This window comes from Hyperolius riggenbachi, chromosome 1, assembly GCF_040937935.1.
Source record: "Hyperolius riggenbachi isolate aHypRig1 chromosome 1, aHypRig1.pri, whole genome shotgun sequence".
Taxonomy (NCBI): domain Eukaryota; kingdom Metazoa; phylum Chordata; class Amphibia; order Anura; family Hyperoliidae; genus Hyperolius; species Hyperolius riggenbachi.
This window is the reverse complement of record NC_090646.1, coordinates 492706958-492851136: the sequence shown is the minus strand read 5'-3', so window position 1 is coordinate 492851136 and position 144179 is coordinate 492706958. Positions and strand designations below refer to the sequence as shown.

The window sequence follows — 144179 nt, the reverse complement described above, 5'->3', positions numbered from 1 at the left end:
CACGAAAATCTGCTTCGGCTTCGCGTGAATGCGGACAGAAATCGTGAAACCCGGCGCTGAAGTCGTGGTTAGCGGAAATGCGTCAAACTATGCGGAAGTGACACATTGCAGGCCAATCAGAGGGCCCCAGCCAGGCCCTAGCAACCAATCACAGGAGGGGAGCTATGCCCTCCCCTCCTGAATATAAAGCGGCGGCCGTGATGGAAAAGCTCTGTCCTTGCTAGACTGTGGTGCTGAGAGGATTATCTCCAGGCCATTGTTGTTTGAGCAAGTGCATTTATTGTGTTAAAAACAAAGCGTTTTTTTTGCTAACACTGCTCTTATACTGTACACAGTTAGCTAGTCAGTGAGTGATTGCTGTAGTTAGTTGTAGTCAGTGTAGTGTAGTGGGAGTGTGGGAGTCTAGTGATTATTCAACTGTGTGTAGTGCAGGCAGGTTCAGTGCTGCAGTGTAGTCAGTGTAGTGGGAGAGGGGATTATCTGTGTGTAGTGCAGGCAGGCAGGTTAGTGCAGCTGCAGTGTTCACTTGTATATTCCAGTGACAGTTATACACTTGTACTATTTGCAGGCAACCAGTCACACCGCCGGCGCCGCCACTCTCTGCCAGCGCTGTTCATTCATTCTGTCAGTGACCTTGTGTTGTGCCGTGCCCAGTGCCCACTGCTCGCTCGCTGGCATATAAGCATCTCATTACACACTTGTATATTATTTCAGTGACAGTTATACACTTCACTTGTACTATTTGCAGGCAGCCAGTCACACCGCCGGCACCGCCACTCTCTGCCAGCGCTGTTCATTCATTCTGTCAGTGACCTTGTGCCGTGCCCAGTGCCCACTGCTCGCTCGCTGGCATATAGGCATCTCATTACACAGTGTGACATCCTTGTGTGCCCACTGCATCCTTCAGTGACCTAGTTGTATATCCAGGATTGATGTCCTATATAGTACTTTTTGCCCATATGTTTGCTCCATCCATTATTATAATAATTTTCAGTCTTTTCATATAACATTTTCATTATAGCCTTAGTTTTCATAATAAATATATTAAGCTGAATGAACAATGAAAGTATGTGGTTTGTGTGTACTCTGCCTGTATTCTCCTATTACGACCAGCGACCATCGGTCTACATGTAACATCTGTGTGTGACTTTCTTCACACACTGGAGCAATTTACTTTGGATCCAGCTCCTCCCCTGTGACTGATTGGCTGTGGTTCGTTATTATGGTGAATGACGCGCACGCTTGCCGCCAGTGACGGCGGCGTGTGCGCGTATTTAGGTAGGACACGGAGACCTAGTTAGCCACGACTCCCTTTGAGAAAGCCGGAAGTGTCCGGCGAAACATGTTAGGGCGTTGGGCGTGACACGGCTCTGCGCACATGCCGCCTTGCCAGGTGCATCCGCCGCAGCCTCTGCCATCCATGCATGACCGCTGAGAGCGGTCCCACAGTCCTGCCTCCCCTTGTGGCTGCAGCTCACCAGCAACACAACAGCCTCTGCTTGGATATCCCTACTATCATCAGTGGACTTGTCTGGACTGCTTCTTGTTTCTCCCCTAGCCGTGAGCTCCGGCGGTGGGTTGAGGAATCCGGAAATACAAGCACTGATTTGGAATACCGTCGCCCGGAGTGGGTACAGTATACGGGTTTCAATATCCAGCCTGGTCATTTTGATACTGGTTTGATGCATGACTTTACGCTATATCTGCTGCTGCAACTTGCTTTGCCTACCCTTGCTTTGCATCCACCTTTGGAACTGGATCGTTTATCCTGGCCATTGTTTGATTTCTGCCTTGCAACTAACATCTTGCATATTGATACCACCTATACTGCTACAGCTTTGTTTATGAGATTATCTGCTAAACTGGACTTTGTCTGCTGAACATGCTGTTTTGGCCTTTCACATGCATTGGGATCCCTAAACCACATTAGGTGGTTTGAGCTAGGGTTGTGAGTGCATGGATGTGTGGAGAAGTATGTGTGCGATACCCTCCTGATGAGTGCTGCATGTGTGGGTTTTTAAGATTCTTGTGATTTTTGACAATAATAATTAATAAAGCTTTTTTGCATTTTTATAAGTTTGACTTGTATAGTGAACTTACTGCACATGCCTCCCAACCCTCATGTCCCTTGATCTTTACGTTATTGTTCTTCTGGGAGGCAGTGTATATATAAGTTATATTTGAATTGTTCTCTGGTGTTTTGCGCACGCACCCTTCAAGGGATAAATACCGCTTGTTAATAGGTTAAGTGGAGCACTTAGCTCCGGGTGCGTGCGACATACACCAATATTTGGAGCACATTTAGTGTGCGGTGATGCTGCGGTGGGAGGACCTGATCTCACAGGTGGAGAGTGACTGTTCACAGACGCAGGGCGACAGAGATTCACAACAGTTGATTAATAGGGCATTTCGTAGATTGACAAGGCTATATGAAAAAAAGTCCCGACTATGGTGGAATATTAAATATAATAAAACATATTTGAAGGACAAGATCAATCCCCTATGGCTTAGATTCCAAATATTCCCTCATAGAAAAAATATTTCGGAAACATTTAAAAAGAAGTGGGAAACAAATTTTGAGGGTTGTGCTAGGGTCTGCCTCAGCCTGATGAATGAATTGGACGAGGCAGATCTTGCTGGCACTGAGACGGAGATTGTTAAAATTACCCAGTCTATACAATCATTAGGAACTGATCCTCTATATAAAACACGTAATCAAGAACTTGAATCCCACATTAAGAAGTTTAATAAAAGCCTTGTGATCCAGCACGATCAAAAATTGCTGCGTGATCGCGTGGCTTACAGAACGGGTTTTGCCTATCGTTGGGGTTACCGCCCCTCTAAACCAATTAAGCCAAAGGGTGGCAGGCCTGCCCCAACACCAGTTCCATCAGGGGTAGAGGTAGTGGTGGAATCCGACTCCTCAATTGCCAGTGGGAGTTCGGGGGCAGTCAGTGACCCCAAGGCCTCTCCGAAGGGGTCCAAAAAATACGATACCAGATCCAACAATAGAAAGAAAGGGAAAGAAATACAGAACAAAATTCCCAGGGGTACCCCTAGTGGTCCAATATGTGGTGGTGTCTCAGACTCTGTCCCACTGGAGGAGGAGGGCGATGGGCCGTGCTCGGGACCCTCGTCCTCACCTTTTTTGGGGTAGTTGGGCTGGCGGAGGGAGGCGACTGTGACGAGACAGTACTCAAACCTGATCACAAGGATCTTCAAGTCATTAATCTTACTGGTGAGGCTCTTTCTGCACCTATGCATGCTCTTTTGACAAAGGGCCTGGGGTTTTGTCCAACTTACAATTTCGATGTGTTTGAGGTAGTAACCGATATACACATCTTTGGACGTAAAATTCTTATGAAATTATTAAATGATGGCTCACTCCAGAGAGATATAAAACCCCCTCTGGAAGTGGCGCTATCGGATCAGGACAAACAGGCCCTTGTCGATCTTATGGATCTCCAGTTTGGGATCGACTGTGATAACGAAAGCAGTAATAGCATGGATGCATTACCAGATACCTTGCCAGTACTATATCAACCATCATTGGATGAGTTGGAGTTGAGGAATCGGTCTCGTCGCTTTCCGCCTCTCTCGGTCAGCCCCAGTCTGCGGACATTCATATCAGTAGTAGAGAGGGATATTGCACGCCTCTCTGATAGGATCTCTGGTGTTCAGAATCTGACGATGGAGGAGTTGGATGCATTGGAGGAGCTCAGGTCGCAGACTAGATGGGAGATTAAACCCTCTGACAAGGGGGGGAACGTGGTGGTTATGGAGGTGATGGTCTACAGGGATATGTGCCTGCGGATTCTTGAGGATCAGAATTGTTATGTTCGGGTTCCCGCGTCCAGGGTCACCAGATGTCAAAAACAGCTATTTACCATTATTGATGATGCATCACGGCGCAGCATTATTGGGGAAGACGTGAGTCAATTTTTGAAGGTGTCACATCCTATAACACCAACGTTTTACGCTCTACCCAAGATCCATAAGCGAAAGGAATGCCCTCCTGGGCGACCGATCGTTTCGGGTCGTGGGTCCCTGACTGAGAGGGTAAGCGTATATATTGATAGGCACCTTCAGCCTCATGTGCAGGCTCTCCCTTCTCATGTTAAGGACACTTTGCACCTTCTTAGAGTTTTGGAGGGTACTCAGGTCCCTCCGGATGCTATTCTGGTGGCCCTGGACGTGGAGGCATTATATTCCAGTATTCCCCACGATTTGGGGGTGGCAGCTGTGGGTACCTTCCTTGGTGAGCTTGACGTGCGACAGACGGCCCATAACATTTTTTTACTTGATCTATTAAGATTTCTGTTGCTGAATAATGTTTTCGTTTTTGATGGATCACACTACCTCCAGGTGCAGGGTGCGGCGATGGGCACGACTTGTGCTCCGTCGTACGCAAACCTGTACCTGGGGGAGTGGGAGCGGATGATTTTCGCAGACGATGGTCTCTCGATGTACCTGTGCCACGTTTTGATGTGGCACAGGTACATCGATGACATTTTTATCGTCTGGACGGGGCCGTTGGACGATTTACGGTCCTTTGTGGGTATTATCAATCAAAATGCCCGGAATCTACGATTTACGTTAACGTATGATTCCAGAAAAATTCCATTTTTAGACACTTGGATTTTGATTGATGATCAGGGTCATCTGTCAACCAGTCTATACAGGAAGGACACTGCCACTAATGCCCTTCTTCGAGCAGACAGTTTCCATCCCAGGCATACAATCTGGGGCATCCCTGTAGGCCAGTACCTCCGGGTGAAACGTAATTGTACTGAGGCCTCCACATTTGAAATGGAGGCAGCAAACCTACACTCCCGCTTTAGGGAGCGGGGCTATCCAGATAAACTGTTAAGGAGGGCATACCAACGGGCCAGTGCGGCTGATCACTCGGCTCTGATTTTGAGGAATGGGTCCCGGAGGGATGGTGAAGAGGGCATACGGTTTTGCACCAAGTATTCTGCTCAACATAAAGAGATTGCCCGGATCTTCGAACGCCATTGGTACATTTTGATAAATGATCCAAAGATTAATACTCTGGTGACACCTGAGCCTAAGATTGCTTTCAGAAGAGCACCATCCATCCGGGACCTTATTGTTAGAAGTCATTTCCGTGGAACTGACTCTACACGCCCCCATTGTAGTGTCACTGGTACTTACGGCTGTGGTGGATGTGGTATATGTCGATACCTAGCTGTGGGTAGGGAGGTTTTACTCCCCAATGACCATCATTGGTCATTACAACATTTTGTTAATTGTAACACCACATTTGTGGTATATCTCCTCTCTTGCCGGTGTGGGGCCTTCTACATCGGCAAGACGGGACGTGATTTGAAAAGCAGGATTGCTGAACATCTCACCAACATCAAGAGTATCACGTCCACCACGTCTGTGGCCAGACACTTCAAAACAATGCATGGGGGTGATTATCGGAGCCTGCGAGTCATCGGCCTGGACCGTATACATACAACGATTAGGGGGGGGCAACTATGATCGGTTGCTTCTCCAAAAAGAATCTCGATGGATCTTTGAATTAAAAGCCACCGATCCTCCAGGTTTAAATGAGTCAATTGGATTCTCACCATTCTAGACCATATGAATCTGGGCCCTTTGGGCCTGGGCCCCCATTGTTCACTTCTCCCTTCTTTGCGTTCTGGGTCCTCCAGTCGCGCCCCTCTCTGTTCACACTGTGCGCACTGTCTGTGGATGGGTCGCCTCGCCTTGGTGGTCTGGGTCCTCTCTCCGCGGTATGGCCGTACATACGGCTATCCATTTGATGGAACTCATATCCCCCCCTTTTTTGATATTAAGTTATTGCACAGGACATCTGACCCAATAGCGAGGTCTCTTGGATTGATGTCCTATATAGTACTTTTTGCCCATATGTTTGCTCCATCCATTATTATAATAATTTTCAGTCTTTTCCTAGAACATTTTCATTATAGCCTTAGTTTTCATAATAAATATATTAAGCTGAATGAACAATGAATGTATGTGGTTTGTGTGTACTCTGCCTGTATTCTCCTATTACGACCAGCGACCATCGGTCTACATGTAACATCTGTGTGTGACTTTCTTCACACGCTGGAGCTGTTTACTTTGGATCCAGCTCCTCCCCTGTGACTGATTGGCTGTGGTTCGTTATTATGGTGAATGACGCGCACGCTTGCCGCCAGTGACGGCGGCGTGTGCACGTATTTAGGTAGGACACGGAGACCTAGTTAGCCACGCCTCCCTTTGAGAAAGCCGGAAGTGTCCGGCGAAACATGTTAGGGCGTCGGGCGTGACACGGCTCTACGCACATGCCGCCTTGCCAGGTGCATCCGCCGCAGCCTCTGCCATCCATGCATGACCGCTGAAAGCGGTCCCACAGTCCTGCCTCCCCTTGTGGCTGCAGCTCACCAGCAACACAACAGCCTCTGCCTCTGCTTGGATATCCCTACTATCATCAGTGGACTTGTCTGGACTGCTTCTTGTTTCTCCCCTAGCCGTGAGCTCCGGCGGTGGGTTGAGGAATCCGGAAATACAAGCACTGATTTGGAATACCGTCGCCCGGAGTGGGTACAGTATACGGGTTTCAATATCCAGCCTGGTCATTTTGATACTTGTTTGATGCATGACTTTACGCTATATCTGCTGCTGCAACTTGCTTTGCCTACCCTTGCTTTGCATCCACCTTTGGAACTGGATCGTTTATCCTGGCCATTGTTTGATTTCTGCCTTGCAACTAACATCTTGCATATTGATACCACCTATACTGCTACAGCTTTGTTTATGAGATTATCTGCTGAACTGGACTTTGTCTGCTGAACATGCTGTTTTGGCCTTTCACATGCATTGGGATCCCTAAACCACATTAGGTGGTTTGAGCTAGGGTTGTGAGTGCATGGATGTGTGGAGTAGTATGTGTGCGATACCCTCCTGATGAGTGCTGCATGTGTGGGTTTTTAAGATTCTTGTGATTTTTGACAATAATTAATAAAGCTTTTTTGCATTTTTATAAGTTTGACTTGTATTGTGAACTTACTGCACATGCCTCCCAACCCCCATGTCCCTTGATCTTTACATTAGTGCTCACCGCCAGGTCGTGATCACGCTTACGCGTGGATTCACGACCATTTTGACGCATTCCGCCTCGGACACGCTAAGCCGTGAATAGATTTTCAAATACGAAAATCTGCTTCGGCTTCGCATGAATGCGGACAGAAATCCGCATTCACGCTCGTGAAACCCGGCGCTGAAGTCGTGGTTAGCGGAAATGCGTCAAACTATGCGGAAGTGACACATTGCAGGCCAATCAGAGGGCCCCAGCCAGGCCCTAGCAACCAATCACAGGAGGGGAGCTATGCCCTCCCCTCCTGAATATAAAGCGGCGGCCATGATGGAAAAGCTCTGTCCTTGCTAGACTGTGGTGCTGAGAGGATTATCTCCAGGCCATTGTTGTTTGAGCAAGTGCATTTATTGTGTTAAAAACAAAGCGTTTTTTTTTGCTAACACTGCTCTTATACTGTACACAGTTAGCTAGTCAGTGAGTGATTGCTGTAGTTAGTTGTAGTCAGTGTAGTGTAGTGGGAGTCTAGTGATTATTTAACTGTGTGTAGTGCAGGCAGGTTCAGTGCTGCAGTGTAGTCAGTGTAGTGGGAGAGGGGATTATCTGTGTGTAGTGCAGGCAGGCAGGTTAGTGCAGCTGCAGTGTTCACTTGTATATTCCAGTGACAGTTATACACTTGTACTATTTGCAGGCAACCAGTCACACCGCCGGCGCCGCCACTCTCTGCCAGCGCTGTTCATTCATTCTGTCAGTGACCTTGTGTTGTGCCGTGCCCAGTGCCCACTGCTCGCTCGCTGGCATATAAGCATCTCATTACACACTTGTATATTATTTCAGTGACAGTTATACACTTCACTTGTACTATTTGCAGGCAGCCAGTCACACCGCCGGCACCGCCACTCTCTGCCAGCGCTGTTCATTCATTCTGTCAGTGACCTTGTGCCGTGCCCAGTGCCCACTGCTCGCTCGCTGGCATATAGGCATCTCATTACACAGTGTGACATCCTTGTGTGCCCACTGCATCCTTCAGTGACCTAGTTGTATATCCAGGATTGATGTCCTATATAGTACTTTTTGCCCATATGTTTGCTCCATCCATTATTATAATAATTTTCAGTCTTTTCATATAACATTTTCATTATAGCCTTAGTTTTCATAATAAATATATTAAGCTGAATGAACAATGAAAGTATGTGGTTTGTGTGTACTCTGCCTGTATTCTCCTATTACGACCAGCGACCATCGGTCTACATGTAACATCTGTGTGTGACTTTCTTCACACGCTGGAGCAATTTACTTTGGATCCAGCTCCTCCCCTGTGACTGATTGGCTGTGGTTCGTTATTATGGTGAATGACGCGCACGCTTGCCACCAGTGACGGCGGCGTGTGCGCGTATTTAGGTAGGACACGGAGACCTAGTTAGCCACGACTCCCTTTGAGAAAGCCGGAAGTGTCCGGCGAAACATGTTAGGGCGTCGGGCGTGACACGGCTCTACGCACATGCCGCCTTGCCAGGTGCATCCGCCGCAGCCTCTGCCATCCATGCATGACCGCTGAGAGCGGTCCCACAGTCCTGCCTCCCCTTGTGGCTGCAGCTCACCAGCAACACAACAGCCTCTGCTTGGATATCCCTACTATCATCAGTGGACTTGTCTGGACTGCTTCTTGTTTCTCCCCTAGCCGTGAGCTCCGGCGGTGGGTTGAGGAATCCGGAAATACAAGCACTGATTTGGAATACCGTCGCCCGGAGTGGGTACAGTATACGGGTTTCAATATCCAGCCTGGTCATTTTGATACTGGTTTGATGCATGACTTTACGCTATATCTGCTGCTGCAACTTGCTTTGCCTACCCTTGCTTTGCATCCACCTTTGGAACTGGATCGTTTATCCTGGCCATTGTTTGATTTCTGCCTTGCAACTAACATCTTGCATATTGATACCACCTATACTGCTACAGCTTTGTTTATGAGATTATCTGCTGAACTGGACTTTGTCTGCTGAACATGCTGTTTTGGCCTTTCACATGCATTGGGATCCCTAAACCACATTAGGTGGTTTGAGCTAGGGTTGTGAGTGCATGGATGTGTGGAGAAGTATGTGTGCGATACCCTCCTGATGAGTGCTGCATGTGTGGGTTTTTAAGATTCTTGTGATTTTTGACAATAATAATTAATAAAGCTTTTTTTGCATTTTTATAAGTTTGACTTGTATAGTGAACTTACTGCACATGCCTCCCAACCCCCATGTCCCTTGATCTTTACGTTATTGTTCTTCTGGGAGGCAGTGTATATATAAGTTATATTTGAATTGTTCTCTGGTGTTTTGCGCACGCACCCTTCAAGGGATAAATACAGCGCCACTCTCTGCCAGCGCTGTTCATTCATTCTGTCAGTGACCTTGTGCCGTGCCCAGTGCCCACTGCTCGCTCGCTGGCATATAAGCATCTCATTACACAGTGTGACATCCTTGTGTGCCCACTGCATCCTTCAGTGACCTAGTTGTATATCCAGTGCCCACTGCATCCTTCAGTGACCTTGTACTGTGCCCACTGCATCCTTCAGTGACCTAGTTGTATATCCAGTGACCACTGCATCCTTCAGTGACCTTGTACTGTGCCCACTGCATCCTTCAGTGACCTAGTTGTATATCCAGTGCGCACTGCTGTGCCCACTGCATCCTTCAGTGACCTTGTACTGTGCCCACTGCATCCTTCAGTGACCTAGTTGTATATCCAGTGCCCACTGCATCCTTCAGTGACCTTGTACTGTGCCCACTGCATCCTTCAGTGACCTAGTTGTATATCCAGTGCCCACTGCTGTGCCCACTGCATCCTTCAGTGACCTTGTACTGTGCCCACTGCATCCTTCAGTGACCTAGTTGTATATCCAGTGCCCACTGCATCCTTCAGTGACCTTGTACTGTGCCCACTGCATCCTTCAGTGACCTAGTTGTATATCCAGTGCCCACTGCTGTGCCCGCTGCATCGTTCAGTGACCTTGTACTGTGCCCACTGCATCCTTCAGTGCCGTTGTACTGTGCCTGGTGCATCCTTCATTGACCTTGTACTGTGCCCACTGCATCCAGTGATTCATTACTAGCAACATGTCTGGCAGGGTTTCGCGGGGTGAGAGGAAAGGGAGTTCAATTGCCTCAGCCACTTCTGGGACTGCTCCACATCCAGGGAGAGGACGCCCAGCTGTACGTGGTCGTGATGCAGCAGAAAGGGGGGCAGCAAAGCCTGGGCCGAGTCAGCAGACGCCATTGTCCAAATATTTTAACGTTTCTGGTCCCCGTGTGGTGGTTGAGCAAATGGAACCTGACGTACTCATGGACATCATGACTTCCTCCCAGACCTCTACTGTGAGCACCACTCCAAGCAGCAGCAGCAGCAGCCGCCAACGTCCCACGCTTGTTGTGACATCCACCCCAGCACCCACTGGTCAGCAGCCCTCCCAGGATGACAGCGTTCTGTCCCTCAGTCCGGCATCTGGGAACCTGCTGATGCAAGAAGCTCAGGACTTACTGGGGACTGATGTGGCAGAGATTGAGATCGGGCCACAATCACAAGCGTTGTTGAGTTCTGGTGATGAAGAAGAGGGGTCTGTGTCTGGGGATGTAGGGACAGAAGAGGAGGCGGGGGAGTCAGAGGAAGAGCTGGATTATGATGATGCTGCTGATGATGACGACGTTGTGGACCCTAACTATGCGCAGCCTGCTGAGTCTGGGGAAGAATGGTCAGAGCAGGATGACGAGTCACCTCGGCCTAGGCAAGGATATCGCCATATGTCAGGCAGGGGCATCGGCAGCAGTGGGTGTGGAGGAAGTAGACAGGACACTGCTTCAGCCGGCACCACCACCATGCAACCCCCGGCAACTACTACCACACATTGTTCCGCTGCACCCTCTGCTAGTGGGGGCCGCAGTAAATTAAAGTCACCAGTGTGGGATTGCTTTGACGAATGTACTGATGACAAAAGGTATGCGGTGTGCAGGTTATGCAGCAAAAGATTGAGCCGTGGGAAAAGTCTGAGCAAGATGGGTACCTCATCCCTCCAGGGCCACCTGAGAAGCCGCCACTGCCGCGAGTATGCGGAGTTTAAGAGGAAGCAGGCACTGCTGGCAGGGGTTCCTGAGAGCAGAAGGCCCACCAGCGCAGCAGCATCATCCCTCCCTCAGGGTCGTGAATCCCTCACAGCAGCAGCAGTAGTAGCACGCAAGCGCTGTTCCACCTCGGCTACTCAGGACACAGACATTGAGGCTGGCAGCCAGTAGTCGTCTCTCTCCTCTGTCTCCCCTGCATCCCAGCGTCGTCAGACCCTGCTGAGCGACACCTTTCAGGGTCTGACCAAGCCTCTGCCTACAAGCCACAGGCGGATCCGCAAACTAAATGGCTTGCTGGCCCGGGCCATGGCATCACAGCTGCTTCCCTACTCCCTGGTGCAGGAGGGGAGCGCCATGCGGACGCTGCTCCAATTTGGCATCCCCGAGTGGCAAGTCCCCAGTCACCACTATTTCAGCAGGAGCGTGATCCCAGCACTCCACAAGTTTGCGGTGGAAAACGTGGCCCATTCCCTGGACTACTCTGTGGGCAAGCGGGTCCACGTGACCATGGACTCGTGGAGTAGCAGATTTGGGACAGGTCGCTACCTGTCCTTTACGGCCCACTGGGTGAGACTGATGGAAGGGAGGGAGGACAAGAGTGCATCAGCCCAGCTAGTGGTGCCACCACGCGGGATCAGGGGGGATGCAGAAGGGTCCTGTCACGACACTCCCTCTGCACCCGGAAAGCAAGCCCGCCTCGGCAGCAGCAGCACCAAGCCTCGGCACTGCCAAGCCCTTTTAAAATTGGTGACCCTGGGGAAGGAGAGGCTTATGGCCACCAACGTCCTGGCCGCCCTCAGGAAGCAGGAGCGGAGGTGGCTGACCCCCAGAGGCCTGGAAGTGGGGTATGTGGCAGCCGATAACGGGGCCAACCTGGTGGCAGCAGTGCAGCAGGGAAACCTCCAGCACATCCCCTGCTTGGCCCACGTGCTCAATCTTGTGGTGCAGCGCTTCTTGCGCACCTACCAGGGGATGAGCGAGCTGCTGCAGGATGCCCGGGCGGTGGTACGCTTTTTCCGCCTGTCAGCCACTGCCTCTGCACTCTTGTCCACCTTACAGCAGCAGTATGGAAGGCCACAACACCGGCTGATCATCGACATGCCAGTTCGCTGGAATTCGACTTTGGCCATGTTGGAGCGGCTGTGTCAGTACAGGCTGGCTCTTAGGGCCTACATGCTAGACCCAAGTGTCCCCAGCAACCAGCAAGTCCCCATGATTACTGCCACTCAGAGGACACTGATGCAGCAAGTATGCCTGGTGCGGAGTCCCTTCCTGGAGGCAACCAAGCTGGTCAGTGAGGAGCGGGCCTCTGTGTGCCAGTGGGTGCCCTTGGTTTGTCTACTGGAGCAGGCAATGGACAATTTAATTGAGCGTGGGGATGAAGCCCTGAGGCAGTTGGAAGAACAGGAGCAGATGGCAGCGCAGTCCAGCTCAGAGGAGCGCTCACAGCAGGTAGTGGAAGAGTTGGAGGTCCCTAACCTGAATGAGGAGGAGGAGCAGAGTGCAGCAGGCGTTGTACGTGGATGGCGGTTTGAGGAGGACAACGACATGGCACAGGAAGAGGACAGGCATGCGTTATGGGACAATGGCGAGGACGAGGAAGATCTTGCTGGCAGGGCCCACTTGTTTCCCATGGCTGTGCACATGTTGCGCTGCCTTCGCAGGGACCCCCGGGTGATCCAGATGCGTTCAAGGGAGGACATCTGGATTATCTTGATGCTTGATCCCCGTCTGAAGGGGAAGCTGGGAGACTTCATGACGCCATCCACCACCGAGCAACGCACAAGGGAGTTGAAGGAGGCCCTTGTGCGCAGACTACTGGAAGCATTCCCCCAGCCTTCCACCCCCACTGTAACTGCTCTGCCAAGCCAGCAAGAGGTGCCTGCCATTGCCACTAGCAGCACAACAACAACCACCAGCACCTGGCGCCCCGGAGACCTGAAGAGCCTAAGCAAGAGCCTGTATGCAGTGCAGCAGCCCAGAACAGAGGTGCCCGCCACAGCATCCACCACCAACCAGCACAAGCAACGACTGACCACCATGGTGTCTGAATATATGGGGTCATCCAGCGGGCTCAATGACACCGACAGCCCCGTGGATCCCTTGGAGTACTGGGTCAAGAGACTGGACATCTGGAGGGAGCTTTCCCAGTACGCCCTGGAACTCCTATCCTGCCCTCCTTCCAGTGTCCTCTCAGAGAGATGCTTTAGTGCGGCCGGTGGCGTGGTCACAGAGAAGCGCTGTCGGCTCTCCCACGCCTCTGTGGACAAACTCACCTTCCTGAAAATCAACCAGGCTTGGGTGGAAGGTGAGTTCCTGGCCCCTATTGTCGGACACAGGGGGACATGAAGTGGCTGCTGCATGTGCTGTTGTTAACTATGCCTGCCTTTATAAAGACAGTTACTACCTGCCTAGTGCCTACCTTGGTTAATTTTTTGGTGTTATGGTACTACTACCAGTAAGTTGCCATGGTCCTCCTTCTGAGCTGCTGAACTGACCGCCCGCTTTGTCCTCCTGACTCAGTCGCTACTACACTCTGCGTTCACACTGCCCGGGTCACTGGGTGCATTTAATTTTTTGACCAGCACTATGACGCTGTGCTACTACTACTACCACCAGTATGTTGCCATGGTCCTTCTGTGCTGCTGAACTGACCGCCCGCATTGTCCTCCTCCTCCTGACTCAGTCGCTTCCCGCTGCTGCACTCTGCGTTCACACTGCCCGGGTCACCGGGTGCATTTAATTTTTTGCCCAGCACTATAACACTGTGCTACTACTACCACCAGTATGTTGGCATGGTCCTTCTGTGCTGCTGCTGCTGAACTGACCGCCCGCATTGTCCTCCTCCTCCTGACTCAGTCGCTTCCCGCTGCTGCACTCTGCGTTCACACTGCCCGGGTCACCGGGTGCATTTAATTTTTTGCCCAGCACTATGACGCTGTGCTGCTACTACTACCACCAGTATGTTGCCATGGTCCTTCTGTGCTGCTAAATTGACCGCCCGCATTGTCCTCCTCCTCCTGACTCCATCGCTTCCACCAATGTACTCTGTCTGCGTTCACACTGCCCGGGTCACCGGGTGCATTTAATTTTTTGGCCAGCACTATGACGCTGTGCTGCTACTACTACCACCAGTATGTTGGCATGGTCCTTCTGTGCTGCTGCTGAACTGAACGCCCGCTTTGTCCTCCTCCTGACTCAGTCGCTACCACGGTACCACCAATGCACTCTGTCTGCGTTATCACTGCCCGGGTCACCGGGTGCATTTAATTTTTTGGCCAGCACTATAACACTGTGCTACTACTACCACCAGTATGTTGGCATGGTCCTTCTGTGCTGCTGCTGCTGAACTGACCGCCCGCATTGTCCTCCTCCTCCTGACTCAGTCGCTTCCCGCTGCTGCACTCTGCGTTCACACTGCCCGGGTCACCGGGTGCATTTAATTTTTTGCCCAGCACTATGACGCTGTGCTGCTACTACTACCACCAGTATGTTGCCATGGTCCTTCTGTGCTGCTAAATTGACCGCCCGCATTGTCCTCCTCCTCCTGACTCCATCGCTTCCACCAATGTACTCTGTCTGCGTTCACACTGCCCGGGTCACCGGGTGCATTTAATTTTTTGGCCAGCACTATGACGCTGTGCTGCTACTACTACTACTACCAGTATGTTGCCGTGGTCCTTCTGTGCTGCTGAACTGACCTCCCGCATAGTCCTTCTCCTGACTCAGTCGCTACCACCACTGCACTCTGCGTTCACACTGCCCGTGTTCACTGACAACTCTGCTGCGATGTCATTGCTAATTGCTGCAAAAAAAAAAAAAAAAAAAAAAAAAAAAAAAAAATTACAAAAACCTCTCTGGGGCCTTTTTGGCGTCAGCCACTCATCCTCCTCCAGCGGTACCTTCGCCGCCAAGTGCCATTGGAACTCGCCTTCACCTCTTTGATTGCTTAACGCGTATATCCCTTTTTAAAACCACGTATTACCAATTAATAGCCCCATTTACAGTGGTGATTTGTCTTTAAAAGCCATTAAAAAAAAAAAAAGTTATGTTGCCCCTTATCACCTCGATAATCCATGCAATTTGGGGGATTGTAGCATGTATGGGGGCTTTGTTATTAACGTTAAAAGAAATTCCGCCTCCGGGCGGGAATCCACGCGTGATTACGCCATTCACGGCAAAAAATCCGCGTGGTTGCGTGGACGCGGACGAAAATCCGCATGCGGCGGGGCCGAATGCGGATTTTTTTTTGCAACCACGGGGATTGCCGAATTCGTGGATGAGGCACATCCGAGCACCCCTGCTGTAGATCTACATCTCAGGTGGGGGAATCTGTCCATAGGACAACTATTAGTCGTGCACTGCACAAAGTTGGCCTTTATGGAAGAGTGGCAAGAAGAAAACCATTGTTAAAGTGGACCCAAATTAAAAATACAAGATTTCAGAAACGAAATCTGTTTTCTAAATAATAATAAATAGCAGCCCCTTTTCAGCTGCATGATGACAAATATAAAATATTTTACATTTATTGGAGGAACCCCTCCCTTCCTTTCATATTGCCAGGACAGAATCCTGCAAACTGATGGAGAAGGTAGTGTCCGGCAAAGAAGGAATTGATAATGGCTGCCACCTGTATAACTCTAGTTATGAAAAGAGAAGGGTGAAAAGCATGCACTGAAATGCTCATAGGCTTGGAGTGTTTTTTTTTGTATCTTTGTATGTGTCAGAGTGGTGCAACTAAATATTTTGAATTAAAAAAAATGTTTGGTTTGGGTGCGCTTTAACAGAAAAGCATAAGTCGTCCAATTTGCAGTTTGCCACAAGCCATGTGGGGGACACAGCAAACATGTGGAAGAAGGTGCTCTGGTCAGATGAAACCAAAATGGAACTTTTGGCCAAAATGCAAAACTCTACGTGTGGCAGAAAACTAACACCGCACATCACTCTGAACACACCATCCCCTCTGTCAAATATGGTGGTGGCAGTATCATGCTCTGGGGGTGCTTCTCTTCAGCAGGGACAGGGAAGCTGGTCAGTTGATGGGAAGACGGATGGAGCCAAATACAGGGCAATCTTGGAAGAAAACCTCTTGGAGTCTGCAAAAGACTTGAGACTGGAGCGGAGGTTCACCTTCCAGCAGGACGATGACCCTAAACATAAAGCCAGGGCAACAATGGCATGGTTTAAAAACAAAACATATCCATGTGTTAGAATGGCCCAGTCAAAGTCCAGATCTAAATCCAATAGAGAATCTGTAGCAAGATCTGAAAACTGCTGTTCTCATATGTAAAACAAAAATGGTAGAGACATACCCTAAAAAACTGGCAGCTGTAATTGCAGCAAAAGGTGGTAAGTATTGACTCAGGGGGCTAAATAATTACGCACACCCCACTTTGCAGTTTATTTTTTTTAATATTTGGAATCATGTATGATTTTCGTTCCACTTCTCATGTGTACACTACTTTGTATTGGTCTTTCACGTGGAATTCCAATAGCATTGATTCAGGTTTGTAGCAGTAATATAACAAAATGTGGAAAATGTCAAGGGGCCGAATACTTTTGCAAACCACTTTAACCAAGAGTAGTTACCTAGATTTTAGTTTTCAGAGTAAAATCACACTTTAAAGGACCTAGGTACTAAAATATAAACCTTAACCTGCCGCAGTACTACTCTCCGCTGGAGAATGCGCTTGCTCAGACTGGTCGTGACTGGCTGAACTTACGGGACCTGGTACAGATGTCTGAGGGCTGCAGCGGCATGGGAGCGATCTGTACGGATGGGGCTGAGGAGGCCCCAGGTATGTATAAATAGTTTCATTTACTTAGTCTCTGGTACACTTTAAGAATTAACAATACTCGCAATAGTAGTGTCCTTTAACCCTGACTTCTCTCATGATCCGTCAATTCCTTCCGCAACCAATTCTTTCTCCTACCTGTTAGACCTAAACGTTTGTAAACAGTCCATAACTCAAACAGTCCAAGCCCCAGTAACTAGTGAAACTTGGCTTAGAGACTGCTGATTAGATCCACCATCAGGTATCTCAGATGCTGGGTGCCCAAATGACATCAGGAGCATGTTCCACCCTGCTGTTCCAGGAAATAAAAGCAAAGCATGGCAGTAAAAAGATGTTGCATTGACAACCGTGCAGGATATGAAGACCACTTAACACTGAATATATACTTCCAAACAACTGATCCCAAATCCGTAACCTAACTTTTGTCCTTTTTGGAAAATGTGTAAATTCCCCTTACTCTCAGTTCCACTTTGCTTTATAGCATCTATTCCAGTGACTGCAAATACTAAATATAGACTTGCAGTTTGTAGGTATCCCTCTGATTAGGTAATTTTCATCATACATCCGGTTTTTATTACCCATGGTTGCTACAGGATTACCTTAAAGGGACACTTAAGTCAAAAAAAAAAAATGAGTTTTACTCACCTGGGGCTTCCAATAGCCCCCTGCAGCTGTCCGGTGCCCTCGCCGTCTCCCTCCGATCCTCCTGGCCCCGCCGGCAGCCACTTCCTGTTTCAGTGACAGGAGCTGACAGACTGGGGACGCGAGTGATTCTTCGCGTTCCTGGCCACAATAGCGCCATCTATGCTGCTATAGCATATATCATATACCATATAGCAGCATAGAGGGGGCTAATGTGTCTGGGAACGCGAAGAATCACTCGCGTCCCCAGCCTGTCAGCTCCTGTCACCAAAACAGGAAGTGGCTGCCGGCGGGGCCAGGAGGATCGGAGGGAGACAGCGAGGGCACCGGACAGCTGCAGGGGGCTATTGGAAGCCCTAGGTGAGTAAAACTCTTTTTTTTTGTTTGACTTAAGTGCCCCTTTAAAGGATACCCAAACTGACATGTGACATGATGAGATAGACATGTGTATGTACAGTGCCTATTACACAAATAACTATGTTGTGTTCCTTTTTTTCTTTCTCTGCTCTGCCTGAAAGAGTTAAATATCAGGTATGCAAGTGGCTGACTCAGTCCTGACTCAGGCAGGAAGTGACTACAGTGTGACCCTCACTGATAAGAAATTCCCCTTTTTTCCCCCTTTCTTGCTCTCAGAAGCCATTTTCTGCTAGGAAAGGGTTTTATAGTTGGAATTTCTTATCAGTAAGGGTCACACTTCCATACTTAAAGTGACATTCTACCATTACAGGAAATGGCAGTTATAAAATGCTGCTCCAAAATGCATGTAGTGTGATATCTAAATAGAAGCCATGCAATTGTGAATTATATCTGTGCAACACATTCCTATAGCCAAGACGGGGTAAATATTTGCCAAGTCATTTTTAATTTAAAAACCCTTTTCTAACAAAGTAAACTGTACTGTGAGTGCTGAAGCTGCAATTAAATCAAACAATGTGAATAATTCATGCTAGTAATAGCAAAAATCCGTAGTGTGTTTTCCACGCAGACAAACTCCACCTCCACTCCTCTTGTTGACTGCTCTCTTTCCAGTTTCTCTCCACTCTCTGAACATTCACTCTCTTCCCTTCTCTCCAAATCCCATATAACCACCTGTTCGTTGGATCCTATCCCATCACATCTCATTCCAGAGCTATCCACATCCCTCATCCCTGCCCTAACATCGCTGTTTAACCTATCCCTCTCCACCGGAATTTTTCCATCCTCACTCAAGAGGGCTGTTGTAACACCACTACTTAAAAAAACATCTCTAGACCCCACCAAACTTGCTAACTACCGCCAAGTGTTACTTCTTCCATTTGCATCTAAATTACTTGAATGCCACATTCATGCTGAACTAAGTCAATATTTATCTGCAAATTCCTTGCTTGATCAGTTCCAATCTGGCTTCCGGCCAAACCACTCCACAGAAACAGCTCTCACCAAAGTAGCTAATGATCTCCTCACAGCTAAATCCAAAGGCTATTATTCCATACTCATCCTTCTAGATCTGTCATTGTCACGAGGCTCTGGTGACGGAGACCGTTGTGCTGAGTGTAGCGACCCTTGCAGCTCGACACCTGGTATTCCTGGAGTGGTAACAGGAGGACCAAGGTATACAAGAGGCAGGAGTGCTCGCTGGAACCGGAGATCAGGTAAACAGGCTGGAACCACGGCACTCCTCACTGGCTGAGTCTGGTAGTGCAAGGACTCAGAGACCAGTATAGTAAACAGAAAGACAGATCTTAGGACAAGCAGAAATCGGCACCAGAGCGGGTAGTCATACAGGCAGGGTTCGGCAACAGAGCGGATAATCAGGCAAGCCGAGGTCAGGATCCAGGAATCAGGCAAACAGGCAGACACTAGGTCACGACACGGGAACACAACACTAGCTGCAATACTACAGCACTGAGCTGTTGCACTCTCCAGACTTAAATAGGGCGTTTTGGCACGCAACACGCAACGCACAGCGCGCGCATGGACACGCACGCCGCGCGCATGCGCAATCGCACGCGCATTGTCAGAACAAACATGCATAACAACCATCCATGTGCACGTGCGAAACACAACGTCTACGTCAACGCCTTCCGGCGCCAACGCCTGCGCTGCGCAACGTACACTGGAGAGCACCGACAGGCCGCCCCGCCGGGACCCTCCAGGATGACTGCCAGCATCCGTACGTACCGACCGCCTTGCCTAGACAGGTAACTGACCGTGACAGTCATCAGCATTCGACACTGTCGACCACACTCTACTCCTACAGATCCTTTCATCTATAGGAATAAAGGACCTCTCTCTCTCTCCTGGATATATTCCTACCTCTCTGGAAGGTCTTTCACTGTTTCTTATTCAGATCAGGCCTCCTCTTCACATCCTCTGTCTGTAGGGGTACCTGAAGGCTCTGTCCTCGGTCCCCTCCTCTTCTCCATCTACATACACAGTCTTGGTAACTTAATCAGCTCATTTAGTTTCCAATGCCACCTATATGCAGACGATACACAACTGTACCTCTCGGCCCCAGACCTTAACTCCTTCCTCACACGGGTTCCCGACTGCCTGTCCGCTATTTCCCCTTTATGTCCTCTCGCTTCTTAAAACTTAGTATGAATAAAACTGAACTAATAGTCTTTCCACCATCCCTGTCCACCCCTTTGCCTGATATTACAATAAATGTTAACAACACGTCTATAACATCAGTTCCCAAAGCACGGTGCTTGGGGGTAATATTTGATTCTTCTCTCTCATTTACTCCTCACATTAACTCCCTAACCAGTTTCTGCCATTTCCAACTGAAAAACATAGCACATATCCGACCTTTTCTCTCCCATGACACAACCAAAATGTTAGTACATGCTCTTATTATATCTCGATTGGACTATTGCAATATATTGCTTGGTGGACTTCCAACTAACCGACTAGCACCGTGCAATTCTGTACTGAACTCTGCTGCTCGACTCATCTCTCCTCTCGCTCTTCCTCTGCTGACCCTCTCTGTCAAGCTCTTCACTGGCTACCAATTAATGAGAGGATTCAGTTCAAACTCTTAACCCTAACCTATGAAGCTCTCCACAATCTCTCTCCCCTGTACATCTCCTCACTAGTCTCCAGATACCAACCCAACCGCAATCTCAGATCTGCACACGAGCTTCTTCTATCCTCTTCTACAATTACCTCCTCATTTTCACGTGTACAAGACTTCTCTCGTGCCTCACCCCTTCTCTGGAATGCCCTTCCACAACACATCCGCCACTCTCCCACCTTTGAAATCTTTAAACGCTCCCTCAAAACCCACCTTTTCCGACAAGCATATTCTCTAGCTTAGGCCATGCACTCACTAAATAACCTAATTGCGCACTGCCTGTACATATACTGTATACATCCCCACCTCTTGTTTCCACCCCATTCCTTTAGATTGTAAGCTCGCAAGAGCAGGGCTCTCACCCTTTTGTGTCATGGACTGTTATTAATTTAATTGCTTGCACACTGTTAGACATTTATACATTTTAGTCATCATGTTAAATCAAATTGTAATCAACAGTGCTGTATCTTGTATCAGTGTTCATATTTGATGTATATCATTGTCTGTATCATTATGTATCCCTTGTTTGTTTTCTTACATTGTACAGCGCCACGGAATATGTTGCCGCTTTATAAATAAATAATAATAATAGTAGGTGGAGCAGTGTTGCCAACTCATCCCTTTAAATACAGAAGCTTATGAATTATACATGTCTTGTGGCTAGTTAGATGCAGTTTAGGCACTAATTATCTGTGAGAAGCCCCAGAACCTGTATAACTTAGATGTGTCAGTATTTAAAGGGATGAGTTGGCAACCCTGAGATGGAGTAGGAGACAAGATACGCAATTATGCTTTGGAAGCTTCGTAGCAACAGTAGCATTTGCAGATCGACGCAGATAGTTCCATATGTCAATAGACACTAGATTGTGACATTAAATGTACAAACACATGACAGACAAGCATGCAGTTCAGCCTCACGTGTTATGGACATTTTCTAAACTTAGTCCACACTATTCAAAAATGAAATCCAGGTGTTGGGCTTTGAATAGATGACTTTTCAGCCAGTTTGCTATTTTGAGCTGAAATACATTGCTGTCCATTATTTATACCCCTGGCAAATTTTGACTTAAAAGTTATTTTTATTCAACCAGCAAGTAATTGTTTGATGGGAAATGACATAGAGGTCTCCCAAAAGATAGTAAGACGATGTACAAAAGGCATTATTGTGTGTAAAAAAAACGTATGCTCTTTACATTTGAGAAAAAAAGTGTATTCATACACTTAATCAAGAGAAAAGCTTATTACAGCAATTAAACCCTTCCTATAATTGTAGACCAGCTTTTTGCATGTCTCTACAGGTATTTTTGCCCATTCATCTTTAGCAATGAGCTCCATATTTTTCAGGTTGGAGGGTCTTCTTGCCATCACCCTGATCTTTAACTCCCGACACAGATTCGATTGGATTCAAGTGAGGACTCTGACTGGCCCACTCCAAAACGTTTATGTTGTTGTCTGCTAACCATTCCTTCACCACTTTTGCTGTGTGTTTTGGGTCATTGTCATGCTTAAAGAGACACTGAAGCAAGACTAAATCTCGCTTCAGGTCTTATATATAAAACGCAGCTATCCCGCGGCTTAACGGGGGTCCCTTCACCCCCCGCAAAAGTTGGTCGTAAAATGGTCGCTGGTAATCTTCTTCCTGGAGGCAGGGGTAACGGCTGCAGCCCTGCCTCCCAGCGCGTCTATCAGACGCGCATCGCCGCCTCTCCCCCGCCCCTCTCAGTGAAGGAAGACTAAGAGGGGCGGGGGAGAGGCGGAGATACGCGTCTGACAGACGCGCATGGGGCAGGGCTGCGGCGGTTAGCCCTGCCCCAACCAGGAAGCGCTCCCCCGCTGCACGGAGGGGGTTTGGGGGGACAGGGACCCCCGTCAAGCCGCGCTATAGCGGCGTTTTAGCAGGGGCACGCATGCCCCTGCTAGCTATGAGGTCTGAAGCGAGATCTATTCTCGCTTCAGACTCTCTTTAAATGTTCGCTGGTGCCCAAGGCCAAGTTTCACTGCAGACTGCCTGATGTTGAGAATCCTCTTTTTCATGGTGCCATTTACTGTAATTAGGTTCCCTGGTCCACTGGCTGAAAAACACCATAACAGAAAACTGGAAGACAACTTTGTCCAGATGAGCATTTGCAAAGCCCAAGCGAGATTGTGTGCCTTATCTGGAGAAGTGGGGTCCTCCATGGTTTGCATCCGTGGAAACCAGCAGTGTGCAGTCTCCGTTGGATTGTCTGCCTTGAGACATTGTCACCAGCAGAGCACAGATTCACCAGGATGGCCTTGGTGGTGATACTTCGATTCTTTTTCATTGCTCACAATCCTCCTGGCCAGCACAGGTGTCACTTTTGGCTTCCGACCACATCATCCTCAGATTTCCCACAGTGCGGAACATCTTGTATTTTTATTACTACTTTGCACTGTAGCCACTGGAACTTGAAAACATTTAGAAATGCCCTTTTCCTGACTTGTGAGCAGCCACAATGCGCAGCCACAGGTCCTCACTGATCTCCTTTGTCTTAGCAATGACTGTCCACAAACCTACTGCAGAGAGCTGCGGTTTTTCACCTGTTGTGTTGATTAAAACAGTTGTTCCTAATTAATCTGGGTAATTAGGATGCTTTGGAAGGGTAATGCGACTATTTGAAATGCTACAGAACTTTGGATTTTCCCACAGACTGAAGGGTATGAATAATTTTTGACTGGCCACTTTTTGCTCAATGTAAATAAAAGCGGAGAACTTTTTTTTTTCCATTGCCATTCCAATGCCTCTTGTACATCGTCTTATCTTTTGGGAGACACCTATGTCATTTCCTGACAAAAAATGACTTGCTGGTTGAAAAAAAGTAACAAATCAAAATTTGCCAGGGGTATGAATAATTATGGGCAGCACTGTATGTGGCCACCTTATTCATAAACTAGCAATCAACCAGTTTGTCTTTTGATAAGTTTTTCCCACTTTAGGCATTGATCACTTCAAAGCTATATATTGACAAAAAGTGGAGTCAGCATTTTATGTAGCAGCACACATCTGCAAAGAAAAATCATCAGACTGCGCAACACATTTTCTAGTTATCAGTAATGGTTGTAGCTGGCAATCCATTACTCCATTCAGCTGAACAGACCTATGCATCGCCACTTTAAAGCAATTGTTGCCACGAGATTGCGTGTGCCATACAAACAAAATCTGATTAACCCTTTATACATCTATTATTAAAGTAGAGATCAGATTAAAAAAAAAATGGAGAACAGTAAAGCAAAGTGAGCCTGTCCTGAATTCCTTCTCAGCACATTCTATAGTCCTGAAAGATGCTAGCAAAATATGGCTCCAATTTCTTTCTGTGAATGTTTTTTTTTTTTCCTAGGCAACCCCCCCCCCACCCAAAAAAAAGGCAGCTTAGACTGGACATATTTTTCTGGTCTACAGTAACTTCTTCAGCTATTAGGCACAGGCAAGCAAGGACACTAGCTGCATGGAGTATATAAGCATTTTCTCCACATGCAAAAAACATTGCGTGATATCTGAAAAAGCTATTTTTAGGAGTAGGAGGATAGATACAATGGTTTCTCATCAGTTTATTTTCAACTCTGTATTCATTTAAAGAAACACTGAAGCGAAAAAAAAAAATTATGATATGATTTGTATGTGTAGTACAGCTAAGAAATAAAACATTAAGATCAGATACATCAGTCTAATTGTTTCCAGTACAGGAAGAGTTAAGAAACTCCAGTTATCTCTATGCAAACAAGCCATTAACTCTCCGACTAAGTCTAAAGGTAGCCATAAACTGGTCTATTTGCCATCAGATTCGACTAACAGATAGATCCCTCTCTGATCGAATCTGATCAGAGAGGGATCATATGGCTAGCTTTACTGCAAACAGATTGTGAACCGATTTCAGCCTGAAACCGTTCACAATCTGTGGTGGTGGTGCTGCTGCTGCCGCTCCCCCCCCCCCCCCGCATACATTACCTGCTCCGCCGGCACGACTGCCCCCGGTCACCGCTGCTCTGTCTGTGCTCTGGTCTTCAGGTCCGGCATGCCTCACTTCTTCTAGCCCGGCAGGAAGTTTAAACAGTAGAGGGCGCTCTACTGTTTAAACTTCCTGCCCAGCTAGAAGAAGTGAGGCATGCCGGACCTGGAGACCAGAGCGCAGACAGAGCAGCGGTGACCGGGGGACTGGAGTCGCGCCGGCGGAGCAGGTAATGTATGCGGGCTCTATTGCGTCGGTCGTCGGGCACTCGAACGCCGCTAGCGATGCGCTCCCTACCCGCGGGCGATCGACGGTAATTTTCCGCACGGAGCAATCGGACGAAATGGATCGAAATTCGGCGAAATGGGCACCACATTACAAAAAAGATATTGTAGTTTTAGAGCAGGTGCAGAGACGAGCTACAAAATTGATACGTGGGATGGAAGGTCTCGCTTACCAAGAAAGGTTAGATAAACTGGGTTTATTTAGTCTAGAGAAAAGACGCCTTAGAGGAGATCTAATTAACATGTATAAATACATCAGAGGGCAATATAATAGCTTGGCGGATGAGCTTTTTGTCCCTAGGCCTTCTCAAAGGACTAGAGGACATGATCTGCACATGGAGGAAAAACGTTTTATACAATAATACAATAACATTTCTATAGCGCTTTTCTCCCATAGGACTCAAAGCGCTTAGGCTCTCTCAGATTCAGTAATTAGTAGGATGAAGTATTCACACAACAAAAGTTATATTTCTGCAAATGCCAGACTGAACAGGTGGGTTTTCAGTCTGGATTTACACACGTCCAGGGATGGGGCTGTCCTGATCTGTTGAGGTAAGGAATTCCAAAACGTAGGGGCAGCATGACAGAAGGCTCTGGGACCAAAAGTTTCCAAGTGGACTCTGGGTATGACTAGATTATTAGAACCTGTGGATCTGAGAATGCGGGGATTGCTACGCAGCTGTAACATATCTTTCATGTATCCAGGGCCTAGATTATTCAGGGATTTAAATGTCAGTAGGCTGATCTTGAATAGGACCCTCCATTCTATAGGTAGCCAGTGAAGGGAATGCAGGACTGGCGTTATGTGGCAGTGACGGGGTTGGTTGGTTAGCAGTCTGGCAGCAGTATTCTGTATCAGCTGTAGGCGGTACAAGACCTTTTTTGGAAGGCTAGTGTAGAGAGCATTGCAGTAGTCCAGTCGGGATGTGATGAAGGCGTGGACTAAGGTTGGCAGATCTTCTGGGGGTATGAGGTGCTTGATTTTTGCAATGTTCTTCAGGTGAAAATAGGATGATTTCACCACAGCAGAGATTTGAGTTCTGAAGTTTAAATCCCCATCAATTAGAACTCCCAGGCTACGCACATGATCAGAGCTGCGTAGATCCGTGCCTCCTATTCCCAGTGGTGAAGACTGCAAGTTAAGTTGTTTTGTTATCATGCTCTGCCCTCCAATCAGAAGGACTTCAGTTTTGTCTGCATTTAGTTTCAGTTTCAGCCAGTTGTCATTCATCCATTGCTGTAGTTCACGTAAGCAGGCGTTTATAGTTAGAGTTGGGTCTGTCACACCAGGCTTGAAGGAAAGATATAGTTGGGTGTCGTCTGCATAGCAGTGGTATGTCAGGCCATGTTTTTGGATTAGTTTTCCCAACGGTAGCACGTAAATCGTGAAAAGCAGGGGAGAGAGGATTGAGCCCTGGGGCACCCCATACTTAAGTGTTACAGGGGTGGACAGGAAGGGCCCCATAGACACTTTGTGGGTTCTGCCACTCAAGAAGGATTGGAGCCACTGAAGTACTATGCCATCAATGCCGCAGTATTCCTGTAGCCTGTTTATCAAGATGTCATGGTCAACTGTGTCAAAGGCTGCAGAAAGGTCTAGCAGTATGAGGATCGAGCACTCTCCTCTGTCTCTTGCCATGAGCAGGTGGTTGCATATTTGGATGAGGGCAGTTTCAGTGCTGTGGTGTTTCCTGAAGCCAGACTGGAATGGGTCATAACTGTTATTTTGTAGCATTCTGGCTTCTAGCTGGAGGTATACAGCTTTTTCAATTAGCTTGCCCAGAAAGGGGAGGTTAGAGACAGGTCTGTAGCTGGTCATTGCATCTGGGTCCAGGGGGGGGGGGGGGGGGGGGGTTGAGGAGAGGCCTGATGATTGCTTCCTTCAGTAAATATCCCTGATTGTAAGGAACAGTTAACAATTTTGAGGAATACCGGTACGAACAGGTCGGGGCAGTTCAACATGAACTGTGTTGGGCCAGGATCCAGGTCACAGGTAGTTGGGCGGACGTGAAGGAGGATGCTTGATGTGACTTCTTTATCAATTTCTTTGAAGTTTGACCAAGGTGTTACGTTGTCTCTGCTAATGGTCTTCGGCGCTATATTAGGCTCAGATGCTGTAGGTTGGATGGCGGACCTTATAGCAGAGACTTTGTCTGTGAAGAAATGGGCAAATTGGCCACAGAGGTCCTTTGAAGACTCGATATTAAGTTTTTGACATGCTGGGTTGCAGAGTTTTTCCACTGTGCGGAACAGTTGGGCTGGTTTGTTAACTGCATTTGCAATCTCTTGTGATAGAAAAGATGATTTTTTTCCCGTGATTACCTTTTGGTAGCTCTTCAAGTGGAAGATTAAGGCATGTTTGTCTTCTGGGGACTGAGATTTGCGCCACAGCCTCTCAAGTTTTCGGCCTTGTCTTTTCAGCTCTTTTATAGCGTTATCAAACCACTGTGCATGATGGTGTGGAGTAAGATATTTGGTGCGCAAGAGGAGCAATGGTCTCAAAGGTGGAGGACACACATTTGTTGAATTTAAACACCAGAGTATCAGGGTCCAAGCTGGAGTCAGTCAATTCATCAAAGCTAAGGTTATCTCGGATATGTTGAGGTGTTAGCCCTTTTAAGCGGCGATATTTTATTTGATTCTTGACCTGGTGTTTGACGGCTGGTATTGAGAGGGAGAAGTGGATGGTGTGATGGTCTGACCAGGCAACAGGATTAATTTCCACATTGACTATTGACAGCCTAGTTTTAGCCATTTATTTAGGAAAGGGTTCTTTACAGTAAGAGTGATTAAGATGTGGAATGCATTGCCACAGGAAGTCATTATGGCAAACTCTATACCTGCATTTAAAGGGGGCTTAGATGCTTTCCTTGCGTTGAAAGACATCCATGGCTACATGTTGATCCAGGGATTTTATCTGATTGCCATCTGGAGTCAGGAAGGAATTTTTCCCTTTTGGGGCTAATTGGACCATGCCTTGTGGGTTTTTTTTTCGCCTTCCTCTGGATTAATGGGGGTATGTGGGGGACGGGCTGGAATTGTACTTTGTACTGGTTGAACTCGATGGACGTATGTCTTTTTTCAACCAAAATAACTATGTAACTATGTGTAGCGCGAACGATTGGCAGCAGATTCGATCCCAGTGATCGAATCTGCTGTCGAAACGGCGGCAAATCGGGCCAGTGTATGGCCAGCTTTAGTCCTGGAGAGGGCTGTTATCTGACTTTTATTATCTCAACTGTAAGTGAACTGTTTACTTTTTCTCTGCTAGAGGAGTGGTCATTACTTCACAGACTGCTTTGAAAGACTCATTTTGAATGCTGAGTGTTGTGTAATCTGCACATATTAGAGAATGCTGCAATGTTAGAAAAAACACTATATACCTGAAAATAAAAGTATGAGAATATTTTCTTTGCTGCTAATCTTCTAGTAATTATTCATAGTACACAACCAATTCACTATATCATATTTTTTTTTCCGCTTCAGTGTCTCTTTAAAGGTGATGGCACACACTGCACATTCAAAAATAGTGAGTCACTTCTAAAAACTGGATTGGCTATTTTATAGACTCACTAACCTGTACATGAACAAATTAGTTTCTGCACACTAATGTGATACAATAGGCTGTACTGTCTTGCTGTGATTCTCTTCCAATGAAGCACCCCAGCAGCCTCCCCCTTCAATTGTATAACTGTTTCCTGTCAGTGTGATCATGCAGCAGGAAGATGCATGCAGTAGTAGGAGGGAGCCAGGAGGATTATGCCTTGATTTATACGCAGCAACCATGTGTCAGTTTCCATGGCAATAAAGGGATGTCAGCAGTACACACATGCTGGTGAAGAATAACACTGAATCACAGAAAACACCAACCCAGAATCTTGTGAACAAGCTCCTACAAGATGTGGCATGGATATTGATAGGCACAAAACTTTGCAATGCATTGATTATTACTGGATTCTGATGACTTAAGTAATCCAGCTATATGATTTATGTGAGAAAGATATTGCTGCTTACGTAATTGTGCATACAGCTTATGTATGCCCAAGTTTAGTCTGTTTAAGGTTAACTTGTGGGCATTTTAAATTACACACTTAATATGTCCAACTTTTTTTTTGTATGAAATTGAAATAATATGAGGGACCTATTGATTAGCTAAAATCCTACACACATCTTAATGCTGTGCTGAGCCTCTGTCTAGTGGAATTACAAAACTGAATGAACACCAGCTGGCAGAGGCTGAACTTCTCGGACATAACAGAGGTGTTGGTGGCAGGCAGTCCACAGATGATGGATCATGTCCCCAAATCTAACCACATCAAACTAGCAATTGGGAGAGATGCGGTGTAGTATAAAGACTGTCAAACCTGGGAGTGATCCTGGATGGAAAACCAACAGACAGCAGGTATCAGCTGTGGTAAAATTCTCAGTTTTCCATCTGAGAAATATAGTGAGAATTAACCACTTAACAACCTCTGTCACGCTTATCTACGCCCCTTTAAACTTCACCTTAGTCACAGGGGCGTAGATGGGCATCTCCTGTTTATTTTGCTGCTGTGCGCGATCGCGTTTGTGTGCATGCGGATTTGCATACGCGTCGGGCACCCGCTGGTCTGTGATTGGCTGATGTGAACATGTGTTCACAAAGCCAATGACAGTGCTTATTCATGCAGAATGTGTGTAAACATTGTATCAGTCACTATGCTGTTAGGGCCCGTTTCCACTAGAGCGAATCCGCATGCGTTGTCTGCATGCGGATTCGCATAACCAATACAAGTGGATGAGACTGTTTCCACTTGTTACTTTTTTGGTGCGTTTTTCTGTGCAGGATTTTTCTGCACGGTAGGGCCTGCAGAATTCGCCTGTGTGAGGAATGCAGGCAATTCGCAGGCTATGTATTTAATAGGGAAAACGCACATGCATTTTTTTGCCGCGAATTCGCACGAAAACTAATGCAACTTGAACCAGGCAGTGACATGGTTAAAATCGCTCATAGCCTGCCTATGCGAAATCGCAGCAAAAATCGCATGCGGAATCGCATCCGCATGTGATTTTGTCAGCGGTGGAATCCCAGCGATTCGCACCGCACTAGTGGAAACGGGCCCTTACAGTTACTGAGATCACCAGTGAGAGGATCTCAGATAACTAGCACAGCATTCGTGACTGATCAGCATCAGTGAGGTTTTTTTTTTAAATAAATTATACCCCCATTAACCCTTGCCTCCCTTAAATGTGAAAATTGCTGTGGTTTTTAGGTGAAAAACCCTGTGGTAGAGAAGTGGTTAAAGGACTCCTGGTGTGAAAGAAATATGGAGGCTGCAATATTTATTTCCTTCAAAGCAATACCAGTTGCCCGTCTGTAATGCTGATCATTCATGCATCAGTAGTGTCAGACCTGGAACAAATATGCACATGGGAGCACCTGATCTGCATGTGTGTTCAGGGTCTATGGGTAAAAGTACTGGAAGCAAAGCATCAGCAGGACAGCCAGGCAATCTGTATTGTTTAAAACAGTGGTTTGCAAAAGTATTCAGGCCCCTTTAAGTTTTCCACATTTTGTCCCATTACTGCCACAAATATGAATCGATTGTATTGGAATTCCACGTGAAAGACCAATACAAAGTGGTGTACATGTGAGAAGTGGAACGAAAATCATACAGGTTTCCAAACATTTAAAAAAAAAACAACTGCAAAATGGGGTGTGCAGAATTATTCAGCCCCCTGAGTCAATACTTTGTAGAACCACCTTTTGCTGCAATTACAGCTTCAGTCAGAGCACCTGATCTGCATGCTTGTTGAGGGGCTGTGGCTAATCATATTAGAGATGCGGGATCAGCTGAAGAGTCAGTGCTTGTTTCCACTATTGCAGTGCGGAATCGCCTGGATTCCACCGCTGATGAAATCGCATGCGGATGCGATTTCCCATGCGTTTTTTGCCGGTGAATTCGCATAGGTGAAGGTATATACGATTTTAACCATGTCACTGCCTGTGTGAATTTACATTGGTACCTATGCGAATTCGCATACCATAGCCGCATGCAAATTTCCTATTAAATACATTAGCAGCGATTCGCATGCATTCCACTCGCAGGCGAATTCGTTGGCACTTGTGCGTTTTTTTTACCGCTGAAAAAAAACGCACATCAACAACGCTACAGTGGAAACAGGCCCATCCACTTGCATTACATGTGCGAATCCGCATGCGTTGGACGCATGGGGATTCGCAATATTGGAAACGAGCCCTCAAGCAACTGGTATTTTAACCACTTGAGGACCATGGGCTTTACCCCCCCTTAAGGACCAGGCACTTTTTTTCCATTCAGACCACTGCAGCTTTCACGGTTTACTGCTCGCTCATACAACCTACCACCTAAATGAATTTTGGCTCCTTTTCTTGTCACTAATAAAGCTTTCTTTTGGTGCCATTTGATTGCTGCTGCGATTTTTACTTATTATATTCATCAAAAAAAAAGACATGAATTTTGTCAAAAAAATGATTTTTTTTTACTTTCTGTGCTGACATTTTTTCAAATAAAGTAAAATTTCTGTATACACGCAGCACAAAAATGTGGACAAACATGTTTTTTAATTTTAAAAATCAAACATTCAGCCTATATTTATTGGTTTGGGTAAAAGTTATAGCATTTACAAACTATGGTGCAAAAAGTGAATTTTCCTATTTTCCAGCATCTCTGACTTTTCTTACCACCTGACATGTTTCACGAGGGGCTAGAATTCCAGGATAGTATAAATACCCCCCAAATGACCCCATTTTGGAAAGAAGACATCCCAAAGTATTCACTGAGAGGCATAGTGAGTTAATAGAAGATATTTTTTGTCACAAGTAAGCAGAAAATGACACTTTGTGACAAAAAAAAAAGTTTCCATTTCTTCTAACTTGCGAGAAAAAAAAAAAAAAAAAAGAAATCTGCCACGGACTCACCATGCCCCTCTCTGAATACCTTGAAGTGTCTACTTTCCAAAATGGGGTCATTTGTGGGGTGTGTTTACTGTCCTGACATTTTGGGGGGTGCTAAATTGTAAGCACCCCTGTAAAGCCTAAAGGCGCTCATTGGACTTTGGGCCCCTTAGCGCAGTTAGGCTTCAAAAAAGTGCCACACATGTGGTATTGCCGTACTCAGGAGAAGTAGTATAATGCGTTTTGGGGTGTATTTTTACACATACCCATGCTGGGTGGGAGAAATCTCTAAATGACAATTGTTTGATTTTTTTTTTTTACACACAATTGTCCATTTACAGAGATATTTCTCCCACTCTGCATGGGTATGTGTAAAAATACACCCCAAAACACATTATACTACTTCTCCTGAGTGCGGCGATAGCACGTGTGGCACTTTTTTGCACCCTAACTGCGCTAAGGGGCTCAAAGTCCAATGAGTACCTTTAGGATTTCACAGGTCATTTTTGTTTCAAGACTGCTCCTCACAGTTTAGGGCCCCTAAAATGCCAGGGCAGTATAGGAACCCCACTAATGACCCTATTTTAGAACGAAGACACCCCAAGGTATTCCATTAGGAGTATGGCGAGTTCATAGAAGATTTTATTTTTTGTCACAAGTTAGCGGAAATTGATTTTAATTGTTTTTCCAAAGTGTCATTTTCCGCTAACTTGTGACAAAAAATAAAATCTATGAACTCACCATACTCCTAACGGAATACCTTTGGGTGTCTTTCTAGAATGGGGTCATTTGTGGGGTTCCTATACTTCCCTGGCATTTTAGGGGCCCTAAACCGTGAGGAGTAGTCTTGAAACCAAATGTCGCAAAACGACCTGTGAAATCCTAAAGGTACTCATTGGACTTTGGGCCCCTTAGCGTACTTAGGGTGTAAAAAAGTGCCACACATGTGGTACCGCCGTACTCAGGAGAAGTAGTATAATGTGTTTTGGGGTGTATTTTTACACATACCCATGCAGGGTGGGAGAAAGATCTCTGTAAATGACAATTGTTTGATTTTTTTTTTTTTTTTACACACAATTGTCCATTTACAGAGAGATTTCTCCCACCCAGCATGGGTATGTGTAAAAATACACCCCAAAACACATTATACTACTTCTCCTGAGTACGGCGGTACCACATGTGACACTTTTTTGCAGCCTAGATGCGCTAAGGGGCCCAACGTACTATTCACAGGTCATTTTGAGGCATTTGTTTTCTAGACTACTCCTCACGGTTTAGGGCCCCTAAAATGCCAGGGCAGTATAGGAACCCCACAAGTGACCCCATTTTAGAAAGAAGACACCCCAAGGTATTCCGTTAGGTGTATGGCGAGTTCATAGAAGATTTTATTTTTTGTCACAAGTTAGTGAAAAGACACTTTGTGAAAAAAAAAAAAAAATCAATTTCCGCTAACTTTTGACAAAAAATAAAATCTTCTATGAACTCGTCATACACCTAACAGAATACCTTGGGGTGTCTTTCTAAAATGGGGTCACTTGTGGGGTTCCTATACCGCCCTGGCATTTTACGGGCCCAAACCCGTGAGTAGTCTGGAAACCAAATGTCTCAAAATGACTATTCAGGGGTATAGGCATCTGCAAATTTTGACAGGTGGTCTATGAGGGGGCGAATTTTGTGGAACCGTAAGCAGGGTGGCCTTTTAGATGACAGGTTTTATTGGGCCCGATCTGATGGATATGAGTGCTAGGGGGGTGACAGGAGGTGATTGATGGGTGTCTCAGGGGGTGGTTAGAGAGGAAAATAGATGCAATCAATGCACTGGGGAGGTTATCGGAAGGGGGTCTGAGGGTTTGGCCGAGTGATCAGGAGCCCACACGGGGCAAATTAGGGCCTGATCTGATGGGTAGGTGTGCTAGGGGGTGACAAGAGGTGATTGATGGGTGTCGCAAGGTGTGATTAGAGGGGGGAATAGATGCAAGCAATGCACTGGCGAGGTGATCAGGGCTGGGGTCTGAGGGCGTGGGCGGGTGATTGAGTGTCCTAGGGGCAGATAGGGGTCTAATCTGATAGGTAGCAGTGACAGGGGGTAATTGATGGGTAATTAGTGGGTGTTTAGGGTAGAGAACAGATGTAAACACTGCACTTGGGAGATGATCGGACGTCGGATCTGCGAGCGATCTATTGGCGTGGGTGGGTGATCAGATTGCCCGCAAGGGGCAGGTTAGGGGCTGATTGATGGGTGGCAGTGACAGGGGGTGATTGATGGGTGATTGACAGGTGATCAGGGGGATAGATGCATACAGTACAGGGGGGGGGGTGATCAGGAGGGAGCAGGGGGCAGTTTAGGGAATAAAAAAAAAATAGCGTTGTCAGATAGTGACAGGGAGTGATTGATGGGTGATTAGGGGGGTGATTGGGTGCAAACTGTGGTCTGGGGGGTGGGCGGGGGGTCTGAGGGGTGCTGTGGGCGATCAGGGGGCAGGAGGGGAATCAGTGTGCTTGGGTGCAGACTAGGGTGGCTGCAGCCTGCCCTGGTGGTCCCTCGGACACTGGGACCACCAGGGCAGGAGGCAGCCTGTATAATACACTTTGTATACATTACAAAGTGTATTATACACTTTGTATGCGGCGATCTGGGTGCTAGTAACCCGCCGGCGCTTCCGAACGGGCGGCGGGTTACAGCGCGAGGGGGGCGGAGCCAGTCCCCGGCGGAGGATCGCATCACGGATGACGCGATCGCTCCGCCCATGCCCCTACAAGGGCCGCCGCCTCTGGGCATGAGCTGGTCCTTGCGGGATCCACTTTCCGGCCGCCCCTGTGCAGTGGGCGGTCGGTAAGTGGTTAAAAGGAAAAATCCATATCCTCAGTTTAGGTTCCACTTATACACCTACGTACTCTAGTTCATGCATTTGTATCCTCCCGCCTGGACTGCTGCATTGCCCTATTCATAGGATCCCCTGATAAAGTTCTGCACACCTTACAACTAGTACAGAATGCAGCAGACTAGCTCCTAAAAGGAAACAACCATATCCCTCTTAGTTAAGGTTGCCTTTACAAGGAAATACATAGGGCAGCCACCATTACTTTTTGCTTCTGGCTCCCTTTCACAAAAGACTAAAAACCCACCTCTTTTCCCAAGCCTTTGAATCCCCAGGGAGAAAAGCACAATAAAAATACTATTCATTTCAGATTTAGAATAACTTCAACTCTCCTCTATCCAATGCTTAATGCTAACATCTCTTTCCAAAACTAGCCTCTCCGATGCCTTATGCTAACCTCTCCCCAACACTAATCTCTCTTCTTCCCAACATTAATTTCTCCTCTCTGATGCCTAACACGAACCTTTCCCCTTTGATGATGGAAACTAACCTCTCCTCATTGAGGCTCAACACTAACCTCTCCGATGCCCAACACTAACCTCTCGTGTTAGACACAGGAAAGGTTAGTGTTCAGCATCAAAGAGAGAAGGTTAGTGCTCTTCTGATTCTTTACCAGTCACTTTGAATCAGCTGTTCGGTTGACACTAATATGTACCTACACTCTATTTGTTGCTATGGAGACTCCTCTTTTCTCCCTGCCATCATTATGCTTCATAGAAGCAGCCATTGCTCTCTGTTCTGTGAGTGTTTTGTCACATGACCTTTGACAGGCTGTGTGCATTTATAATTTTTAGGGAAGCTGTAATGAATTTGATAAGACATGACCAGTGTGAGCATTTACAAACCTCTAATGCACTCATCCTGTCAAGAGGACACATAAAACAAGGGATGAAAATGAACGGACAAAATAGACAAGAACATATCCTCATGCACACCTCTAAATAGAGCAGGGAGAAATAAAGATTCCCCTACTAGGTGCTTTTTGTAAAAACATATGCTATGAGGACATGGAGATTTACTATTTGCTTTTAGTTTCATTCATAAAAAAGGTACATGCAAACTATCTCGAGTCAATGTTAATAGGTGCAATTGTGTTACATTTTAAAATGAATGCACATTAACTGAAGAGCAGTCTCTCCATACAAGATTAAGGAATAGGCATATGCAGAATATTTATTAAGACTAGAATGCTTCCAAAACAGTTCTGCTTGGCAGTAAAACACCTGCATAGGCTGTAATCTCACTATGCTGATGTTCTATGTTCTGGCGTTTCAAGTAACCCATACAAGGATAGCTAGACCTGTAACAAATAACAGAACTGTTTGGTAATACAGGAATACAATTTTAATGATTTAATCTGCATTTTGTGGTGTCTTACAATTTTTTTTTTTTTTTTTTTACACAATTTAACCAGAAATATAGAACATCCAACCAATTGAGGAAAAAAGTTAAATACATCAATAGAATTAACAAAAAAATATAAACCTCATACAATTTTGTTTCTTAATTGATTAAACCAGGTTACATTTCTCTCACAATAAAATACATGTTCAGCTGTTACATTACAGTTTAAAGGAACATACAGGAATTTGTTATAAAATATTTTTCTCTTAAATTTATTCACTGCTTGGTGGATCAATCTTCTTTCAAAGTCTTTACCTAAAGGACAAGGAACCGTGGTCCAACTGAGCAGTGAAGCCTCTAGCTTTACAACCTACCGTACTTAAATCAGCTACACACATTTTGAATACAAGACTAAAAAGGCACCAACAGTACAAAGCAAGTACAAAGCTCTTTTTAGTAATCTGTTAAGAGTGCTTTTATATGGACAACACAAAAAAGGCAATGAGGGAAGGAGAGTCACTAGTTCTAACCAGTGGTTGCTTTTATTTTTATTATTTAAAAACTGACTAAGCATATGCCCTTTTTTGTACGAAGATGGTAATTCAAAAGCATGAATACAAGCAACCATAAAACACTGGTGTATGGCTGTTATGGGCATCCTGGGAACAAGAGCAGATCTGAAGGCAGAGGTGAAGCACAGTAAGTCATAAGAATCCTGCCAATGGAAAGCAGCAGGTGGGTTTGACTGTTCAGATGCTCCTCTAACAAGTGACCTATGCAATACTTGGACTGGAATGGTTTGCATGATTCTTCCAAGCGAATATCAAGACATACTTCTCAAGCACAACAATGCTGGATTCTAGAAAGGTTTCCTTTTCATTGTCTGGGTACAAAAAAAAATAAATAAAGTGAAAAAGGCTTTCAAACTGAAAACCACCTGGAATCTACTTTATGATTACTATCACAAAGAGATTGGTCTCTGGCAAAGTACTGCATATAATGCTAGATCACTAGTTTGTCAAGGTTTTTGCCAGACTACGTCAAAACCCATAAAAACCTACAAAGTTGCTCTTATATTTAATTGGGAGACAGACCGTTCTATAAATTTCTAGAATATATGGCTTCTTCTTTCCCTGATGCTTTTTGTATGAGTAAACTATCCATGCATTAAACTCAAGGGAAAAATATGAGCTTTTTCAGTGCATAGATAAACATTGGTTTCCCTGTTAAATGCAAGGTGAACAGTTGAAGTTCCATAAAGCAGATGACGCTGTGTAGAGTTTCAGGTTCCAAGGGAAACTGGGATTGTGCAAGAAATGAACGCAAAGTGTACTGAGCAAGGCTTGACGAATTAACGAACTCATCCACTTCATACACCAGGTGCATTTTTACTCAAATGTTGGTAATCCAAATTGATGCAGAACAATAATCACAGGTCTCTGGCAGGAAATTAATTGCTGAGGAAAATGTGGTATGACTGTAATGGCTCCCTCAAAAACTGAAGTGTAAGTGAAATAAGGCAAGTGATGGAGGCCTAACCTATTAGCAAATAAATCCCTTTTTCATATAGGTCTGTCAGGCTAACGTCTCACTGCCTTTCTATAAAGCAGACTACTTTAAAAGCATTATTCCATATTTTTTTTTTTTTTTTTTGCTTTTTATTTTTTTTTGCAGAAGTTATCGTGCACAATGGTTTAATAAGACAAGTATTTCACCTACCGAGTGGTTAGTCTGATCAACTGATATGCAACATAAAAATTACCCGGTAAACCCATTCACCAAAAATTACTGTAAAATTTTTACATAACCCACGTCACAGAAACTGACCCACCAAACAAAAAAAGAAAAAAAAAAAAGAAAAAAAAAAAAGGATTAATGACTTTTTTTCCAATTTATTTCAGTAACAAGTGCAATTTTTGCTCATGTTCCTAGGCAGTTTAGACAAGTGTCTATAAATGTTGCTAGAACAAAAGACATATTTGAAGGGGGAGGGGGGGGGGGGGCTGTTAAAACAGTTTCATAATCCTTATGAAGGTTACAGGATAAGATTTCATTTAAACACAACTCAGAGGTAAGAGATTTTAATCCAATCAATCATAGGCATGTGGCACTTAGACAATCTTTGCACAGAAAAGCTTAACAGTCATGCGAGGGCACGGTCATCTGAAACAAGGCAAATCTTTCACCACAAAGAGCAGTGAGGAAAAAAGTAGGAGGCACTGCACTGGGACAGAACATCTAAAACTCCACAGAACACAACTCCAAGAACAAATACTTGCAGAAAGGAAAAATAATGTTTACATTGTAAAAGAGTTTAGTGCTTGCTTGATTGCTGCTCCAGCATGACACAAAAATGTATTTTCTATCTTTCATGGAAGAGGGAAAAAAGAAATCTGATCAGAAATAAAATTGGCATCCCCAATAACCAGAGAAATACATTATTCATTAGTTACAGTAGGATACTTGTAAAACTCAGGAGGGGGGGGGGGGGGGGGGGGGAAGAGAAGAGAGAAGGTTTGAAGAAAAAAAACAAACCCAAAACACTACACTAATGTTGAAACATTCAATGAACATGGCTCCACAAGAAATAGCACTTGCACGCTATTTGTAAGTCAATGTGTGGGGCCTCATGCCGACACCTACTTAAAACTGAAGTTATGAGATTTTGGTTTCACTTGCTTGTTATATTTCTGTCCTATCAAAGCTTCACCTCTTTCCAACTCATCCATACATGAAACACGCAGACCCTCTGAAGGCCAGTGCATGGCACAAATGCCCCAAGTTATAGATATATATATCTGTGTGTGTAAATATATATTATAAATGGTATATTGCAGCAGCCTTTTGTTGCCATTAATTGAATTTGTTGTACAGTTAAGCAGATTTCTATAATATTTTAACCTCTCGGGTCCCCCAAGCACATACATGGTTAAAATGTCTTACACAGCTCAAACTATGTGCCAGAGCAAACCAGGGAACCATAGTGTACAATAATCTCCAGCAGGTTTTCAAAGCTTCTAACTGCAAAGGGTTTAAAATGATATGTGTAAGTAAATGGAGCTCTCTGTTGATTTAAAGTGCCAGAGAAATTACTCTCCCAAACAAAAAAAATAAAAATAATGCCTGTTACCACAGTCATCAGTAACATGGGTTCAACACAATATGTAAATCCTGTTAAAGTCAGGACATTGTCCACTTTATGGGAAAGAAACAACTGGATATAAAAAAAAAAAAAAAAAAAAAAAAAAAAAAAAATGCAAAAAAAAAAAAAATTATGAAAAAAAAAAAGGATAAAATTTACAAGCAGTTGTTCAAGGTATCAGCAAGTGTTTGCTAAACCACACTGCTACAGGGCTTTACGAAAGGAGTGTCAAGAACACGTCTCCAGATTGAGAGAATTCATCAGAAGCATAAAAAAGCCACAACTACCAGGAACCGCCCCTCCTTAATGGCCCAAAGGAGTTAGACTGGACAAGCTGAGATGGGTCACAGGACATGGCCAAGGAGGAAGAACTGTCAAGAACACAGATGTTGGAGAATGAAGTCCTTCACAGCCTTTCCCTTAAAGAGAAGAATGACATAAAATGAATAACCAAAGGCAGCAAAAGAACACGCAACTGTTATTTTCCTGTAAGAGTACATCACATATCTATTTTTCTAAGTGGCTTGTTTAAAAACCATTCTTAAAACATCCATCATCACAACCAGAATTATTCACAGAGAATATTTACCAACTTAAAAAGACACTCAAGCGGAAAAAAAAAAAAAATGATACAATGACTTGTATGTGTAGTACAGATAATTACTAGAACATTAGTAGCAAATAAAAAAGGAGACTCATTTTTATTTTCAGTTAGTTTTTTTTTTTTTTTTTTTTTTTAAACATTGCATCATTCTCTAATATTTGCAGTTTACACACTACTCAGCATGTTGAATGATTTTACTGAGCAGGCTAGCAAACTTTTGACCTGTCCTCTGCAGAGAAAAAGAGAATACAATGACTGACACTTGAGATAAGCTTCAGAAGACAGAGCTCTCTGCAGATCATCATACACCCATGATTTAACTGACATTCATCTGCAGATCAAGCAATCATCCGCAGATCTGAAAATCCATCCTGGTGGATCTGATCTGTAGATGAATGTCAGTTAAATCATGTGTGTATGATGATCTGCAGATCTCATAGACTATCATTGCATTTTGCAGGAATGGATTTTTGGTAGGAACAGATCTTTTGCAGATACTGATCTTTTGTGTCTGTACAGCATCTGTGTGTGCAGCATCTTGCAAAGATGTTTTTCTGATGGGGAGTTCAGCTCCATAGAAAAGACTGTGTAGAGTATGGCTCTCATACTACATGAAGATTAGTCCGTGATCTTTCAGTTTCCAAAGACTATAGTCTGATGTGTGTATGAGCCTTTAGAGAGACTCTGTACTCTAAAATTCTTACAATAAAAAGCATACCATTCTATTCATTATGTTCTCCTGGGCCCCTCTGTGCGGTTTCTGCCACTCCCTGCTGCAATCCTGGCTTGTAATTGCCAGTTTTAGGCAGCATTTACAAACAAAAGACATTGCTGCTAACCAGCATGTGATAGACTGAGAGGAGCTCAGTCTGACTCACACAGAGCCTGGAGGGGGCGTGGAAAAGGTGTGTATAGCTTCTATCCTATCACAAGCAGAGTAGCACATTCATGCCTGAGTGCCTGAGCCCGACAAAGCCGTCAGAGGAAAGAAGATTACATTATATAAACAGAGATAATACACCCACTGTGCCACTAGGAAAGGCTGCAGTAAGATACCACATTAGAACAGGTATAGGAACTTATAGGATAGAAGAAATAAGGCTGAAAATTTTGTTACAGAGTCTGTTTAACATACACTACTAAAAGAAACCAGCTGAGCACATTACCTGTGGTCATATTACAGTCAGTATCCTGGCTGGAATCTAGCAGTTTCTTCAAAAATTAACTCCTTCAGTGTCTCCTTTGGCAGATCATCCAGCTCCATTTCAAATTTAAAGGGTGCCTCAGCTACGGGCTAAATTACAAAAGAAAGCAATTACTCTTATAGCATATAACTTTTTTTTTTTTTTAAACAAAGTGCAAGGGACAAGAAAATATAAAGTGGAAAACCGTCTCTTTTGACAAAGTTCAAGGGACAATTCTAAAAAGTAAAGGAAGATTAGCTATCTAGCGCTTAACACAAGGTAAAATCTGCTCGACCAGCCTTATGCTGGGTACACACTGAGATTTTATGGCCGATTTACTGTCAGATCGATTTCCAACATGTCCAATTTGCTTTTCAATCGATTTCCGAGCATTTTCCGAGCAATTTCCTATTAAAGTGAACAGAAATCACTCGAAAAAGCAAATCGGACATGTCGGAAATAATCGATCTGACATTAAAATCGGCCAGAAAATCTCAGTGTGTACCCAGCATATTTGTCACCTGATAAATGGGTCCATTATAGCAGTAACTAGTACACTGAATGTTGTGTTGAAAATAGGGATGATCAATGAGATGCAAATATTTGAGCTCATGCAGGTTTATGTAAATTTGTGTGCAAATTTATGCAGCTTAAAAATGGACAAATCAAGTCCCACACAGGTTTAAATTGATTGGTCCATTTTCAAGCTGCATATATTTACATACAAATTTACATAATAGTGCACGAACTTGGAAAGGTTTGCCTCTAATTGATCATCCCTAGTTGAAAAACAACACTTGCAGCTGAATAGCCTCCAATAATGTATAAAAGCCAAACACATGTCTTATCCACTAACCTGCTGTAATGACACACATCTCAAATGTAAATTTTATCAGGTTACTGAAGAGGAATTTATGAAAGAGTAGTAAGCCACAATGGATGACGAAGGACTGTATCCCTTCTGATGAGCTCCATGCCACGTTTAATCTTCTTACACTTCTGCCTTCTAAACTAGAGCTTCCACTCTGGAGGTGTAAGAAGGTGGAACGCAGCATGGAGAGCATCATCTTAGGCGACTTAACCACTCGCCCCCCCCCCCCCTTTCCCGCACATTCCAAGAGAATTTCACTTTTTGCGAAAGGGTTCACTCAACTTTACAAGCCGCAATGTTAACATTTACATCACATTCACATTGTACTAATAGGGTAGCGACGTCCTATAGATTTGTTGACCACTAGATGTATCACTGCAGTGGACAATGGATCTATTCATCACTATATGTAAACAGATACTAACTTATTTTCCTAAGGAAGATTTTAGAATTTTAGCAAGAACCAATGACTATGATGCAGCACATCCACTTCTGCTTTACTTACTACACACATTTTACATCACGAATCAGCAGAAGGAAGAAAATGATCAATGGCCAGTTGGGTTAGATGCTTAGGGACAGCTGTACACTAGCTTTTTGGCAGCAAACGACGGAGAACCACCTGATGTGTGAGACCTCCACTAATCCATGTATGCATGGAATCGTCATTGAGAGCATTTCTCTCGTGAACTTCAGAATGCGGTGTCATTTGACTTTGGCCTACTGGATGTTTGTACGATGTGCCTCCGAGGAAGCGGCTTTTGGCCATGAAACACGTGTCAGGCTGTCTTTTTGTGTGAATTGGAGCTCTGAATTTGTATCTATACGACATGTCCACAATTTGAAGACTTTAAGAACAAAGAATAAATAAGAGAACTTTTGGTTAAAAAAACAAAAAAAAATCCTATTGTTTGTGATTGATATTTATCTGCTATACCCAGGGGTGGAACAATACTATTTTTATTGTGTTCATTAGTAGACCTGTGTACAAAGCTTTTAGTCAATGCTAGCCCACCAAATTACAATGGGTTGCTTTGAAGTACAGATAAGGACCGGTGTACAAATTAAATAATAAGAACAGTGAAAACCTAGAGAAAAAACATTTACATATGAATGCAAGACTGGTAACAATACTCTCATGTTGTATTAGAGCACCTATTAAGGAAAATAACTGAAAACTTATGAATATGCCTAGTAGAATAAAGTGATTATTTTCTAAATTTGTATGCTATATCTATCCTATCTTTAACCACTTTCTGCTAAATATAGGTTTATAAACACCCTAATGGTATGCAAATAGGACGTTTATGTAACTCCAGCAATTCTAATATGTGCCTTGGGAGCACACATGCATGCTTGCCCTCATTTTCACTACAGGTTCCCTCTAATGCTGGGCACACACTAAGATTTTCTGGCCGATTTATTGTCAGATCGATTTTCAACATGTCCGTTCTGCTTCCCGATCGATTTCCAAACATTTTACGATCCATTTCCTAATGAAGTGAACGTAAATGGATTTGAAAACGCTCGGAAATTGATCGGAAAGCAGATCAGACATGTTGGAAATCGATCTGACAGTAAATCGGCCAGAAAATGTTGTGCACCTAGCATAACGGGTACCTGAAGTGACATGAGGAAATAAGCATGTGATGCACAGTTCCAATCCTACATATTAGATAGTAATAATAGTATAGTTTTTTTTTCTTACTGTAAGGCTCGGTCCACACTTGTGCAGATGCAGAATGGAAACAGAACGCACATCCGCGAGGCGGATGCTTCCGTCCATTCTGCATCAGCTTTGTGCTAACACACCGCTCCGCGTCAGTAGCGTTACTACATTGGCCTGTATGCATCGCCGCTCACCTGTCTCGCTGCCACCGCTCGTCCCTTCCACAGCCTGAAAGGCCAGCAGAAGCATGGCCCTCCACAGGCTGCAACAGGCCAATTTTGCGTAGCAACAGGGAGAATTTTCATTGGTTCAACATGAACCAATGAGAATTCTCTGTTGCTGAGGATTCTCATTGATCTGTTGCAGCCCCATGGAGATTCCCCATGCTTCTGTCTGCCTCTGGACTCTTCAGAATGGGACGAGGGGCGGTGATGGATAGTGGGACGTGTGAGTATGATGTCACGACAGCGATGGGATGCGGCCGAAACTGGCGACGCGGATGCGGCGACTAGCATAGTAAGAGCGGACAGTGTCTGTTCTCATAGGCTTGCATTGGACACGTTTTCCCGTCCAGTCCAGGGGGAAAGAAAAAAAAAAAAGTGTAAAATCCGGACTCTTAAGTTTTCATTTAGTACAATATGCATCATTGTTTCTGCACCAGAGGAATCAGGTCCTACATTTAACATAGGATCCGCTTCCTGCAGAGCTTTAAAAACTTATCCCACGGAAAAAATGTAAACCGGCCCCAAGAGTTAAGGTTAAGAAACAGGGCTGTACGTTCAGTTTTTATCTGCAGTCCACATGCTGTCAAGACTGTAGCATTAGTGAGGGATCACATTTGCATCTGTGGAAACCACAAATAATTCCCAACAAGCATTGTGCCGCCAGATATCACACTATAGACAGCAATTTCAATCACACGCATTGTGTGGAATGTAGTGCTGGTTGTATTTTTTTCCCGATGCTATGCAGAATCAGAGACCTCCTGAAAATAGCAGTCCCTTAGAAAATAGTGTTTTCACATACGAAATCCCACTGCAACAAATCACTGCCAAGCTGCACAAGTGTGATCCCTGCCCAACTCTCACTAATAACTGCAAGTTGTAAATCTGTCTGGGGAAAAAAAAAAACAGTAGCCCGAATGATCATATACACACAATTATAGGACATGTGGAGCTACATTAAATTGTTATTTAGCTGATGTGCTGCACAGCATTAATATTGATTTGACTCTGAACTGAGGCCCTCTCACATATGGAGAACACCAATGCCGATAATCCGGGTGCAAAGATCATTTAAAGTGAACCCGTGGTGAAAATAAACTGATGAGATAAACAATATTTATCTTCCTACCCCAAAAAATGACTTCGTCATCCCAGGATTTTGTTTTATATTTAACCACTTTACCCCCAGCGGTGCATATATCTACACTCCTTTTAACACTCTTTCCCCACCAGGAGCGAAGATATATGCACCGCCCCACCACTACCGCCGCTGTCTGCGCTCCCACGCTCATGCACGCCGCCGGCCGCTCGCCCGGAGATCAATGAATGGGAAAAACCGTTCCCGTTTGTTGATCTCAGCCCCCCAGCAATGATCGGCTGCTTCTACGAGAAGCAGCGCGATCATGAGAAAAAAAAAAAGTTTCCCAGCCTCGTACTTCCTATGCTTACAGGTCGCATGCGCAAAAAGTTACTGTGGCCAAATAGTAAAACTACACTCAAAAAGCATTTTTCATATGCAAATACATAGTTTTACATTATAAAATTAACTCTACCTCCCATACTCCAATTTTTTTTTTGTAATAATAAAAGGCACCTTAGGGACTGAACTCTCAATATTTATGTCAAGAGGGTATAACACTGTTACTTTATAAACTATGGGCTTGTAACACTTGTGACGCAAAACTGAAAAAAATGCACCTTTATTTCCAAATAAAATATTGGCACCAAACATTGCGATAGGGACATAATTTAAACTGTGTAATAACCGGGACAAATGGGCAAATACATTTCATGGGTTTTAATTACAGTAGCACGCATTTAAAAACTATAATGGCCGAAAACTGAAAAATTATGATTTTTTTCCCAATTTTTTCCATTAAAACACATTTAGAATAAAATAATTCTTGGCATAATGTCCCACCTAAAGAAAGCCTAATTGGTGGCGAAAAAAACAAGATATAGTTCATTTAATTGCGATAAGTAATAAAGTTATAGACGAATGGAAGGAGCGCTGCCTGAAAGGTGAAAATTGCTCTGGTGCTCAAGGGGTAAAACCCCTCAGTGGAAGTGGTTAAACATTTACAAAGTAGATTGAATGTTTTGTTGTGTCTGCTCAGTTGCAGTCTATTAAGTGTCCCTAAATGAAAATACATGAACAATATTGACCCTCTCTCCCTCTGCTCTCATAAATATGCTTAAAAAAAAAAAAAAAAAAAAAGTTTTCTGCTAGGAAAAAACTTTAATGGCTGTAATTTGCTTACCAGTGAGGTTTACTATATTCCCGATAAGGTACTGACAAGACAAAAGCTGCCACTTCCATCCTTAAGAGACACTCCGACCAAGAATAGAACTTTATCCCAATCAGTAGCGGATACCCCCTTTTACATGAGAACTCTATTCCTTTTCACAAACAGACCATCAGGGGGCACTGTATGGCCATTATGGTGAAACCCCTCCCACAAAGAAATTCTGAGTACGTACTCTTGGCAGTTTTCTGTCTGAACCCTGTTGCACTGTGGGAAATACCTGTTTACAGCTGTTTCCAACTGCCAAAACAGCAAGCAGCAACTACATCACTTGCCAGCAGTAAAAAGGTCACCATGTGATAATTGTCAGAATATAAAGCAAGGATTTAAAAGATTTTACAATAGGCAAACACTGACTAAATCATTTATACATAATTATTGTAAAAATGAAGCACTTTTTTTATTACATTATTTTCACTGGAGATCCTTTTTAAAGATTAACTCTTTCAGGTAGAAAAATAAAACAAGTAAAACCTCCTGATTATTAATATGTTTAGTACTGTACATACACTTTATCTCATGTCGCCTCGGGTATACTTTAAACACTATTAGAACTGAAATTTGAGGTAAAGGCTTTCTTTTAGAAAATAACATGTTTACAGAAAATCTACCAGGGGTAGAATTGCTTTACAAATCTTGCCAACTAATATTAAATAGACTTTGCATTTCAATGAGCAGCCTATTACAACAGTGTAAAGATAGCCATACACTTGGAACTGTAATATGCAGAAAGTAGTAACTATACACAGTCTACCTTATAGTCAGTACAAAGCAATGTCTGACTGAAACAGGGTCAGTATACCCTATTTCATCAAATACCCAATGGCAGGGCACCAATGCAGCAGTGAAAAACACACCACACCTAGAACTCAAGTACATTGCATCAACTTACCTCATCACTTGGGTCATAATACTGTTCCAGATAAGGATGGGCTAACGCTGCCTCTACTTCAATTCGTTTGTGTGGGTTGAATGTCAACATTTTGTCCAACAAATCAAGAGCTAAAACAACAGTGAGTGACAGGTGACTTTGCCTATAATTTACTGGGCATTGGTTATATTACATAGCTTACTACTAAATATGTTATAAACAACTAAAAATAGGATATTTCTTAAATGTCTTACACCATTCCATGTTGTATGCATGAGATCAAGGAGTAAAATTAAATCTAAAAAAAGTGCATCAAATAGCAGCAATGTGAACATGTGTTTAGTTCAAATGCCCAAAAGTGAATGAAAACCAGAAAACAGGGACGAGTTTGTGAGTGTATATTAAAAGTAGACAACCTCGAAGCATATCTGGGCTGTGATAAATAGCTTTTTACTTACCTGGTGCTTCCAACAAGTTCTTGTAGTGGGTCACCGTGCACACATGCAGGGTTCACTAAGTACCACGCATGCGCACAGACCACTCCCGGCGATGGGGGGTGAGATTGAGGAGGTTGCGGGAAAGACCACACGTGCAGGAGCCCATGACTAGAACTTGTGGGGGATATTGAGGGCTCGTTTCCACTATCGCGAACCCGCATGCATCCAACGCATGCAGATTCGCACATGTAATGCAAGTGGATGGGCCTGTTTCCACTGTAGCGTTGTTGAGGTGCGTTTTTTCCAGCGGTGAAAAAAACGCACAAAAGAGCCGCAGGGAAATCGCATGCGGTTTCCTCATGCGTTTTTTGCCACGAATTCGCATAGGTACCAATGTAAATTCTCACAGGCAGTGACATGGTTAAAATCGCATATACCCTCACGCAAAAACGCATAGGGAATCTCATCCGCATGCGATTTCATCAGCGGTGGAATCAAGGCGATTCTGCACCGCAATAGTGGAAACGAGCCATTAGGGGTGGGAAAAAGGGGGTGGGGGTGGGAAAAGGGGGGTGGGGGTGGGGGGACAGCAGCACAACGGACGGGAGTCAGAGGACCAAAGAGATCTGAAAGATTTCAGGGGACTGGAAGAAGCCCCAGGTACAAGACAGTTCAGATGTGCTTTACGTTTGTTCCACTTCACTGCTCTATTAGGAAATCACTACCAAGATTAAAACTTACTGAGTTAAGTGCCAATGCATCGAGCAATTTATGGGCAGATTCAAACGAGACATACAGTATCTCTCCCACCAAATCAGATGAGCGAGAAATCTGTGGGCTACCCATACACTGCAAGCTAATTCCTGATCGATTTCAACTTGAAATCTCTCAGGAATCTTCTATGTGATGTAGCTGCCCCCGAACTGTAAATGTGTTAAATAAATCCTTAGAACCTAAAGTGAAGTGGGAAAGTTTCATTTACCTGGGGCTTCTACCAGCCCCTTACAGTCAACCTGTGCCCGCACCGTCCCCAAACGCTCCTACGCCCCCCAAGTGGCTTAGTTTCAGTTTTGGCTGGCCAGGCGTGTCCTCGCTCCATCGCCATGAGCGTCCTGCGCAGACGCAACACGAGAAAATTTACTGCGCCTGCGAAGTATGCTCCTAGCAGCGGGAGTGCAAACGAGGACGTGCAGGCACAGTGGCTGGTGACCGTCTAAGTCGCCAAAATCAAAACAAAGACACTGCGGGGGACCGGAGGATCGTTCCAGGAAAGCATGGGCACAGGTCAGCTGCAGGGGGTTAGTAGAAGCCCCAGGTAAGTGAAACCTTTTTTTCACTTCACTTTAGGTTCCCTTTAAAAAAAGGTAGAATACGGTTGCTGTGATCCATTTAGCAGCGTACTTAATTTGATTTTAAATTCATTTTAAGTAAGCGCAAAGCAGTTTGTCTGCTAAGCAGGCCTGTTGCGCAGTATACCACAACACACATCCATCAAGAACATATTCTGAGTTTGGAAGAGAGATTTTGTGTCGGTCTACCAAAATGCTGCTTAGTCTTGTCCTGCTCTGGTGTAATAACACTAAAAAGCTATTAGTAGACTGCAGATGGGATTCTGTTTATACAATCTGGTTGTCAGGTTGTGTTTTAGTTGCTATAGTAACACTGAGGTCCTGCATAAAAGCTTGATGTTAAAACACCAAGGATAATTGAACATAAACATTTTTAAAGTGGAGAGTTGTAATTTTAACTGCCCTTACAGAGTTTTTTTTTAACATTCAACAAAGCAAAAAACACATTTTATATTTCACTTATAATATATAACAATCAACATTTGTCTATGGGACCCACAGCCAGAGGGACTGTAAACAGAAGCAGTCCAAGGTTCTAGATTCATAGTAGACAGGCATAGCTATGAAGAATGCAAGGCATCATCCTTAACTACCTGTGTAAATACAGCATTGCACAGACAAGACTCAAACAGCAGAGGTGAATTGGCATGAACACAGTTTATTTTTCTAAAATTAAGACTTCAATTTAAAAACAAACAAAAAAAACCTCCACAAACTGTAACCTTACATAAAGTTAGATGTCCATTGCAAAGGAATATGGGAACACAAAAATGCCTATAGACGTCCACTACAGGCAGTAGTAGTTTTTTTTATTAAAAAAACTTTTAGACGTGTATGTAAAATTGCTGACCTCAGGAGTAAAGCTCTACCTCAAGCCTGTGCTAGTCTGACTGCAGAATGCAAAACTGAACCAGGCTAAACTGAGGATAAGCTAAACTGAGGATGGGCTCTCATGTTTATTAGAACCAAAGTTAATATAAAGATTTAGCATGTTTATATTTTATTCCATTGACAGTTTACCAGAAACCAATTCATTAATTAGGCTAAAAAAGGGTTATTTGGGGGCAAGAATGGTTAAAGAAGGCATACACATTATAAACATAATTTCTCGGTGTTGACAACCGCATTCTGTTTTAAAAAAAAAACGAGCTCTAAACAATGCTTCGTACAGGTTATACATGGAGTAGTAATAGAGTTCATCAGTTGGAGGTACAATTTCTGTTGTGATGGGACTAAAAAGAGATCAACTATATTGACTTTACCAAGTCAATTTGACTTTCATCTTAATCTCTTTGGAGGTAACCCCAAGACATGTTCGGTGTGGGAAAAAAAGCCAGGAGCAGTAATCCCGAGCCTGGTTTGGGATAGCCGCCAGGAGGTACAGGGATGCAGCAGCAATTAGAACTTCCCCCAGGAACCAGACGCTGGCAGCCAGTCTTCCAGTCCTCAGAGACTCTGATCCCTCTGGTGAGATCGCCATTTGTCACAGGACTGAAGATGGCAATCTCTCCCTAGGGGCAGAGAGCCACCCGGTGCACAGGAGGAAGAGTTGCAGCGCTGGACACTGGGAAGTTGGGTTCCTGCTTTTTTGGGTCTAAAAGCACATGGAAAAAAATTGTACCACTTAAACCCTAAATTCAAAGAATCATACCGTTCGGAAGGTTAAGAGGCAGACGTAATTCTGTGGATCCTGTCAAGATCCTTCCTTAGAAACCATTATCATAACCATTGTACCATAGGGTCTTGGAGTCCTTATCAATGCAGTAGCTCATATATACAGTATGTATAAAAATTTTGGATTTTAATCCCACAGATCCACAGGTATAAGTAAACTGGTTTTCCCTTAAAATCACAAGACAAATTTGTATTTTTGAACTAAAAACTTGAACCTCTTCTTTGCAAGGTATCCAAGATAGAGGATTTAAATAAATACTTGCAAGCAAGACCTTCTGTAGAAATATCTGGACCATATAACCTAGCTACCTGTAACTTGGGTAGATTCACACACATCAGAATCATCTAAGGTAAATAAAGATCTAAAGGCTGAACTTACAGCAAGGCCTAATGCCAAAAGCTACAACTGCATTCTGAAAACCAGTACAATTAAAAATTCAAACACAATGAAAAACAATTGTCAACTTAAAACATTTCTGGTAGCAGACACTACAAATGGCTGATATGGATGTCCATAAAACAAATTGTAAACAACATTTTACCTTTTGGGTCTGCATTTGGGAACAGTCTGTTCCAGGGAACCTTATTTTTATGAGGGAGGGAAAGCAAGTAGTTTCGAGCTTTCAAATTTATTATACAGTTTAGATCTTCTTGAGAAGGTGATCCAAGAATGCCTGCAAAAATAGAATGTAGAAACTCAACAAAAACTGTAAAGGTAAACAAGTAATATCTCTGTTTTTACAAGATTTTAATGTGCCCTTACCAAGAATATGATTTAGCTGATCGAGATAATGTTTTCCTGGAAATATGGGCCTGTTAGAAAGCATTTCTGCGAGAATACAGCCGACAGACCAGATATCAATTGATTTGGTATATCCCTATTAAAGATAAAACAAAATTACAATTAGTTTCAAAATGTAAGACTACTAAACACCAAGAGCAAATAACAATGGAGCCATCCAACTAATTTTATTTGGAATAAATTAAACACCCTGTGTATGTAGGCTGTCACATTCTTACGAGAATTTTAACACTAAATGTAATATCAGTCACTGGTAAACATAATATCGCCATAATGAAGCAAACACTTTATAGTAATAGCACATCAACTACATTTTAAACTGCATGTGCAGTCATGTAAATTAGGTAGCACAGCTTTCAGTGTGACCATGCTAAAATAAAACCGCCTGTTAGAAATTATTTTCATTGAAACCTGTGCGTAGCTTAAAAACCCTGTAACTAGATTTAGAACCCTTTCTAGTCTAACGTCCAGTACATTTCTGTCGACCGGTACACAATCCCTTTAGCAACAGTGCTGTGCCGAAGCTTTACTAATGCGTAACTAGCCTCCGGGGGATGGAGAAAGAGTGGCACGGGATGAAGAGGTTTTCCGGTGAAGGAGCAAGGAGAATGCGATTGGCAGTGTTTGTCTTCCACACTGCAGGATGTTCTCTCCTCCCCTCTTCAATGAAAAGCTCACACTGCATGGCTGCAGCATGCATGTAAACGGCACTCATTCCCAAAAGGTCACCTTAAATATTGATCAAGGTTTGTTAAAAGTACCCCTGAAACAGGGGGAAACAAAACAACAAAGCTTACGGCAGGTTAGATTACCACCACCTCAGTGTCCAGATGCCAGTTGTCCATTGAATTATAGCTGACAGCAACTGTATAAACCCAGTCTTGCTTTTCAAAAGTACAATCCCTACAGCAAATCAGGCACAGCTTGATATCTACCTTGGAATTCAACATGATCTCTGGTGCCCGGTACCAGCGAGTTGCCACATACTCTGTCAGGAAACCAGTGTGGTCATGGTCTGGGTCTGCAACTCGTGCCAGTCCAAAATCGCAAATCTGTGTGGAGCAAAGGAAAAAAATAAAGAAAAGAGCTTTAATCAGAAGAGTGCATGTAACATAACCACAGAGAAAAAAGCTTAGAGAAAGAAAAACAGATTTTATTTTTTTTTATACAAAAACAGTAATGATGCATAAAAAATAATATTTTACCATTCTCCGTAACTAGAAAAATACATACTTGTGTTAAGAATTCCACATACTATAAGTGTGTCCAAACATTTTGGATCATGGGCCATTCCACCGTTCTTGAGATGGCTAAGGGCCAAACTAGCGAAATTAAACATTTTCCTCTGATCGCCCCAAGAGGTACAGTAGTTCTATTATAATTTTGTCAAATAAAACATTTCCACAGGAAATAAACCATATACCATGTGCGCTGTTAGCATGTCCCCTTCAGTGTGCAGTGGCAGCTGCTGGCATAGGTCTACCCATCACTCATTCAATCCAGACCCACCTCTGCTCTTACCCCTCTGCAGTTCCTTCTCCTCGATCGGGACTTCAGCAGTCATTTTCCATCCCGTAGTAACTACAGGAGTACAAAAATGGACGCTATATTTTCCAGTGTATACACTCTGGCGGCAATTTCTTTGTAGTCCTATAGTAATGTCTATAGGATTACAGGAGATCAGAGGGGGAAGCAGAGTGGTGAGTGACACAGGTTGGCTCTAAAAATTGATACATGTAGCACTGCAGCATGGCCTATGGGCCGCATGCAACTAAAGTCTCACAAGAGATTTGAGGGCCACTGAAAAAATGAGAAGTTGAAAAATAGAAGAGAGATCAAGAAAGATATTCGCCATGTAATTTGTTCATGTTTTTTTTTTAATCCACAATGAGCCTGCTAGTCATCATATTTTCTACTGGCAGACAAGAAAAAAAAGACTAGATGGCACTAACTGCCAATATCTGTAAACACACCCACTAACTATGCGATGGGCTAAAAGTTTGTTTTATTTGTTAAAGTTTCAAAATTTTTGCAGAGCTTTGTAACTCAGTGCTACTTTAGTTCTTTGTTTCTGTGTTTATTTTGAAGAATTACAATTACAGCTATTAAGATCTGCACACAAGCTTCTTTTATCCTCTTCTACAATTAACTCCTCACATTCACATGTACAAGACTTCTCACGTGCCTCACCTCTCCTCTGGAATGCCCTTCCACAGCACATCCACCACTCTCCCACCTTTGAAATCTTTAAATGCGCTCTCAAAACCCACCTTTTACGACAAGCATATTCTCTAGTGTAGGCCATGCACCCACTAAACCTAATTATGCACTGCCTGTACATATACTGTATACTTCTCCCACCTCTTGTTTCCAACCCATTCCTTTAGATTGTAAGCTCGGAAGGGCAGGGCTCTCACCCTTTTGTGTCATGGAATGTTTACTAATTTAATTGCTTGCACTCTGTTAGTCATTTATACATTTTAGTCATGTTAAATTTGCTATTGTAATTAGCAGTTCTGTATTTTGTATCAGTGTTCATATTTGATGTATATCATTGTCTGTCTCATTATGTATCCCTTGTTTGTTTTCTTACATAGTACAGCGCCACGGAATGTTAGCGCTTTATAAACAAATAAAATGCCTTAAAAAAAAGTTTCATTAATTCTAGTATGTCAGATGTGTCCTATGGCAGCCACGAGAACTAAAAGTGTCCCGTGTCTCCACATGCACTACATAACAAAGCAGATATCTGATGACCTCTCCATCTTCCTATCTGCCAGTATCAACTACGGTTCAATCAGGAGAAGGCCCCTAGTGGCGGCTCCTCCAGATGTGTCACTACGCGAAGAATGAGAAGCCGCCGGGGGGGGGGGGGCAGTGAATGGAGAGAGGACGGGACGCGCAGCCTCCGGGCAGCACCCTGAGACCTTACACCACTGTGGAACAGCTGAGATGTCCCCGATATGGCTTCCGCTGCGCCTACTCAGCTTAAAGAATGGGGGCAAAGGTGGCACATGGGAGACACGTGACACGCAAGGAGACACAATGGAGACCAAGGAGACATGGGGGCCAGAGATGAGGGGGACACTGGAGGCACAAAGGACAGAAATGGCACAGCGTCCCGACTTAAGAACGGATTCAGGTCAACGAACGACCCTACAGTCCCTATCTCGTTCGTTAACCGAGGACTATCTGTACATTTCTTCCAGAGTAAAATAAGCTATACATTACTTTTCTCCTATGGCGCTGTCACTTACAGGTAGTAGAAATCTGACATTGCCGACAGGTTTTGGGTTAGTCCATCTCTTCACGGGGGATTTCTCAGCAAGGCCTTTAATCTTCATAAAGACATTCCCTGAAAAAAAGATTTATACAAAGATGCTGGCCAGCCTTGCTGCTCAGCGTACACTTTTTTGGCAGTTGGATGGAGCAAGTGCCGTTCACTAAGTGCTTTTTGAAATAAAAAAAACCCTGAGAACCCCCCAAATGGGAAGATGGGCTAGTCAAAATATGTCAGATTTCTACTACTTACTGTAAGTGACAGCAACCTAGGAGAAAAGTAATTTATGGCTCATTTTACCTACCGTATTTTTCGGACCATAAGATGCACTTTCTCTCCCCCAAACATAGGGGAAAAAGTGCCTGCGTCTTATGGTCCAAATGCAATTTCTGCCCGGCACCAGTTGTCCCCCCCCCCCCCCCCTTAAAATCAAATGTTACAGCGGCTGCCCCATCCCCCGTCTGTCTAAGGCCTGTGTGTGGCTTGCACGATGGTAATGCACAGTGCCCATGTCCCCCGAGGCTGCGGCGTCCCTCCATACAGTGTTTCCGCCCCCGTCGTCCTCTGCCCCATCTCCTCTGACTCCTTTCCTTGGCTCTCTAATGTGGGAATATGTGGGGAGTGCGAAGGCTGCTGCGGCTTACCGATGGATTACAGCGCTGATCAGCGGTAAATCTTCCGCGTTAACAGCCGCTGGGTGGTCCGTGCACGCTGCCGAAGCCTCTCTCTGCCTTCACTTCCGCTTACATCACCAATGCGGAAGTGAAGGCAACGTGCACGGAACACCCAGCGGCTGTTAACCGAGGATTTACCGATGATTTACTGCTGATCAGTGCTGTAATCCATCGGTAAGCCGCAGCAGCATTCACACTCCCCACATTAAAGAGCCAGGGAAATGAGTCGAAGGAGATGAGGCGAAAACACTGTATAGAGGGACGCGGCAGCCTCGGGGGACAGGCACTGTGCAAGACCAATCGCATCAACTGGTGCACGGAGAATAAGTGAATCGGGTATAAATCCTGAATGACTGCCGGTGCCTTGTCTCAGCCGGATTGCTCCTACGGCTAATGGAAACATCCAAACGACAAAAAGAGGCGGCACACCACTGGCTGCAACAAATCTTGTTGTATTCACGAACAAGTGCACACTACATGTTATGGGATATTACATCCTACATCAGGTAAAAAAACTTTTTTTTTTTTTTTCACCTGATGAAGGATGTAATATTCTGTAACATGTAGTGTGCACTTGTTCGTGAATACAACAAGATTTGTTGCAGCCAGTGGTGTGCCGCCTCTTTTTGTCGTTTGACTGTGCATTACCATCCTGCAAGCCACACACAGGCTTTAGACAGACAGGGTGTCACAGGGGGACAGACAAGTACAGGGTGCACTTAAGAGAACACAGGGGGCATTTTAGAGGAAGGGGGGCACTTTGGAGGACACAGGGGCCACCTAAGAGGACACGAGGGGCATTTAAGGACACAAGGAGCATGGATGAGGGCACAGGGGGACAGAGGACCACATGGGGACAGTGGAGGTCACAAGAGACACTAAAGGTACAAAGGGGACACAATAGGTACAAGGGGGACATAAATTGGGGAGGGGAGAATATCCACAAGATGCCCCTGTACCATGGATGCCCCAGGTTTAGTATTTTTTTCCCCTTTTTTGTCCTCTAAACCTAGGTGCATCTTATGGTCCGAAAAACACAGTACTTTGTATATGTTTACATGTAAATTAAATTTTAAGATTTTTGCGACAGAGATCCTTTAAGGCTAAATGTGTATCTGTGGATAATCTTTATTTGTGCCCTCTTTCTAGATGAATCAGTTCAACAGTAATCAGATGAAGAGCTTATGGACACTGCAATAGTAATGAAACAGTCCTAAATGCTACATTGTTGTGCTCTCCTACATTTTTCCCCTAAAGCCATTTCAGTGGTAAAACGTAATGTATGCTTAAATACCAGCACCTCTTTGAAGCACAGCAGACTGCTGCAGAGGGAACCATTTCCATCCAGCTCAACATTTTGGTTACCAATAGTTTGCATCCTAATGTATGAGAATGGAAGTCCGACTACCGCAAGCAGGGAAGAAACTTCTCTTTTAGATATGGTCATTGGGGTGCAAATTATTCCTGAGTTGATGCAGGATTATGCAATTGTGTGCAGCTTGAAAATGTATGTGGCTTGATCCATCTATGTTCAAGTTGAATACATTTGGATTATCCTAGAATGATTTACAAGGCATTGACCATACCCATTCTCAGTACTGCAGTCTGTAGCGCTTAAAAAGAAAAGCGTCCACTATGACACTAAAAGCTATTTTACACATTAAAGCAGCTTACAAATGCCTAGTCTGTGGGGGTCAAACCATGGCAAGGTTTAGTTGGGCTGTAACACTATTTTTTGCCTTGGTTAATACTTTTGCTTTAGTGCCAATTTTAATGAAGTTACAGGCAGATGTCAATGCCAAAAAAACTGTTCAGCTAGCATACAAAGGATTTAATTCAGCAAACATTCATACACTACTTGTTCAACAACCAGACAGCACAAGTGCCATTCTGGTGAAGCTGAAATGAGTAAAGCTAGACAAGCAGAGAAATTAAACTCAACATACAGTATTCACAGGATTGCATGCATTTAAAAACCTGCGGATTTAAGAGGATTTACAATATATTAATATTTAAATACATATTACTGGCTTTTACATCACGGATTTTAACCCCATTAAAGCAATTTGTTTTTCACATAAAAAAATAAGACCATATCTGAAGATTTCACATCTCTTCATAATGTTCATCTCAGCAGAATAAAGCTTGGTACACACCATGCAATTTCCCATCAGATAGGTTGAACAGATCATTTCCAATAGGTTAAATCTGATTCCCGATCATTTTTCTGACCGATTTGCATAGTGATCCGAAAATCGATCAGAAAAACTATCGGATCTGTCAGAAATTATCTGATGGGAAATTGCATGGTGTGTAACAGGCATAAGTGACTTGTTCTGTTGCTGTGGAGGAGGGTGGAATGACAGGACGGGGCAAGGAAGAGTGAGAGGATCCAGCAGTCAGTCTCTCTCATCACAGCATCAGGGGCACTGTACACATGCTAGAGCAGTGGTTCCCAACCAGTGTGTCACAACACATACATGTGTCGTGGCAGCTCCGGGTATGTGTCGCCGAATTCTGAATAGGAACGGGCAGCGGAATAATTTAGGGGGAAAAAAAAGTGAGTTGCTGCATCCTTGTTTCCTCCCCTTGTAGTGTCCTCTCTCTCCCTTGCAGCGCCCGCCTCTGCCCTGTAAGCCCCGCCTCCCTTTCAGTGACTGCACACTACCCTAAGGGAGGAGGGTCTGGAGGTCCATGCAGATTGAGCAAAGATCCTATGGCCGGGTGAGTGACTGAGACCACAGCTTTATTATGCTGTTCTGCTGTGAAGTGTTGCCTCAGCCAGCCACATGCCATCTTCACTGCCTCTCGTCTGCCTGCACCCTCACCCCAGCTCTGGTAAGCCAGCACCCTGGTAGCTTGAGCAGAGAGACAGCGCGCATTCTATTGCAGCCCGCAGGCAAATCTGGACGCATCTGGAACTGCAGTTGATGGATGCAGCTCACTGCCATTTGATGGTTCATTGTTTTGTCTATCCTGGAGGTCCGGGTGATCGCTGCATACCTATGCTCATATACTTCTGGCGCTTCTTGCCTGCTCCTCCCTCTCTGTGAAGATCCCAGCTAGATATCAGTACCAGAGTGTGCGTGTGAGGTTGGTTGATGTGATTGTTGCAATGGAATGTATGGAAGTGCTCCACCACAGCCCTAGCTTTTAAATGATTTTATCATGTTTTATGAATTTTGAATAACATTGCTGACTTAATTTTGGAAACCCTAAGCAGTGTCAAATGTTAGGTTCAGAACAGTCAAATGTTTGGGATGCTGCTCCTGCAGTTAAAAAGGTCAATACTTAGTGGTGAGACCAGGCATTCATTTTTGTTGTGTTAATCCAGCACCCTGACCTGCTCTCCCACCTAGCACCCTCACCCCAATCTAACTTTCCCATCCTGCAACCTCACCCATCTATGGTCAACCAGCACCCTCACCCCAGTCAGGGTGCTGGGTGGCAGAGCCTCACCCCAATCTAACTCTCCCATCCTGCAACCTCACCCAGCTATGGTCAACCCGCACCCTCACCCGAGTCAGGGTGCTAGGTGGCAGAGCTAGGTCAGTGTGCCAGATGGGAAAGCGAAGTCAGTGTGCTGGCTGGGGTGAGGGTGCTGGTTGACCATAGCTGGGTGAGGTTGCAGGATGGGAGAGTTAGATTGGGGTGAGGGTGCTAGGTGGGAGAGCAGGTCAGGGTGCTGGATTAACACAACAAAAAATAATGCCTGGTCTCACCACTAAGTATTGGCCTTTTTAACTGCAGGAGCAGCATCCCAAACACTTCCATCCATAGATCTCATTTTGAAATGCACTTAGGAAAAGGCACACTTTTCACCATTATTAGTTTTTTCCTACTAAACTTGTGTGATGCGTCATGGAGTTAATGTTTGGCGTGAAAAGGTTGGGAAGAGGTGGCCTAGCTGAAAACCATTTAACATTTACAAAACTGAAGAGACACAAAGTACAAGGAATCTTAAAAAAAGAAAAAAAAAATCACTCCCTTTGTTACCATTTTTGAGCAAGTTCTTTTGCACAAAATACAACTCCTTCAAACCAATACATACAGTGAGTTATTGAATCATTAACCAGTTCGTTTTTGCACTTAGAGAGTCTGAAGCGAGACTAAATCTCGCTTCAGACCTCATAGATAGCAGGGGCACGTGTGCCCCTGCTAAACCGCCGCTATCCCGCGGCTTAACGGGGCTCCCTGATCCCCCAAATCCCCTCCGTAATGCGGGGGAGCGCTTCCTGGTTGGGGCAGGGCTAACCGCTGCAGCCCTGCCCCACGCGCGTCTGTCAGCGCGTATCTCCGCCTCTCCCCCGCCCCTCAGTCTTCCTTCACTGAGAGGGGCGGGGAGAGGCAGCGATGCGCCGCTGACAGACGCGACTGGAGGCAGGGCTGCAGCAGTTAGCCCTGCCTCCAGGAGCGACAGATTTATTCTCGCTTCAGAGTCTCTTTAAAGCGGAATATAACCCTGCATTTCAACTTTGCTCTAAAACATTATTTACAGCATATTATATGCAACCAGCATTTTTTTTTTACTAGACCAACATTGGAAGGGTTACATACAGGGCTTTAAAGTTCCTGGAGAGAAATGCAGACACATCCGAAGTTTAGATAGATACATTTAAGAAAAACAAAATGTAACAACCGTGGAATGTGACTCACACTCTCTTACTGTGCAGGAGCTGGAGGACAGCCAAAGAGTGTGCAACATTCCTCGCTTGTTACATTTTGTTTTGCTTAAATATATCTATCTAAACTTCCGCTGCAGGGAGCAGTTCTCTCCAGGAACTTTAAAGCTCTGTGTGTAACCCTTCAATGCTGGTCTAGTAAAAAAGATGCTGGTTGCATATTATATGCTGTAAATAATGTTTTAGAGCAAAGTTGAATTGCAGGGTTATATTCCGCTTTAAAGAGACTAATATCAAAAACCTCCCCTGGGGGGTACTCACCTCGGGTGGGGGAAGCCTCCGGATCCTAATGAGGCTTCCCACGCCGTCCTCTGTCCCACGGGGGTCTCGCTGCAGCCCTCCGAACAGCCGGCGACAGAGCCGACTGTAGCTTCAATATTTACCTTTGCTGGCTCCAGTGGGGGCGCTTTGGCTGCTTTCGGCACGGAAATAGACGGAAATACCCGATCTCCGACGGGTCCGCTCTACTGCGCAGGCGCCGGAAACTTGCGCCTGCGCAGTAGAGCAGACCCGACGGCGATTGGGTATTTCCGCCTACTTCGGAGCCGACAGCCGTCAGAGCGCCTGCGCAGGAGCCGGGAAGGTAAATATTGACGTCACCGCTGTACGGAGGGCTGCAGCGAGACCCCTGAGGGATGGAGGACGGCGTGGGAAGCCTCATTAGGATCCGGAGGCTTCCCCCACCCGAGGTGAGTACCCCCCAGGGGACGTTTTGTCGTTACAGTTCCTCTTTAACTAAACTGCCATTAACACAGATCAGTACTTCTCAAGTCTAGTATGCGATTAAAAATTACATTTCGATTTGCCAGCCAGCTAAGAAATTCCAAGACTTATTGCCGATTTATATAGCGCCATCTTCCATGACACTGCCAAGAGTAAGAAACAGACAGGGGTATGCAAAAAAATACACATTGATAATGACGTGGGGTAATACAGTGATGTGAAAAACTATTTGCCCCTTTCCTGATTTCTTATTCTTTTGCATGTTTGTCACACTTAAATGTTTCTGCTCATCAAAAACCAAAGATAACATAATTGAACACAAAATGCAGTTTTAAATGATGATTTTTATTAGTGAGGAAAAAAAAACTCCAAATCTACATGGCCCTGTGTGAAAAAGTGATTGCCCCCCCCCCCCCTTTAAAAAAAAAAAAAAAAAAAAAATACTTAACTGTGGTTTATCACACCCGAGTTCAATTTCTGTAGTCAACCCCAGGCCTGATTACTGCCACACCTGTTTCAATCAAGAAATCACTTAAATAGGAGCTATCTGACACAGAAGTAGACCAAAAGCACCTCAAAAGCTAGACATCATGCCAAGATCCAAAGAAATTCAGGAACAAAAGTAATTGAGATCTTTTGGGGGCAAATAGTTTTTCACATCACTGTATATAATGTTTTCATCTAGAGTGGTATTGTCTGTGGTCTATAATCAGAAAGGAGCACAGATTATCCAGAGGCTGAAGGTGTAATTTCTTAGGGCACACTTGAAGGCTAAAAGGTTTGGAGAAAGAATGCATTTTGGAAAAGAATGCCAGAGTAAAGGAGAGGATCTTGAGAAGTCCTGGATACGTAGTTAGAGGAAGTGATTCTAAGGGAGGAAAGCAGATTGTTGTGTGCAAACAGGGGTTGCAATATTGATGGTATTTGTAGACTAGTGAGAAGATGTATGGGGAAAAATAATGGGGAGTTTTGTAGGATAGCGCTGCGTAATATGTTGGCGCTTTATAAATATAATAAATAAATAAATAGGATAGTGAAATCTTTAATGTGAAGCCTCTGGTTAGCCATCAGCCAATGAAGAGCTTAGCAAAGAGACGCAGCAGATCAAGGGTGAGAAGAGAGGTTGATGTGTCAAGCTGCCAAGTATAGACTGGAGGGATGCAAGTCTGTTAGTTGGTAGGCCATAGGTCAGGATATTACAGCAGTCAAGGCAAGACATTACTAGGGCTTGTACTAGCATTTTAGTGGTGTCCTGCATGAGAAGGAGTCAGATGCAAGACATGTTTTTGAGCAGAAAATAAAAAGATGGGGACAAAGAGTGATTGTATGGGATAAAAAGAAAAGATAGAAGAAGGTCTGAAAATTGATCCCTAGGCAACATGCTTGGGAAACAGAAATTGAGACATTACTGACATTTATTGTTTTATCAGGCAGGAAAGTGGACAGACAATGGAAAAATAATCCATTCCATTTTACTTATGTTAAAGCTTTGGAAGTAAGAGGTCCTAAAAGAAGATATAGCAGTCAGGAACGGGTGATAAACAGGAATAAAGGCATGTGGCTGAGGTACAGTTTGTCATCAGCATAAAAGTGGTATTGAAAACCAAAAGGTGTGTCAAAGTACTTAAAGGATACCTTAGTGGAAAAGCAATTAAAAAACTGGGGCAGCAGGCATGTGTAGTGGGCAGCTCTCATGCCCACCGCTCCCTCTCGCCTCCCCCAAACTTACTTCCTGGTCGGGTGGTCGCAGCTGACTGCGCAGGCGCTGCCGGCAACGCATGTCCTTGTTTGACCGCCTGTGGCCAGGAGTGTTCTGCGCATGCGCAAAGAACTCCTTGCCGGTGGCATGCGATCAAGGACGCGCGTCGCCAGGCAGCACCTGTGCAGTCATCCGCGACCACCCTGACAGTCAGTTCAGGGGATCTGTCCGTGGTAACGGGAGAATGGTGGAAGTGGGGAGAACGGTGGGCATGAGAAGAGCCCATTACACACCTGTTTCCTCAGTTTTTAAAAAAAAATTTGTGCTAAGGTATCCTTTAAGGATATGTGCATAATCACAACCTGCTTATTTAAGTCTTCACTTTTTTTGTCCTACCAGTTTTGTTTCAGTCGCATAGTACAGGTCATGGTTCACATTAAAGGAGGGACATTTATGCTGGTCTCAATTTTTTTTTCTCTCTTTACATTACTAAGACCTAATATTTTAACAGAGGTTGTACACACTATATGCACTGTGAAGGAGCTGTTAATATATTTACATTTTGGCCTCATCACAAAAGGTAGGTGCATTAATACACTAAGATACTGTTTAAAAACATTGGCATACAAAATGCAAGGCAAAACAGTGGACATAGAAAAAAAAATATACATAAAATAATTGGGGGGCGGGGTTACAGGGTTATAATTTGTTTCACAACTGCTTACCTTCAGATCACAGGTAGTGTTTAGCAGCAGGTTTGACGGCTTCAGATCACGATGTAAGACATTAGCTGAATGGATGTACTTAAGTCCTCTCAGGATTTGGTAAAGGAAATAACAGATGTGGTCATTGCTAAGGTGCTGGGTCTTCAGGAGCTTGTACAGATCAGTCTCCATGAGGTCTTGTACAATGTATCTGTTCATGATATTTATGTAAGGCCAGTCGTGTGCATTGAGAAGTATTTAAATTGAGTACAAGCAAATGATCACATTAGAAACATGAACCTCCAGCACAGAGATACTAATGTTAAAGCCATCCTAAGGCTGTGTGCGATTTTAGCCGCATTTTTGGCAACGCACAGTGAAGCGATCTACAGGGACATAAGAAAGTTCATAGGTTGCACTTTAATGTCCCCATCCATGCGTTGCAACACATGGGTGCCTGCATTCCTGTGTGTTTGCAATCCCTTTAATTACAAAATGAATGGGATCACAACCGCATCAGGTAACACTGCTAAAACTACGCAGTGCCGTGGTTCATGGTGGTCACCTGTGTTGCCTGTATTGCGGACATTGAAGTGATGCCTAAAAGGACACTGGTCTCAGCAGTGCTTGATGTCCTAAAAAGAACGAGAAAGAGTACTCTGCTTAATCCCTATATGTATGCATCTGATATGACCCAAGGTTAATAACTCTCCTAGCTGACAAGGGTTCAAATGTTTAATACATACATACATATACCTCTTGTAGGGATCAGGTGGGTTGGATGCAATTTTGGGACCATGCAATTTTCCAATCATATTGACTGAACAATCAATGATTTCCAGCATGTCTGATCTGCTGCAGATATAAAGATTTTGAGCAGTACTTACTGACAGGGCTGTTCAGTTGGTACAAAAATCATCCGACTACTCAGTTTGATTCCTCCAACAATTTACATATAACAATCTTGTTGATTGAAAGTATGTAACAAATGGCATTTCATCACTGCAAAATATAAGGAATTTTAAAGCTATATTAACCCCCTTACCATTCCAATTGTGTCAGCAAGGGGGCGGCCCAGCACTTAATTTTTTTTTTTAAATTCATGTAGCTAGCCTAGCGCTAGCTGCATGATAGCCGCTGACAAACGGCATCCCCCTACCTAAACCGATCGCCGCCGGCGCTTTCTGAAAGCAGGAAATCCCGTTCAGACCGGGATTTCCTGCTGGGCTTCCCCCGCCGCCATGGCGACGGGGCGGGATGAAGTCCCCGACGTCATAGGGAATCCCGATCCACCCCCTCAGCGCTGCCTGGCACTGATTGGCCAGGCTGCGCAAGGGGTCTGGAGGAAGGGGGGGCGCGTAGCAGCGAATCGGCAGCCATCAAAATATGGACGCAGCTAGCAAAGTGCTAGCTGCATGCAATAAAAAAAAATGATGCAAATCAGCCCTGCGGGGCCTGAGAAATCCTCCTGCGAAGGTTACCCCGAACTGAGCTCGGGATAACCGGCAAGGAGGTTAAGAGGTCACCTGCTTTTGGGAATAAAATAAAGCTCCTGGCAAGGAAGCTGACACCATCCTGTCAGCCATCTCAGACTATCATTGCCACCGTGAATTACCTGGCCCAGCTGTATATTATTCACTAGAGCCTCATATAAGCCGGGTGACGGATGTGTAGCCCTTCCACCTTGCAGAAAAAGGTCTCTGCCTTTTCTATACCTGATAAAGAAAAGGCCAGGGCCATTTTCTGCAAGGGGGCAGAGCTATGCTCCAGAAGCCAGCTGATATGGGCTTCCAGTGAATCTTATTAGACATTTGGTATGATTCACAAAGCTTTTTCACCTTATCTATGTTACATTTTTAAGCTTCCAAAAAGCAAAAATATAATTAAGGTAAGAAAAGTAATATTGAAATGAAATTAATCGGGAACAACTTACTTTGAGTGGTTATTTTGCTTGTAAACGTGCTGAAAGGTTATTTTTTATCAATTAGGTGATAAGACATTTATGAAGTTTTGTGAATAGAGCCCGATGTGTTGGAACATTCTGACTTAAAGAGGAACTCCAGTGAAAATAATTTAATATAAAAAGGTGCTTAATTTTTACAATAATTATGTATACATGATTTAGTCAGTGTTTGCTCATTGTAAAATCTTTCCTCTCCCAGATTCACATTCTGACATGTATTACATGGTGACATTGTTACTGTGGGCAGATTATGTAGCTGTTCTGGCTTTAACAGACAGCTATAAACAGCCATTTCCTGTGTGTGTGTCATTGTTACATTGTGGCAGTTTGCCCAGAGTACCGTAGGGTACCAGAGCCTCTTGTGGGAGGGGTTTCAGCACAAAATCAGTCATACAGCGCCCCCTGATGGTCTGTTTGTGAAAATCATTATATTTTTCATGTAAAAGTGGGTATCAGCTACCGATTGGGATAAAGTTCAATTCTTGGTCGGAGTTTCTCTTTAAGCACTAGTGTATGCAAAGGAAGGGGAAAGGAAGGAATGGTTGGCACTGCAGCTTGAGGACAGCTACCGATGGAAGAACGTAGGCAGGATGGTTGCACACTCTTCTCCTGCTATGGTGCAAACTGCGTGCTCTGATATGATGAAGACCAGGTATTCAAACAAATGGAGAGAAGGAAGGTCAATCGGCACTGAAGATGCTTTATTCCAGGAGCAGGCACAGGTACAGTACAAAAATTGCAAAGATAAAAATTGAAATTGATCACATACCATATGGTGGAGAGTGGTGGAGCGGTGGGTGCTGGGGAAAGGTGCCTGACGGCCGTTTCGCGATGCAATGTGCTTGAACTTAGCCTCCGTTGAAGCGCATTGCAGCGCGAAACGGCCGTCAGGCACCTTTCCCCAGCACCCACCGCTCCACCACTCTCCACCATATGGTATGTGATCAATTTCAATTTTTATCTTTGCAATTTCTGTACTGTACCTGTGTCTGTTCCTGGAATAAAGCACCTGCAGTGCCGATTGACCTTCCTTCTCTCCATTTGTTTAAGCACTAGTGTACCTCTGTGCTTTTCATGTACACCAAAGATGAACTAACTGAAAACTTAGGCTTGAGCTGTAGAGTAGCTGTTAAATAGAATTCAAAACTAGTTTTTGGTAAGAGTACATATATATTGGGTGCAGACAGGAACAAAGGACATTGATCAGGCCCTAGGGAATCTAACTGTGGATACATCTAATGCTGGGAATGCACGGCTCGATTTAGAACCATTTAGATGGCTCGATTGATAATTTCCGACACATCCAATTTCCCGCCCGATCGTTTCCACGCTGGATTCTGAAGGGAGACAATGGAAAAAGATAAGAAAAACGAGAAGATAAGCGAATCGGCTGTGGAATCGAGCGCAAAAAACGATTGGGCGTGGAATCAAGCGCAAAAATGTTTTCCGTGTATTCCCAGCATAAGGCTCACACACACCATACTATCTTGGTTGTTCAATCTTACCACTTTCATGTAGTATAAGAGCTTATCCAATCAATCATTCGAGGTTTTTGGCCCTTATACTACATAGATTTGGTAAATCTGTACAAACAAGATTGTATGGTGTGTTGAGCTTAAGAGTTATGTGCAGGTACTCTGCAGGAGAACGAGGGGATTCTTTCTCCATTACACATTCTTCATGCACAATCTGAACCAGGTTTACGGGTGATAAACACCTCTGCATTCAATATTCTCAGTGGATTCACATCAGCCATGCAGGAAGTCCCTGTGCAGAGCATAGCAGTACTGTATAACCTAATTTGTAGTCACCAAAACCCAAATTTAACAACATACCAAATTAATCGACTTTGTGAGCAAAGTGAGTTTGAAAATTGGTTCAGAAGCTGACAATGGTTATGTTATAATGCACTTGTTTATAATTTACAGCTCAAAATTATCCTAAATACATATTAAAATGATACTGCATATGAACGCTAGATTGCATAACAGCTCACCTTAATGTTGCAATAGCGACGGGAGGTCAATGATATGCAAGGATTATGCAAATGTTGAATACAAATTTAGGCAGCTTAAAAATGGACCAATCCTGCAAAGATGGAATTTGATTTGCCTATTATCAACTTTTATTTTTGATTGGTTTATCATTTCATTTTTGTGGACCAAGCACTGCCATTATGGTATATACAATTTATTTATGATAACCATTATGTGAGAAATAGAAAGGTTATATTTTAATTACAGTTTAAATTTATTAGGAGGATCGAACTCCAGTCTTGAGTGGAGTCTTGAATACACACCTTGTTTAACAGACATTCATCTGCATATCTGACAACCATCTGCAGATCCATCCTGGTGGATCTGACCTGCAGATGAATGTCTGTTAAAGAGAACCCGAGCTGGGTTTGAACAATGTGATCTGCATAGTGAGGCTGGATCTGCCTATACAGCCCAGCCTCTGTTGGTATTCCAAACCCCCCTAAGGTCCCCCTGCACTCTGCAATCCCTGGTAAATCACAGCCGTGCTGTCGACACAGCGTGTTGCAGCAGCTGTGTTTTTCTCTATAGTGTCATTTTGCTGCTCTCCCCACCTCTTGCAGAACTCCGTCCCCGCCTACCTCCCTTCCCTCCTCGCTGATTAGAGGGAAGAGAGGGGGGCAGGGACCGGAGCTCTGCAGGAGGCGGGGGAGCAGCCGAGACTGACTTAACAGATGTAAACACAGCAGCACAGCGCGGCTGTGATCTATGTCTGGTTTCAGAGTGCAGCGGGACAATATGGGGGTTTGGAATACCAACAGAGGCTGGGCTGTATAGGCAGATCCAGCCTCTGTATTCAGATCACATTCTTCAAACACACTTCGAGTTCTCTTTAAACAAGGTGTGTATGAGGATCTGCAGATAGACTATAAATGCATTTTGCAGGAACGGATCTTTTGAATGTGTACAGCATCTTGTAAAGATTTTTTATCTGATGGAGAGTTCAGCTCAATAGAATAGACTGTAGAGTATGGTTCTCTTACTACATGGAAGGTGGTAAAATTGGTCTAAGATCTTTCATGTCTGTACACACCATTAGTAAGAAGCAGATCGGATATGCTGGAAATTACTAATCAAAATTGGGAAAATTGCATGGTGTGTATAATAAGCCTTTAAGTTTTGCAAGCACTGTCTCAGGGTAGTACTGGACAGTGTTAATATGTATATATAAAAATGCAAGTGGGATGAAACTATGCCACCTTTTCGTTAGTACCCTCAAAAAAAATAAATTAAAAAAAAAATAAACTATAATAATAATAATAATAATAATGTAAGACTCTTAGAGCATATTTCCTCCAATTCTGGAACTGAAAAAGAAAATTCACTCTGAATCACAATATTGTTAGTTTTAAGTAAATATAAGAAAAGGATACACATCTTTCATTTGCTCAATGGTTGGAGCTCGAATAATGTCATTTATTCCAATAATATTCTCATGTTTGAAACGTAGCAAGATTTTGATCTCTCTCAGTGTTCTCTGGCAATATGTTTGATGTTCAAAGGGGCTGATTTTCTTGATAGCAACTCTTACTTTGTTCACGTTGTCATATGCAGAGCTAGAAAAAAATAAAAAAATACTGAAATCTTCAGACTTAAACACCACATTACGAAATGTAGAAGCAAAGACATAGAAGGCTGAAAGTACAACAAAGAAAACTCCTTTTGCAAGGATTGAATTAATTGCAATCTGACTAGTCTCAGTGAATTATGGAACATTACACTATCCTTCATTCTGAGTAAAGCCTTGCATGCATGCACATGCAGCTAAATGGTTCTCTAGCCCGGGTCCACGAAAATAAACATACATGCACGCATGCATGCGCCTCGCCCCAAGCGCCAAAAAGTGCAGCCATTCCAACCAAACGGTTTGCAGTGCTGCAACAATACTATCATAGTATTCAAAATATGTTGGCCCTCATACATGGAATAAAATAAAATGGGCTTTGTGTATGCAACCATGGTGGCCATACATGGTACAATTTTTTCATACAATTTTACCATTTCTATGTAGTATAAGGGTAAATTAAGTAAATATATTGAAATGATAATTTAGGCAGTTCCCTTATATTACATAGAAATTGTAAGATTGGATGAAAAAATTGTGCCATCTATGGCCACCATTACAGTTATGTGCAAGGCCTGCGAGTACTAGACCGCTACTATGGAGGACTCAGCAGGGTTTACAAGAGAATTCGTTTGCAATGCTAATAATTCAAAGTTGTATAATTTAATTCTCAGCCGATATGAGGCTAAATGATTACTGTATATAACTGCAGATAGGCCGATCCGCAGATAAATGGTCGCCAATTTTTTGGCCCAAAACACAAGCCCGATGCCACGACCCGCCGATAAGCCAACCCCTTAATGTGCCACCCTAGCCCCCATGTAAAGCACGAGTCGGAGTGTGTCATGACTATCCAGAGGCTTCCTTCTACTGAGGCAAGTGTCAGGTCACACAACCCCCCCCCCCCCCCCCCCCTTTAAAAACAAAATAAAAGTAATGCAAAATCCTTTTTAACATGCTTTCAGGCTGAATCCACACCATAAGCACTTTTGTGAGCGCTTGTGATTGCTGAGCAGTTTTTTCCATTCAATTTCACTAAAATCACGGTAAAAAAAAATAAATCACATAAAAAGACACAAAATAAAGACTTTAGGTGATTTTTATGAAAGCGAGTGGGAAAAAGCATTCAGCAATCACGAGCGCTAACAAACAGGGCTGTGGAGTCAGTACAAAAATCTTCTGACTCCAACTCTGACTCAGTTTATGAAACCACGACTCCCACTCCGGGTACCCAAAATGGCTCAGACTCCTCGACTCCGACTCCTTTGTCTAATACGTAGCAGGGCTGTGGATTTTGTACAAAATTCATCCGACTCAGACTCCTTAGTTTATGAAATCAACGACTGACTCCGGGTGCCCAAAATTTCCCAGACTCCACACCCCTGCTAACTATAGTGCGTATATAAGTGCGTATAGTGTGAACCCAGCCTTAAAAACATGAGCACATTCCAGCTTCAGTATGGTTAAATGGTGACAAAATAAAGTCCTACATGTTAAATTTGTTTGCCTGGACTACAAAAAGCAAAAATGTGAAAAGTGGTTTGGTAAGTTAATGGGGTTTGGCATGTTGGTACTGGGGTGGTTCAAGTCACTCTGAAATCTATGTAATAAGACTCAAACAAAAACAGTCAAGATGAAAATTCTATCCAGACAAATCTACAAAATGGTTTGCCTAGAATTAGGACAATCAAATTAACTTCCTGTCAATTTTGATTGGCCTGATTGCAATACATAAACAATCCACTAATTTACATTTTATCTACTGCCTCTACTTAGCAACAGCAATGTAAATTGTTCTGGGTTGGAACTCCAATACGAAGTATTCGTATTTCATATGTGCAATATGAAAAACCGAACTACAAATTATAACACATTAAAAGACAAAGGTTACAGCAATTATCAAGAAAAAACATTTCAATACTTAACGGGAAAAATATCCATGAATGTTTTCAAATGATATCTACAATATGGGGTTTATTTTTAGGATACTGGCAGAAACTAAGCAGGCCATTTAAATTCAGATATGTTAATTACAGTGAAGTAAATACTATAGTACTTTGAATAATAGAAATTAACTTGTCTTTTTAGATAAAGATAACTTGAGTGATAAAGATTTTTTTTCCTAACTGCCAAGTGTAAATGATCTATAAATTCTTACTGGTAGGAAAAAAAATCAAATTGCACACAGATTTTCAGGTTTTGCCCTATAACTGTAGAACTGCCCTATATTTTATTCAATTGCATGACAATTATGTATTTTTAGTGCTGACATTTTTTGCAAGGATAAGAGTGCAGTGTAGTGTATGTGTGAACCATTAGCTATAAATGAAGTAGAATGCATGCGATTAATTTAAAGAGCACTGAGCACTATCTATCTACATTGATACAGGAACAGAGTCTGAAGAAGGCTGATTAGGCGAAAGCTTACTCTAAAGGTACCCTTACACAAACGATTTCCCGTCGAAATACAGCAGATTCAATCACTGTGATCGAACCTCCTGTGAAATAGTTAACGCAAATGTTGACTGATCAATCTCCACCCAAAATCAATCCAGTCAATCTGTCCAGGCGAAAAATGTTGCTGGATCGCCGGCAGGTCAGGAGCACGTCGTTAGCGGCGTTTGATGCGGCGACCGATGCAGCAATACATTACTTGTCCTCTGACGCGAGTCCCTAGGTCCCTGCATTATCAGGAATATGTGGCAAAAGGCCATCTTTCAGGCTTTTGCCACAGATTCCTGATGGTTATTTGTTATGTTCCTGGCCAGGCAATGCATGCCAGGGACACGTGATGCATGCCAGGAGATGTAGGAACTACAGTTTTGGTATGATCTGTGGAAGTACACGAAAGTCACACAGAAAGAGTGGTACTATGAGATTTCTGTGCAATTCCCTTGTCTCCCAGAAAAATCACAATTGCGCTGCACATATCTGCAACCGTATGAAAAATCACAACATACTGAAAATCGCTTTTTAAAACCGCTGCAAATCTCAATCAAAATCGCAGCTTGATTGAGATTTGCAAGGAAAATGGGTCTTGGAAATATAACAAAAAAGGATATGGTAGAAAAACATCACCATGGGATTTTATGTAAAGGCTGCCATACACCGGTTGCCGCCACATCGACCAGCAGATAGATGCCTCTGTGATCGAATCTGATCTATTGGCTGCCTACACTGCAAACAGATTTTGAATAGATTTCACTATGAGGCTCCCTGCACACGATTCCGATTTTTAATCGGTTTTTACATCCGATTCCGATTTTTAATCTTTACTGCATGCTGCATTTTTTGATCCGTTTTTCTGTTGAATGTATTCAGGGAAAATTGGAATTGAAAATCGGAATCGGAAAACTGATTTGCAGTGTGCAGGGAGCCTGAAACCGGATCTCAATCTGGAGCAGCAGCCGGCGCCCACCCCCCGCATACATTACCCGATCCGGCTGGCGCGAGTCCCCCGATCTCCTCTGCCTCTTCTCCGCGCTCGGCTCCAGCTTTACTTTACTTCCTGCCGGGGGAAATTTAAACAGTAGAGGGCGCTCTGTTTAAACTTCCAACAGGAAGTGAAGCCAGCCAGAGGCCAGCGCGGACACGCGTCGGTGGAACAGGTAATGTATCGAGTGTTGGACATTCGAATGCCGCTATCGATGCCCTCCCGACCCGCTGGTGATCGAGCGAAATCTCCCGCGCGAACAGATCGACGGGAACGATCGATTTTGAGCGGAAATCGATCCTTCGGTCAACATTTGTGCAACGATTTCACAGCAGATTCAATCACAGTGATCAAATTTGCTGTATATCAGCAGAAAATGGTATAAGTGTATGGGCCCCTTAAGTTTCACTTAAATCAAATGAGGGCCCTTACTTCCATAAAGAAACGATTGCAACAATCCACATTCACTTCGAGTCTATTCTTGTGCCAAATGTTAATGTTTAACTGTCAGTAATCATACTCCACAAAACACACAACTATCATATCTATGTTCATTTGCAGCAAACAAAGATAGGATTAAGGGTGTGGCGTTCAATTACAAAACACCTAAATCCTTGTAACCAAGGTCAGAACAGTATTAAATTCCATTTTAAAGTTTCAATCAGTTTAATGCAGTTGTAAAATACTGTACATATATCATGGAATACTGTAGATTTGGGCCAGATAAAATTAACCACTACACTGCATAAAAGAGTGGTTAAATGTGCACGTGCCTCCCCTCCCCGTGCATTATCTGTAGTGACTTAAGCCTTGTACACACACTTGAGTTCCCGGACGACACAGCCAATCAGGGCCAGCTAGTCTTGGCATATATAGCGTGTGTATGGTGTCTAATGACCCCTTGATGTTTCAACTGTAGACTGCAGGGTATTATTGTCCTCCTCACCCCGCCCACTTTGTCGTGTGCCACTCCGTCAGCTCTCCTCACCCTCCTGCAGGATAGCGATGCATCTGCACAGAACAGTTGCCCAAGGAATAGACAGTCCTCATGTGTGTATGAGGCTTTACAGAATACTTACATCAAATATCACAATTTCTCCATACAGACAGCGATTCCAGTCAGAACCCTGGCACTGCAACAAAGCAGAAGTGGCCAGTCGATGCAAAAATTTTCCGACTCCTCAGTTTTAGGATTCCACACACTCCTCCACTTCGACTCTAATTCGCATTTAACATTTTTGTTGATTTAAAGTATGTAACATAAAAAGTAATTTCATCACTGCTTTGAAGCTTAGGAATTTTAAAGCTACACTTAGATGGCATCTGCTTTTGGGAACAAAGTGCTCCTGGCCAGGAAGTTGACACTTTACCCAGTCAGCCATCCTAGCCTGTCATTGTCAATGTGAATGCCCCAGTATATTGTTTGTATAATAAGGTTCAACGGAGCCTCATATCTGCTGGGTTCCAGGATGTAGCCCTGCCACTTTGCAGAAAAAGGTCTACCTTTTCAATAGGCCAGATCTATGCACCAGAACCCAGATGACACAGGGTTCCAGTGAAACTTATTAACCTCCCTGGCGTTCTATTAAGATCGCCAGGGCGGCTGCGGGAGGGTTTTTTTTAAATAAAAAAAAAAAAAAAACTTTCATGCAGCCAACTGAAAGTTGGCTGCATGAAAGCCCACTAGAGGGCGCTCCGTAAGCGTCATTCTGATCGCCTCCGGCGACCAGAACAAACAAGGAAGGCCGCAATGAGCAGCCTTCCTTGTTTTGCTTACATCGTCGCCATAGCGACGAGCGGAGTGACGTCATGGACGTCAGCCGACGTCCTGACGTCAGCCGCCTCCGATCCAGCCCTTAGCGCTGGCCGGAACTTTTGTTCCGGCTGCGCAGGGCTCGGGCGGCTGGGGGGGGGACCCTCTTTCGCCGCTGCACGCGGCGGATCGCCGCAGAGCGGCGGCGATCAGGCAGCACACGCGGCTGGCAAAGTGCCGGCTGCGTGTGCTGCTTTTTATTTCACAAAAATCGGCCCAGCAGGGCCTGAGCGGCGACCTCCGGCGGTGATGGACGGATATATTCGTCCATCCCGCTGAGGAAGTTAAACAATACACAGGAAAGTGCTCAGTGCGAATGTTCGATACGAGTAGAATAAATAAAAGTCCTTCAAATTCCACTCTTACTTCACATTACAAATGCGGACGGCAATGCGTGCGGAACGCAACACATGCCATCCACGTTTGTATGCGTTGCGTGGCTGATCCCATCACTGAAAAGTGAATGGGACAGCCGCACGTTTTTGCAAAAAATGCGTGCAGAATGCGCTCCCGGACCGCACAGGTCCGGAACGCATACAGTGTGAACATCAGACAGTGCACTCTATGCACTGATGTCGTGCGTGTCGGCCTCCCGCACGAGTTCCCAAAACGCGGCTGGAAACGTGCGCAGTGTGAATGGGGGCTAAACTTATTCAAAAGCAACGTGACAAATGTAGGCTTCTTTTCAGTGAACACCACTACCTCACCCTTTGAAGGGGACATTCCCAGTTATCACATGACCCTCCAAGATTGGTTCTGTAGCACTTGTAGGGTCATTAAAGGCTACCCTCTGCCTGTCACGATCTTCACGTTAGGACCTTCATACTTCAAGCATAGAGTTTGCAGAGCTCTCCCCTTACCAATGGTTGCTTGGCCGACCCAGGACTGCACAACTATACCATAGCAGAAACAGGCTGATGTGGTGTGGACTCTGGAACCTATGGTATGGAAGCAGTCCTGAATGGACAGGCGACCAACGCTAAGGGGGAGACCTTACAAACTATGCTTAAAGGGAATGTCCAAGCAAAATAAAAAAAATGAGTTTCACCAGCTGGGGCTTCTACCAGCCCCATGCAGCCATCCTGTGCCCTCGTAGTCACTCACTGCTGCTCCAGTCCCCCGCTGGCAGCTTGCCGACCTCGGAGGTCGGCGGGACGCATTGCGTACATTTTTACGCATTCCCGCTAGTGCAAGAACATTAACACATTCATTTTTACGCATTACTTGTTCAATGCGTAAAAATTTACGCATTGAACCAGTAACGCGTAAAAATGTATGTGTTCATGTTCCTGCACTAGCGGGAATGCGTAAAAATGTACGCAATGCGTCCCGCCGACCTCCGAGGTTGGCAAGCTGCCAGCGGGGGACTGGAACAGCAGTGAGTGACTACGAGGGCACAGGATGCCTGCATGGGGCTGGTAGAAGCCCCAGGTAAGTGAAACTCATTTTTTTTTATTTTGCTTGAACCTTCCCTTTAAAAGTAGAAGGTCCTAGCAGGTGAGTGGCCATTCAAAAAAAAAAAACAAAAAAAAAAACAAAAAAAAAAAAAAAAAAAAAAAAAACAAAACTGACTTGCCTTGATTACACTAGCTATTAAGGTGGCCATACATCAGGCAGCTTGGCAGCCAATCGACCTTCCAATTTGATTATAATTGAATTGGATGAAAATCTGTGCCGCCAAGAGCATGCCCGATCAACAATGCTACGTATCGATCGCACATGCTGTAAGACATTTGAGCAACTTGATTGAGTGTGCGGTGGTAATTCAAGACAGCACCAAGCGCTATGGAACCCCCCCCCCCAGGGACCCATGCATGAATACTTTATCTGTTGGTGTCGACCATTGGCTCCGTCTCTGCACTCTTCCTCCCATAGAGGCGCGTGGTTGCTGGCAACCACGTGGGGTGCATGTATGGGAGAAAGAGTACAAAGGCAGAGCCAGCAGTGGACACCGACAGGTTAAGTGTTCATGCACGGGTCACATTTTACACTAGAGGGAACAGGGCTGGGGGGCGGCGAGGTGGGGGTCACTAGGCCATTTCCCACATGATTCTATGCTGAAATCAATCAGGAATTGGCCTGCAGTCTATGGGGACAGAGGGAGAACGAGCAGCGTGCAACAGAGCGAATACCTGCTGAAGGTGGACCAAGGAGAATAATACGGTTGTGCAGTGCTCGGGCATTGCTAAAGATGGCATGCCAGATCTTTAGCAGACATCTTGCAGCCAATGTCCAGATTCTCAGCCAGGTCGGTCTTTATCATTTGCCACGGCTGAGTTAAGACCAGCAGGTGTACGTGGCTTTTGGCAGCTATAGAGCTGATACTTTGACTAAAACTGCTGTAAAAGCAACCTGATATGCCAGGATAGATTCATTTCAGTCGAACCTTGGGGGTTCCATCATGTAAACAACTCATGATTTTTAATGTGCCATTAAATGCTGCATCAGCACACCAAGTTGTATTTTTCTTTAACCACTTGAAGACCATAGGCTTACACCCCCCTAAAGACCAGGCTATTTTTCACAATACAGGGCTGTGCAGCTTGGTCAGGGTGCTGCACAGCCCTGCAACTTAGCACACAGCTGCATCTTGCCTCCTTTTAGTGTCCCTAACAGGACACTATGACGGAGGTCTCTGATCGCTGCTGCGATTTTTTTTATGCTGCTCTAAAGGGAGGCCTTTCCCTCCCTCCGCCCCTGTGCCTTCCTAATTGCCAATGGGCGGCGATCTGCACTTATCCCCGCCTCTCATAGGCATTGGCCTATGAGAGGGCGCCATCTGACAGCCAATCCGGGGGACAGCCGTGTGTCAGACGTACAGCGCTGCAGGAGATCGCAGCGCTGCACAAAAGGTAAACAAAGGGGAATTACTTCCCCTTTTGGCGGAAAACGGCCTGCTAGCCGTGATCGCGGCTAGCAGGCTGATCACGGAGACCCGCCCTGTGAAACAGCAGGGAATGATCGCACATGCGCGCGGCCGTTCCCTGGGAAACTGCAGCCCCAGGACTTGACGCCAATTGGCGTTAGGCGGTCCTGGGGCGTTAGGCGGTCGTTAGGTAGTTAAATACATATAAGAAGTTGTAGGTTTATGAGATATAGTAATTGGAAGGTGGGGAAAAAAAGAGAAAGACATACATAAGAGTTGAAAAAGAGGAAGAGGAAGTCGAGAGAGAAAAGTCAGGTCAAGTGAGAAGTGACAGCAAGATAAAGGTGGGGGGAGGGAAGGTGAGAAAAAAGGTGGTGGAAAGGGTTACCAGCAAAAAGTTACAACATTTAGTAAGGTTTAATAAAATAAAAATGTAATATTTACTGCAACAAGAAAATGATCCAAAAAAAAGTAGTATGATACAGCTTTGTGTAACCAGGCCATGAAGCTAAGGCTTGCAGCAAAACCAGTGCCGACATGACCGTACATTCCAGAGACCTCAAACATCTTTGCCAAATATAACAGAGTGCATAAGCAGTAACCATTTCAATGATCTCAGATGCAGCTACAAAAAAATCTGCTCACTCCTGTCCACTGAAATGTGCCCAACTCTGACCCACATGATTTCTCTCAACCCCCCCCCCCCCCCCCCCCTACTGCTGCAGAGGTCAGGGAGGAAGTGCCTGGCAGTCTCCTAGTGTGACTAGCCATGGTGCGCCTCAATTCACTTGTAAGAGGCAGGAAACTGAGTAATGTGACGGAGTCCTCCTGCGGTCTGTTCAGCCGCATGAGCAGAAGACCCAGACTGGGGACCCGACAGCCTGTTACCAGGGCTGATCGTGGCTGTGTGGGATGTTTTTATGCTGCTGGAGGAAGCCGCGGTTGATTATCTAACCTTTTTACGACAGCTGTGGTTTACTTTAAGGTTTTTTATTGAATTGAGAACATCTGATCCATCATTTGGACATTTACAGTGGTGCACTGAAGTGTATTGGCCACTTTGTAATGGTGCTTGCCACATTGCAATGCACCATGTATGTGACATTCACAGTGTGGTAATAGCAGTGCAGTAAAATGGGTTTATTTGTGGTAATGCACTGCAAAATCGAGCACAGAAAATGTACCGTTTATTTCCAGCATAATGGTTTTCCAAGCCAGGTGCTACCAACATGAAAGAGGATGCTGTTAAAATTCAGGTCCTAAAATCTCTTGCCAAGTTTATGCCATTGTGGATTTTTACTTCATTTGATAAAGGGCAACTGAAGCAAGAGGGATATGGAGGTCATATTTATTTCTTTTTAAGCAATACCAGTTGCCTGGCTATCCTTTAATCCTCTACCTCTAATGCTGGGTACACAGATTTTTTGGCCGATTTACTGTCAGATCGATTATTTCCAACATGTCCAATCTGCTTTCCGATCGATTTCCGAGCATTTTCCGATCGCTTTCCATTCTCTTTAATAGGAAAATCGGAAAGCAAATTGGACATGTGGGAAATAATCGATCTGACAGTAAATCAGCCAGAAAATCTCATAGTGTGTACCCAGCATAATACTTTTAGCCATAAACCCTGAACAAGCATGCAGCTGATCAGGTGTTTCTGATGTTATGGCCATATCTGACAAGATTAGCTGCATGCATGTTTCTGGCATTATTCAGACATATACTGCATCCTAATAGCCCAGCAGGGCTGCCAGGCCACTGGTATTGCATAAAAGGAAACAAATATGGCAGCCTCCATATATCTCCCACTTCATTTGTCTTTTAAAGAAACTACAAACATTCAATAACCATAAAAGTTTACAAGGAAAAAACGAAAATAAATGCGGTGGAGGACACAAATTTGGAGGAGGGAAACCACTAGCTGGGGCTATGTCAGCCATTACCGTCACGCACACAATCAAGTGCTTACGACCAATATTTTTCAGCCAGCCCAATCGATGTTTTCAACTGATTTCAGCCAGAAAGTGATCAAAATGATGGATCGGACAGCCATGTTGTTGCACTGATTTATGCCAGATTCCATCACTATAACCAAATCAGCCAAACGGCAATACCACAAATCGATCAATATATGGGTATCCTAACCGCTTATGTGGTGCCCCCAAACAGACGGCTTCACCCTGTGCCCAGGGCTGTGGAGTCCGAGTAATTTTGGGTACATGGAGATTTCAAAAACTGAGGAGTCGGATGATTTTTGGACCAAATCTATAGCCTTAGTAAAAATTAAACTAAGGAGTCTGAGTTAAGGAGTCTAAGCAATTTTGGGTACCTGGAATCAGTGGTTTCATAAACTGAGGAGTCGGTTGATTTTTGTAGCGACTTCACATCCCTGCCTGCGCCTCAAGTTTTCTGGCATCCTTTTTACATGTACACGCAGAGTCCTTGCAAATGTTAATCAGCCACCACGCTGCACAGAAACAGAGCCGCAAAAATAACCACCCTGCAAAACACACACACACGATTCTGATCACATTGGCCGATTCTGGGGCAGCACTAGTTTAAAGTACAGGCCAGTAACCCATACATTGATTTCCACCTCAGTAAGATACCTGTGCTACAGCACAAACTTCTGCTACTACTGCTCTGGTAAATTAACACTTAAACTGCCACAGATATCAATACGTGCTTCCGCAACCATACAATATGGCCATCTAAAGGCATTTAGTACAAAACTACTGCCGCAGACATTTCTAGGAGTTTTTGTTTCCCCATATTCCTTTATATTCCGTCTAAGGTCTAAAGCCCACTAGCACCACTTGACCATTGCCAGCAATCAGCAAAGTACCAATGGAACCCTATGGGGAAGTCCACAGCAGCGTTGTGATGGGCAGCGATCGCGAAAACATTGCCTTCAGCATTTTGGGTGCAATCCCAGAGCGATCTCACTACAATGAGGGTCTAGTCTTGATCGCTGAAGGAATCAGCGAAAACTGTACTTTCGCAAGTGATGTGGACCGCATCGGGTCAAACAGCAGCATGGGTAAGTTCCACCCCTCCTTCCCTGGCCTCAGCTGACCAATTGAAATTTTGATTCATAGCTACTTGGTAAGAGCAAGACTATTCAGGACTTTACCCAGCCTTGTTCTAAAGCCGCATCTACACGAGTAGATGCGGCCGTGATGCTCCTTATCAATCGAGCCGCTGATGCGGCTCGATTGATAAGATCCGACAGGACGGATCTCCGCACCGCCGATTCCCTGCTCGATCCCCGCGAGGGGACAATGGCAGGGAATCGAGCGGAAGATAAGCGGCGCCGGCGGGGACGAGCGGGCACGCGCAGGGACGCGGCGGGCACGCGGAAGAGGCGATCCGGGGGCTAATCGAGCCGCCGGATCGCAGCCTCATCTACCCATGTAGATGAGGCTTAATGCGCATGGTCTGTCTTGTCCATGCGTGCCCCCCCCATGTCGCAGTCCTGTGTCTGGGAGTGCTCTGCAGATGCACAGTTCGACAAGATTGTAACTGCACTTGAGCAGCCGTTCAGTTATGCGTGTGCCCAAGACCGCGCATGCCCAGTGGGGCTACTGGGCTGGATTGCACACTCCACTATGTGAGAACAAAGTGGCCTTGGAGAACAGAGATCAAGCCCACGGACTACAGGGGGCTGGAGGAAGCTCCAAGTATAAATCTATGCCAATTGTTTATCTTGGGTTTTCTTTACAAAAAAAAAAAAAAAAAAGGTCTTTCAATTTGCAGCCACCCAAGAAAGACCTTAAAGGACTTACGAGCCCAAACTGTCTAAAAAAGCAAAGTACCTGTAAGCTGTTTAAATGCACGGAGGACGCCGTCCGCGCCCTCCGTGCAGTTCCGCCGGGTCCCCTTCCTGAGATCGCCCCCCGCGCCGACCCCGACCCCCCAGGCCGGGTCGGGCTCTCGTGCCGCTCTCAATATGGCCGCTTCCATTGGCCGCGGCTGCGCAGTCCGCCTGGCCGCGAGTGCGGCTGCGCAGCTCTACGGCCAACCCCTCTGATCCACGCTACAGTGCGTGGTTTGGGGGGGTTGGCCGTAGAGCTGCGCAGCCGCACTCGCGGCCAGGCGGACTGCGCAGCCGCGGCCAATGGAAGCGGCCATATTGAGAGCGGCACGAGAGCCCGACCCGGCCTGGGGGGGGGGGGGTCGGGGCGGGGGGCGATCTCAGGAAGGGGACCCGGCGGAACTGCACGGAGGGCGCGGAAGGCGTCCTCCGTGCATTTAAACAGCTTACAGGTACTTTGCTTTTTTAGACAATTTGGGCTCGTAAGTCCTTTAAGGCTAGGTCCACACTAGGCACGGTTGCAGGGCGGACACTGCAGTCCGGGATCAGGGGAAGTACCACCAGACTGCAAACTGATCGGTTTTCATAAAAAGTGCATCAGTTTTGCATCAGTTTCCGTTCAGTTTTTTACCCCAAAACACGGAAAGAAAACGTCTGTCATTAGGAAGGTAGTGGGAGGATTTTTTGGGCTAATAATGAAGTATAGGCTATCTGTTTTTTCATCCGTTTTTGGTGCTATTTTGCCTGTGGAGATGGAGTTGCGTTTTCTCATTGCTTTTCACTACCCCTGCCTGTATCAGGGTCCTGATCCGTTCTGTGAAAATGCAGCAGATCCGGACCTTCCGTTCAGGTTTTGAGAACGGGTCCCTGCAAACGCAGACGGATCATTTTTTTTTCTTGGGTGAGGACGGCTGCTAAGCCCCATACACACGCTCAACAGTCTTTTATGCTTTCACAACTTTTGTTGTGATACAAGTTGAAACACCTAAAAAAAAAAAAAAAAGACTGATAAGTCAATCCAACAGTTGGATTATCATCAACTGTTTGAACAATAGAAAAATACTCGTTTCACAACAAAAGCTGTGAAAGCATAAAAGACCGCTGTTGACTGTGTGTATGGGGCTTTAAGGTGCGTGCACACGCCATACCGCCACAAACAACGGGTCCATCAGACCCTCCTGCTGGGCAGATGTTCAGCCGACAGTAGCACGTGTGTACGCGCTGTTGGCGGACTGATAAGGCAGTTTCTGAATGATCTACTTAGTCTGTCGACAGCGCGTACACACATGCCACTGTCGGCTGAACGTCCGCCCAGCGGGACGGACCAGTCACTTGCGGCGGTATGGCGTGTGTACGTGCCTTAGGAGCACTTTTACACTGGCCGCGTCTTGATTCTAAAATTGGTTTGATTGAGTTTACCAGCCATTGACCAGCTATTTGCCAAATGCATGGCACCACAACTATAAATGTAATTACAGTGCCTCGTACCTGCTGTGGCGATACAAGGTGATTCGATTTTTTACCTAAACGCAAACGTCAATGGGAGCGCAAGAAAATTGCATAGTAAATGTGCTACATTGATTTTCACCCAATCCTATATGGTCAGAAAACTGCAATCGCATCTTCAATATTTACTAATGCACATAAAAAGTGCATTGCAACGCATGCTCTCATAAAAATTCTTAACTTAGGAGCACCTGGGTGCTAAACTCATACAAACCTCATCCTATGGGTGGATTGTTAATTGTGTGTGCTTTTACTTCTCTACAAAGGGCTTCTCTTTAGAGAATTCCTCCCCCCCCCCTCCCCCCCACCCCATCTACACTGAAGCCTCCAATTTCAGTGTCCTTCCTTGTGCCATAGGTTGAAGTTCCTGCAGTGATACTTCAATGCCCGTGGCAATGCATGCCGGGAGATGTAGTTAATCCATGTGGTTATATCTCCCAGTACGAAGATGTAAACATTGTGGCTGTCAGAGACATAGGACATCACTGCGGGAACGTGCCACAACCCCCCCCCCCCCTTCCCCCCAAATAAGCCCACACAATTAACAATCCTCCCTTAGGAGGTTCGTTTGGGAAGGGCAGGGAGGGAGAATCCTGCGGTGGAGGGGGCTTTGAGGTGCCCCCCCCGCCAGCCACACGCAGGCAGGAGCGATCAGACCCCCCCAGCACATCATCCCCCTAGTGGGGAAAAAAGGGGGGGCGATCTGGTCGCTCTGCCTGGTATTTGATCTGTGCTGGGGGCTGTAGAGCCCACCCAGCACAGATCAGCGAAATCAGCGCTGGTCCTTAAAGGGGTGTACAGGCTGAGTCATGAAGTGGTTAAAAAGGCTCTTATTGAAGCTGAAATTGCCTGTCTTTGCAAACCTGTAATCTGTATTTTGTAAGTTCAGACTGCGTAGAAACGTCCCATCTTGCTGTAGGAATAATTAGCTGCACAATAGGAGTTTGTTACTCATTTTCAACACCAGGCCTACTCTATATTGTATTGTTTAGAGGACAACCAGGGCTGTGGAGTCTGTACAAAAATCATCCAACTCCGACACCTCATTTTATGAAACCAGAGACTCCAGGTACAAAATATTCCTCCGACTCCTCAGTCTACATTTTACAAAGGCTATGGATTTGGTTCAAAAATCATCCGACTCAGACTTCTAAGTTTACTGAAACCACCAACTCCAGGTACCCAAAATTGCTCCGACAGACACCACAGCCCCGAGGAAACCTGTAATGAGGGGAATATGGAGGCTGCCATGTTTAATTCATTTTGAACAATACCAGTTAACTGGCTGTCCTGCTGATCCTCTGCCTCATAATTTTAGCCATAGCCCCTGAACAAGCATGCAGCAGGTGTTTGACATTGTCAGAAGTTTAGCTGCATCCTTGTTACTGGTGTTATTCAGACACTGCTGCAGCCAAACAGATCATCAGGACTGCCAGGCAACTAGTATTGCTCAAAAGGGAAAAAAATGGCAGCCTCCATATTCTTACCACTAGTTGTCCTTTAAATGTATGCACACTGAAATAAGGCCAGTTCTGAAAAAAATGCTTTGTCCACATACAACAAAAGTGTTATTCGCACGTGCAAAAATACAGCAGCTAAATCACTTTATTGCAGACACAGTGGATATTAACCAATTTCCGACCGCCGTATATACAATTGGCGGCCGGGAAGTGGACCCCGCAAGGACCGCCGTATCTACAAATGGCGACGGTCTTTGTAAGGGCATGGGCGGATCGATCGCGTCATCCGTGACGCGATCCTCCGCCGGGGATCGATAGCCCGGCATTAAGCCTCCAGCTCGCCGGCCACTTAGCAGCGCCGGCGAGTGGAGGCATATAAAAAGCAGCCAATCAAAGGCCTTATACATGCTTCCTCCTCGCCTCGTGGTCTCATTGTTCCAGAGACCACCAGCAAGGAGGAAGCACCTGTGAGTTATATTGCACACAGCTTTTTTAGCCCACAGCCCCCCTGATCTCCCACCCCAGCCTTCATACCCCCCTGATCACCCCAGCAGACCCCTGCCCAGCACCCTTGCACCCCTATAAAACCCCCACCCCCCCACCTGCCACTAACTATCGACGCTATCCCTTAGCTTAGGTCCCCAACTGCCTCCTAATCCCCCCTGATCCCCCCCCTACTTTTAGATCACCCCAAGACCCCATCCCAGACTACCCCTGTATACTGTATACATCTGTATACAGCTACCTTACCCCCTGATCACCTGTCTTTCACCCCTCAGCACCCCCACCCATCAGAGCAGACCCTAACTGCCCCGCGGGGGCAACCGATCACCTGCCCAGACTCTCGATTGCCCTCATCCCCCCTCCTGATTACATCCCCTGCGCTTTTTTTTTTTTTACATCTGTCCTCCCCAGCAATCACTAACTGATCTTCGATCAGTAATCCCCTGTGTCTGCCTCTTATCAGATTAGGACTCAGTCTGCCCCGTGCGGGCTCCTGATCAACCCCCCACCCCCTCAAATCGCCCTCAGACCCCCCCCCCTCCCCCCTAATCACCGTCCGAGTGCATTGTATTTGACTGTGCTGTGATTGTATTCGATTGTGCTGCGATTGTATTTGATTGTCCCGTGATTTGCTTTGATTGTCCTATGTTTGATTGCCTCTGAGACCCCACTTCCCACCAACCCCCACCGAGTGCATCAGATTTGATTGTGCGGTGATTGGATTCGATTGTGCTGTAATTGTATTTGATTGTCCCGTCATCTGCTTAGATTGTCCCGTGATTGTTTGATTGCCTCTAAGACCCCACTCGCCACCACCCCCAATACCTCTCAAATACTCCCTTTTGCTAGGTAGCTGCTCTTTTTTTCTGGGTAGTCTCGGAGGAAAACCCCATAAATTTAGCAGTCCACAATGGCAAGAAGGGGGCTTTCCGATGAGGAGGTATACAGGTATATGGACCAGTCGGATGAGAGCTTTTGGGTAGACTCAGCCGACGAATCATCCGGGTCCGAATTTGAACCTGCGGAAAGCAGTGGTTCTCTGACCGAAAGTGACGACGAGATTTTGGTCCCGGCTAGAGCCAGGCGTACCAGACCCCATGTCGTTAGACCGCAGGTGGCGCAGGATCCGCCTCAAGGGCAGCAGGGTGGTGCTAGCGCTGATGAGTTTTCTTGGTGAGGCAGGCACCAGCAGTGCAGCATCTCCTGGACTTAGTACCAGTACTTCCGTAGACCCTGGTGAAGTGGTGAGCGCCAGCATGGAAGTTGAAACTGGTACGGTGGCAAGTGCAGTAGTACCCCCGTCGCAGCCACCAAGAAGAAGACGGGCCCGTATTACCCATAGACTCCCAGAGGTGCTGGCACATCCAGATTGGCAATCTCCTGATTCCGTCGCACCCGTAGTGCCCCCTTTCACCACACAGTCTGGAGGTCCAGGTGGCGACAGCTCATCTAGGAACGCCCCTAGACTTTTTGCAGCTGTTCATCACCCAGGTTCTCTTGGACTTAATTGTGGTTGAGACCAACCGTAAAGCCACACAATTCAACACCGAGCACCCGGAGAGCAGCTATGCCCAGCCTTTTTGGTGGAAACCAGTCCAAGTTTCCGACAAAATCTTTTTGGCCCTTATCCTTCACTTGGGACTAATGAAACAGAATGTATTGCGGTCGTATTGGTCTACGAACCCAGTACATCATGTTCCCTTGTACCCTGCTGCCATGTCCAGGACACGATTTGAGTCCATCCTGCGCTTCCTGCACTTCAACGACGCCAAAACCTGTCATGAAAAGGGCCACCCTGCTTATGACCGGCTCCACAAAATTCGGCCCCTCATAGACCACCTGTCATCAACATTTGCAGATGCTTATGCCCCTGAATAGAACATCTGCGTAGACGAGTCCCTATTACGCTTTACCGGGCGCCTTGGCATCAAACAGTACATCCCAAAGCAAGCGCGCCCGGTATGGGGTAAAACTGTATAAGCTCTGTGAAAGGGCCACAGGCTATACATCTTATTTTAGGGTCTATGAGGGAAAAGACTCAAAATTGGAGCCGGTCGGATGCACTGACTACCTGGGGAGCAGTGGAAAGGTTGTGTGGGACTAGGTGTCACCCTTGTTCCAGAAGGGGTACCATCTTTATGTGGACAACTATTACACAAGTGTGGCCCTCTATCAGCACTTAAAAGTTAGAAGGAATCCGATGCTGTGGCACTGCACGGCCTAGTCGCCAGGGCTTCCCCCAACGGCTCGTTACCACCAGACTTGAACGGGGACAGAGGGCCGCCTTGCGAACTGACGACCTGCTCGGGGTGAAATGGAGGGACAAGAGGGACGTTTACTTTCTGTCCACCATTCACACAGACACGACAGTCCAAATTCAACGGGCAACTGAGGTCATTGAAAAGCCCCTTGTCGTCCACGAATATAATGTCAACATTGGAGGGGTGGACTTCAATGACCAGAGGTTAGCGCCCTATTTAATTTCCCGGAAAACAAGACGCTGGTATAAGAAAGTGTCTTTTTATCTGATTCAATTGGCAGTTTACAACAGCTTTGTTCTCTACAGTAAGGCTGGGAGAACTGGATCTTTCCTTCAATTTCAGGAACAGATCGTTCTGGACCTCCTGTATCCAGGAGGTGCCAGCAACCTCCCCCCCCCCCCCCCCCCCCCCGATGCAACTAGTCGACTGCATGGAAGGCATTACGCCTATCAGATTCCGTGTGCCCCAGGTCAACGCATCCGAAGAAAACGTTGTCGTGTCTGCAGCAGTGCTAGAAGAAGGAATGACACCAGTTTTTATTGTCCCAAATGTCTTGACCAGCCTGGCCTATGCATAGGGGAGTGCTTTGAGAGGTACCACGAGCAGGTACACTATTAGAACCTAGGGAACTCCAGACACAGGAGTAGGCACACACTCAGTGGTCTTTCGCACATTGTCCCAGGGGGAGAGGTAAGCTTGAAAACCAAACAGGTAAGCATAAAAGTCGGAAGAAGGATCGGTTTCCATGCTTGATATTGCTGATCTGTCCTGGGTTGGTGATCTAAGACGGCATGTTTGAATTTCCCTTGAGTGTGGACACCCCCGGTTTATATGTAATTTACTTTGGGCCTATGATGATACTTTAATGCCACACAGAGTCATCTCTATTGGCAGGCATATTGCTGTATACTACAGGCATAATGCTGTATACTAAAGTTCTGAGGCCCAGTCACATAAGTTGGTGGCTCACCCTGAGTGCAGGGTGGCACGGGGTGTCTCTCTCCTGAGGTTATCACTGCCATTGATGTGGAGGAAGATCTGCCATTGATGTGGAGCAAGGTATGTTTGCCGTTCATTTTTCCTTTCAGCCCAGAGTGCATTACCCATATACCCAATATAAGGAGTATAGCAGAAACTCCTAATACTGGCCATACATGTAATGATTGCAGAGACCCTAAAATGCCAGGACAGACTTCACAAATGACCCCATTTTGGAAAGAGGACACCCTAAAGTATTATGTGAGGTGCACGGTGAGTTCATAGAAGATTTTAGTTTTTGTCACAAGTTAGCAGAAATTTTTTTTTTTTTTTTTTACACACAAAGTGTCATTTTCCGTTTACTTGTGACAAAAAACAAGATTTTCAATGACCTCACCATTCCCCTCATGGAATACCTTGTTGTGTATTCTTTCCAAAATGGGGTCATTTGTGGGGTTTGTTAACTGTCCTGGCAAGTGGGCGGGGTGCTAGATTTTGAGCACCCCTGTAAAGCCTAAAGGTACTTATTGGACTCTGGGCCCCTTAGCGCAGTTAGGGTGCAAAAAAGTGCCACACGTGGTATCGCCATACTCAGGAGAAATAGTATAATGTGTTTTGGGGTGTATTTTTACACATACCCATGCTGAGTGGGAGAAATATCTGTGTAAATGGACAATTGTGTGTAAAAAAAAAAAAAAAAAAAAGTCATTTACAGAGATATTTCTCCCACCCAGCATGGGTATGTGTAAAAATACACCCCAAAACACATTATACTATTTCTCCTGAGTATGGCGATACCACGTGTGGCACTTTTTTGCAGCCTAACTGCGCTAAGGGGTCCAAAGTCCAATGAGCACCTTTAGGCTTTACAGGGGTGCTTACAATTTAGCACTCCCCAAAATGTCAGGACAGTAAACACCCCACAAAAGACCCCATTTTGGAAAGTAGACACTTCAAGGTATTCAGAGAGGGGCATGGCGAGTCCGTAGCAGATTTCTTTTTTTTTTGTCGCAAGTTAGAAGAAATGGCAAGTTTTTTTTTCCCACAAAGTGTCATTTTTCGCACAAAGTGTCATTTTTTGTGACAAAAAATAATTTCTATGAACTTACTATGCCTCTCAGTGAATACTTTGGGATGTCTTCTTTCCAAAATGGGGTCATTTGGGGGGTATTTATACTATCCTGGAATTTTAGCCCCTCATGAAACATGACAGGGGGTCAGAAAAGTCAGAGATGCTTGAAAATGGGAAAATTTACAAAATTTGTAAACGCTATAACTTTTACCCAAACCAATAAATATAGGCTGAATGGGTTTTTTTTTTTAAATCAAAAACATGTTTGTCCACATTTTTCGTGCTGCATGTATACAGAAATTTTACTTTATTTGAAAAATGTCAGCAAGGAAAGTTAAAAAAATCTTTTTTTTGACAAAATTCATGTCTTTTTTGATGAATATAATAAAAAGTAAAAAAAAAAATCGCAGCAGCAATCAAATAGCACCAAAATAAAGCTTTATTAGTGACAAGGAGCCAAAATTCATTTAGGTGGTAGGTTGTATGAGCGAGCAATAAACAGTGAAAGCTGCAGTGGTCTGAATGGAAAAAAAAGTGCCTGGTCCTTAAAGGGGCACTACAGCGAAAAACTGGAACATTTAAAATATGTGCAAACATATACAAATAAGAAGTACATTTTTTCCAGAGTAAATTGAGCCATAAATTACTTTTCTCCTATGTTGCTGTCACATACAGTAGGTAGTAGAAATCTGACAGAACCAACAGGTTTTGGACTAGTCCATCTCTCCATACGGGATTCTCAGCAAGGCCTTTATTCTTTATAAAGATATTCCTGAAAAAGGATTTAAACAATGATGCTGGCCAGCCTCCCTGCTCGCTACACAGTTTTTTGGTGGTTGGACAGAGAAACTGCCATTCACTAAGTGCTTTTGAAAATAAATATATCCCTGAGAATCCCCTATAAAGAGTTGGACTAGTCCAAAACCTGTCACTTCTGTCAGATTTCTACTACTTACTGTAAGTGACAGCAACATAGGAGAAAAGTCATTTATGGCTCATTTTACTCTGGAAAAAATGTACTGCTTATTTGTATATGTTTGCACATATTTTACATTTTACAGTTTTCCGCTGTAGTGCCCCTTTAAGGGGGGGGGGGTAAAGCCCACGGTCCTCAAGTGGTTAACCTAAACATGAGTGAATGCATATGTAATTCATGCATTAAGTAATCTAAAACAGATAATTGTAAGGAGTTCTTTGAATAGGCCTCAACAAAACATCATCGTGCCGACAAAAAATATGTGGGACCTGCAGACACATTTACTCCACTGACAGGGTAACGATACCAGGTTCACATTAGGAGTACAGAGTACAAGGTAAATTTTCCTGTGGTTCCACCAATCTGGTATATCTGATCATGTGTGCTAAATTCCCCAATGTTATGTACGTGGGAGAAACTGGAAAACACTGCGCAAACGTATGAATGGACACAGGCACACTATTAATGATACCAAATCTGGACTCCCAGTTGCGACACACTTTCGGTCCAACGGACACAGCATGGATCGTGTCACTGCCCTGAAGGGTGGCTGCAAGACGTCAAATGATCGATTAATAGCAGAAACAAAATGTATAAATTGGTTCAAAGCTGTGCAGAACGGTTTGAATAAGGACAACAACTTTTTATATTGGGTAGTAAGGAAGGTCCGCAACGATGTCTCTTACAATGCTCAATCTTTATTCAGGACATATCCTCAACAGTTAAAAAGCACAGCTGACATGTTTCGGGCCAGACATGCCCTTAATCATAGCTAAAAAACATGGCTGATCTCCTTTGCTTTTATAGGTAGTGACAACCCAGGGCGGAGCACAGACCACTCCTGCAAGGGAGGGGTCGAAAGCAAGTGTCATGCTCCACACATGGGAGTCACACCATATACAGACATATGTTAATACTTTAAAAGCTATACAAATAAAGCATAAAAACAAGAATGAAGCAAAACAGAAAAAGGAACGACAAAATTATGGAGTCACACAAATGATGTAAAGGCACAACAGAAAGCCAGATACACGCTATAGTATCTTAGAGAATGTTCACAATTGAAAAAGTGTGTGTTTTAAGCTGTCACTAGAGCCAGATCCCACCTTGCATTTAGTCCCATTGGGGCTCTGGTTCCAAGGCGGAAGATCCATAGGGCCTCTCTTTTACGGATTAAAGACACTTGGCGTCCACACTGCCGGAGCTTAGTGAAGGGCTTAATGGAGGACTTGAACCGAGGAATAGAGGCATCCAAAAAGGTAAAAAGACTTTCCCTACACTTTCCTATCACCTCCACAGACTTGCCCACACAGGCTCAGAAGGTTGTCATTCATGCAGGACATGATGTTAATATTGCATCTGCAGCACCAGAGGCTGATTGTACTTCCGATTATCGGCACTTTGAGGGGGTGCCTGCCACTGACACCAGGCCGATTTGTATTGATACTAATGCTGCGGATTCACTTAATGATAATCCCTTGGACATTGCCATTCATGAACTTTTAAATAAATATCCCCCACAACATGAAAGACACATTATTCCTATGACAGACTTAGACTCCAATCCGGATCGTTACAACAAATTCACAGCAGTGTTCTCTAGGAAACCTGATGTATGTGTTGCACAACCGGAGGTGGGCCTTAGAACCTCTTTTTTACAGTTGGAAGATTTAATGAGTAAGGAGACCAAGGTGTGGTGGGATTTGTCCTCACTTAAGCAGTATGTGGCAGAGGGAATTGTCCCACGAGGACTCCGCATAAAAAAGATCCCCACCACAACGTATTGTGAGGAATTTTTGGTTGAGTGGAACGCTTTACTCACGGACTGTTCACTAAAATTAATGAAGCTCATCATTAAATATGAGGAGAATAAACTTGTGGACATCAGACTGAAAATATCTGAACTAACACAAAATTTGTCGAAATTTAACACATTACAGCAATATGATGAGCTGCATGAAAGGTTACAGGAGAACATTTCTAAATTGGAAGCTGCTATTACTGAAACAAAGAGGTTGAAATACATTAGAGACACAAATGATTATGATCAGGATCTGGTATACCAGTGGGGCAAGTGGGAGGCTCCCCCCAAATCCCCAGCCAACACTACACGCAGGTCCAGGTCTAGGAATAGAAGGAGGGTTAATTTTTCAAGTGACCACAACTCACATAGAGAACCCTCAGGTAGTCCTCCTATGTGTAGGGGTGGTACTCTGAATGCCAATGCCATAGGCGAATCCATAGGAGCACGATCCATCAACAAGGTTCAAACCTCTTTGCCAAAAAACTCACAGAACAGGCCCCCCTCTTTCAAGCGACACAAGAGATTTTACAACAAGGACAGGAGAGGAGGAGAACCAGAAGGGCGGGAATAAAACATACTAAAGGTAAATCTAGGGGTCACCCTTTTGGTGTGCCGACCAATGTTGTCAATCTTTCAGATCACACTTTTACGGAAGCAGAACTGTCGGTGCTATCCAAAGGCTTGTCCTTTTCACCTACACATCATTTTGATGTTTTTAATACCCTACTAGATGTGAATAGATTCATTAGAAATATTCTCCTTAGGAAACATTTTAAAACTGATAGGGAGAGCACACAGGAAGGTGGCCGTTCTGGGGTTGAGATATCCGACATTGGAAATTACCAGGATACGTGTGCTAAATGGACCCTAGATTCTTTGGAGTCCGAAAGCACAGGCCTGATTTCAATGTCTGATGTACAACCCGTCAGGATCAGAAATCCTGACTTTTATCCATTAACGGCCAGAACACCTCCTGTGGAAATTTTTCAGGATATGGTGGAATCAGAGCTAATTAAACTGGCTGCCACACCATCTACACTATCTAAATCTAACCTTACTAGAGCTGAGCACCAGGCTATTAAGAATCTGCAAAACAACCAAAGTGTCGTTATACGTAATGCAGACAAAGGGGGGGCGGTGGTTATCCTCAATAGGTCTGACTATAGGGCTGAAGCCCTGAGACAGGTGGAGGATCCCACCACATACACCCGTTTAAGAGGAAATCCTACACAGGAATTCCAAAAACAATTATGTAGCCTCCTTAGGTATGGAGAGAGTCTGGGGGTCTTAGACCACAAATTAGTGGAATATCTGGGTGTCACACACCCTATTACCCCCATTTTTCATCATCTCCCCAAGATACATAAACCAGGCGCTCCTCCCGAGGGTAGACCCATTGTTGCGGGCATAGGATCCTTGGGGGAGCGCCTGAGTGATTGGGTGGACTCCATGCTGCAGCCTCTAGTCAGAAGACTTCCAGGGTATTTAAAAGATTCCAGACATCTGTTGGCAAGCCTGGAGGGAGTTGGGTGGGATGATGGTAGGAGTTGGCTCACCATAGATGTTAAGGCCCTGTATTCCTGTATTCCACACCATCTGGCTCTGACGGCAATTCAATATCATCTAGAAAAGTACTCAGAATACTCCTCTGATCTTCGGGTGTTTATTTGTGCTGCTACAGATTTCCTCCTGACCCGCAATTTCTTTATGTTCGATGGCGTCTTCTACCTCCAGAGGTGTGGGGCCTCCATGGGGGCCAAGTTCTCCCCATCCCTGGCTAATCTTTACATGGGATGGTGGGAGGAGTTCCACGTTTTTGGGGGTGGGGGACGCCTTTGGGACAGAGTTGCGTGGTATGGGAGGTTCATAGATGATATTTTGGTCATTTGGAAAGGAGACCGGTCCTCGGTTGACACCTTCATGATGTCCTTAAATGATAACCAGTGTAACTTGAGTTTCACATACACCTGGCAACAACAGTCTATTGATTACTTGGATCTTACACTTGTGGGCGACACTGTTTCTAATAAGATTCACACTAAGACCTTTAGAAAGACATGCGCAGGAAACTCTACATTGCAGGCCAAAAGTTGCCATCCGGGCCATACCATCCGAGCGATTCCGGTGGGAGAATTTATTCGGGCCCGCCGGAATTGCTCGGATGAAGGGACTCTGTCGCGGGAGCTCCACATAGTGGAGGACCGCCTACGCGACAGAGGTTACCCTAAGTGGATGATCGATAGGGGAAGACGGCGAGCCCTGTCGATCCCCAGGAGACAACTGGTGCGGGGGAGTGCCCATCGTGCCAAACTTCCTGAGAGACCTGTATTTGTTACCAATTATAGCACAGAATTCTGCAACGTTAAGCGCATCATAGAGAAATATATACCCATTTTGGAGGGTGATGGTGATATACGGCCCTATCTACAAAAAGGCATCAGCTTTGCCAGCAGACGTGCACCCACCCTTGGTAGTGTTTTGTCTCCTAGCCTTTTTGGTTCCGATGTGACTACCACCACATGGCTCTCGACCAAGGGGTCATACAAATGTGCACTTCCCACGTGTCATTATTGTGTAGTTCACAACAACACCCAGACAGTTAGGTCACTCACAAATGGTTATGGGGCCCCCATCAAACAATTCATTAATTGCAACACCAAAAATGTTATATATTTGGTAACATGCACTCTATGCTCCACACAATATGTGGGTTGTACTACTAGACCCTTAAAGGCTAGGATAGCGGAACACTATTTGGGGGCCTCTTGGTCCACTAGAAACATTTCTAATGTTGCGAAACACTTTCGGGAATTACATGGGGGTAATATGTCTGGTTTTATATTTCAGGGCATAGAGAGGGTCTCTCTACCCATAAGAGGAGGGGATCTACTGTCTTTAATCCGTAAAAGAGAGGCCCTATGGATCTTCCGCCTTGGAACCAGAGCCCCAATGGGACTAAATGCAAGGTGGGATCTGGCTCTAGTGACAGCTTAAAACACACACTTTTTCAATTGTGAACATTCTCTAAGATACTATAGCGTGTATCTGGCTTTCTGTTGTGCCTTTACATCATTTGTGTGACTCCATAATTTTGTCGTTCCTTTTTCTGTTTTGCTTCATTCTTGTTTTTATGCTTTATTTGTATAGCTTTTAAAGTATTAACATATGTCTGTATATGGTGTGACTCCCATGTGTGGAGCATGACACTTGCTTTCGACCCCTCCCTTGCAGGAGTGGTCTGTGCTCCGCCCTGGGTTGTCACTACCTATAAAAGCAAAGGAGATCAGCCATGTTTTTTAGCTATGATTAAGGGCATGTCTGGCCCGAAACATGTCAGCTGTGCTTTTTAACTGTTGAGGATATGTCCTGAATAAAGATTGAGCATTGTAAGAGACATCGTTGCGGACCTTCCTTACTACCTTGTACTTGGATTGGATTGAGCAGCTAAGGGTCCAGCACTGTCTCTGGCAGCTCACAGTGCAGCGGTGAACCTTTCCTTTACTACAACTTTTTATATTGGTATGAGGCTGATGATATTTGAACTTTCTCAGCCATTCTAGCTGAACTTGTGAACTGAGAATTTACGATGCCTCTGGGTCAATCCTAATCCCAAGGTCTGTGAGCATGGAGTAAACAAGTATCCTTATCTTAGCTAACAACCTCTAACCCCATTTAGATGGTCTGTTTGAATTAAGGCATCTTAATGACATGTATTTATGCTTGAAAAAAATATCCGTTTTCCCTTTCGATGTTGCATGTATAAAACTGTCTGTACCAGCAGCCTGCAAACTAACAGGATATAAGCCCGATGAAGGCTGCAAGGCCGAAAGCTTGCTTATTTTTATTTAGCCAATAAATGGTATCATCCTGATTTAAAACTTCATGCATTAAGTAAATCATTGTACCAATTAGGCTATGGAAAAGATCTTTATTAATGAAAAAGAAGGATGAGAGGGATAACACTATTGCATTCAACATGACCTGTCACTACCAATTGAAATAATGCATTAGAGCATTATGTTAAGGTCCAGTTCACATTAGCGTTTTGTTGCGGAACGTAACCGGAACGTATACAGTACAAATGGAACGGATTTGAAAGGATGCAACGTTAACCTATGGATTCCCATGCGTCCGTTGGTAAGGATACGTTCTGTTCCCTGGACCTAAAAAAGGCTGCAGGCCCTAATTTTCCGGACCGTACTGCCCAGCGGAACGGAACCGGACAAAAAAATGCTGCAGCATTGGGGCTATGGAAAACTGAACGTTTCTTCACACTAGTGAAGAAACACTGTTCCACGGGGGGGGGGGGGGATGGGGGAACGCAAACTTGAGCGGCGGGTGGGTGAGGGAAGGTAAAATATATACCTAATGCTCTTTTTAAGCCGGCGGTAGAGGCTTCCGTCTTCGTCATGTGACTAGTCACATGATGCAATGTGTAGTCACAGTGGAAGAAGAGAAAGCCTCTACTGCCAGCTTCCAAAGAGCATTATGTATGCATTTAACGGCAAATAGTAAAAAACTGATCCGATGTTCCTGGCTGTGGGAGCGGCATGCGGCCGGACTGCGCTGACTGACTGAATTACCGGGACTTAGCAGAAGATTCAGGTGGCGGAGGACGAAAGCAACTGGATTAGCCTGAAGTGGGCTGGTGGAAGCCCCAGGTATGTATAAAACTTCTTTCTCTCCTCATCCTCCAGGACGGCTCAAACATGAGAGACAGCTAGTTCCTCCCCCTAGGAAACGCGCCCAGTACAAACTTTACATAAAGTCCCCATGAACACAGCACCCTTCAGTATTGCTGTGTTTCCCGCCCAGGAAACATCCAGAGCAGGCTCTTTTGCCTGAAGTTACCTGGGCATTTGTTGCTCAGTTGATCCTCTCTCCTCCACTCCCTGGTCGCCTGCATGTGAGCTAGTGTCGGGCGGGAGGCTGCGGGGTTGCCCTCCTTGCTTCCGCGTTCGCTTGCGGATTCCTTATGGAGGAGGACGCTGGCCGGGAGTCTGCGGTCAGCTGACGCAGGAGGGGCGGTGGCAGAGGATGCGCGCGATTGGATGAAACCGTGTGCTCCCTTTTAGACTCCTGGCCTGAAACAGAGGGAAATCTAAGAGATGTTTAAAATTTGACGCTAAGCTTTCAGCCTTCTATACTAAATCTACCTGTCAAAAGAGTAGTGGGAAGGATAAGACTGACCCCTCTGAGGTTATGCTAAACTTTATGGAGTCGATGAGAAATGAATTTCCCTCAACTTCTCAGGCTTTTCGCACTGTAATGTCAGCTTCTGCTCTGCCCGTTTCTCCTCAGCCCTCGGCTGCTTCTATTTTACCGGGCCACCTGAGCCAGCCATTTGCGGCACAAGATACTCAGCAGGCTGGTGCCTCATCTGCTGGTCTGACTAAGGTCCAGGCTTATGCTATTACATCTTCTGCAGATGATTCTATTGAGGAAACTGAGGAGAAACAGGATTCTGACTGTTTCAAGGGCCAAATCTGCAAAATATTTGTTTAGCGCAGAAGAAATGTCAGAGTTTTTAAGGGCAGTTTATGAGGCAGAAGAAATTCCTGAACAATCTCCAGCTTCTTCTGCCAGGGATGGTATCCTTTAGGGATTGCAAGCCATTGAGGGTAGATCCTTTCCTGTACACCCCGCAATCATTAAATTACGGATCAATAGAGTGATCCGGAAAAAAAAGATTGTATATTCCCAAATCCTTCAAACGGAGATTGCCCTTTAAGGAGGAGGATATATCTTGTTGGGCTAAATGTCCAAAATTAGATGCAGCTCTGTCGCAATACTCAAAGGATACTGATTTATCCTTTGAGGTCACAGGTTCACTAAAAGACCCAATGGACAGAAAGGCCGAAACGATGTTGAAAAGAGCCTGGGAAGCTGTTACGTTTGCATTCAAACCGGCAATTGCTTCAGTCTGTATTGCCAGAAATTTAAATAATTGGTTGGCGGGGTTGAGGGATCATCTGATTGCAGGAACCCCTCATGCAGAGATACTTGAGTCTTTTCCAGTCATTTCAAGAGCAGTTGCTTTCCTGGCAGACGCTGCTACAGAATTTCTTAGGGAAACTGCTAGAATTTCAGCTTTAATACTACCAGGAGAGCGATATTGCTCAACACCTGGGAAGGGGATGTTAGCTCAAAACAAAAATTATGTGTCATGAAGTTTGAGGGAGACCTATTTGGCAAGGACCTTGAGGGGAATCTGGAAAGATCTTCGGGAAAGGGAAAGAAATTTTCCGATAAGAGGAAGAGGATCCAACCACGGCGATCCTTTCGAGGAAAGAAACCTTTCTTCCAAAAGGACCAAAGAACAGAACCACAGAAGAAAAGGTGGACCTATCCTTCAGTAAAGGGTAAGTCCTCCTTTATCTTCAACAAAGGGCCCTCTGCTGGCCCTAAAGAAGACAAATGACATGGTACCGGTAGGGGGGAGACTCCTTCAATTTGTAGATCAATGGAGTCAAATCACCCAAAATCAGTTCATTTTAGATCTGATTACAACAGGGTACAAGATCAAATTTGCTACTTCCCCCAGAAAAGTTTATTCTAACAGGCCGTCCGAAAGAAATGGAGAAAGCCTCGGCCCTGAAGACATCAGTTGTGTCTCTACTAGATCAAAAGGTAATATCCAGGGTGCAAGAAGATCAATGGTACCAGGGATTTTATTCAAGAGTATTTATAATAAAAAAAAAACCCTCAGGAAAGTTTCGTATGATTCTCAACTTAAAAACACTAAATCCGTTCATTCAGGTGGTGAAATTCAGAATGGAAAATGTGGCTTCAGCTAAGACCCTGATCCCGTAAGATTCCTTTATGGTAACCCTAGATCTGAGGGATGCGTATCTTCATGTGCCAATACATCCCTCTTACAGAGGTTTTTAAGATTTGCAGTGGTTCTGAGGGACTCAATATGCCATTTCCAGTACCAGGCACTTCCCTTTGGTATTTTACACAGCCCCGCGGATTTTTACCAAGATCATGTCAAAGGTCACTGCTCATCTGCATCTGTGCCAGATTACAATACCGTATCTGGTAGGGCTGCACGGTTTTTCGGTTTAAAACCGAAACCGCGGTCCGTGGCAAGACGATCTGCTGATTGTCAGTACCTTCGGTTTTTCGGTCTGCTGTCTAATACTTTGCTTCTGGCCCCGCTGTGCGCAGATTGGCCAGAAGCAGTGAATATGTATGAGAGTTAATGAGCGGGGGTGGTGGGCGAATCCACTCAAGCAAGCAGCCGGGCACATACAGCATTACCAATCACTGGCTAGCGATGGAATGACGGCAGCGGTAGGCGGAGTTGTATGCTCTGTACAGCTCCGCCTACCACTGCCATCATTCCATCGCTAGCCAGTGATTGGTAATGCTGTAATTCGGGTATTACAGACAGCGAACCGGGTAGTGCGGATTGGCCAGAAGCAGTGAATATGTATGAGTGTTAATGAGCGGGGGCGGATCCACTCGAGCGAGCGGCCGGGCACATACAGCAGCATTACCAATCACTGGCTAGCGATGGAATGACAGCAGTGGTAGGCGGAGCTGTACAGAGCATCCAGCTCCGCCTACCGCTGCCGTCATTTCATCGCTAGCCAGTGATTGGTAATGCTGTATGTGCCCGGCTGCTTGCTCGAGTGGATCCCCCTCCCCCCCGCTCATTGACACTCATACATATTCACTGCTTCTGGCCAATCCGCGCACAGCGGGGCCAGAAGCAAAGTATTACAGTCAGCGCCCCCCCCCCCCCCCAGCATTTGAAAAAAAAGGGGGGGGGGAAATCAAAAATGCAATTTGAGAGAAAAATCGCAATTTCTATTTTTCCCTAAAATCGTGCAGACCTAGTATCTGGACTATCTGCTGATACTAGCAGAAGCAAAAGAAAAATTAATAGCAGATTTGAATTTGAGCATGCAGGTCCTGTCAAATCTGGGGTGGCTCCTGAATGTGGAAAAGTCAATGTTGACCCCATCACAAAGAGTGATGTATCTAGGATTCTGGATAGATGCATCACAACAGATGACCTTCCTGCCAGAGGAAAAGCAGGAGATTATCAAACACAGAGTGACTGCCTTTATAGCAGGAGGAGAGGTTGCGCTCAGAGAGGCCATGTCTCTTCTGGGATTGATGACCTTGGTCATTCCTGCGGTGGTGTGGGCCCAGGGTCACACCAAGACCCTGCAGGATTGGGTTCTAAATCTTTTAGATCATGGCAAAACCTCCCTGGACAACAGATTTGTGTTGACAATTAGTGAAAGATTCACTCGGATGGTGGAAGCTGACATCCAATCTCAATTAGGGGAAATTCTGGCACCCCTCCCCAGTGATACAGATTTACACGGATGCCAGTCACTGGGGCTGGGGGGCTCATTGCTCCCATTCACACACGCAGGGTATTTGGAACCAGGAGATGTGTTCAAAAACTTCAAATTACAAGGAGCTCATGGCTGTAAAATTGGCTCTAAACCACTTTCTTCCCTTCCTAAAGCAGACTCACGTGGTAATACTATCGGACAACAGTCACAGTCTCTTATATTCAAAAGCAGGGAGGCACAAGGATCAAAGAACTCAGAACATTGGCTCTAGAGATCATGGAATGGGCCAAGGGAAATCTTCAGTCTATAACCACGGTTCATATAAAAGGCTCGCAAAATTTTTGGGCGGACCAGCTAAGTCGACCTTGACTGGTAGAAGCAGAATGGTCCCTAAACAGGGAAGTTTATCAAGAAATCTCAAGCATGTGGGGTTCTGCCGGGGTAGACCTGTTTGCGTCTCTCCTCAATGCAAAAACAGGGGTTTACTTTTCCCTCGATCCATCCTCCCCTCTGGAGAGACTGAATGCTCTGGCGATAATGTGGCCGAAGGAACTGTTGTATGCATTCCCTCCATTCCCACTAATTTCTCGAGCACTTTCGAAAGTGAAAAAAAGAGGCAGCCCAGGTGATCTTTATAGCTCCGTTCTGGACTCGACGGATTTGGTTTCCGGAACTTTGCCGTCTGGCAACCAGGGACCCGTGGTTTCTTCCTGTGAGGGAGGACCTACTAATTCAAAGAGTAATGTTTCACCCAAGCCCGGGGAAAATGGAAATCCCTAAAGGATAGGGGATTTGCGGACCGTGTGATTTCTACCATGGTAAAGTGTAGAAAACTTACTACTAAAAAAATGTACTGTAAATTTGGGAAAGTTTTTTGTTCTTGGAAATTAAAAAAGGGAATCATAAGTAATGATGTCCCAATTCTTGAGTTTCTTCAGGACGGGGTGGACCTGGGTCTAGCCCCTAGTACGTTAAGAGTGCAGGTGGCCGCTCTTTATTTTTGAATGTTAGATTGGCGAGAGAACAGCCTAGTGATTTTTTTGAAGGCAGTCACTATCTCCAGGCCCTTGCCAGCCAAAATTGTTCCCCCATGGGATCTAAATTTAGTTTTGAAATCCTTGGTTAAGGATCCATATGAACCTTTAGATAAGGCTACTTTAACCTTCTGCCGCCCGCGTCACGCCAGTAGGCGTGGCCGCGGCGGCAGCCCCAGGACCGCCTAACGCCAATTGGCGTAAAGTCCTGGGGCTCTGTTTTGCATGAGATCGCGCGCATCTCATGCTCGGAGGGCGGAGCTCCGCCCCGCCTTCAGTCTCCGAGCGGCTATTGCCGCTCGGGAGACTGTTAGACGGCGATCACGCCGTCTATTTACTAGGTGCAGCGCTGCGATGAGCAGCAGCGCTGCACTGGGGACAGCCGTGTGACACGGCTGTCCCCATGGGGGACAAGAGAGCGATCGGCTCTCATAGGCAGAAGCCTATGACAGCCGATCGCCGTAATTGGCCGGCTGTGGGGTGGGAGGGAGGGAGGGAAGGGGTTTAAAGCAAGTTTAAAAAAAAAAAAAAAAAAAAAAAAGCAGCAACACAAATATTGATAAAAAAAAAAAAAATAAACATGGGGGGAGCGATCAGACCCCACCAACAGAGAGCTCTGTTGGTGGGGAGAAAAGGGGGGGGGGGGGGGGAAATCACTTGTGTGCTGAGTTGTGCGGCCCTGCAGCTTGGCCTTAAAGCTGCAGTGGCCAATTTAGCTAAAAATTGCCTGGTCACTAGGGGGGTTTAGCCCTGCAGTTCTCAAGTGGTTAAAGGCTCCGACGTTTAAAACTGTATTTTAGTTTGTTACTTCAGCACGTAGGGTGGGGGATATACAAGCATTATCCGTAAAGATCCAATTTATGCAAATTTTTCCAGATAATAATATAATTATTTGACCCCTCACTGATTTTGTAAGTTTGTCCAATGACAAAAATGAAGTCTCAGAACAGTACTATTTCAATGGAAGGTTTATTTTAACAGTGGCAGATAGCACATCAAAAGGAAAATCGAAAAAATAACCTTAAATAAAAGATAGCAACTGATTTGCATTTCATTGAGTGAAATAAGTTTTTGAACCCTCTAACAATAAAAGACGTAATACTTAGTGGAAAAACCCTTGTTTGCAAGCACAGAGGTCAAACGTTTCTTGTAATTGATGACCAGGTTTGCACACATTTTAGGAGGAATGTTGGTCCACTCTTTGCAGATCATCTCTAAATCCCTAATGTTTCGAGGCTGTCTCTGTGCAACTCTGAGCTTGAGCTCCCTCCATAGGTTTTCTATTGGATTAAGGTCCGGAGACTGACTAGGCCACTCCATGACCTTAATGTGCTTCTTCTTGAGCCACTCCTTTGTTGCCTTTGCTGTATGTTTTGGGTCATTGTCGTGCTGGAACACCCATCCACGACCCATTTTCAGTTTCCTGGCAGAGGGAAGGAGGTTGTCGTTCATGATTTCACAATACATGGCTCCGCCCATTTTCCCGTTAATGCGATTAAGTTGTCCTGTGCCCTTAGCAGAAAACACCCCCAAAGCAAAATGTTTCCACCCCCATGCTTGACGGTGGGGACGGTGTTTTGGGGTCATAGGCAGCATTTTTCTTCCTCCAAACACAGCGAGTTGAGTTAATGCCAAAGAGCTCTATTTTGGTCTCATCAGACCACAGCACCTTCTCCCAGTCACTCACAGAATCATTCAGGTGTTCATTGGCAAACTTCAGACGGGCCTGCACATGTGCCTTCTTGAGCAGGTGGACCTTGCGAGCCCTGCAGGATTTTAATCCATTGCGGTGTAATGTGTTTCCAATGGTTTTCTTGGTGACTGTGGTCCCTGCTAATTTGAGGTCATTCACTAACTCCTCCCGTGTAGTTCTAGGATGCTTTTTCACCTTTCTCAGAACCATTGACACCCCACGAGGTGAGATCTTGCGTGGAGCCCCAGAGCGAGGTCGATTGATGGTCATTTTGTGCTCCTTCCATTTTCGAACAATTGCACCAACAGTTGTCACCTTCTCTCCCAGCTTCTTGCTAATGGTTTTGTAGCCCATTCCAGCCTTGTGCAGGTCTACAATTTTGTCTCTGACATCCTTGGACAGCTCTTTGGTCTTTCCCATGTTGGAGAGTTTGGAGTCTGCTTGATTGATTCAGTGGACAGGTGTCTTTTATACAGGAGACTAGTTAAGAAAGGTGTCAATGAGGGTGACTAATTGAGTATAAGTGTCTAACCACTCTGTGGGAGCCAGAATTCTTAATGGTTGGTTGGGGTTCAAAAACTTATTTCACTCAATGAAATGCAAATCAGTTGCTATCTTTTATTTAAAGGGGAACTGAAGAGAGAGGTATATGGAGGCTGTCGTGTTTATTTCCTTTTAATCAATAACCAGTTGCCTGGCAGCCCTGCTGGTCTATTTCTCTGCAGTAGTATCTGAATAAAACCAGAAACAAGCATGCAGCTAGTCTTGTCAGATCAGACTTATAAGTCTGAACCACTGAAACACCTGATCTGCTGCATGCTTGTTCAGGGGCTATGGCTAATAGTATTAGAGGCAGAGGATCAGCAGGGCTGCCAGGCAACTGGTATTGTCTAAAAGGAAATAAACAAGACAGCCTCCATATACCTCTCTCTTCAGTTCCCCTTTAAGGTTATTTTTTCGATTTTCCTTTTGATGTGCTATCTGCCACTGTTAAAATAAACCTACCATTGAAATGATACTGTTCTGAGACTTCATTCCTTTGTCATTGGACAAACTTACAAAATCAGTGAGGGGTCAAATAATTATTTCCTCCACTGAACCTTATGCCTCATCTACACCAGGTAGATGAGGCGGCGATCCGGCGGCTCGATTAGCCTCCACAAGGTATTAAGGCTCATTCAGTTAGATTACTAGCAACCTCATGGGCTGAAAGATCTGGCGAATGCTAGAGCAAATCTGCAAAGCGGCCATCTGGAAAAACCACCATACATTTATCAAGCACTACAGGGTGGATCTCCTCTCTAGCCAAGACTTCGGCAGGAAGGTGTTGCAGAACATTATCCCTCCCTAAGGTAAATTTGGGGCCTCGTTGGTCTCATGTTTGAGCTGTCCTGGAGGATGAGGAGAGAACTACGGTTAGGATTTACCGGTAGCGGTATTTCTATGAATCCTCCAGGATGGCTACCTTATTTCCCTCCCTATTTGGCTATGATGTTTTGTCTGCCTAAGTAGAGGGTGGAATATTAGTTACCTCTGTTCCTGGTGTCTTTCTACTCTGCTAATACTGAAGGGTGCTGTGTTCAGGGGGACTTTATACAAAGTTTGTACTGGGCGTGTTTCCTAGGGGGAGGAACTAGCTGTCTCATGTTTGAGCCTTCCTGGAGGATTTGTAGAAATACCGCTACCGGTAAGTTCTAACCGTAGTTTCATCCGTCTCAGGTACCCTTTAATTCGTAGTCACCAAACCAAATTTTAACAGCATATCAAATTATTATTTCAAGAGCAAAGGGAGTGCATACATTTGCATAAACCAGCATCAATGCAGAATTATTTCCGTCTCATTGACCCTCTATTAGTGACACAGCTACACCTCAGGCTTTATTCTTACAGCATAGAGTGAGTATAAAGATTCCTGTGTATACAGTCACAATCAGATATGTAGCTTCGGCGGAACTAGTAGGACGGCACGGGTAGCGCTGCTGCAGCCATTCCTGTGTCCTTTTATCAACTTTATTGGGTGAGCCTTGTATCATTTTCTCTGACAATCTGCTGCCATCCTATTCATGTTATCTACCTCATTGGCGCGCTTTCCGTCGCCATCTTCCCTTAATACTGCTATTTTCCAGTTTGCTTCTCTAACTATTTCTATATTCACGCTACACTCATCTACCTTAGTGGCGCACCTGCGCCGACATTTCTTTCTACCTCATTGATATATTTTTTTGCTATGGTTAAATTATGATAGATATTGGTTGATGTGTGTTTATATATTTATGTATATATTGTCTAGCACTGGCACTTTAATTTGACAGCATCTTTTTATTGGAGATTGTATCAGGGCTGTGGAGTCAGAGTTGAGGCAATTTTGGGCACCCGGAGTCGGAGTAGTTGATTTCATAAACTGAGGAGTCTGAGTCGGATAATTTTTGTACAAAATCCATAGCCCTGTTAGGCATTAGGCTAAGGAGTCGGAGTCGAGGAGTCGGAGCCATTTTGGGTACCCGGAGTCGGAGTTTCATAAACTGAGGAGTTGGAAGATTTTTGTCCCGACTCCACAGCCCTGGATTGTATTGTAATATTTTTGGTATGCTTCTCCGGCGAATTATTTCTGTGGGGCAGTGTCTTTAGCCTATAGGTATTTATGAAATTATTGGAGACGATGAAAATTATTTTTATACCACAGCAATACCCAGGAGAGCCATCTATTTACCCTTAATATAATATAGGGCTCATGAATTAGACTTGTTATTTGGGGCTTCAGGCCCAGGTTTTGGCTGCCTCTGTTTAATTGTTTTTATTTTTTTTGAGCTGGTTTGAATAAAGATTTTGCATTGATCTTGGTATCTGGTACACACATACATACATACATACTTAGTATAGGTAGTTTGTTTATATTTAGGGGGACCTGCAGTTTTTTGCTTTTGTGTTCGTGTATATTTTTGAGGTTGGTGACCTCTTCCCCCATATTTTTAAAACCTTATGGTAATTAGAGTAACATTTGTTATGTTAATATGTCTGCTCGTTTGCTTTAGTGTCAATCACAATCACATATGTATATCTGACTTTATAAATAAGGGGACTGCTTTATCGAAGTAGCACAAGTAACTACTTTTTGATTGGTTTATTTCATTTTTGTTGATAAGCAGAGCTATTACTGTATATATGAGAAATAGAACATTTTATCATATTTTCTATTTTAATTACAGTTTAAATTCATTCGGAGTCGTGCATTTTCTCCCGACTCCAGGTACCCAAAAATTGCCCCGACTCCAACTCAATAGCCATGGGTGCGGCGCAGTATTTTAAATTTACACCCTGGCAGGAATAAGCAGCCAAACAGTGTGCAGATTTCAATTACCATGGAAGTTGTTAAGCTTGGCATGAATTCTGCAAGGTCAGCCTTGATTGATATTTAAGACTCATTGTCAGCCCGAGTTGATCTGCCCGGTGGATTGCTGGTTGGGTGGCAGTTGAAGGCTACAGTACACACGCTGGATCAACGTCTGTGGTAGTCATTGACCGCCTCAGCAGACTAATTGAATATGTATAGGGCTGCCTACAGGTACCTTAAACACTGGATTTACAACCAAAAGCGGAGGCTTATCAAAATAATGAAGCATTATTATTTATATAGCGCCAACATCTTATGCAGCACTGTACAGAGTATATAGTCTTGTCACTAACTGTCCCTCAGCTCACAATCTAATTCCTACCATAGTCCTATGTTAATGTACGTATCATGTAGTGTATATCAGTCTATAGACAATTTTAGGGGGAAGCCAATGAACATATCTGTATGTTTTTGGGGATGTGGAAGAAAACCAGGGTGCCCAGAGGAAACCCACGCAGACACGGGGAGAACATACAAACTTCTTGCAGATGTTGTCTTGGTTGGGATTCGAACCAGGGACCCAGCACCGCAAGTCGCCCCGCTAGCCACTACACCACCGTACTACCCACGCTGAAACATCCACAACATAGGTACAATACTTTGCGATGCAATTCTATGCAATCGAAACATAGCCAAAAAAAAAAAAAACTTTCATTGAGCGTTGCGACCAAACAATACAATTAAAAGTAGGCCTCACTGCCACTGTAAAACATAAGCATTGCCCTGTAAACACACTGAAAGCAGCACATTAGGGCCCTTTCACACTGCAAAAAGCTGCATATTTTTAAGAACACATCCCCCTGCGAAATCAGATGGTAAATAGACCCTATGTTAACAGGATGCCTGTGCCATGTCATTCGGATTACAAATGCAACACGCACACCGCAAATGCAGAATCGTGATCTGCTGTACTTTTCCGCAACCATATCGCAATAGCTCTTCAAATCTGATGAAATGGAAGATTATGTGGCCATCCCATTGGTTTTCTGGGAATCCTGCTTCAACAGAGAAAGTTCTCATTGGTTCGTGGTGGATTAACGAGATTCCTCCCTGTTGCTAGGTAGGAATCAAGTTTATTTTTTTACAATCCAGCAGGGAGCCCCATGCTTCTGCCAGGCTTCAATCGGTTTTGGGATGAGCAGCGGATGAAGTGGATGCAAACATAGCGGATGAAAAAGCAGCAGGTATGTAAACGCCACAGATGCACTTACAGCACTGTTTCTGCATCCGTGTCAGTGTCGACCGTGCCTTACCCCAACAGAAAATGCAACACTGCAATCAATGTGCTAGCACCATAGGTATATCATTGCATCGTGATTATATATTTGTACGCTGCAAAGGAACCCATCACATAGTGTGCAAGGAGCTTTAAAGACACTAACAAGAAAAACATCCCCTGGGGGTACTCACCTCGGGAGGGGGAAGCCTCAGGATCCTAATGAGGCTTCCTCCGTCGTACTCTGTCCCACGGGGGTCTCGCTGCAGCCCTTCAAAGCCGGCCCGACAGCCTGTGCAATATTTACCTTTCCAGGCTCCAGCGGGGGCGCTGTTTCGGCTCTTCTGATGGAGAAAGGCGGAAACAGCCGATCTCCGTCGGGTCCGCGCTACTGCGCAGGCGACTTGCGCCTGCGCAGTAGAGCGGTCCGACAGATCAGCTATTTCCGCCTATCTCTTTGGGAAGAGCGGATACTGCGCCTGCGCTGGAGCCACGGAGGTAAATATTTACATCTCCGCCACTCTGGGAGGATTTTTGCAGTCACCGTGGGACCGAGGACGACGGGGGAAGCCTCAATAGGACCCGGAGGCTTCCCCCACCCGAGATGAGTACCCCTCCAGTGGAATTTTTTTCGTTACAGATTTTCTTTAAGCAGGGCTGTGGAGTCGGAACAATTGTGTACCTGGAGTCAGAGGTTTCAATAAACAGAGTCATCGGAGTCAGATGATTTTTGAACCAAATCCACAACCTTTGTAAAAATTAGACTGAGTCGGAGTAATTTTGGGTACCTGGAGTCAGACGATTTTTGTACCGACTCCACAGCCCTGGCTTTATAGAGACTACATACAGCCAGGCCAACATATGCAAGGAGTTTGTATGTTCTCCCTGTGTCTGCGTGGGTTTCTTCCTACATCTCAAAAACATACAGATAAGTTAATTGGCTTACCCCTAAAATTGGCCCTAGACTGATACATGCACTGCACGATACATACATATGACTATGGTAGGGACTAGATTGTGAACCTCTCTAAGGGACAGTTATTCTGTACAACGCTGCGTAATATGTTGGCGCTATATATAAATACTTAAAGGGACTCAGAGGAGTACCCAAATTTAAAAGAATACACTTACCTGGGGCTTCTTCCAGCTCAGGGTAGGCGGCGATGTCCGGCGTTGTCCTCCTGGCTCGTCTCCTTCAGCCTCCGCCGGCCCCGTGATCAGCATCACCCGGGCCTGGTGTCTGCCAGTGCTTCCTGATTAATGACGCAATGAGCCATCACTACTGCCGCTTCGCGTTATCATGGCGGCCGGGGTGACAGGTCTGCACATGCGCGGGTTTTCCCCGCATGCGCTGACCTGTCACGCCAGCCGCTGTGATGATGCGAAGCGGACTGCGTGATGACGCATTAGGTCAATCAGGAAGAGCAGGGCCAACACCAGGCCCGGGTGTCGCCGATAATGGGGGGCGGTAGAGGCTGAAGGAGACGAGCCAGGAGGACACTGCAGGACCTCGCCCCCTACCCTGAGCTGGAAGAAGCCCCAGGTAAGTGTATTCTTTTAAAATTTGGGCACTCATCGGAGTCCCTTTAAATACATAAAAAAAACAAAAAAAACAACAACAGCAGCTTAGCCGTCTAGAGCAGGGGTGTCAAACTGGTCCTTCAAGGGCCGAGCTCCTCACACATTTTTTGACACAGCTCATATTAATTGATGGGTCTGAATCAGGAAAGGTGTGGTCCATCAAGTAGAACACATGCCTCTCTTTCTCAGTCCATCCTAAACACTGGCATGGATCTGGCCCTCCAGGCTTGGAGTTCGACACCTGTGGTCTAGAGAATAAGAATGCCAAATTATTGCCGTGTAGCCCATGATCTTGGCCAACTACAGATGAAAGCAAAAACTGAGAGGTGAACCAATGAAAGCTATAGGTGGCTAAATACTGTACTAGAGGTGGTCAATACAATCTTGGAACTGGGCCAATCAAACGCACTTCCTGCTGATTCTGACTGGCCAAGTTCCAAGCTGCATAAAATGACAATCTCTACCAAACACTATATTACATCACATACTAGCCTCTTTTATCCCTCAGTAAATCAAAATGGAATATTCCCACCAGACTTCAATACTCTGTCCATTTCTATCAAGTATAAGTGTTTTGCTCTCAGACATATTATGCTATCCAAAAAGAATGTTGAAGCCTTTACCATGACTGCAGGAGTAAAACTACCTCACATCCCACCTTAGATGAAGCCCGGCGGTTAGCCCTGCGAAACGGTCGTGAGGCCGTGCACCCACTGGCGCCCACACCTGCCACCACCCATAGAACAGCACATGGATATTCTTGTGAGATAAGATTTGTCACAATATTTTCCAATGCATGTCAGTTTTTTACTGTACACTGGTGGTCATAACTGCATCATGCTGCACAAGTTTTTGTTTCCACTTTGCTGCCAATAAACTATAGTGCCAGACTTTCTAATTCTCCTGGACATTTTGCATACCTCTGCTTTAGTTTTGAGCACATAGTTAACTGGGTGATTAAGCACAGCAACCTGCCAATTCCAGTGAACCCGAGTGCCTGCCAGTTCTCCTAGAATTTGTGTAAAGCTACCTATAACTGACTATATAAATCCCTGTGAAAAATGTTCTTTATTCAACTGTTAGGTATTTTCTCTTACCAACACTAAGGGCTGGTTCACATGGGCATCTGCCAGAGGCAGTAGCAACATTTCAGTTAGCTGATGCTAAATGCCTTTCTGCATCATTTAGCGGCAACATGTCTCTTGCTCCTTGAGGTGGATAACACAGAAGTGCCGAACTTAGCAATCTGTGAAACAACAGGATCTAGCGCAGAACGCGAAAAGCAATATCCACCATTTACAATTTGCTTCAAATAATTTAACCAGACAGCACTTGACTACTTTTGAACAACGAATGTCGCAGCCCGTGTGAACCATCCCTTAATCTTTGCAGATACCAACAACGGACAAATATAGGTTGTAATTTAGCATTAATGTCCACTCATTTTTCTGCAAAAAATTGTCATTCCATATTCTTGCAAATGTCATTACATATAGCCTAACATGCCTGAGGTCCCATGGTGTCAGTTGACACAGCATTTGCTTGTAAATCTGTGTTACATGTAAAGACACCTGAAAGACCCCTCACCGAGTCAGCCAAAAGTTTATAGAGATGTAATTCTAAATTCAGTTTGTTTCTTCAACAATTAAAATAATTAGCGGTGGCTGCATCCAATCATTACATGAAGCAAATCAGATTCTAAACTATTTACTGACAGTCTGAAATACTTGTCAAGCTGTATGTTATCTTGATTTTCAAAATGGATTAGCCCCGTGCAAAGTTTTAGTTCAATCCTAATTTCAGTTCCTGCACAGCAAAAACAAAAACCTAGAAGAACTGGAATTCGGTGCTCATCGCTAAACAGCATTCTGACACGTTGTACATAAAATGTCCTGTGAACTCAGATGCAGCATTACCTTCACGTACAAGTGAGCAATTCAGCATTGTGCAAAAACCAACCCTGACATCCCTATGGAGATTCAGGTTATTATACAGAGTTTATTATACAGAGTATTTTGATAGATGTAGTAGGGAATTGCACAGGAGTGCAGGAAAAAAGAGCAGCCTGCAGGGCATGAGGGAACACCCAATAGCTGGCAGCACAAGCATAATCCAATGACAACAATTAGCAGCACTGGAGGTAGCTGGCCCGTCATGGCAGCACAGTGAGTGCGCAGAGAAGTGGTCTGCCATAGCGCTCCTCCGCCTTGGGAGGGGTAGTGACAGGCCCGGGACACGGAGGGAAGGGAGGAGGAAGGGGGGACGGCCAGTCACTGAGGGACACACCCGGCTGGCTGCCTGGCTACTTACCACACCATGCCATAGGCCCCTTCGCCGATATAGGAGAGGTTAGTGTACCGCGGGCCTACGTCAAAAGCCTGTCCCCGCACCATCTCTGGTCCCCCACCGGGGTTAGACGAGGCCCCAGCTGCAGCCGCCATATTTGCCACTCAGAGGAGACGAGTGTGTGAATGCTGGCGCTGATCCCTGCACGGCTCCCCGTTGTCGCCCTCCGCCGCTGCGGGGTGTCGTGCTCTGCTGGGCTGCCGCTGAGGAGAAGGAAGCAGCAAGCCGAGTCTCCCTCGGTCTGTCGGTCGGAGCTAGAGTGAGGCGCTGCCTGGCTGACGCCTTCCCGCCTGCTGGGTGTGTATGGGGAGGGACGCAGGGGCGGGGCCAGGGAGGCGGGAACTCCCTCACGCTTTGCTGCAGTGGGTGTGGACTTCAGTGCATTTTTTCCCCCTTTTCAATGGTCTTTATTAATACACATTTTTGTGAACAGTGAGATGTAGCGTGTTGTGGAACATAGGTTAGTGCAGGCAGCAGGGCTCGTAATGTGGGCTGTACTTGTACCATAGCTTCCATTGGTGCAACCTTTGTATTTCTCTTCAGGGAAGATGGTGAGATCAATCCGAGTTGGTGTAGGATTATACAAATGTTATATGTATATTTATGCAGTTTAAAAAGGGACCTAACATATTCCACCTTGGCAGGATTTGATTGGTCCATTTTCAAGCTGCAAATATTTGCATAATCTTGCTTCAACTGGGAATTATTTGTATCACACTGGCCATCCTCAATCCATAGGGGTCAATATTTCATAGTTAAAAAGTCCAAAGGTTGGACTACGTAGCGTGGATCGGGGAGGTTGGCCCTAGAGCTGCGCAGCCGCACTCGCGGCTATGCGGACTGCGCAGCCGTGGTCAGAGCAAGCGGCCATTTTGGGAGAGGCAGGGGACCCCGACCTGGGCCGTGGGGTCGGGAGCCGGCCCGGGGGGCTAATGAGCGGGGGGACCCGGCGGATCAGCGCGGACGGCGTCCTCCGTGCCGTAAAAGATTATGTAGGTAATTAACTTTTTTCACTAATTTGGCCTCGTATGTCCTTTATTAACAGACCGTTTTTTGCCATCAAATAATTTATTCTTTATTGCATATGTAAACACCAATTAATCTGGTGTTGACATTTGCTCTGAAGAATAGAAAAAGGTATGCTAAACATCCCTTGGACTTTTTGAATATGCCATTGGGTTTTACTTTGCACCCAGGTTATGCACCCAATATATGGTAAGGTGTGCCACTCCAAAAACGCTTTACTTCACAATTGAAATGAGAGGTATATGGAGGCTGCCATATTTATTTCCTTTTAAGCAATGCCAGTTGCCTGGCTATCCTGCTGATCCTCTGTCTCTAAGGCCTGGTTCACATCTGTTTTTTTTTTTTGCGGAACTGTCCGTATGGGTTCGGAAATCTAGATCCTGGAAAATAGTCCATTTTTACAGCCAGTGTGCTGTAAAACGTCCGTTTTCCATAGGTTCCTATTGTGCTACAAAACCTTCAGTTTCCGTTCCGCTGAGTGAAACGGTCCAGAAAATTGGGTCCTTCAGCATTTAACCGTACATCCAGTTCCGTTGGCAAAAGCTAATGTGAACCGAACCCAATACTTTTAGCCATAGACCCTGAACAAGCATGCAGTAGATCAAAAGTTTCTGACATTTTTTTCAAATCGGACAAGAATAGCCACAAGCTTGTTTCTGGTGTGATTCAGACAGTACTGCAGCCAAATAGACCAGCAGAGCTGCCAGGCAACTGGTATTGCTTAAAAGGACATAAATATGGCAACCTCCACATACCTCTTAGTTCAGTTGTCCTTTAAGCTACTTTTTTGAGGTGTGAAAATTAACCATACAAGCGCTAGGGTACTTATCTAGCAAACAGTGCTCACATTGAACTAAACTACCGTGTCCACTCTCTTGTACCTTCATGTATTGCTTATATAAAAGAAAAGTAAACATGAGAAATGGAATCAAAGTATTTTGTACATATGGTGGGGTGGGGGGTTACAGAGAACAAGGCATAGTTAATATATCACAAAAGAGATACGGATTCCGGAACTCAGAAACAGGATTCTTTTATTTAAAGAGACACTGAAGCGAAAAAAAAAATATGATATAATGAATTGGTTGTGTACTATGAATAATTACTAGAAGATTAGCAGCAAAGAAAATATTCTCATATTTTTATTTTCAGGTATATAGTGTTTTTTCTAACATTGCATCACTCTATAATATGTGCAGATTACACAACACTCAGCATTCAAAATGAGTCTTTCAGAGCAGTCTGTGAAGTAATGTACTCTCCTCTAGCAGAGGAAAAGTAAACAGTTCAATTACAGTTGAGATAATAAAAGTCAGATAACAGCCCTCTCCACGACTAAGTTAGTCGGAGAGCTTAATAGCTTTTTTGCATAGAGATAACAACTGGAGTTTCTCAACTCTTCCTGTGCTGGAAACAATTAGACTGATGTATCTGATCTTAATGTTTTTTTTCTTAGCTGTATTACACATACAAATCATAATATCATCATTTTTTTTTCGCTTCAGTGTCTCTTTAAGCACGGTGCAAAAGCAGGTTACAAAAGGTAAAAAAAAGTCTGTGTCAACAGCTGTTTCGCGTGATCCCACGCCTCGTCAGGACACCCAGACCCCAGCATAGTTAAGTACATTTTCTTTTGTTCCAGTCTCTGCTCCTTTGTCTTCATTCTTGGAAATTTGGGAAGTAGATGATCCTGGTGTCTCTAAAAACCGGTCTGATTGCGGACCATGATGGAATGGACCATAATGGATGTGAACGGATCCAATCTAATGTTAACCTATGGATCTGTTCGCATTCATCTGTTCGAACGGATCCATTCCGCATGCTAAGTGGTAAGGACCCCAAATTTGGTGCTGCAGCAACTTTTCCGGACCGCGGAGCCTAGCAGAATGGAAACGGAAGCTGAAGCACTGCATGGGAGGCAATGAGAAACAGATCCTAAAACACATTGGCTAGAAAATGGACCGTTCTAGACAGCAAAATTCTACTTTGGTGATGGGGGTCGTGATCCGTTTCTGTTCAACTGAACGTTAAAGGAATGGAAACGTATCCCTTCGAAGAGAAATCTGAGCTGTTTTCACAAATCCGTTTTCCTGAAAGTGCCAGTGTGAACAGGCCCTTACATTTCTATCCTATTTATCACCACAAACATGACACTGTTGTACTAGGGTGCATTATTGTGCTAGGGTGTCACAGGCAATCACATAAGGGTCAAAATCAGAAAACAGTCTAAAGCAGGCCTTTCACACATCGATTTTCCGTGGCAGATTTGATCTCTCTAGTCTTGGTGGATCCCCCACGTTACACACACATAGTATTCATGGCATATGGGCACAAACATACACAAAGAGGAGGCACCAGAAAGCGGTAAGTAGCAAGAGGGATATTATCGCAGCCTTATTGTAGAAAGAATATTGTTAGTGAGTCCAAACCCACTTTAATATTCGGTGTGATTAGAGGTAGGACATGGTCATGTTTTTTGGCCAAATATTTTTGTGGTAAACAGTGTTCATACCTTATATGCTTGCTACAATTTCAGGCACGGGTGGAACAAACTCCCCAATCACAATCTTTACTTTGGGTGGGGACCTTTTGTCCTCTAGCTTAGTCATCTTCTCTCATCCTGTATCCAGGACTTCTCACGAGCATCACCTCTTCTTTAGAACACTCTCCCACAGCCAGTCCGTCATGCTCCGACCCTGGAAACCTTAAACATTTTCTTAAAAAAACACCTGTTCAGACAAGCCTATAATTTGCTATGGGTAGCATTGTAAATTTACTGCCTCATCCGTTAATAATGCCATATTGCCATCCATAATGCCTCCAACCCACTTCCCTTTAGATTGTAAGTTTTTCAAGGGCAAGGACCTCCTCCCAGTGTTTCTTATTCTGATGTAATATATCATAGGAACATGTGCCAGAATTGGTAATGTCTCAAACCACACAACAACTATGTATGCATTTTTATTTCTGGATGTACTGATTGTACAGAATTTTGAACATCTTGTGTATCTAAGCTGCTGTACACTGTTTGTTTTGTACTATGTACAAAGCAACAGAGTATGTTGGTGGTGCTTTATAAATAAATAACAATAAGACAGAGTGGCAGATTACCACTCTCTACACATATATTGTTGAACCATAAGGAATGTTGAGCACTGAAGAATCGACACCTTTGAAATGTGGTGCTGGAGAAGACTTTTTAGAGTCCCTTGGACTGCAAGATCCAATCAGAATATTCATTGGAAGGAGTAATGCTTAAGATAAAGCTGAAATACTCTGGACACACAATGAGAAGGAGGGACTCGTTAGAGAAGACCCTGATGCTGGGAACAGTCAAGGGCAAAGGGAGGAGGGGTAGGCAGAGAATGAGATAGCTATATAATATCATGGAAGCAACAAACCTGAGCTTGATCAAGCTTGGAGAGGCAGTAGAGAGGATAGAGGGACCTGGCATGCTGTGGTCCAAAGAGTCTGACAAGACTAAATAGCAACTGAACAACAAACACATTGATTAACAACTCCTCTCTGGTTGCTAACTACACCAGAGGGAATAAGATGGGGCAGCTGTCTAAGAGGATGCTGGCTCATGCATCTGGTCATAGCCACTGGGGACACCAGTGCTGATCCGAAGAGAAAGCCGGCTGTTTGGGCTGGCTTATTGAAGGGTCAGACGTACCGCTGGACTGCTGGCTAGGTGAGTGTATTGCAAGCCCGATGAACTTACTTTATCAAGCCAAGGGATTGCAATCACCAAAGCAGGAAGCACAGAAACAGCAAGCTATTGCATTGTTTATACTAGGAACAACATCCAGCTACTATTAGCTCGTGAGCCCTGCACCCAACACCAGTGGCACTGTGATGGCCAGAGATTACTTTATAAATCCACGGTGTGTAATCATCAGTTAGGCGCATGCCCATTAACACTTACACGTTGCATTGTAAAGGACATTGTTTTGCACACTGTAACATGGTGAGATTCAAAGTCAATAAACAGTTAACTACGATGAGTTTCACTGCGATGCAACTGATTCCGTTGTCACAATGCACAACATGCAGTATGTTGCTAGAAAAACGCACATGTTAACGCACCCAATCCAAGTCCATGAAGGTGCACAGTGGTCAATTATTTCTTTGCATGTGACATTGCATGCCAATGCAATTGTTGTCTTTGGTTACGTTGTATGTTACGTATGTATAACGCAACGCAATGAAGCACCCCAGTGTAAAACTAGCTCTAAGAGGAACTTAAACTTCAAACTGAACTTCATCCCAATCAGTAACTGATACCCCTGACACTGTCCACCCAATAGTCAATGTGCCCCCCCCCCCCCCCCCATGCCCAGTGCATACTATACATTACCTGTCCACCGCTGGCACCAGGATCCGTCCTTTGTCCATACACATGCCCCACATGGTTGCCGACGTACACCACATGGGCGCATATGTGATGTCACACATGTGCCCCTTATACACCGGCAACCACTTGGGGGGCGTATATGGATGAAGGACATGTATAGTGCACTGGGCACCAGGGGGACACACACTCACCATGAGGGGGACAGCATCGGTTTGACGAGGCAGCAGATGAGGTGTCACAAGGCCGATTCCGGATCGGTTTCAGCATGAAATTGATCAGGAATCGGCCTGTGATGCATGGGCAGGCAACAGACTCTCTCCCATCAGATTGGATCAGAGAGAGATCTGTCTCTTGGTCGATCTGCCCATACATCATCTGATGTATGGCATCTTATGCTAGGTACACTCAATACAATTTTCTGCAGATTTACCTGCCAGATCGATTTTTTTCCAACATGTCCAATCTGAATTTCAATCGATTTTCTGATCGATTTACATTCTCTTCTATGGAAATAGATTATTAAATCGATCGGAAAAATCAATCAAAATTCAGATCGGACATGTTGGAAAAAATCGATCTGACAGGTAAATCTGCCAGAAAATTGTATCGTGTGTCCCTAGCATACAGGGGAGTCTTATCTAGACTCATGGCAGGAATGCAGTATAGCCAGTTAATGGCTTATCTTGATATATTTGCCCCTGAGACTTCTCAAGAGTCAATAAACAGCCCTGAAAAGCAAAGTGACAAGGTTGGTACACAGTGGCGTAGCTAAGGAGCCGTGGGCCCCGATGCAAGTTTTACATGGGGCCCCCCAAGCACTCTATACATAGCAATTGATACGGCACACCAAAACCTGCCAATGGCAACTACAGTGTCAGAGGTACAAGAATGGAATGGGGAACAGTTTGTTAATGATTACCACTATTGAAAGCATCTATAGAAGTGATTATTATGAGCACAGGACCAATATAGAGATAATACTGCAGTTGAGGGAGGGCCCTTCGGGGCCCCTCTGGCCCAGGGGCCCCGATGCGGTCGCAGCCTCTGCAACCCCTATTGCTACGCCCCTGTTGGTACACATCAACCACAGTGGAGAATTTAAGTAAAACGGAAGAAATAGAGGTGTGATGTGTATACGGTGACTGCACTGTGATTTGTAAACACAATATGCAGTGAATACACACACAAAAATCCCTGTTACTGCTCAAAGCTGTTTTGCAATTGACGTGAAACAGATTTTGAGTGGAAAAAGTTGCCTAAAGGTGCGTACACACTTAACAACTGATGTCGACCGTCAGGGATCCATACCCAATCCCCTTGGGCGGCATCCCTGTGCCGACCCGTACAGACACATGTCTGCTGTGTAGTTGACAACGCGTTCTGTTGCTATGCGGTGGGCGGAGGGACGACGGTGCGGTGCATGCGCGACAACACACAGCAGGCAAAGAAGGTGGCCGCTGTTCTGCCAAGTTGATCTGCCGGTTGCCAGCCTCAATATACCCCCTCTCACTAATGGCTGAGACAGTCGTAGTCAGTTGTTAGGCTGGTGCACAGTCAATAAATAATAGATTAATCTTTTAGGTCGGTGCCTCTTCATTTTGGCTGGATAGTGTAATGGTTAAGGTCTGACATAGGAGACAAGGGTTTATATCTCGGCTCTTCCTATTCAGTAAGCCAGCACCTAATCAGTAAGGAGTTCTTTGAGCAAGGCTCCGTAACACTGCTACCGCCTACTGAGTCCGCTCTAGTGGCTGCCTCACAAGCGCTTTGAGTCCAACAGGAGAAAAGTGCTATACAAAAGAAAGGAAAAGGAATTATCTGTGTCCTCTGTTCCTCCATCCTGGTCTGGTATGCTGGTTCCTCCACCAGGGACAGATACAAACTGCAGAGTGTCATCAGATCAGCGGACAGGATCATCAGGAGACACCTCTCCTCACTGGACCTCCTCCAAAACTCCAGACTGTGCTCAAGATCAGTGAGAATTGCAAATCACCCGTCCCACCCTGGCCACCGCTTCTTCAGTCGGCTACCATCAGGCCAAAGGTTTAGGTCATCTCCATCAGAACCTAAAGGCATAGGAACTCCTTTTTCCCCTCTGCCTTAAACCTCTTGAACTCCCTTCATGCCCTCCCACCTCCAGCATCCACCCCCTTCACTTTCTTCCACCCTAATATTGCGGCCTTAAGATCATTGGACTGCTTTGTGAAATCCACTGTGTTTCATAATATATCTTGTTGTTTGTTGTAGTATTGATGTTCCTGTTGCTACTCTGAGCCATGTAAGTGCCAAACCTAATTCCGTGCATGACCCCTGTCATGCTTGGCGAATAAAATGATTTTAAAAAACTGGAAATTTCCTGTCTAACTAGCTCGCTTTTTCTGTCTTTCCCGGATCCATTGCCAGCCTCACTGTATACAACCGGGGGTGCAATCTTCTTCCTCTCTATCACAGCAGATCTAGATGTAATGGGTCCACTTTGCACATTTCCACAGCCCTTTGTATAATCTCAAAAACCTGACAAAAACTTCTGGATGCTCAGTGTTAGAAATTGTAGCTTGAGGGTCCATTTGAATTGCACAATACCCACATTTTACAACACATTATATGCATGTTTTATCGTGCATGGTTTTCTAATTACATAGTTACTTTTATTCTAACATGCATGGTGCACGAAACAATACGAGCAGCAGTGCGATAATGTCACGCTGCCTGTTATTGTGTGCACAATGCGCATGGCTTTCAAAGTAATGGCTAGTACATCACTATTTCATAGTTTGTGTTCAAATGCATTGTGCATAGTGTGAATGAGCCCTTAGCTTAGCCTAGGGGATATATATCTGGAATGTGATTTTTCTAGTTGGCTTGTAAAGGAATCACCCAGGAAGGAGATTTGCTATTCCCAGCTGCTGAGCAATATGATCCAAGCTAACTAAAGCTAGTCCAAAAAGCAGTATGTTAGAAGTTATTTAATAGAGCTAATTCTTCTTAATATGAAATGTTTGCTCTATCCTTGATTATTCTAGCCACAAAGTACAAAAGAGTGCAGCCTTGCTCTGTAATATGAGCTGCCTTGATTCATTAGCAACTGCTTACAGCTAAGCTAAATGTCCATGGTGATCAAATAAATAAAAAAAAAAAAAAAGCTAGTGTCCTTAAATGTAAAAAAATGTATGGGCAATATATGTTGTTCTCAGAATGGCAGTTGTAGGAATGATCATGGCACAAATATGCTGTTCCGCTATTGCTGGGCAGCCTATTTTGTCTTTGGGAGGGGTAGAGGGGACAAAGAGCAAGCATTGTCTGCAGCAAACAGAACCATGCACTCCGTTGTCAATTGTCATTTAGCGATCTGTCATGACTAAAGGTGGCCATATACACTATGTAATGGTGTGGGGATGTTTTCTTGGCACATTTTAGGCCCCTTAGTGTCAATTGGGCATCATTTAAATGCCATGGGCTACCTGAGCATTGTTTGACCATGTCCATCCCTTCATGACCACCATGTACCCATCCTCTGGGTCACAAAGCTTGAATCCTTTCAAATTGGTTTCTTGAACATGACAATGAGTTCACTGTACTAAAATGGCCCCCACAGTTACCAGATCTCAACCCAATAGAGCATCTTTGGGAAGTGATGGAACGGGAGCTTCGTGCCCTGGTTGTGTATCCCACAAATCCCAATCAACTGCAAGATGCTATCCTATCAATATGGGCCAACATTTGTAAAGAATGCTTTCAGCACCTTGTTGAATCAATGCCACGTAGAATTAAGGCAGTTCTGAAGGTGAAAGGGGGTCAAACACCATATTTGTATGGTGTTCCTAATAATCCTTTAGGTGAGTGTATTGACTTGGTGGCTGATTGACCAACCGATAATTATTATTGAATCGGATGAAAATCAGTGCCGACAAGGGCATGCCCGATTGATGATGCAACCAATTTCAGGCCAAAATTGGTCACATGTATCGATCAGACATGATGCAAGATGTTGGGCTGTCATGGTCGATCGAGTGACGGCTAGCGATATCGGGATGAGCAACGAACCCCCCGGCGCTGTCCCCCCAATGTTATGTGCCCACAGTGCACTATACCTTACTTGCTTGTGTCCGCCACTGGCTCCGGGCTGCGTCCACAAGTGAAATTCATGCTGAATCAGATTCAGGTCAGGCGATTGACTGGGCCATTGCATAACATTCCATTTCTTTCCCATAAGTAACTCTTGGGCTGCTTTTGCAGTATGCTTTGGGTCATTGTCCATCTGCACTGTGAGTCTGTGAAGTGCCGCCCAATGAGTTCTGAAGCATTTGCCCGAATATGAGCAGATAATATCGCCCCAAACATTTCTGAAGTCATCCTGCTGCTGGGTGGAATTCTTTCTTTTATTTATTGGACACATTTTTTTGTCTATTTCTGCACCACACTTTTTGTAATGCAAATTGCACTTTTTTTGAGTTTTATGCTTGATTATGGTCACTTGGCAATAAACACAAGTAATTTTATATATATCCTATCAGAATGTAGACTGAGTATTGGTTTGTGTGGTGGTTGGAGATCTGTTGTATTGCATGCGTTTGTTTTTAATACAGTGGCTTCTGTGTGGCGAAAAACGCAACGTTCTTGGCAGGTGTGAAAGAGACACTGAAAAGTGATCAACTGCTGTCCAATTAAATTAATGGAATGGAACCGTTTTTTAAGCAGCAGGTACAGCTTATCAAATCATTCTCGTAAATGTTGCGGTAGATTCTGTCATCTTGTCTTGGGCACTACATGTATTGTCCAAGATGGCTGGGTTTGAGTGGTTCAGTGTCCAGGCTTAAAACACAATGCAACTCCTGTAACTGATGCTGAAGGCTTTTCTGCTAGATAGCAGAAAAACGTTTAGTATCGGCTAAATGAGCTGCCGCCAGCCATCCTGCAGTAGAACATTTAAACCAAGCCATAGTTTTACTGAGGAATATATTTTTAAAGAGAACCTGAGCTGAGGCTTAAGTTCAAAAATAGGAGAAAGATGCCTCTGGATCGTAGAGAGGCTTCCCTCGCTGTCCCCTGATCCCCAGTCATTCGCCAGGAACCCCTTTAATATCGGGGCTGTGCTGCAGCCTTACGCGCACGGCCGCGCCGGCACAGTAACGATTACAGGAGCGGCTCCGGCTTACTGCGCAGTTGCGGTCACACTCATGCAGGCACACAAAGGCTGTGCTTGGGACAGAAGGGGAAATCAGCCTCCATGTGATTGCTGACAAGCCTTTGTTGACAATCTTCTGGGGTCCGCGCTTGACAACCGGAGACTGGGACAGCAAGGGGAGCCTCATTAGGATCCAGTGGCTTTCTTCTCTTAAGTTAAGTATCTATTTTTGTATCCAAGCTTTGGCTCAGGTACACTTTAAATATTTAAGGGTGAATTGATGGTGTGGATATCTTTACTAGGAACTATGGTAGTCCTGCTTTAATTGCTGATTCGTCATCATGATATAATTTTTTTTAAATATATGTTCTCTTTACTGCTAGAAGAGCAAGACACATTTTAGGTGTAATTTGCAGTGTTTAGGCTAATTCTGGAGATAGACTACAGTGTGAGTTATTCATATTGCTGCATGTAACTTCATAACTGCAGAGGAGCATTCTAGGAAGTGACATGGGATGTGACTCAGTCTTCTAAGCAATGTGTCACACATTTATCCCTAGAGTCACTAATGCATTATCATATGAAGTCTAGGAGCACATTCACCTCACAAATACATCACCCTCTTAAAGTAGTTTCTCTGTAAAGCTGAAATTATCCCCCAAGGACAATAATGATATCATACTCTGCTTTAAAATCCTAATTGCGGTTTATTTATTTATCTTTTTTAATAAAACATCCCATTTGGGGGGATAAATAATGTAGTATGAGTGGCCATCTCTTGAATGAGACTAGGATTCTAAATGGCTATTCTAGGGACCAATATCTGTGCTTCTGACTATAAAAGATGTATTGTACCTCTATTAATCCCTATTCCTAGCATGTATGGATTCAGCACAGTTGATTTGGACATCGCTGCTGGTATTGGCTACATAGATCACTTACATTTAAAGTGATACTGAAGCGAAGATAAAAAAACAGATTTATACTCACCTATGGAGAGGGAAGGTTCTAGATCTTATAGAGCCTTCCTGGTCCTTGCTTGGTCCCCTCATTCCAGTGCTGACATCCACAAATATGGCTGTGGGGTCCTAGGAAGGCTTTAGAAGCATTCCTGGCCCCAAGTGCTTTTGAAGATAGTATGAGTGTGCACTTGCTCAAGTGCAGTATGGAGCCGCCTGTCTTCAGAAGCGCTCAGGGCGGCAAGTGCTTCCAACGCCCTCTGCGGGCTCCCACTGCCGGCAAATTTAAACTGAGGACAGAGCTGGTACGCGGACACTGAGAGAGTACAGGGAAGGCTCTATGCGATCCAGAGCCTTCTCTCTGCATAGGTAAGTATATGACTTTGAAAAACAAAATTGCTACAGATTTGCTTTAATCACTTGGCTATTAACACTGCTTTTCTGTTCAATTCTGGCTTTTCTCCATAAGATAATTGCAAACACTTCACTTCCTCACACCTGACTTAAACCTCCTAACTTAGCTCTACCACTCTTCTTGATGTCTAAATGCAACTTACCCTCTTAACCTCCTTGGCGGTAACCCCAAGTCAGGCTCGGAACGGAAATCTGTAGTTTAGAGTGGCAATCCCAAGTTGGATCCATTAGAGGTGTGTAATGTGCAGGGCTGCCACAGATCTATCTAGCAGTATGAGTTTTATGGTCTAAAAGCTTGTGAAAAAATTGCACTGCTTTTAAACAATTCAATCTGGAAGCAATCGTGCGTCCAGGCAGGTTAATGAAATCTAATATTGTGACAGCTAACTGTAATCTTAGCACTAAGCACCTCAACTAAAAAAAATATGTAAAATGAACCTCCCTTTGAGGAAGGGTCACTGTCGCATGGCCACAGTTTAAACTGGCCGCAAGTCCAGCGTATTCCTGGCCACTTATGTATGCCGGGAGATGTGGCGCGGTGGATGCCGGGAGATGTAGTCTTTACATCTACCTGCAGGGAGACGTAAAGGCATTAAATACTACATCTCCTGGCATGCAGTGTCTCACATGCTTGGCTTGAGACCTGCGAACTGTCGCTAATAAGAGGATAGTATAGTATAACCACCACCTTCTTGCAGAACGCTGCTGGTGCATCTGATTGCCCTGATGATATTTATGGACCTCCACATCAGTTAATGTGTGGAAAAGGCCTCCTAAGTCACATTTGCTCAAAGTGGAAGAATTAATAAATAATACTAAATCAGGGTCAGTAAATCACATGGGTGTGGAAGTATTTTATTTTCTGTCTTCAGGGTTCTTGGAACTCTGTTTTCATCAGCTGCTTGATTGAAGCCTCTTCTCCTGTTGATTGCAGTCTATCTGCCTTCTTGTTGATTGCTGTCTGTCCCCCTTCTTATTGATTGCAGTCTCGTCAGCTTGCTGGAAGATACACTAGAAGACCCTGTCATCTTTCAGCTCTTCTACTCGACAACTGTACCCCCACCTTCTGACATCTCTGTGGCGAGATTAACTGGCACAGATCCCTGTGCCATTCCCTCACTGCTATATATCCATTACCAGCATGTGCATTCATCATCAAAATAGTGAAGTAGTGATAAAAAATAATGGTGGGCACACAAAATATTGACAATTAGGGCACAATTTTGACATTCTTCACCTAGGGATGTACTCTTTTTTTCCCAGCGGTTTTGGGTTATTTTGATAGAACTGCAAATTTACACTGTTATACTAGCTGTACACTGACTACATTGTATAAAGGTTTCCTATTTTCAGTGTTGTCCCATGAAAAGGTATAATATTGACAAAAATCTCTCTGGATCTCTGCTTCTTGTGTTGTACTTTTGACAGATAAATCAAATAACTTGGGGGAATCTGACTGGGGGAAAGCCAAATGTGGTACACTGACAGTTGGACAGGTGGTAGCTCTGCATACTTCCTTGCTATTGCTTGCATAAGAGTAAGCTGGTGATGTGGTCTGAGAAACCCATTCTACAACAGTGTCAACATCATGTGACTTTATGCCCACTCTACATCTGCTAAATACATTCTGCAAGGTGCTGTCCCTCTGCTCAGATCTTGGTGTAATTGCCTTCTTAAAACAGAAGGAAATTTTCAATAATTCAGTTATAAATGAACATTTGTGGTTACCCACAATGCACACCTACTAAATATGCAAATTATCCCTTTTCGCCCCTGTTAAGCCACGCAAGCATCCAGAACCGCTGGTTTATAGCAAGCCTATAGCTTTAAGTTTTACACAGCCATATCAAACCCACATGTAGACAGCCTGTTTCGGACTTTTGGTCCTCATCAGTACATGGCAGGGATTGATAAGGCTGTATGAAATAGGGCTTGGTCGAGTACAACAGAGTAACCAAGCAGCTCAGGGTGACCCAAACTACTAGGAATGTATCTGCTCAGATCTCTGACCTCTTTGTGTTCTTGTGTTGCTGCCGCTGGTCTACATTGCAGAACTCTGTGGAACTACAAACCCTCTGTGACGTCAACCTCCAATTCCTGTTCCCTTTGCCACAGATTACCATTCAGCCCTAATCACTGAGGGAATTCTGAAGGCATTCAGCACTGCAGACAAAGTAACCTTTTGGATTGGTTGGTGAGTCCACACACAATATAATTTCAATTGTATGTACAATTGATACAATCTGCAATCTTGTGTAGAGATCAGCTATACTGCCACCAATTGCACATACACAATTCTATCCCTAGCTAGTAGGAAAAAGGGTTATTTCAACAACCTCTCCAAATATAACAATAAAACAGTTATGGTAACATTCTCTCTGAAAGGCAGGATTCTTTGCAGAGGATATTCAGAACAAGCACTTAGAAAAACAATTTTAGTTGTTTATTTTATAATAAAATAAATGCATAAAAATGAATACAGAAAGATGTAAAAATGATCTAACAGTGAACAGATTGATATAATAAATCAATGGCAATAACAAGTGAAATTGATAAGTGGATACAGTCTGAGCAGTCAACAAAATTAACATGTCCTTTGGGAATTGCAGGTCCAAAAAGACGATAGAAAGTTCTGTGTGTAAAAGTCCAAAGATAAAAGCCCAGGTCCAATCTGGCTAGCAAATCCATGATGATATAGATTGGCATTGAAGTCTGTGTGTCCAGTAATTTAACCCTCTCTCCGCTGGGGGGTGGAGACTGTAATGAGACATGGGAAGCCTCTGCCACATGATCCAGTTCCACCCCGGAAAGAGATTTGAAATATCTAGAATTATATCTCTGCAGCAATTCATCAGGTCATGGAGAGGATGATAAATGTGGATTCATCATGTTCTCTGGTGTTCATAAAGTAGATATCAAACATGAGTTAATTGCAGTTGCATTTCAGAGAAAACCATATTTTTGTGAGAGAAGGTGGTAGATGGACCACCTTGGACACCTTCAGATTGTGTCCAGTGACCATCTAGCTAATTTTGACATGACTGGAATTTATAGACAGGATGGAAATATAGTAGAAATGAATATTATTTATTTATAGGTAAATCAAAGAACAATCCATCTCCCCCTGACATGACATGAGGGAATGTAGCTTTGACAGTGGCTTATGACAGAAATCTGGTTTCTGGTTCCTCCTTGAACAAGGATACCCCCAGAACTCCTCGTCGGGCCGCACATTGCTGAGGCCCCCTGTAGCTGAGCCGGGCACCCCAGTCATTCACTTTTCATCGCCACCGAACACTCGCTGCAAGTCCCGATGCTGTCATTCTTGCAGAGCCCCGGAAAAGCATCAAAGATGATTTGCCGGGACTCTGCAAGAATTACAGCATAAGGACTTGTGGCGAGGGGCAGCAGGTGTTAGGCGGCGCTGGATGGTAAATTGACAGGGGTGCCCGGCTCAGCTGCTGGGGGTTTCGGCAATGTGTACTGGCTCGACTGTGAGCTCTTGGGGGGTTTGCAGATTCCTTTACTGCAAGTCTCCACTGGGCTGCAGCCTTGGGATTGCCCCACTAGTGACAGGAACCGAAAAAAACTGCAGTTTTACCATAATTCCTGCGAAGTTGAGTGGCAAGTAGACATGATCAGCATACAGAGAAAAGCATAGTGTTAAGTTAAATGGCAGACAATGTTAGTCAGTAAATGAGACAGGGTTGAACAGTCGGTAACAGGAGTAGGAGATGAAAAGCAGTCAGACTTTGGGGAATCAGTAACGGAAGCTGAAGAGTGCAGGGCTGCCAAACACAGTCCACACCAATGTTGAGAGTTTGAGTACCATTTGACATACGGGGAATGCTCAGGCACAGGAGTACACTTAGTGGTACATTTAATGGCAACCGCATACATGGACTCACCCAGACTTGACCATAAAGCCACAGAGATGAAGATGCGTATGTAGTCAGCTGCTCATGACCAGACCTCCTGCAGCCACCAGGGATACCATAACTGTTCTTTTGAACTATGTAAAATAATATTATGACTTTAGTGAGGAAGAACCCGTTTAATTGTGCAATGCAATACTAAGACACTGTTCGTGTTGTCTTTGAAAAATCATCATCTAGTGCTTGTTTTGACTTGCTCATCTATCACAATAAATTCTTCAGAAAATAAGTGGGGCAGCTGCTACCTGGCACAGCCAAGGCTAAAATTCTGCTGTGGATGCTGTCACAGGCCAACTCCTGATAGCAGTGCTAGCTTACAGGCAGGCGTGCCACTGCGTGCTGTAATACAGAGCTGTACTCTGCCCCAAATCTAACTCAGCTTCTGAAAGGTGAACAAAGGCAGCTCCAATCACTATTTGGGAGCTATATCTTTGCCAAGTCATAGCTGTCCCAGCCCCAGGAACATTTTTACAGTTATAGATATATAAAATCTGACGTGTGTGTTTGAATGTATGTGTCACCTTCAAGATATGTTCCGCAAACCCACCGTCAAATCACCTCCCAAGTGTATTGTTTACATCTGTTCTCTTCTCTAAACGCCCACTAATTACCTGTCAATCACCCATCAATCACCCCCTATCACCACCTGTCACTGTTACCTATCAGTTCAGACCCTAATCTGCCCTTTGCGGGCACCCAATCACCCGCCCACATGCTCAGATTGCCCTCCGACCCCCCCTTATCAATTCGCCAGTGCATTAATTACATCTGTTATTCCCTGTAATAACCCACTGATCACCTGTCAATCACCTGCCAATCACCTATCACCCATCAATCACCCCTGTCACTGCCACCCATCAATCAGCCCCTAACCTGCCCTTGCGGGCAATCTGATCACCCACCCACACCATTAGATCGCCCGCAAACCCGCCGTCAAATCACCTCCCAAGTGTATTGTTTACATCTGTTCTCTTCTCTAAACACCCACTAATTACCCATCAATCACCCCCTATCACCACCTGTCACTGTTACCTATCAGATCAGACCCTAATCTGCCCTTTGCGGGCACCCAATCACCCACCCACACGCTCAGATTGCCCTCAGACCCCCCCTTATCAATTCGCCAGTGCATTAATTACATCTGTTCTTCCCTGTAATAACCCACTGATCACCTGTCAATCACCTGCCAATCACCTATCACCCATCAATCACCCCCTGCCACTGCCACCCATCAATTAGCCCCTAACCTGCCCCTTGCGGGCAATCTGATCACCCACCCACACCATTAGATCGCCCGCAAACCCGCCGTCAAATCACCTCCCAAGTGTATTGTTTACATCTGTTCTCTTCTCTAAACACCCACGAAATTACCCATCAATCACCCCCTATCACCACCTGTCACTGTTACCTATCAGATCAGACCCTAATCTGCCCCTTGCGGGCACCCAATCACCCGCCCACACGCTCAGATTGCCCTCAGACCCCCCCTTATCAATTAGCCAGTGCATTATTTACATCTGTTCTTCCCTGTAAGAACCCACTTGTCAATCACCCCCTGTCACTGCCACCCATCAATCACCCCCTGTCACTGCCACCCATCAATCAGCCCCTAACCTGCCCCTAGCGGGCAATCTGATCACCCACCCACACCAATAGATCGCCCGCAGATCCGACGTCAGATCACCTCCCAAGTGCATTGCATCTGTTCTCTCCTCTAAACACCCACTAATTGCCCATCAATCACCCTCTGTCACCACCTGTCACTGCTACCCATCAGATTAGACCCCTATGTGCCCCTAGGGCACCCAATCACCCGCCCACACCCTCAGACCCCAGCCCTGATCACCTCGCCAGTGCATTGCTTGCATCTATTCCCCCCACTAATCACACCTTGAGACACCCATCAATCACCTCCTGTCACCCCCTAGCACACCTACCCATCAGATCAGGCCCTAATTTGCCCCGTGTGGGCTCCTGATCACTCGGCCAAACCCTCAGACCCCCTTCCGATCACCTCCCCAGTGCATTGATTGCATCTATTTTCCCCTCTAACCACCCCCTGAGACACCCATCAATCACCTCCTGTCACCCCCCTAGCACTCCTATCCATCAGATCAGGCCCAATACAACCTGTCATCTAAAAGGCCACCCTGCTTATGACCGGTTCCACAAAATTCGCCCCCTCATAGACCACCTGTCATCAAAATTTGCAGATGCTTATACCCCTGAACAGTCATTTTGAGACATTTGGTTTCCAGACTACTCACGGTTTTGGGCCCGTAAAATGCCAGGGCAGTATAGGAACCCCACAAGTGACCCCTTTTTAAAAAAAAGACACCCCAAGGTATTCTGTTAGATGTATGATGAGTTCATAGAAGATTTTAATTTTTTGTCAAAAGTTAGCGGAAATTGATTTTTATAGTTTTTTTCACAAAGTGTCATTTTTCACTAACTTGTGACAAAAAATAAAATCTTCTATGAACTCACCATACACCTAACGGAATACCTTGGGGTGTCTTCTTTCTAAAATGGGGTCACTTGTGGGGTTCCTATACTGCCCTGGCATTTTAGGGGCCCTAAACCGTGAGGAGTAGTCTAGAAAACAAATGCCTCAAAATGTATTGGGCCCCTTAGCGCACCTAGGCTGCAAAAAAGTGTCACACATGTGGTATCGCCGTACTCAGGAGAAGTAGTATAATGTGTTTTGCGGTGTATTTTTACACATACCCATTGCTGGGTGGGAGAAATTTCTCTATAAATGGACAATTGTGAGTATAAAAAAATCAAAAATTGTCATTTACAGAGATATTTCTCCCACCCAGCATGGGTATGTGTAAAAATACACCACAAGACACATTATACTACTTCTCCTGAGTACAGCGGTACCATTTGGGGGGTATTTATACTATCCTAGAATTTTAGCACCTCATGAAACATGACAGGTGGTCAGAAAAGTCAGTGATGCTCCAAAATGGGAAAATTCACTTTTGGCACCATAGTTTGTAAACGCTATAACTTTTACCCAATCCAATAAATATACACTGAATGTTTTTTTTTTTAATCAAAGACATGTAGCAGAATAACTTTCTCGCTCAAATGTATAGGAAATTTTACTTTATTTGAAAAATGTCAGCACAGAAAGTTAAAAAAGTCATTTTTTGGACAAAATTCATGTCTTTTTTGATGAATATAATAAAAACTAAAACTCGCAGCAGCAATCAAATAGCACCAAAAGAAAGCTGTATTAGTGACAAGAAAAGGAGGTAAAATTCATTTAGGTGGTAGGTTGTATGACTGAGCAATAAACCGTGAAAGCTGCAGTGGTCTGAATGGAGAAAAAGGCTCTGGTCCTTAAAGAAAAACTCCAACCTAGAATTGAACTTTATCCCAATCAGTAGCTGATACCCCCTTTTACATGATTAATATAATGCTTTTCACAAACAGACCATCAGGGGGCGCTGTATGACTGATTTTGTGCTGAAACCCCTCCCACAAGAAGCTCTGAGTACCGCGGTACTCTGGGAAAACTGCCACAATGTAACAATGTTCACAGACAGGAATTAGCTGTTTACAGCTGTCTCTAACAGCCAAAACAGCTAGGAGCAGCTACATAATCTGCCCACAGTAAAAATGTCACCATGTAATAAATGTCAGAATGTAAATCGGGGAGAGGAAAGATTTTACAATGAGCAAACACTGACTAAATCATTTATACATAATTATGGTAAAAAATGAAGCACTTTTTTTAGTACATTATTTTCACTGGAGTTCCTCTTTAAGGGGTAGAAAGACTGTGGTCCTCAAGTGGTTAAAGAACTTACGAGGCGAACACAAAAAAAAAAGTTAATTACCTCATGGCCATTGCAGAGCTCCTAGCAGACTATCAGCGCCTGGCCTGTCACTGTGTGGCCCTCTGTTAGCATTATCCAAGCTGTAGTTCAGGCCCCGACCCTGCCCAGGGTCGCCCTATCAACTTGCGATCAAAAACGCCGCTTTAAAAAATCCTGCGACTGCGCAGTTCTTAGCCGCTAGTGCGGCTGCGCAGGTTCTCTGGCCTGTCCCCGGCCCGTCCTCGTTCCCTTCACTCAGCTCTGTACGTCATGTGGGCGTGCCCGCACGGCCGCCCACATGACTGATTGAGGGACACTGATTGTGGCCACACACCATACAATTTTTTAGATATCTGTTCAATTAAGGAATTGCAATCAATTTTTCTGACTGATTGTAACATTTAAAAATATCTGACCAATGTACCACACACCTATGCCCAATTTTTCCCCAATTATGATAAAAATGATTGGAAACTATGACAAAATTGCTAGGGTGTGTATATTAATAAGTTGACAATCTAACACACACCATACAATCTTTAGAAAGATTGAAGAAAAATATCTGGCATTCCGGATCAATAAAAATCGAAGAAAACGGGAAATCCGATCGGATTTTTCAGTCGAATGAAAAAAAAGCTTTCGATTTCGTTTTTATCGAATTGCCGTAAAATCGGATCATTTTATTGTATCGTGTGTGGCCACCTTAAGGCTCAGTTCCCACTTGAGTTGGACCATGTAGCCACTTCGATGGTCCGTTGTTGGCCTGGCTGTATCCTGGGGCAGATGTGTTAGCACCGTAGGCTATATGGGGAACGAATCTACTCTTCTGGGATTATCGCAGACTGCAGTGTGGCCCGCAGTGTGGCCTACTTACCGCAACGGATCCCACGGATCCTTTGCAGACTGACAAGTGTAAATGGCTCCTTTATATAAAATATGAGCCGTACACTGTCAGTTTCTTGATGAACAGAGAACGGATGAAAAATGTCCATTCTCAGCTCAAGTGGGAAAACATTCTTACAGGTAAGGTGAAAAATAAGTGAGCTATGTGAATCAACCTTGTATATCACATAAAGCAGATACATTACATTAATCAAATTACACATTTCATCTATATAGGTTAATTACAATAAATTGTTTTTCAGATCTTCTGAACTAAATGATACTTAAATATAGTGCAAAATAAGGCATTTGCATTGCATTATTAGGGCCTTTTTTAAAGGGATACTGTAGGGGGGTTGGGGGAAAATGAGCTGAACTTACCCGGGGCTTCTAATGGTCCCCCGCAGACATCCTGTGTTGGCGCAGCCACTCACTGATGCTCCGGCCCCGCCTCCAGTTCACTTCTGGAATTTCTGACTTTAAAGAGAAACTCCGACCAAGAATTTAACTTTATCCCAATCAGTAGCTGATACCCCCTTTTACATGAGAACTATAATGATTTTTACAAACAGACCATCAGGGGGCGCTGTATGACTGATTTTGTGCTGAAACCCCTCCCACAAGAGGCTCTGGTACCGTACGGTACTCTGGGCAAACTGCCACAATGTAACAATGTTCACAGACAGGAAATGGCTGTTTACAACTGTCTGCAAGGACAGAACAGCTAGAAACAGGTACATAACCTGCCCACAGTAAAAATGTCACCATGTAATACATGTCAGAATGTGAATATGGGAGAGGAAAGATTTTGCAATGAGCAAACACTGCCTAAATCATTTATACATAATTATGGTAAAAATGAAGCACTTTTTTTATTACATTTTTTTCACTGGAATAACGTAAAGATCAAGGGAAATGGGGGTTGGGAGGCATGTGTAATAAGTTCACTGTACAAGTCAAACTTATAAAAATGCAAAAAAGCTTTATTAATTATTATTATCAAAAAACACAAGAATCCATCATAAAAACCCACACATGCAGCAATCATCAGAGGGACATCGCACGCATACTGACCCGCACATCCATGCACTCACAGCCCTAGCTTGAACCACCTAATGTGGTTTAGGGATCCCAATACATGTAATAGGCCAAAAGTCCAGCTCAGCAGATGATCTCATAAGCACAGTTATAGCAATATAGATGATATCAATGTGCAAGATGTTGATTGCAAAGCAAAAATCAAAAAAGCAAGCATTGGCCAAAATGAAACAGTCAGTTCCCAAGGTTGATGCAAAGCAGGGACAGGCAGAGTAAGTTGCAGCAGCAGATAAAGCGTAAAATCATGCACCAAGCTGTTATCAAAATGACCAGGTTGGGTATTAGAACCCGTATACTGTACCCACTCCGGGCGACGGCATTCCAAATGGGTGCTTGTGTTTCAGGGTTCCTCAACCCACCGCCGGAGCTCACGGCTAGGGGAGGAACAAGAAGCAGTCCAGACAAGTCCACTGGTGATGGTGCGAAAATCCGAGCAGAGACCGTTGTACAACTGGTGAGCTGCAGCCACAAGAGGAGGCAGGACTGTTCAAGCGGTCATGCATGGAAGGCAGCAGGTAGCGGCGGATGAACCTGGCAAGGCGGCATGTGCGTAGAGCCGTGGCACGCCAAACGCCCTAACATGTTTCGCCGGACACTTCCGGCTTTCTCAAAGGGAGGCGTGGCTAACTGGGTCTCCGTGTCCTGCCTAAATACGCGCACACGCCGCCGTCACTGGCGGCAAGTGCGCACATCATTCCCCATAACAACGAGCCACAGCCAATCAGATACAGGGGAGGGGCTGGATCCAAAGTAAACAGCTCCAGCGTGTGAAGAAAGTCACACACAGATGTTACATGTAGACCGATGGCTTTGGTCGTGACAGGAGAATACAGGCAGAGTACACACAGACCACATCCATTCATTATTCATTCAGCTTGATGTATTAACTACCATGAAAACAAAAAACTATAATTAAACTATAATATAAAAAAGCTAAGAATTATAATAGTGGCTGGAGCAAACATTTGGGCAAAATGTACTATATAGGACATCAATCCAAGTGACCTCAATATTGGGTCAGATGTCCTGTGCAAAAAATTATTATCAAAAAAAGAGGGGAATATAAATTCCAACCAATGTGTAGCCATGTGCATGGTCATACCGCAGAGAGAGAGCCCAGACCACCAAGGCCAAGGCAACCCATCCACAGACACAGTGCGCGCAGCACAAACAGAGAAGGGCGCAGTTGGAGGACCCAGGGCACACAGAGGGGAGAAATGGACAGTGGTGGCCCGGGCCCAAAGGGGCCCAAAGTCATATCGGTAAAAATGGTGAGAATCCAATTGACTCATTTAAACCTGGAGGATCGGTAGCTTTTAATTCAAAGATCCATCGAGATTCTTTTTGGAGAAGCAACCGATCATAGTTGCCCCCCCTGATTGTTGTATGTATACGATCCAGGCCGATGACTCGCAGGCCCCGATAGTCGCCCCCATGCATCGTTTTAAAGTGTCTGGCCACAGATGTGGTGGACGTGGTACTCTTAATGTTGGTGAGATGTTCACCGATCCTGCTTTTCAAATCACGTCCCGTCTTGCCAATGTAGAAAGCCCCACATCGGCAAGAAAGGAGATATACCACAAATGGGGTGTTACAATTAACAAAATGTTGTAATGACCAATGATGGCCATTGGGGAGTACAATCTCCCTGCCGACAGCTAGAAATCGACATATACCACATCCACCACAGCCGTAAGTGCCAGTGACACTACAATGGGGGCGTATGGAGTCAGTTCCGCGGAAATGACTCCTAACAATAAGGTCCCGGATGGATGGTGCTCTTTTGAAAGCAATCTTAGGCTCCGGTGTCACCAAGGTATTAATCTTTGGATCATTTATCAAAATGTACCAATGGCGTTCAAAGATTCGAGCAATCTCTTTATGTTGAGCGGAATACTTGGTGCAGAAACGTATGCCATCTTCACCATCCCTCCGGGACCCATTCCTCAAAATCAGGGCCGAGCGATCAGCCGCACTGGCCCGTTGATATGCCCTCCTCAGCAGGTTATCTGGATAGCCCCGCTCCCTAAAGCGGGAGCGCAGGTTTGCTGCCTCCATTTCAAATGTGGAGGCCTCAGTGCAGTTACGTCTCACCCGGAGGTACTGGCCTACAGGAATGCCCCGGATTGTATGCTTGGGATGGAAACTGTCCGCTCGAAGGAGGGCATTAGTGGCAGTGTCCTTCCTATATAGGCCGGTCGACAGATGACCCAGATCATCAATCAAAATCCAAGTATCTAGAAATGGAATTTTTCTGAAATCATACGTTAACGTAAATCGTAGATTCCGAGCATTTTGGTTGATAATGCCCACAAAGGACCGTAAATCATCCAACGGCCCCGTCCAGACGATAAAAATGTCATCGATGTACCTGTGCCACATCAAAACGTGGCACAGGTACATCGAAAGACCATCATCTGCAAAAATCATCCGCTCCCACTCCCCCAGGTACAGGTTTGCGTACGACGGGGCACAAGTTGTGCCCATCGCCGCACCCTGCACCTGGAGGTAGTGTGATCCATCAAAAACGAAAACATTATTCAGCAACAGAAATCTTAATAGATCAAGTAGAAAAATGTTATGGGCCGTCTGTCGCACATCAAGCTCACCAAGGAAGGTACCCACAGCTGCCACCCCCAAATCGTGGGGAATACTGGAATATAATGCCTCCACGTCCAGGGCCACCAGAATAGCATCCGGAGGGACCTGAGTACCCTCCAAAACTCTGAGAAGGTGCATAGTGTCCTTAACGTAAGAAGGGAGGGCCTGCACATGGGGCTGAAGGTGCCTGTCAATATATACGCTCACCCTCTCAGTCAGAGACCCGCGACCTGAAACGATTGGTCGCCCCGGAGGGCATTCCTTTCGCTTATGGATCTTGGGTAGGGCGTAAAACGTAGGTGTTATAGGATGTAACACCTTCAAAAATTGACTCACATCCTCCCCAATGATGCTGCGCCGTGACGCATCATCAATGATGGTAAAAAGCTGTTTTTGGCACCTGGTGATCCTGGACGCGGGGACCCGAACATAACAGCTCCGATCCTCAAGAATCCGTAGGCACATGTCCCTGTAGGCCTGTACCCCCATAACCACCACGTTCCCCCCCTTGTCAGAGGGTTTAATCTCCCATCTAGTCTGCGACCTGAGCTCCTCCAATGCGTCCAACTCTTCCATCGTCAAGTTCTGAACACCAGAGATCCTACCAGAGAGGCGTATAATATCCCTCTCTACTACTGATCTAAATGTCTGCAGACTGGGGCTGACCGAGAGAGGCGGGAAACGACGAGACCGATTCCTCAACTCCAACTCATCCAATGATGGTTGATATTGTACTGGCAGGGTGTCTGGTAATGCATCCATGCTATTACTGCTTTCATCATCACAGTCAATCCCAAACTGGAGATCCATGAGATCAGCAAGGGCCTGTTTGTCCTGATCAGATAGCACCACTTCCGGAGGGAGTTTTATATCCCTCTGGAGTGAGCCCTCATTTAGTAATTTCATAAGAATTTTACGTCCAAAGATGTGTATATCGGTTACTACCTCAAACACATCGAAATTGTAAGTTGGACAAAACCCCAGGCCTTTTGTCAAAAGAGCATGCATGGGTGCAGAAAGAGCCTCACCAGTGAGATTAATAACTTGAAGATCCTTATGGTCAGGTTTGAGTACCGTCCCGCCGCAGTCGCCCCCCTCCGTCAGCCCATCTACCCCAAAAAAGGTGAGGACGAGTGTCCCGAACAGGACCCATCGCCCTCCTCCTCCAATGGGGCAGAGTCTGAGGCCCCACCACATGTTGGACCACTAGGGGTGCCCCTAGGGGTTTTGTTCTGTATTTCTTTCCCTTTCTTTCTATTATTGGATCTGGTGTCGTATCTTTTGGATCCTTTCGGAGGGGCCTTGGGGTCGCTGACTGCCCCCGAACTACCACTAACAACTGAGGAGTCGGATTCGACCACTACCTCTGCCCCTGATGGAACTGGTGTTGGGGCCGGCCTACCGCCCCTTGGCTTTATTGGTTTAGAGGGGCGATAGCCCCAGCGATAGGCAAAACCTGTTCTGTAAGCCACACGATCACGCAACAATTTTTGATCGCGCTGGATCACAAGGTTTTTATTAAACTTCTTAATGTGGGATTCAAGTTCTTGATTACGTATTTTATATAGAGGATCAGTTTCTAATGATTGTATAGACTGGGTAATTTTAACAATCTCCGTCTCAGTGCCAGCAAGATCTACCTCATCCAATTCATTCATCAGACTGAGGCAGACCCTAGCACATCCCTCAAAATTTGTTTCCCACTTCTTTTTAAATTCTTCCGTAATGTTTTTTCTATGAGGAAATATTTGGAATCTAAGCCATAGGGGGTTGATCTTATCCTCCAAATATATTTTGTTATATTTAATATTCCACCAAAGTCGGGACTTTTTTTCATATAACCTTGTCAATCTACGGAATGCCCCATTAATAAGCTGTTGTGAATCTCTGTCGCCCTGTGTCTGTGAACAGTCACTCTCCACCTGTGAGATCAGGTCCTCCCAACGCAGCATCACCGCACACTAGATATGCTCCAGATATTGGTGTATGTTGCACGCACCCGGAGCTAAATGCTCCAATTAACCTATTAACAAGCGGTATTTATCCCTTGAAGGGTGCGTGCGCAAAACACCAGAAAACAATCAAAAATAACTTATATTTACACTGCCTCCCAGAAAAGCAATAACGTAAAGATCAAGGGAAATGGGGGTTGGGAGGCATGTGTAATAAGTTCACTGTACAAGTCAAACTTATAAAAATGCAAAAAAGCTTTATTAATTATTATTATCAAAAAACACAAGAATCCATCATAAAAACCCACACATGCAGCAATCATCAGAGGGACATCGCACGCATACTGACCCGCACATCCATGCACTCACAGCCCTAGCTTGAACCACCTAATGTGGTTTAGGGATCCCAATACATGTAATAGGCCAAAAGTCCAGCTCAGCAGATGATCTCATAAGCACAGTTATAGCAATATAGATGATATCAATGTGCAAGATGTTGATTGCAAAGCAAAAATCAAAAAAGCAAGCATTGGCCAAAATGAAACAGTCAGTTCCCAAGGTTGATGCAAAGCAGGGACAGGCAGAGTAAGTTGCAGCAGCAGATAAAGCGTAAAATCATGCACCAAGCTGTTATCAAAATGACCAGGTTGGGTATTAGAACCCGTATACTGTACCCACTCCGGGCGACGGCATTCCAAATGGGTGCTTGTGTTTCAGGGTTCCTCAACCCACCGCCGGAGCTCACGGCTAGGGGAGGAACAAGAAGCAGTCCAGACAAGTCCACTGGTGATGGTGCGAAAATCCGAGCAGAGACCGTTGTACAACTGGTGAGCTGCAGCCACAAGAGGAGGCAGGACTGTTCAAGCGGTCATGCATGGAAGGCAGCAGGTAGCGGCGGATGAACCTGGCAAGGCGGCATGTGCGTAGAGCCGTTATTTTCACTGGAGTTCCTCTTTAAAGTCAGAAAACCACTGCGCCTGCACGCCCGTGTCCTCGCTCCCGCTGATGTCACCAGGAGTGTACTGCGCAGACACAGACCATACTGGGCCTGCGCTGTGCGCTCTTGATGACATCAGCGGGATCGAGGACACGGCAAAGCAGGAGCAGTGGTTTTCAGACTTTAAAGTCTGAAATTCCAGAAGTGAACCGGAGGCGGGGCCGGAGCATCGGTGAGTGGCTGCGCCAACACAGGATGTCTGCGGGGGAAAGTTAGAAGCCCCAGGTAAGTTCAACTCATTTTCCCCTGACCCCCCTACAGTATCCCTTTAAGTTTATTAACACACATTTAGATATAAGTACACATCATTCACTTCAGGCTCTACATTGGGCTCGATTCACAAAACTTCTCATAAAATGAATTATTTATCATCTAATTGATAAAATAACCTTTCAGCACATGTAAGGTGCGTACACACGCACTATTGTAACAAACGGCGGGTCCATCAGACCCTCCTGCTGGGCGGACGTTCTGCTGACAGTAGGACGTGTGTACGGTCTGTCGGCAGAAACCCGTCGTTTGTTACAATAGTGCGTGTGTACGCATCTTTACAAGCAAAATAATCACTCAAAGTAGGTTGTTCCTGATTAACTTAATTTTTAGTATTACTTTTCTTACCTAATTATATTATATTTTTTGTTCTTTGGGATCTTAAAATGTAACAAATGTAATGTAAAATAAGATGAAAACAGAGGAAAACAGGTGAAAAAGCTATGAATCATGCCCAATGTGTTTTACATGTATAATTTGGCAATGACCTACAAGGCTGAATGTGGCTGTTTAAAATTCTTAATTTTTTATCTGGTAAATAACGATGCTAACCAGGCAACCCAAAAGTTTAAAATCCTCTTACTTTTATTCTCAATATAATATTTCCCAGGTCCCCTGGCTCTTATTTTGGTACACTGCCACACAAAGGAAGTTGCAGGGCATGCTGTTTTTTTTCTCTTCTTTACTTTCCCCTCAGACTTAACTAATGCAGCCTGATTAGCTGAAGCCTCTTTCTCTCCTGTTTCCCCCACCCACACCTCTGTTTCTCTCTTATTTGCCAATATTTCTCAATGCACGTTGTACTACAGAGCTGGGTGGGAGTGTCTGATGAATGGGAGGAGGGCGGGCAAAGATACACATACAGAGTATGAATAAAATGAAGGTCAGATTTACTGAGAGAGGATACTCTGAACATATTCTGCAAGGGGCAATTACCAAGGCATACGCCATCTTCCAGGGCACAGTGATCAAACAGGCTAAAGATAACATTCCATTTGTACAGGATTTCAGTCCAATGTCCACTACTGTGAGAAGATCAGTTGAAAAGAATTTGTCCATCTTGCAATCTGACAAAAATCTAAATCCTGCCCTTAGAGAAAAACCTTTGTTTTCCTATAGGTCAAACAGGAACATTAGAGATATTTTGGTACAGGTGGATCCGTATGAAAAGTATACCAGACAGCAACATGTATTTTCTGCTAAGAAGGGATGCTACAGATGTTACAATTGCAATGTGTGCAACTCCCTTATCACAGGTCCTTCCTTTGTGCACCCTAGATCTGGCAAGAAGTTCTTTATGAATGAATACTACAATTGTAGCACTGAGCATTGTGTTTACTTACTGAAGTGCCCATGTGGCTTGGGATATATTGGCAAGACGACTGGGGCCTTCAGATTCCAACGACATAGGAGTGATATCCGGGTTGCAATTAAGGCAAAAATGGAGGGGAAACCTCTTGACTCCACCAAACCTGTAGCAGTTCACTTTGTGGAAATGGGACACCAAGTTAGTGAATTGAGGGGTCTTGTCATTGATTGTGTAAGGAAACCCAGGAGAGGAGGAGATTGGGACAAACTTTTGTTACAGAAAGAAACATTTTGGATTTATACCATGGACACAGTGGCACCTAGGCAGGGACGGATCTAGACCAAGTTGCCCCAAGTTGCGCCTGGGGCAAGGTCAGGTTTTGGCGCCTAAACTGCCATTCCCCATCCACATTTTGCCGCCTTTTTAAGAATTTAACAAACTGCGCCTGGGGCAAGAGACCCGCTTGCTCCCCCCTAGATCCGTCCCTGCACCTAGGGGACTAAACCAGTTTAATTCCTTTACATGTTTTTTGAGCGAAAGATAGTGCCACTCTCTGCCACCCGCTGACTATTGTCATGTTTTTCTGAGATATGTGTTGTATGACACCTGATGTAGATTTCGTTATGATGTCTGTATAATATGCAACTGCACTGTTTTTGGTTTTCAGGTCCTCCAGGAGCTTCCCCCTTTTCCTATCTTATTCTCACCCGTTTTCCTTTCCCATTTCCCATTCCATTCCCCTTCCCTCTTTCCTGTCCCACGTTATCCTTTTCTGTACCTGCCTCCCTCCTACCTACAGCATTGGTATTTGACATGTGGGCGTGGTTTTATCTATGACTACTGCTGTCTCTTGCCAATAACTATTGTCCAGACCGCCTCTGATTGGGCAGTATTCCTCGGGCTGCAACATCTATCTTTCGAGCGGCGAAATATATGACACGCTTCCCTAGCGTGTTTATATGTGAGCGTGACCATGTTCAAGCGGCGAAATATATGGCAAACTCCACTAACGTGTTTTTATGCGAGCGTGACCATCGTCACGCGCTCTCTTACTTTTCAGTACGACGTGACTTTGGTAACCATAGTTACGCGCTTCCTTGTTTACTTTTGAGTATGACGTGACTTCGGGCATGCGCAGGAGGGTCCGAGTTACTGGATCTTACGTGCGCTCATCCGACACGCCATTTCCGGGTTAGCGGTGTTCTGGCATTTGCTGTAATGCCCTGACATCGCGGGCTCGGTGACTGGCCAGATTCAGAGGAGCGGGCCGGAAGTGCACCACGCGAAGTTTTGATCGTTTCACGGTTAGGATGGGCAGCGTGGGTGATCTGCTTTGGCGGGAATGGACAGCCAACCAATTCAAACTTGTTGGTGAGTGACAGCATGTGTTTACATTGTGCTTTGAACTATCATATGCTACTAGCAAAAGTTTGCCTGGAGACCCACTCGTGGGCATTATATACATGATATGCACAGTTGTTTAAGTTGTGTTTAGTATATATTAGTAGCCTTAATTGTCCCATGGAGTACATGTTTACATGTTTTGATATTCTAATGAGTGGGTGTGTTCCCTGCTTTAGTGGGTTGACCTGTTTTAGTTTTTGCATGTATTTATTGTGGTGTGCACTTCATAGTGAAATGTTTGTCTGCACTTATCTGAGGAAGGGGACCTTTTGTGGCCCCGAAACAATTGTCATGCTCTGTGTTGACGCATTATGGTGAAATAAAACTACTTTTTGGCTCTTTGGAGAAGCTGGTGTGCGAACCTATCTTTGGACTACTGGAAATTATGATAGATGTAGCTTTGCATCTAAGGTTCTGCACCCGCAATATACGGAAAGGTGTGCCGCTCATAACTACAGGACTGCATACACATACAGAGTAAGGTAGGAAATTATGTCAGGATTGGCTTCAAGATAGACACAGACAAAATGCAAAATCCTAAGAAGGATTTTCTCTTTTTTTACTATAGAAAATCACTCAAATCAAAATGTGGACAGTGCAATACATGTGTTATGTAAGTAGAGCAAGTATTTATCTACTTATATATGTGTTTTTTTTCTGAGACAGTATGGCTGACAGGTCCACTTCAAAGCAAAAAGTATGAAAATCTTTGTAAAAAAACATGATGCTTGTTTGCCTGATGTTTTGAACCCGCTTTGAGTCGCTCTTCTGAAACCAGCACACACCACAGCCAAAAAGGTCAGAGTGAAGTCACAGCACTTGATCTCTATTCATCTTTTCAGAGAATATTAAAGGACCAGCATGATAGCCAAGAAACTGCCAGAAGCAGGGCAGCAATGGCAAATTCAGTCTTTTATTGCTGTTTAAAGAGACACTGACTCGGAAAAAAAAATGATATTATGATTGGTATGTTTAGTACAGCTAAGAAATAAAACATTAGCAGCAGATATATGGGTCTAATACTGTTTCCACTACAGGAAGAGTAAAGAAACTCCAGTTGTTATCTCATCTGGACAAAGAAGAAGACTTCTGGACTTCTGTGTTATGGTCAGATGGAACAAAAATTGCATTGTTTGGTCACAATGATGTTTCCTTCATTTGGTGTAAAAAAGTAGAAGCCTTTAACCCAAAGAACGCCATCTCCACTGTCAAACATGGTGGTAGGAACATAATGCTTTGGTGGTGTTTTTCAGCAAAAATGGACCAGTGAACCTAATCAAAGTAAACAGCACCATGAAATAAAGAGCAATACATGAGGATTTTGAACAACAACATCAGGCAGTCTGCAGAGAAAATTGGCCTTGGGCACGAATGGAGATTTCAGCATGACAATGGCCCAAAACACACAGCAAAACTGGTGAAGAAATGCTTAGCAGACAACAAAATTAACGTTTTGGAGTGGCCCGGCCAGAGTCCTGACTTGAATCCAATTGAGACTCTGTGGAGGGAGCTAAAGGTCAGGGTGATGGCAAGAAGACCCTCCAACCTGAAAGATTTGGAGCTCATTGCTAAAGATGAATGGGCAAAAATACCTATGGTGACATGCAAAAAGCTGGTCTGCAATTATAGGCAGCCTTTGATTGCTGTAATAGCCAATAAAGGGTTTTCTACTGATTTTTAAGAAGGGTATGAATAATTTTGGAATGGACACTTTTTGCTCAAATGTAAATAAAAGCTGAGAAATGTTTTTTTTCCCCACAATAATGCCTCTTGTACATTGTCTTATTATCTTTTGGGAGACATCTATGTCATTTCCTGTCACAAAATTACTTTCTGGTTGAATAAAAGTAACTTTAAGTAAAAATTTGCCATGGGTATAAATAATTATGGGCAGCACTGTATTTCCAAGAGTACTTTATGAGAAATAAATATACTGGTAATGGGTTTATAGCAGTGAGGGAACAGCACATAGGTATAGAGCAGGGGTCTCAAACTCGCGGCCCGCGGGCCATTTGCGGCCCTCGATACAATATTTTGAGGCCCTCGCCGGCAAAAGCTTCCTTATAGTTCGCTTCAGTGCTCCCAAGTAATCCGCCGCATCCTAAACGAGGGCTGCAGAGCCCCCAAATCGCCTGGGGGCAATCCGCCAGCATTTCCTGGAAGGGGCAGAGCTTTCAGCTTCAGCTCTGCCCCTTCTGATGTCAATCACCGCACGGATCGCCGTCGCTCCCCGCCCCTCTCTGTGAAGGAAGAGTGAGAGGGGCGGGCAGAGGCGGCGATGCGCCGCGATTGTGAAATTCCTTATGCGGCCCAGCCTCATCCTGACTTTGCGTCCTGCGGCCCCCAGGTAAATTGAGTTTGAGACCCCTGGTATAGAGGGATCTGTGCCAGTTAATCTTGCCACACAGAGATGTCAGATAGATGGTGGTGGTATAGTTGTTGAGCAGAAGAGCTGGAAGAGGATGGGCTCTTCTACTAATGTCTCGTCCAGCAAGCTGAAAAGACTGCAATCAACAAGAATGGGGACAGACTACAATCAACAAAAAGGGGGACAGACTACAATCAACAAGAAGGGGGATAGACTGCAATCAACAAGAAGGGGGACAGACTGCAATCAACAAGAAGGGGGACAGACTGCAATCAACAAGAAGGGGGACAGACTTCAATCAACAAGAAGGGGGACAGACTGCAATCAACAAGAAGAGGGACAGACTGCAATCAACAGGAGAAGAGGCTTAAATCAAGCAGCTGATGAAAATGGAGTTCCAAAAACCCTGACGACAGAAAATAAAATACTACCACACCCTTGTGGTTTATTCACCCTAATTTATTATTTTTAATAGAGCAAATGTTCCTTAGGAAGAGCCTTCTATACATTAGCTCAGGGTCGGACTGGGACACTGGGGGCCCACCAAAGAAATTTCAACCTGGGGCCCACAAATCCCATGAATGCGGGGAAAAAAAGGCGTGACCATGCACCGGAAGGTGGGTGTGGTCATGATGTATTATGGACAGGGCCAAATGTACATGATCTTAGCAGCATTGTAATTCAGAGACCCTGCTGCCCAGCAAAACTTTGCATAGAGTCCCCTCCTTCAATATAAAGTAATGTCCTACTTTGCAGAGGTTGCGACCGCAGAAGTTGCAGAGGTTGCAACCGCATCGGGGCCCTTGGGCCAAAGGGGCCCCGAAGGGCCCTCCCTCAACTATAGAAGTGATTATTATGAGCAAAGGACCAATAGACAGGTAATAACCTGTCTATTGGTCCTTTGCTCATAATAATCACTTCTATAGATACTTTGAACAGTGGTAATCATTAACAAGCTATTTCCCAGCCCTTTCTTGCACCTCTGACACTGTAGTTGCCATTGGCAGGTTTTGGTGCGTCGTATCATTTGTTATGTATAGAGTGCTTGGGGGGCCCCATTGTAAAATTTGCATCGAGGC

General features: G+C 44.8%; 1 protein-coding gene across 1 annotated transcript; it reads right to left on the bottom strand.

Annotated features, from left to right (window-relative positions):
* Positions 1–35852: 35852 nt before the first annotated feature.
* On the bottom strand, positions 35853–110893 carry MAPK1 (mitogen-activated protein kinase 1). Its single transcript, XM_068243075.1, has 9 exons — positions 110538–110893; positions 68317–68499; positions 62966–63155; positions 52118–52234; positions 51144–51258; positions 50923–51054; positions 46942–47051; positions 40962–41089; positions 35853–39610 (listed from the first exon to the last, which is right to left on the bottom strand). The coding sequence occupies exons 1-8, from the start codon at positions 110666–110668 to the stop codon at positions 40979–40981; spliced, it is 1089 nt and encodes a 362-aa protein (XP_068099176.1). The 5' UTR covers positions 110669–110893; the 3' UTR covers positions 35853–39610; positions 40962–40978.
* Positions 110894–144179: the final 33286 nt, after the last annotated feature.

What these genes read in the sequence shown, in the direction of transcription:
- MAPK1 (XM_068243075.1), bottom strand. Translation starts at nt 110,668, where the DNA reads ATGGCGGCTGCAGCTGGGGCCTCGTCTAACCCCGGTGGGGGACCAGAG. An exon ending in TCAGCTAAATCATATTCTTG is followed by an intron (nt 51,055 to 51,143) that starts GTAAGGGCACAT and finishes CTATTTTTGCAG; the next exon opens with GCATTCTTGGATCACCTTCT. An exon ending in ATTATGACCCAAGTGATGAG is followed by an intron (nt 41,090 to 46,941) that starts GTAAGTTGATGC and finishes TTTGTAATTTAG; the next exon opens with CCCGTAGCTGAGGCACCCTT.